At 46.8% G+C, this 143,639-nt stretch overlaps 5 protein-coding genes across 9 annotated transcripts in view; 3 read left to right on the top strand and 2 right to left on the bottom strand.

The window, feature by feature from the left end:
• Positions 1-6,380: 6,380 nt before the first annotated feature.
• Positions 6,381-7,766, bottom strand: LOC144160092 (presenilin-1-like). Its single transcript, XM_077691699.1, has one exon. The coding sequence runs from the start codon at positions 7,764-7,766 to the stop codon at positions 6,381-6,383; it is 1,386 nt and encodes a 461-aa protein (XP_077547825.1).
• Positions 7,767-14,568: 6,802 nt separating this feature from the next.
• LOC144157959 (monoglyceride lipase-like) lies at positions 14,569-29,223 on the top strand. The gene is made up of 7 exons (XM_077688667.1): positions 14,569-14,756; positions 17,932-18,044; positions 18,871-19,007; positions 19,807-19,917; positions 23,870-24,043; positions 25,602-25,733; positions 28,927-29,223. The coding sequence occupies exons 1-7, from the start codon at positions 14,632-14,634 to the stop codon at positions 29,044-29,046; spliced, it is 912 nt and encodes a 303-aa protein (XP_077544793.1). The 5' UTR covers positions 14,569-14,631; the 3' UTR covers positions 29,047-29,223.
• Positions 29,224-33,326: 4,103 nt separating this feature from the next.
• On the top strand, positions 33,327-44,090 carry LOC144160093 (monoglyceride lipase-like). Its single transcript, XM_077691700.1, has 7 exons — positions 33,327-33,448; positions 35,544-35,656; positions 36,496-36,632; positions 39,338-39,448; positions 41,136-41,309; positions 43,157-43,288; positions 43,884-44,090. Exons 1-7 carry the CDS (start codon positions 33,327-33,329, stop codon positions 44,088-44,090), a joined length of 996 nt encoding a protein of 331 aa, XP_077547826.1.
• Positions 44,091-52,562: 8,472 nt separating this feature from the next.
• Positions 52,563-61,249, top strand: LOC144160094 (monoacylglycerol lipase-like). Its single transcript, XM_077691701.1, has 5 exons — positions 52,563-52,694; positions 55,119-55,229; positions 56,055-56,231; positions 57,401-57,532; positions 60,898-61,249. Exons 1-5 carry the CDS (start codon positions 52,623-52,625, stop codon positions 61,078-61,080), a joined length of 675 nt encoding a protein of 224 aa, XP_077547827.1. The 5' UTR covers positions 52,563-52,622; the 3' UTR covers positions 61,081-61,249.
• A 22,684-nt stretch (positions 61,250-83,933) lies between these two features.
• Positions 83,934-143,639, bottom strand: part of LOC144159277 (uncharacterized) — a 352,228-nt gene continuing 292,522 nt past the window's right edge. For 4 of the 5 annotated variants that reach the window (XM_077690667.1, XM_077690666.1, XM_077690669.1 and 1 more), the window contains 19 exons: positions 143,542-143,605; positions 138,609-138,689; positions 127,664-127,803; positions 127,076-127,235; positions 125,032-125,132; positions 110,624-110,755; positions 108,175-108,266; positions 107,507-107,588; positions 105,776-105,838; positions 103,724-103,820; positions 102,046-102,126; positions 99,411-99,892; positions 97,615-98,326; positions 95,953-96,202; positions 93,505-93,680; positions 91,563-91,902; positions 89,800-90,007; positions 87,962-88,232; positions 83,934-84,086 (listed from right to left, as the gene is read on the bottom strand). In XM_077690667.1, the coding sequence (XP_077546793.1) occupies positions 84,046-84,086; positions 87,962-88,232; positions 89,800-90,007; positions 91,563-91,902; positions 93,505-93,680; positions 95,953-96,202; positions 97,615-98,326; positions 99,411-99,892; positions 102,046-102,126; positions 103,724-103,820; positions 105,776-105,838; positions 107,507-107,588; positions 108,175-108,266; positions 110,624-110,755; positions 125,032-125,132; positions 127,076-127,235; positions 127,664-127,803; positions 138,609-138,689; positions 143,542-143,605 (3,573 nt within the window). In that variant the 3' untranslated portion in view covers positions 83,934-84,045. The remainder of the gene's footprint in view (positions 84,087-87,961; positions 88,233-89,799; positions 90,008-91,562; positions 91,903-93,504; positions 93,681-95,952; positions 96,203-97,614; positions 98,327-99,410; positions 99,893-102,045; positions 102,127-103,723; positions 103,821-105,775; positions 105,839-107,506; positions 107,589-108,174; positions 108,267-110,623; positions 110,756-125,031; positions 125,133-127,075; positions 127,236-127,663; positions 127,804-138,608; positions 138,690-143,541; positions 143,606-143,639) is intronic. The other variant, XM_077690670.1, reaches the window with a different exon arrangement.

The following is a 143,639-nucleotide window of genomic DNA, read 5'->3' on the forward strand; positions in this document are numbered from 1 at the left end:
GCACATGACAGGTAGAACGATAGCATGCCATGACAACGGCAAAGCCTAAAGGCACCTTTTCGTCCCAGCGCCGTTTGTGTTACAGCCAGTGAGAGAAGATGAGGTCACGCTCCTGCCCCTTGTTCACCATCCACGTAAAATTCCATTACTGCGCATCGCCATTTCACCTGGCTTTCAATCGGTTGTCTGTAAGAGCCATCAAAATGGCTCTCTCAGACAACTCAGGGCCACCTTTCAACGTGAAAAGCCAAGGCGTCCTTCATTTCGCTCCTACAGAAACGAGATGCAATGTATTCTGGGGTCACCATTCTCGGTAGTTACAGAAGCAAACTCCTTAGCGTCATGCGTGGAGCCCATTTGGTTTCCCACCACTATTCTTTTTTGTGTTGACAGGCTTATTGGTAATGGCCGTGCACGTACAGTGGCGAAACAACAAAAAAAATTCATGCATCTCCATGAAGTGATTCATGACGAGTGGGCGAAGCACTGGGGGATCGTTCTTACCGTAAATCACCCGTGGCATTGCCCACTGGCGCATGTAAATGGGTGACAACGCGTGTGTACAGTAGATACAATTCCAATCCAATGCAATCCGATACAATTCAACTTCATTCAATCCAAATATAATCCAATCCAATCCAATGCTCCTCGTGCATGCGCAACACTGTGTACACGGACGCCAAGGGACAAGCCACGGACAAAGCGAGTTCCTAAGGTGCTTCGCCCGTAATATTCAGTGCCCTTCCCCTTTGTGAAGGTGGATGACCAGCGAAGCTGTTTGTGGGGTACCGCGGTAACGGGACTGAGGTGTCCGGGAAACCAAAACCGACCTCAAACCGCATGAGCGATGGCGGTTTGGATGGCCGTAAACTCCCGCTCATACCGCGCCGTCGCGCCGGTGAAGTGTTCCGCGGCGATGCCGCGCCGATGTCTTGCGTTTTCTGCCGTATTCGGGGTGCCGACGAGCATTGCGCTCACGATGGGGCGCTGCGGCCCGATAGTCGCCAGTTGTCTCCTTTCGCCACGTCTGCCGCCTCTTGTTTTCTTTTCTATGAGTAGGCTTCAGTGGGCAACCCACAATGTGGGGAAGCCAGCTTTCAAAAACCAAGTTTACACCATTCCCCATAAAGTCGGCTTTCCTTCTAAACACAGATGCTTTGGAGGGAAGGCATCTTTAATACACGAAATTAGCGCCTTATATCAAAATACGAGACGCCGGGAGTGAACGGGCGGCTGAGACGGTGGGCCTACAGCCATAGCCTCTTTTATAACAGACTGCAGCTGCAGATGCAGCCCGATCGGAGACCATGTGCAGCCAGCCAAAACACGTGTAGACAACACCGGACTAGAAGCTGCGAAAACAAGTGACTTTTCTCGCCCTACGGACGCAAAATAAACGGGGGAGTTACGCATACTTGATCTGCTGTACAAAAAGAGTAGTGCAAAGGACCATTGACCGGAGCGGCGAAGTTTGCACCCGTGGCACTGGTCAGCAGCAAATGGCCGATAGTGAGGCAGTAGCGTCTGGAACCAAAGTTCTGGTATTAGCTTCTCTTTGCGAACCTCTCCCCTTTCAGTAAGGTCATTCGCCTCCTGCTCTCGTAAGAAAAACCTTTGTGAATATGCAAAAAGGTTAGTAGGAAGCATTACGGTCTAGTAAAGCGCCATCGACATGAGATGAAGGAAACATGCCGGCACTCTCGCTGTCAGCACATGCTCAAAGTATACGGCATCCCTGAACACCAGTCGTCGGCCGCTTGTGCCCATCTGCGTGAGCTTTTTTTAAACAGAAAGCTTTCCTATTGCGACCGGTAGCGTCCTGTAAAAAAATTCACGCATCTCCACGATGTGAATCATGACGAGTGGGCGAAGCACTGGCGATCGTTCTTACCGTAAATCACCCGTGAGAGTGCTTACTGCTGCTAAAACGATTTCCAATCCAATCCAACCAACACAATTCAATTTAATCCAATCCAACCCAATCAAATGCTTCTCGCGCATGCGCAGTCCGGCTCTCCAGAAGCACTCTCTGTTAAATCTCACGCTGGCTATGCGCCAGTCATAATCATCATCGTGGATTTACCGTGCGAGTAAAGTGATCATCCCCATTAAGGGCAGCCTTGGCTCATGTCTGCCTTGCGTCGTTCTTCCGTTAACATTTTGGTGCCGAAGCCCGGGAGAATGGACACGTGCGGCGACGGAGACCAGCGACGTCCCCTTCAGCTTGAGTTTCGTAGAACCCGGTGATTTGACTGCCGTTGACCGCCGTTGCACCGTCCTCTGCCGGAGGTCGCCATGGCTGGCCCTGACCGCCCACCTACGACCGACCGAAACCTTCAACGGGACACAGATAAGCACAGTCACGTCCAGGGTACCACGCTTGGGATCAACTGTACGTCCCCCGAGTACCAAGTTGGTGATGACCTGGATGCCCTGCGTTCGTTGAGGAAGGTTCTGCGCGCTGCTGCTCCGAGGCTGCTAAAGGCAGCGACTGAGCTCCGGAAAGTTCCCTCGCTGTCTGCGTTGGACTTGGAGTTGGCTATCAACAAGCTCGAACGGAAGGACGCCGAACTCAACAAGCTGAACGATATGATAGGCGAGCTGCTAGAAGGAGACGAGTTCGAACACGATTGCTATATATACGGCATTTTGAACTACCAGGAAAGGATATGCGGGGCCTTCAGTCAGCTGCGATCGACTTTGAACGATCTGCGGGCTGCCGGAATTACGTTTACCGGAAAGGGAACTTCACCCCGTTCACACGATCCCTCCCGCGTAAGCGCTCGCACACGTCGACTTCGCCAGTTTGTCCTGCCGATGCTTCAGGTTTCAACTTTGAACGGTGAGCCACGAGGATGCAAGGGGTTCCGGTGCCGTGTCAGGACGACGGACAACAACCACGTTCCAGATATTGACGACGTGGGAGCCAGCACCGAGGTAGCCTCGAACGTTCCAGCGGAAAACAACTGTGAAAAACGTGAAGCTACGCCAGCCACGCACAAGGACAACTCAGCTGCTCCCACCAAAGTACACGACGGAACGCGTGAAGTGAAGGACGGGAACGAAAGAATCGCTCCGCCACTGTGTGAATTTGAGTTCGAGTACATCTCTGTTCCCGACTTCATGGAGGATGGAGCGTCACCGGACATTCGTGAAAGCCGGATAGCACAAATTGCAGACGTAGACCGGGTGCACCGAAACGCAAGTTTGTGTCCTTCCGCGTACCTGTAGCCAGAAAGGCTGAGCCGTCTTTGCAGACTATTTCTCGTCATTCCACGGAGACAGGCAGGCCTGGTGGAGAAGCAGAAGAACCATATTCTGAGCTGACACCTACGAAGAAAATGCGTTCGTCAGAAACGGGACTTACAGAAAAAAAACCTAAGGGAGGAACAAACCTGATCTAAGAACACCGCTTACACCAAGACATTCCAGGTTGCCTGTCGTTACATTCAAGGCAATCGCAGCAAGGACATGGAGTCTTTCGGGAAGCAGGGCGCAGAGTTTGGTTGTCGCCCGCGTCACTGTGTGTATCCGCTTGGCTGTCCTCAAAACGGCAAGACGGGGCAAGCACCGCTGAAGACAAAAAGGGTCAGCGTTTGCCGGCAGCTGTACAAGGAAGGAGCTTCTGAACCGAAAATTAGGATTGTGGACCTGTTGTTTAATCACCATGAACTATCTCGCAGGCCTGGGAGGATGGTAAAATCCAAGCCGGGTGTTCGCCGTCCCGTAGTGCAAAGTTTCAGATTTGTGAAGCTCCAAAGAGCCAGATTCGCTTGTTCAAACTGCGTCGGGGTACGGAGATGTTCAAGAAGTGTCAAAGCGAGGCATCAGCGCGTAGTGACCAGAGCCCACATGACGCTCAGGCTTTCCGATTAGCTGTTATACTCTCTGCGCGTATATCATCCGAAATAAGACGTACTAGAGGGCCATGTTGTAATTTGGCCGATACGCGGTCATGGTTCCAGCTGGAGAAGCTGTCGACTGGCCAGCAAGTACGGCGTGCTGCAGCGCGCTTCTACAGCGGCAGAAACGAACGTTGCGCGCGCGGGAGGTTGTTAAATATCATGCTGGCTATGCGCTAGTCATGAGCATCATCGTGTATTTACCGTGCGCCGAAAGCGATCATCCCCGCTAAGGGCAGCCATGGCCCAGGTCTGTCTTGCGTCGTTCTTCTGTTAACTCTCTCTCTCTCTCTCTCTCTCTCTCTCTCTCTCTCTCTCTCTCTCTCTCTCTCTCTCTCTCTCTCTCTCTCTCTCTCTCTCTCTCTCTAACCTTTTCTGAACGTTTTATTTTGTTCTTGTTAGCCTTTTGTGAACCGTTTGTTCAGAAATGTTTCGATTTACACACCTACCGGTGCTGTGCGTCTCTCTCTCCCTCTCTCTATCTCCCTCTCTCTCTCTCTCTAACCTTTTGTGAACCTTTTATTTTGTTCTTTTTAGCCTTTTGTGAACCTTTTGTTCACTGATGTTTCGATTTACACGGTGCTAAGCGGTGACAACGGACGCCGGACGCCGGAGAAGCCTCTGCCTTAAGGTGCTTCACCCCTAAACTAATGCATTATCCCATAGACCTGTGGGTCAACCGAAAAGCTCGGATAAGATCTCCGGACACATGGTGCGTGCGTGAAACCGGGTTCCCATTGTGTCAAAACGGTTACTAGAAAATCGCGAGAAAGAAATGGTTCTAGATAAGCATCGATCGTGACAAAGGAGTACAATAGTTTACCTTTATCTCATAATCTACGTATCGGTGTACATTAGATCGCTCATAGACGCGTTTACTTAGCGCGCGAAAAATCGTCGCATGGGTTCATTCTTCGTTTACGATTTGGGTCTTTGAAGGTTTGGCGATGGATTTGACGCACTTTCAGCGAAGGCGGGACGCACTTTCAACGCAAGTTTTGACGCACTTTTGACGCAACTTTGATGTCAGAAAGCTTTCGCGCGTCTCTCAACCTTTTTTAAGGAAGGGATGATAAATTTGTGAGCGACGGGGTTTAGGGAAGTGTAGTTTCCGCCGGTTTGATGTCGGCGGCGACGATGGCAGCTTGTTCCCCCAAGGCGACCTGAAGGCCCGAGTCCGAGCTACCCAGCACACCCTCCCATTGCTCGTCACGACTGATTCAATGGAAGGGATTTGAAGGGCATTTCCACATTGAGTGGGGAACTGTTGCGCGACCGCCACATGCGGGACAATAAGGTGAGGGGTAGAGGGATTGGTGGATAGAGGGTGGCGGTCTCTCCACACAGCCTGTATCATTCTGTACGGTCGGGGTGGGGTTTGCCGAACATCTTCGCCTAGTGAGGCTTATAAATTAAAGTGTTTGTATTTTCCGTAAAACTGGCTTCAGTTGCCGTAAGTTAGTGATGTGGGTTAGAAATGTAGCGCGCTGAATTCTACTGGTTTGGAGGTATTCATCGTACGTAGTAGCGCTAGGGTATCGTAGGGCGTTGCTCGCAGAGGGGTGGTGAGTAAAGTGGCACTGTCGCCGGTTTTCTGCCTCGTTACCCGCGGGCGTCTCTTATGCCGTCCCTGTGATGTTGCACGTCTTCTGAAAGATCTCAGGGATAGCCCGCCTGAGAGCTTAGGGTAATCTTCCTGCCATTAGTATTTTTATGACCACCTGTGACTGCGGGATGACATTTAATCCGCGTCCGCTTTCCGCCTCTCAACAAACGGCTAGGAGGAGAGTGTCAGCCTCCCCGTGCTTTGTTGTGCCGCGTTGCATTATGATGGAGTTTGAGGAGTATGTCGTCTTTCTCTCGGGGAAATTCTAAGTGAAGGAAGCCTCACCATCTGGCTATACCTATGAACGTATTTTGTAACATTCGGCACGTGGAATGCTTATTAGACACTGTGTGGAGTTGAGCGTGTTGAACAAAACGTGTCGGTGTGATCGTGAGGCTGGCGGTGCACTGGACGTTACCAGGACGACACGTACACGTTGAGCAGGTGTGTCCGGGGGCCTTTCCTTCTTTGCGTTGTGGTATTGCCTTCTACTCCTTCGCCTTTTTAGCCCTAACGATTAGCATGAACGTGCTTGGCCACTTGTATTGACCTCAATAAACGTCTCACTACCATCCAAAGTCGAAGGCCCCAACGCATTCATTACGTCTACCTTTAGTTAGCTGAAACCAATGAACATAAATGCAGTCACAACCTGTTGCGACTCATTTGTCCAATCTTCCGAAACGTCAAGCAAGTGCCAGTCTTGAACGTTACCCACACAACCCCCCTTCAACAAAGCAGTAGGTCGGGACGCTTGTTCTTCTTTAATGGTGAGCACCGCAAAACAATTTCGCCCGTTGAAAACGAATTTAAAGACCACGACTACGGCCACATGCCCCCCAGTGGCGGCACGTACCCCACAACTGGTGTCCTCATATGAACACCTGATTGAGGAAGAGCACTTTTGAGAAGCTTTGCACGGCCTGTTGGGACGCGACGAAGAAGAGCCCGAACGCCAGCGACACGGGCAACGCGGGCAGCGCCGACTGCGTCACGGCGAGCAGGGCCAACGTCACGCAGATTCCAACCAGGATGCCGACGAAGCAAGCGGCCACGATCGCCCAGTCTCCGAACGTGGCCACCTTTCCCACGAGGACGCAGTAAAACACGAAGTCTCCGAGCCCCATCTTGATGCCCTGCCGCTCCTGGTCTTCGCTCGTCGGTACAGAGCGTGGGGCATCGTCCTTCGGACTTGGACCATGAGGAATTCCAACTTGGGTTCGCCTAGCCGTTGGGTCAACTCTTTTCGGGGCCTGTTTTGCTGGCGAGAACACTACAACTTCTGAAGGCGGTCCACGCACGACCTGTTCTTCAGTGTACGATTCACGAACGCTGCTTGCGACCGACGACGGCATGCGGGCCGATCTCGAGCGATCCGAATGTTCCACGTCCGACTTCCCCTGGCTTGACGTACCAAGCTCCCCGCGGGCGTCGAACGCCCGGTGTTCAGATGATGGCCCACGGTGATGGCCAGATGGACCCGCTGCGGAAGAAGGCGCCTGTTGCTGGCGGCTAGCCATGCCGGGAAAGGTGCCTACGATCATGGTCGAAAACACGAGCCCCGGCTGCAGGCCCTCTTTCCTCTCGTGTGCCGTCTCCACGAGTATTCGGAGCGGCCCGTGCGCCGCCAGAACGGCGACCAGGTCCCAGATCGGGATCAGACACAGCACGACCCAGACGGTCCAGGCGGGAAGGTACTTGATGAGCATGAGGGCCATGAAAGACGATTCCATGATCAGGTAGAACTGCTGAAGCACGAGCGGCCCCGTGGACAGAACAACGACAAGGCCCAGGGCCGCGAAGTTGTACACGAACATGCCCACTGAGAAGTGATCAGCAGGCAGGTTGAACGTGCTGAAGATGACGTCGATGTACGTCAGTGGTGACAATATCAGTAGCGTGGCGCAGGCCAGGCCGACCCATGCGTTTATTACCTTGTAGAAGCGGTAGTAGTAGAGGGATACCATAAATACCGTCATCACGACTACCGTGCCGAGCAGAATGAGCGCGTTGGCCGTGGCGTTAGTGGCCCTGGTGAAGGGCATTTGCTCGTCGGTGTCCGGCAGAGGCGTATATGGCAGTGTGGTACCCTGGTTGTCTAGGAAGCGCGGGTTGACGCTGACCATGAAGATGACGACGAGCATACAGCAGCTTACGGCCGCCAAGATCTTAACCACGTGGACCAGCGCGTCGTCCATTCCGACTTCCAGAACGTTCCGGAGAGGGTGCGACGGTGTCTGCGGCCGTTCCGGCGCCATGTCTGAAGCTCTTGCAGCCAGCCACCCGCACTCTCCAGGGATCTTCGGTTTTCTTCGTTTCGGTTAACAGCACGTTCTTCAATGCTGAGCCGATGGCAATTACAATGGTAATGATGATAATGTCTACAAATATGTAGTAATAATTGTAGGTAACCTTACCTCCCAGAGAAATTGGCGTGGTCCAGGAGCCCAAGGGACGATTTTGCGATCACTGCTCCGAAGACCAGTAGTTATTAGGCGGTTTGTTACAACTTCTGGTCTCTAGGATTCCATTTATGGAATGTGTTGGCTGCTTTTCCGCGACAATCGCATAGTTTGTGCGGTCGTCGAAATAGATGCCTTCGACTCTACACATCCGTGAAAAATTTTAATAGTTAAGAATGTTAAAGGTTAAAAACATTAACGCGTAAAGGATTCTAACGCGTTTCATTCGATCCAACCAAAGATGTCCCCATTTGCTTGAGGGATGAATGCAAAATGAAGTTTTCTTTCAATGTCTTTCTATAACAGGCAGGAGTTTGCTCCGCTATGCTATGCAGGAGTTTGCTATGCAAGAGCTTGCTCCGCGTGTGATAGTTTTTTTTTTCATTTTTCCCTCTCCCCGTAGTATCATGTCTTCTAAGCTCTTATGTCGCAACTGCGCGCATAACAGCTGCGCGTTCGCGTCTCGGGACGCATTCTTAGAACGCAATGTCATCTGAATCGGCATCATCAGGAGCTGATTGTCCGATCACCAAAGTTTACTGCAGTATAAAATGTAATTATCTGTTATGATGTGGTCCCGAGCGTAGCCATTCAAACATCAAGAGTTCCCTGTAAATAGATCTCCTCCACTGACGTTTTATTTACCTCAAACGACCAAGTTTCAAAAGATGTTGAACGCTCGAATAGCGAAAAACCTCTCAATCACGAGCAGAATTCCTTTCAACCCGGTCATGTTCTCACTTTCCCCGTGGGCAAAAAAGCCTGCCATTTCGTCAGACTTTTCACTATCTTACTTTAAATGAAAATCATAGGAGGAGGCGGACGAGTAATGCCTTTAAAAGGGTTATGAAAACAAAATACGAGTCTGTTTTATACGAAAGATTTTATGTTTCGTAGTGCCCGTAGAGCTTGTCCGGCAGAAAACGGTGCTTTATTCACTGAAAAACTGAGCATTTTGTTGGTGAGAAACTCGTTGCCCTCCATGGAGGGATGAGCAGGCGTCCACACCAATCTGAATTTCCTATTTGCTATTTTGTTCCGCAGCAATCTAAGGGTCGCTGGAGACATCCATCCTGATTGGTAGTTCCAATATGCTTGCTTCGAGTCGGTGAAAATCGTTTGTGCCAGCGTCTGCGTGAAGGCCAGAGCAATTGCCATCTCCTCCGCTTCAGTGATGTTCGTGGCCTTGACTGTTGCGCTTACAAGGAGACTGTTCTTGGTCGATACTACTATCGTTGCGTATGGCTCGCCTCTGCAGCGGGAGGCGTCCGTCTATACGACTTCGGGGTCTTTTCCAAAGTTCGTGTTGAATGTTCGGGCTCTCGCTGCTCTCCTGGCCTCGTGATGGGTAGGGTGCATGTTACTGGGCAGTGGGTGAATAATTAAAAACTGGCGCCAGGGGGTTGGTATCTGCACCTGGGGGATCAGGTCGAGGGCTGCCCACCCTATCTTGGGGAGAATTATTGGTCCATCTTTAGTTTTGCTGAGTCTGGCCTTTTGACAAGCTCAAAGATCCGGACGCCTGTGCAGCTTTGGCCTTCAAAGTACGCGCAGTACGACTGGTGCTTCTACGTTCATGTGTTCGTTCGTAACTTTCGGTGTTTTCCCACCATTCTTATTGCTATAAAAGAATGTGCTTTAAGATTAAGCGCGAGTACCTTGTTCTGCAAGCTTACAAGCCCTGCATAGCTTGTGTTTGCTTCTGCGGTCCACAGCTAATCGCACAGCTGTCCATAATACACGTGATAGGTTCCAGTGCGGAAAATGAGCTAGTGGGCCGCATGGCCATTCTCTTTCTTCATAATTATATAACTTATTTGAGTGAAGTTTCATTAAAAGCGGTGTCACTGTTGGCAATCTTTCAAATGAACAAAATTTGAATTTTCCCTTTAATTATAAAGAGAAGTCATCCTGGCAGCGAGCTTGGCTTGGTACTCCACATGAACATGAGAGGGGTAAAATGCACATGAGAAGCGAAGACAGGAAAACGCAAACGAACTCTACCAAACGCAGATAATGCCACAGAGAGAGACATACGCAGGAACGTACACACAGCAGGCCCATAGTAGCAAAGTTAAAGGAAATGTTCACATAGTTCTGTTCATGCCGGAGTCACGGAGAAATGACACCAGACCCTTGTAGTCCATGTCACCACGGTAGTCGAATGCCATGGACACATGCGCACTACTGGACGCGTGCCACTGCAGGAACCACGTCATTTGAATGAACGCGGGGCCTTCCACGCGACCTTACTGCACAAATTTCATTGGCGAGCTGTATGCGGCGATTGAGTCCGAACCTCCGACATCAACAGCAGCTGTGCAACATGGCGGCGCACACAATGCCGGCAAATCCGTTGTTCAGTTCAATGCAATGGCTTTCTGCGCCAGAAGCTGACGTTGAACACCTGTTGTCGACTTGCCCAGGTCTTAGAAACACCCGGATTACACACCTCCGAGGCACAGGGCTCCATCCTGGGAGAACCCCAGATCCTAAGCGTTGAACATCGGAACCCCGGCACCATTCCCTTCTTAGATTTTTTTCTGCGAAACTGGTGCAACGTTGTACCTTTAAAACTTTCTGTTATGCCGTAGGGCAATCTCTCGCAATTAAAAATAATTGCTTTCGCATTCACTTCTTCATGTGTAGCGGCGTCCTACGATTTTACAACAAAGCTGTGGATGGGAACGTAATTCCCGAAAAATATCGCGGCGGTGGACAGAGTCACGTCGACAAAGAATTTTCTTTCTTGCGGCAAAGCGAAGTTTCTGATGAATGCTCCCTCAACCAAATGTAGGTATCTTGAAAGAAGTTGTACTAAAATTGGCCGCTACGAGGACTATGTCATACTCCGAGTTTCATTTACTTGTTAATTTCCTCATAATAAAATTGTAAACGTTGCAGAACTACCATCCGCTGTAATTGCATGATCACTCGGATAGTTCACAAAAAACTGGCTACAGGGCTACAGAAAACAGGTGAAACTGCTGTTTAGTCGAAGCTATTCCAAAGTACATTAAATGGCAATTAGCCGGTTAAACGTCTCTAATACTACTCTGAGTTTCATCCACGTTTCATAATTACTAATTTCACAGGCAAGTAACTATTGCGGAAGGCCTGCTCTCAATATAGGAGCTTGCATGGTATAAAATGGGCAGCCACATGTTCATTCACGCAGAATAGAACTCTAGCGGAAGTATGCTATCGCAGATTAAAAACAGACGTGTATTGTTTTATGCACTCGTTGGATTGTGACCAGCTTCGCTGGGCATGCTTCTACACTGAGTGGAAGGACACTGATTTTGCTTTTCGTTCTTATTCCTTGTGGCTTTCAAACGGCCATGACCTGAACGTTGATGTAGACTCATCAACGGCGTTTCCATCATCACCATCATATATGCTGGACGAACTCCCCCAAAGCCACATGTGTTTCATCGCATTCCTACAGCTGTTTTAATGTGAAACGTCATCGTAGCTGCTATACGAGTCTGCGTGACGTTTCCTTCTCCCCGTGTTTCAAAGCGTGAGCCGACGTTTGTGGAGGCCTATAGAACTGACAGCTCGCATACCTTAAGCAAGAGAGAAGCTCGCTGCACTATTTTTCGGCCAACACAAGGTAATATTTTTTTTTGTCATGCAGTTGGCCGGTTAAATTGAAGCCACTGTTTACGAACAAGTTCCCCATGTTAAGCCTTCTTGCTATCTGTAGGTGGTTACGGTTGATTCTTTACGCGATGTTTCCTAAGTTGATCTAGGGAACACCCTCCTGATTTATAGGCAGGAAAGCCTGCACCTAACCGCTTTGCATATGTGTTTCTCTGTTTTCTTTCGAGATAGCTCGCAGTTTTCACACTGCTGTGGTAGCATTTATTTCACAGTCTCGGAAATAACAAGAGCCATACCCGATAACGATAACGATGTGTTTCTGAGCCTTTCTATCTGACTTGGAGTTATATCGGCTGCCACCGGAGTAGCGTACACAGTGCAGGCAAGTAGAATGACGCGCTTATGTGTACGCACATGCAGGCGAAAGTAACTTTGGATCTCTTTGGGGCATCGAGACGACCCCGGGCAGGTAATTCGCCGTACCTTTTCTCCCCTCCCGGCCTTACCGAGTTCTCGTCGACACTATCGTACGAAACTTAAATCTGTAGACAGCTTACAACTCACCTGTTTTGTTGTGTCTACCACTGAGCTTTGTGTTCAGTGTGCCAAGGCTCTTACACCTGCCCGGCCGCGTATTTCCAAACGCTTCGCTGCACAGAGCACCTACGTGACATGCCTGTTAGCGCGATATAGAATGGTTATTAAATGTCGTCATTGGCTGAGCCTCAAACCTAAAGCGAACTAAAATATATCAACTCACTATTATTAAAAAAACAACGCAGAGATGTGTGTTTTGAAAAAAATTAAATTTATAAAAAAAACAGCTAAGCAATACCAAAAATTTACACCATCTTCCCGCGAGGGGAACCATCGGTAGTTGCGACGCATCGTGGGATTTCCGTTGCGTTTCCGTTATGTTGTTTCCATTTAGCGTATCAATTTGTTGCTGTTTTTCCATTATATTACGTACGGTTGCGCCGACCATCGCGATTGCAGGCCTGTTAGTCTCCATTTAAATCATTGGTGGTCATCGGATGTCATCGGAGCGGCGGAACGACTGAGCGGAACGACTGAGCGGAACGGCGCAGTTACCGCGTTTATATGTACCACGCGTTCACGGTGAGGGGAATGAGAGAGAGCAGCGCATGCGCATGTGTTAGATGTTTAACCGAGCGCTAACGCGCGCTGACGCACAGCTGGAACGGCGACGGGAGCGAGCGCTAACACGCAGATGGCGCTGCGGTGAGAGCGGCGTTAGCGCGCAGCTGCGAAGAGAATGTGGGAGGGATGCGGACTACGGACGACGGAAGACGCCGGAGGGACAAGGCGAGTTAAAGAGATGCGTCGCATCTAAAAAAAAACTTAAGACATAGACATAACCGAAGCCGCCAGCTCCAGTACTCAGCACTTTACATCGAGGCACACAGCCCAAACGGTGGGCTTCCTTTAGCAGGCGCTCAAAAGAATCGCGCCCGCAGTGAGATCACACATGTTACGTGGGTACTCTGTGCAGCGAAGAGTTTGGAAACACGCTGCCCGGCCACTATTTTTTTTTCTCTTGATCAAAACATATACCCCACACTGTGTTCAAGCGCTGGAATGAGTCGTCAGTAACAAAAATTAACGCTTCATTAAGCCCGCTAAGCACTGTAAGAGCGATTAGCACGGTTAGCGCACTGTACGATGGGCGTGCGAGAAACGTCGCGTTGCGGACTTCTCCGCCTGTAGCAGGGCGTATGCGAACCTCAGGCTAAGGATTTCTAAAGGGACCCCGCAACACCTTTTCTAACTTTTTTTTCTAAATCTTAAATGCTTTTAGAACGTAGTCAACACACACATCCAGTACTTAGACTAGGGGGTCACAAAGTACCCCCAGCCAAAATTACTGCTCTATGCACATCACAGAAATTGGAAACCTGCTCAAAAGATTTTTCTCTCTTTCCCGATTCTTGGCCTGCTTTGAGCTCTCGAATTACGTCATTACAGCAATTTAGCGTGTATTGGGCACCCCCTTCTGTTGCGGCAATAAACGAATTCCATCGCCAATTTAGAAAAAAATCCACACAGCAAGGAATAAACGGAAGGAGGGTAGCTCTGTTGCACTGAGCAAATCATGCAGCGCCGCTCCGTGCTGTTGATAACTATAGCTTTGAATCAAGGAGGTTAAAAAGCAATTTTTTTTAACCTCCTTGCTTTGAATATGCTTCCAGACGCGAAGGAACGTAAGGCGTTGCGCTGCTCAGCCCGATGACGGGGGTTCGATTCCCGGCCGCGGCGGCCGCTTTTCTGATGGAGGCGAAAAGCAGAAACGCCCGTGTGTAAGAGATTTCGGCACACGTTAATGATCCCCAGGTGGTCAAAATGAATCCGGAGCCCTCCACTACGGCGCGCCTCATCGCCTGCGTTGTGTCGGCGCCTTAAACCCTACAGTCAATCAATCACGCGCAGGAACATGTAAAAGTGTTTATCGGAAGTGTTTTAGTCTTTTCAAAAATCCACAAATAGCTCTTGAAAATATTTTTATTGTTTTTAGGTCGCCTGTGTTTATGTTTATAAAAAAAAAAAACAGCGCAAAAGGCACGACAAAGTAAAGAACCACAAACCGCAGCGCCTGTGGTTTATGGTTCTTTACTTTGTCCTGTCTTTCGCGCTGTTCTTCTTCGCAGTACAATATACAGTCTTTCCCAAAATTTTGTGGGCCGATCCGGAAACGCGCAGCCTGCAAAAAATGCAGTGTACAAGCTTATGTTTCGATCCAGGCTTAAACCTTTTATGCAGGAAAGCTAGAATAAACACCTTTCTTTCTTACTGCCTTAAAATATTTTTGTCACATTTAAAGGTAAAACCGATTCTTTGAAGTCTTTGTGGTCGGGAAGGCTTAGAATTGGCCCACAAAATTTCGACAAAGGGTGTACCAACTGGGCCTTCAGGAAACCCTTCTGCAATTTATATTTATGGTGTCCGCCAGTGTTATCCTCCACTCCGCAGGTTTTTCTGCCTGTCAGCCGCATTTTCGCAAAGGCGCTACCATTAGCGTCTTCAAGAACAGCCAAGGATGGAAGCTGTTCCGGAAACAACTGGTTCCGCAGATCCTATTCACATTGAAGAAAGCGTGTCGTTCCTCAACGGTGACGGCCACAAGATCGTCTGCAAGTCCTGGAGAGCCGACACTGAGCCAAGGTTGGTCAGCGAATGTACGCGAGCCGTTACTTCTGTTCTGTCACTTCAAAACGCGTTGCGCATTCAGCTTAGCAAGATAACCGCAGCCTATTGATGCCAATGTTAAATTCTAAATGAAAATTTAAAGTCCGATACATCATCTAAAAATATTTCCGGGAAAAAAGGGATTCTTAAGACCTTGAAAGCGGAAAACACGGTCATTTTAAAGCAGTATTTTTATGTCTCGCTTAAGTTGTGCAATTTCGTTTTGCTTGAGGCTAATCCGTCCCTAGCTGAGAGACAGACAGACAGACAGACAGAGAGAGAGAGAGAGAGAGAGAGAGAGAGAGAGAGAGAGAGGGAGAGGGGGGGAGAGGGGGGGGGGGAGAATAAACATTTAATGACCGTACGTTCGCATGGCAGGGCACTCGCCCGGTGGAGGGCATCCTTATTCCGGGATACCCAGGCTGCGACTTGCCGTGCAGTCCCTCTTTATCAGTTCTTGCTTGTGTCCAAGGTTCGGATCGACCAGACCAGCCATCCACTGCTCAGAAGTTAGGAAGGGGATTGGGGGTAGGTAAGGAGTTTTTTGCCACTCCCATACCTGGTGGTACAGGGTGCCGGGTGTTGGACAGAAATCGCAAAGGGAGGGGTACCGAGTGGGGTTGATGGAACGGAGGAGGGTGCAGTGGGGATAGGAATTTGTCTGCAATCGCCCAAGAGTGGATAACTGAGGATTAGGTGGTGGGAATTTTCTTCTGCCAAGCCTATAATGTTCCAGGATGTCTGAATACCGGAGTGGGTCCGTTTTTATGTTCAGCCGAGAATATTCCGTCTCGAGTTATGGCCCGGTGTATGTGCGCGCGGGCAGTGGTGTGAGCCGTCTCATTACCATCGATGGATTCATGCCCAGAAACCCAGACGACTTCTATTTCAGGTAGCTCGCAATGGATTTCAGAATGTCCAGTGCTGGTGTAGAAATGCGCCGCCACTGATAACTTCGACATGCCGCTTGCGAGCCAGTTAGTATTGTGATTAAGTCCGTGCTGGTCGTAGCAGCCAGGGCAATCGCAACTTCCTCTGCAGCTTCTGTTGAGTTTGTAAGTACAGTCATAGCTGTTATTTCCTGACCGGCCGCGTTAACAACGCCCACGGCATGTGCTGGTTGATTTGGATATACGGCTGCGTCGCTGAATCTTGTTGTTGGGTTGCTTCCATATTTGGCATTCACGGCTTTAGCTCTAGCGATGCGGCGTACCTTGTCATGAACGGGGTGCATGTTTCTTGGTATCGGTAAAACTCTAATGCGCTGTCGGATCTGTAATGGAACACGTGTCTTGTGGTCTTGCATGGGTAGCATCGCATATCCTAGCTGTCTTAAAATAGCCCTTTACGCAGGAGTTAACTTCAGTCGTTCAAGCTGAAAGGTGCAGTGTGCTTCCTCTACCTCTTCACTACCTGATATACTTTTTAAGGGTGCAAACTTTCATACTGAGATCCTTAAAGGGTGTGTCCAGCATTGATACATTTTTTGTAGATATTGTAGAAGTTCGCACTCTGGGCTGTACACATTGGCGAAGAGGCGCACCCTATTGAAAGCCTACAGAATATTTTGAACTCTCTGGGAAATTTACCGCATTGCCGAAATCTGGTATGAACGTCTTTTCGCCAGCTGGGGGTGTATTCGCCCGGGCGATTGATACGTTGAACTTTTTAAAGCAAAGCTTTCTAGCTCTACCAGCCAACGGTTCTTTCGTGGCCTGGGGGACAAGAAACTCCAAACGTGGCGGAGGCGGTGGCGGGGGGAGGGAGGAAATTTTCACTCACGCAGCACACTGTAGATGGCGTGGCGAATTTACCCAGCGTTCCCCGCGCGGAAGTGCCTGGTCACCGGTGGCGGCGTCGGCGGTACGGCTTTGTCATCTGCTGTAGCGACGATTGTTTTCGGCCTGTTTTGGCGCAGCTTCACGTTCGTTGCGCTCTTTCTTCGCACACCTTGATTAACTTGTTCGACAGAACCTGCAAGGTAACCTGCACCCGACGGAATTAAGGGGTCGTACGGCAAACATAGGTTAATGATTGGTTTGCGGGGCGGGGATGTACTAACCACATAGAGACATCTGGCCGCTAGAGAAACTCTATCTTTTGTGCACTGCTTGCCACGAATGGGACTCCGTTTTCTAAATTGGTGAATACCAATTCGGTTGTGTTTCAAGAGGTATTACAAAATGCGAAAGTAGCTACTGGTTGTGATAAATAGCGATTATAAAAGTTCCCTCAGCTGTCTCTTAATTTTCAAACTTACTAAACTAACTAGTTCAAATCGGTATAAACGGGAATCACTAAGCTCATATGCCAGATTGTTTCAGTGTCTCGCGTTTGTTTGTTTCGCGGTGGTGTAGCCCCGAGCTAGCACATCAATATGGCTGGGTTCCGCTGTCTCACCCTTCGAAAGACGCTCCTCTCCGCTTTCTTTCTCCCGACTCACGGCCGGGCTACAGCAGCGGCGTCCGCCGCTCTACCCCGGCCGTGACCGACGCTGCTGCTGCGTTCGGGACGCCGCCCCCGTGAATTCCAGGTAACGGCTGACAGAATCTCCCGTTTCACTCGTCGTAGAACCACGTGTGTGCATTCAAGTGCCGTCGCATGGGCAATTGTTGTGGGTGTCGTATAAAGCTTTGCTTTCCAACCACCTTCACAGCGTGGATTGGCGCCAATTTTTTGCGTTACGTCTTGTCTTTCTTCACGCACTCGCCCCTACTCCCCGCCGGAAAGTTGGGGAAAATCAGCGACTACGCCAAGCAAAATAACACCCAATTATGCCACACGAAAGTTAACTTTAACCCACATATACCACGATAAAAGCTTCGTTTTACGTCGATTCCCTGCCATGAACGGAATCCGCCATTGTTTATCGCTTTCCGGAGAGCGCAAAGAGTGACTGTTATATAAACAAGCAAAAAAACTTTCCAGCATTGTATTGGCAAATTCGTCATTCACGTATCAGCAATTTTCAGTCTCCCTTTGAAACCTGAGCGTTTAGGCGGGATTTCCGTAGCTTCCGTCACCGAATGCAGGTGAGGCGAGACCTTGTTCGAACTATATCATGCTCCTAATCCAGAATACGATTTCTTGGTTTTCAGGTTACCTTGAGAGTTTGTAACTCAACCCCAACTCTCCTAACGTTTCGCTGCAGGGCGCTGGTGTTCCTAGCGCACGGATTCACCGAGCATTGCCGCAGCCCCATTTACGACACCCTGGCTCGTGCCTTGGTCGGACTCGGCTGCTACGTCTTCGCTCACGACCATGGCAAGTCGTGCGCACTGATCTTTCTGCGCAGCGTACTTGACATACGCAAGTGACGTTTGCAGTACCCCGGGACGGCTGCAGACGCACACATTCGGCTATGGGAGCTACAGGGCCGCCAGAGTGCGCCTAACTGGGGGTCAAAGCCATGCTGCCGTGAGACCCAAAAGAAAATCGCCGAGAAACGAACACTATTTTTTAAGAGCGAAGGTGTACACTGCTGCCTGAAATTACTTGCTTATGACCTCCGCCCTCTTATTGGAGAGCTGTGAAGCAAAGCACGTGTTTCAAATAAAGAAAATAAAGGAAGACATACTCCCTGTGTGAGGACCAGAACCGCACAACATAAGGACCGTAATTAGAAAGCTGTGGAGTTCCACAGCCCTCAAATTATGGTTCTGTTGCTTTAACAGTGTTGTTCCCGGGGCGGTGTATTACACAACAGTTTGTCTTCTATATTTACCTTAATTTGCATCCAGCACTTCGGGGTGGTAGCCAGCAGCACTAGATCCGTCAACTCGGGGTTAAGAATCAGTGGACTTTTAGCTTTTTGTGCTGGTGGCGGCGTTCAGTCCAATCATGAGGCTGTGTACATTGAAGCCGACCGTACGATCGAGGAGCTAATGCCGTCAACCTTGATGAACCTGCTTGAGGCCTGTTGTTGGCTGAGCGGAATTTCATTACTGCAAGTTCGCTAAATTGACGCGAGATTTTTAAAATTAATTGACGTCTTTAAAATTGCATCACAGCGTAGGAAAAATGTCGCTAGACATTGGAAAACTACATTTTGGTAGAATTTTCCCAACGCCGCAGGACTGCGTCTTTTCAGTCGGCCATGGCAGGAGTGAGGGACCTCGGGCCACAATCATATCGGTCGACACCTACGTGGACGACGTACTTACGCACGTTGACATGCGGAGGGCTGAGTTCCCAGACAAGCCTGTCTACCTTATTGGTGTTTCCTTGGTAAGTGAGTGACTTCATGAAATGAGAAAGATGGAAAGGTGACATTCGTATATAGGTCCTAGCTTATCATCTTGGGGTGTTTAGGTTCATACGGATGTGGATTTGTAGAACTATAGTAGGGCTTAAACGATTCTGGAAGAATCGGTGGTGATTTGATTTTTTAAAGCGGAGCTTTATTGTCCTCACTGATTCCGTTGCAGGCCAATACGCCCTGCAAGAAATCCAACCACTAGTGCAACTTGCGCCATTTTTTATAGCAGTCTACTGCATATCTCGCTAGAGGTTCCCTATAAAATATAATGCAACCACCGCTCATGTCGATTATTTGTCCGTTGCTTAGCACTGAGTTGTAATAAGATGAGTTTTCACCCCTAGATCCTAAAAAGCGTGAACTCGATTTTAATCCCGTAAGATGTGCCCTGCAAGGTCCGTCGATGTAATTGCAGACACTACAACTCCAGACATAATAAACATACAAGTTAAGTCGATGTTCTTGGCTCTTTTTTGTTGTTGTTGTTTCTTCTTTGAAGGGAGGAGTCCCTCTTCCCTTTCTCTGTTATTTTTTTTTCTTCTCCTTTTTTTCTCGAGCGGGTTTCTTTGTTTTTCTTTTTTTCTCACTCCACCCCTGCTGCTGCCTGCCTCTGTCAATGGAATTTCGGTCTTGTAAAGCTGCCTAGAGTGGCTTTTTTCCCAACAAATTCACCATAAAATTATGTAGATATTTTTTTTGAAATAGAGCAATCAAATTCAATTCAAAGAGTTGAGCCTTCCTCATCGTCGCATGGCGCTTGCCTTGCAGGGTGGGATGATCTGCGTTTTGGCGGTTCTACGGAGGGCCAAGGACTTCGCTGGCATGGTTCTTCTGGGGCCTTTCATGGGTTTTGACAAAGAAGATGCGACTTGGTTTAAGGTTCGTTGTGGTGTGCCCCCGCGCAAAGCCTTCGAGAGCTCACATGCCACTGTATGACGCTGCAGTTGTAAGTATAGGTTGCATTCACTGGCGAGGCACGCATGCAGGCAACCATGTGAGTGTGCCGTCGCTGGTTACGTCGGGCTCCGCGAGATGGCGCGACTTGTCCGTACTAAGCACCAGATGTGTGTTGGACGTTCGAAACTCTATCTCATCGAACACAAAGTAATGCCTGGGCTCCAATGCGAGTGTGATTAATAACATCTCTGTTGACACCACCGTTGAGAATCGACTTGAAACGAAGCAGATGACGCACGCCGGTGTTATTTTTTTTAGTCCGTGGCGCATGGGCCATGTTCGTGGCCGTTTTCAGTGTTGCCGCGCAAATAAATTGACCGCTAAACTTTGCAGTGAATACTATCTACATTCAAGTGGTTTACTACACAACAAGGTATCGTTATACCACGCGTCGCCGAAAGCGAGTATTGGCTGCTATGCACCCGTGCCATGCTTGTGCAAACGGCATATTCTTTTCTCGCGATCCAGCTGGAGGGCTTCACTCAATGAGAAAGAACAGAAATAAAAGAATACAATTCATCAAAGAGAAGTTTCAGCACAACTTTTTTTTAGTATGTGAATAATTATCCACTGATTATTCACTGGTTTAAAGAGGAAAGACTGCGGGTCGCAACAAACGATCTTCGTGGGCCTCGAAACTGGCTTTGATAAGCAACCGCAATGAGCCCTAAACAAACACCCCGAATATTAGGCGATCGGTCCCGTCAAGTATTCGAAAAACCAACTAAATTGCCAAGAAAGAGATGGGAAAGCTGTCGCTGTCATGGTGTTACCCCCGCAGTTTGCCGTACTTATTTTGAGTTTTTTTCACCAAATGATTATGTTGCCAGGAGCACCGGTGTACGGAGGTAAGGGAGGGGTATTTTTTAATCTTGGGGGGGGGGGGGGGGGGGTAGGGGAGGAAGGTGGAGGGAGGGAACGAAGTGCGAAAATAACTGCGCATGCACAGGAATGACTGCATACCCATAATTGTTTTTACGCGGATAAGCTACACACCAACCACACGCACATTTTGTAATTTCAGTTTGAAAGAAAGGAAAAGGCAATGGGCAAGCAATGTGGAGTACCACGTAATCTCGAAGTCTTCGTATTTTCGTTTATATTTGTTTAAATTAAATATATTTGTTTATATTTGTTTAGAATTATTACTTTGGCTTTCTTATTTTTTGTTTGGGTTTTTTTGTAGTTTTTTCTCTTTAATGCTCCCTTTTTTTCTCTTTGTTGCCCCTTCCCCACCCACCCCAAATGAAATTCTGCGTACACTGTAAATTGATTTACACCCTTTTTGTCTAACACTCTTACACCTTACCAAAAAGCAAAAACGACACCCGTTCACAGGGTGTAATAATGATAAAACACACCTTAAGAAGGTGTATTCTTGTGCTATTGGTAGGGTTTAAGGGTGTTATAAATGAATAAACACCCATAAGGGTGTCTTCCCTTTTTTGCTAGGGTTTAAGGGTGTTCTGCTAGGGTGTAAGGGTGTTTACACCTTCAAGGGTGTAAATTACTTTAGCGTGTACGCCAGTGTCTTGGAACAACACTTGTATGCTGTGAACAGTTGACAGAAAGCAAAATCGTTGTTTTGCCTGAACCTTGCTATCTTTCCGCCCACGACACGTCCATATGCAAAAACATCCGCCGTTCGATTTGGGCGAGTCGACTTGGAATCTTCACTCGTGTGGTAGTCCCGCCCGTCCAGGCGGTTTGGTCCTGCCGTGACGTGTCAGCAATGTCTAGCCACTTCAGTGTTCACCATTCCTTTTTCAGTTCCACAGTGAGAAAGATTAAAGATTAAAATTTCGTGTATTGTTTGGCACATTCACCACACTACCCACAGCGTAAGCGGACCCTCTCAAATTGATAGGTGCCGCTTCCTGCGATTACGGTTTTTGTTTTCTCACGCCGCCCCTTTTCCTTTGTTTCCGCGAGCTAGATTTGTCGCCAGTCAATATTACGTGTCTTTACGACTTCTTTGGAAATGTGGATAGAGGTCAGCTCGTTCTTAAAGGGGCCACAAAGACAAAATGAATTTTGGTTCATTAAAAATAGTTCGTTATCTTGATAACAATGATACTATATTTTATGACATACTATGAAAAAATATTGTACATGTTAAAGAAAACAGATGAAGAAATGGCCCAGCCACTTTCTGACGCCGTCTCGATGACGTCACAGGATCTTGTTTGTGCGGATGGCGGGTGCCGACAAAAGCCACCACATGTAACATGACAAGGCGATCGTAGTGGAGCTCCTAGTTTCGTTTGATCGTATCATTTGAATGCTAGCATGCAGTTAACACATCTAAAACAAACGGGCCTACTCGATTATCAGTCCCGGATCGACCGCGGACTACCCGAGGCGCGCTCCGGCGCTCGATTTTCCCATGTATTCCTATGGGCTTCCGGTCCAAGAGCAGTCCTCGGACTGCCCGCGGACCGTCCAGGTCTGGTAAATCGAAGAGGCCCAACATTTTTAATGCTGACCTCTATTGCACCAGTGCTGTCCATACTGCGTCACTGTCGCGCGACATTTAAATGTTTTACTATTGCTTGGGTGTTTGTTCTTGTTGTTTTTTCATTCGAAAGTTTTCCCTGCGGCATAACGGTGCACGATTCACAGGTACACGAAAATTGGTCGTGCTAGCGCTAGTGGTGCAAGGCTGGACAAACAGCACAGCTGGTGGCCCTCCCCCTTCGTCGGAGGCTCGGCTGTTGTACTTCGCATGGATTTGATAGATAGATTGTGGGGTTTAACGCGCCGACGCTTCACAGGCGATGAGGCGCGCGCTTTAGTTGAGGGCACCGGATTAATTTTGACCACCTGAGGATCTTTAACATGCGCCAAAAGTTTGAACACACAGGCGTTTTTGCTTTTCGCCTGCACCAAAAAAGCGGCCGCCGCGGCCGGGAATCGAATCACATGGATTTCCGAACTTGCCGCTTAAAGTTCTCCGTGACTGGCAGGCCCGGATCATTTTGCCCGCGGCCTTTCATATTTCTCCCAAAGCGGACAACCTTAGCACGCGCTAGGTACCGCTAGGCGTCTGAAGGAAGCGCGAACTCGGCATTTGTGTGCTCCACACTTTAGCCGCGAATGCACGTGAACTGGCGAGGGGAACAGGACGCGGGAGATCACGCCACGAACACGGGAAAGTGTTCTCGGAGGTCGAGCTGTCCGACGCCAGGTGCCCTTCACGAGGCGCACGCTCACATGCGCTCGGTCTTTTTCCGGGTATTTTTTTTCTGGCATACCCCTCCACAGCAGAACTAAAAGCTTACGCAGTTGTCCTGTTAATATTGCCTGACGATTACAATACTCCGATAGTGCGAAAGTTGAGCGCACGCCAAACTGCAAGGTCTGCTCGGCGACGGGACATAGCTGCTGCTTTGGCGGCGCATACCTCTGGATTCTGTCGTCGGCGGTAGTGTTCTTCCACTCAGGCAGCGCTTCCTTCGTCTGAGGAAGTGATCGTGTCATCGGCGAACGCATGCGCCCATTACTCTGGCGTTATCTTGTAGGGCGTCGCCGCTACCGAAAGCGTCTCGCGCGGCACCCTCAGCACACCGCGTCCACCTTCAAACTTCCGCCATATTCTCCTCCTCCGTTTTCCTCCTCGCTCTAATTTTGTGTTGTCCTAGTCATAGTATAAAGCAGGCTATGTCCTAGTTCTTACGAAATCACAGGTGCGGGCGTTTAAGAGCTGCCCTCTGAAAACATCTTTCGCGGCTGGAATGGAGTGGAGTGAGTAACCCAATGTGAGTTCTTTTGTACATTATCTTCATGGCCGCTTTAAATACCACCTTCCCAAATATCGGCGCCCGTGTGTTCTCATTAAGGCGTACTTGCTTTTTTCCTTCCGTCCTGTCTTCAGCGAACCATGGCTCATCTTCTCAGCTGGGTGATCCCGAGCTTTCCCTTGGGAAAGGTGGATTTCGAGAAGGCCTCCAGGAACCCTGCTCTATTGAGCTACATCGATGAAGATCCGCTGATTTACCGAGGGAGCGTGACTGCTGCCTGGGCGGCTGCGGCGCTTACTGCACTAGAGGTGAGGCGGCAAGCGGGGCTGATCTGGCTGCTTTCCTGTGGAACGGCATCTGGAGCGTAGACTTGTGCGTGCCTGTGTTTCAGCAACTGAAGTAAGGATAGAGCGCTATGCAATCACCGCTTGATTGATTATGCGGTTTAACGCACCGAAGCTACACTTGTGCCGAGCGGTGCATTGCCATGGGGCGCTCCGGATTAATCTTGACCACCTGGGTACAATTGAGGTGCCCCGAAATATCGACACACGGGCGTTTTCGCTTTTCTCCTCTATCATAAATGAGGTCGCCGCCACCGGATATAGAACCTGCAGCCTTTGGCTCAGTAGCACGGCGCCTCAGCCACTGAGGCACTACGGTGGGTTGCAACTAGAGCCACTGAATAAACTAAGAAACCTTATCTAGTGGCTCTAGTTGCACCAAAAGCTCATCAGTGACACCACCGAAAGGGCAAAGTGCTACGTCGTTGCGGCCACACCATCCGTCCGTAAAAGTGGTGGAGGGGGTTTCACTCGTATCAATAATGCGTCGCCTCGAAATATTTCAAGGAAGGTCAGGGAACCATTTTATAGAAAAGTGATAAAGAAACAAGTGTCCTTCCACTTTGTGAAGAAGGATGACAATGTGAAGGGGTTCACCGACCAAGGAGAGCGCGAAACAAATTTGTTTATAATTTGCGATTGAGCATAATTAATAGCTAATTAGCTGGATGAAACCTGGAAGGACTAGAGTTTAATTCTAGCGTACAAAAATGGAACAGCCCGTTTCCATCCTGCGTCGTTGGCATCTTATTCTCGCGTCGGGCAGTGAGGCTTCCATGTTTAAATCTCCCGCCAGCACAATGGGCATGTCATCGGGGTTGTTGTTTTATACTGACTGATTTTAATTGAAATAGAAGGGAAGGTTTCTGCATACAACGCAGTGCGGTGAGGGAAACGTACATGGGGAGAGGATACCTGTACTTGAGGTAGAAAGTCTGTGGGGCCGCCTTAGCTCAAGTAATCCCTCGCACGCGGGACAGCGTAGCTCAGACGACGAAGCACAGAACACCTGAGCCGCACGACGCATGCAGCCTGTCTGCGCGTGCACGCCCCCCTTGTGTACATAAATGGGCAACCGGTGATGTGCGCATGCAGTGATGTGGGATAACGGCGAAAATGTCGTGCTGGAAGCCCTCCAGGCTGGGGCTGGACTAAAATAACACTGGCCAAAACATCACACCTGGAGCCCGTCAAGAAAGAAAAACAAAATACTAGGTCTGGGGTGCACTAATACTAGTTAGCTTTGTTCACATTAATCCTGCTATATATTGTTAACATCCACGGACACACTTTTTCGAAAAGAAAAAAAACCCTGCGAAGTACGATTGTGTGTCAAGATTTCAGCGCACGTTAAAGATCCCCAGATGGTCAAATTATTTCGTAGTTTCCACTTCGGCACGCCTCATAGTGTGGGTGTAGCTTCGGGGCATCAAAACCACAAAATTTGAAATTCTCGACGTCGTGGAGCACCTATGAGGCATTCTACAGCGTTCTGCTTCGTTTCGATCTCTTTTTCATGCAGGAGATTCGCAGCAACCTGGGAGCAGTGGAACTGCCGTTCATGATTCAGCACGGCTCGCAGGATAAGATTTGTAACCCTGCGGATTCACAGGAATTCTTCCAGAAGGCGCCTAGCAAAGACAAGACTATTAAGGTGAACCGCAGGAGTTCGCACTCTGGATTATGCACTCTGATATGTCGGCTTCCTTGAGGGTTGCTGTCTCGGAAAAGCACGACACGCACAAGTTGAGTCACTCGCTCCCGCCATCGAACGACAATATTCATAACGCTAAAGCGAAGCCGGTATTTGATGATTTCACCAGGCAACAAAAAACGGTCGAAAACTGCAGAATGGGATGTCCTCCGGACTCCAGCGGGAAAAAATTAGTCCGTACGTACAACGTCCGCCCCCGATCTGTTCGACCCCATCTCTGTGTTTCTCAAAGAATGTAGGCTCCGGAAATGTTGGGGCCTCACCCTTCTCTCCCCCTAAAAAAACAAGTCCCGGCCATAATTTCTAAATTTAAATCATTAACGTCACGAAGAGCCCTCCTTCGCACTCGTTCCATGTGGCAAAGAATACGTTATCCCTTGCATATGGCAACGTATGATATTAGAAGCGAAACGTGCAATCGCTAGGTTGGTGAGGGAGGATTTGGGGGGAAATTCAAGAGCGTCGGGGGAAGGATGTCTGTTGAGTACCTTAAGAGGGTGAATAGAGTTTGAGCTGCAAGATACAGATGTAAGTGTTCCAACTGGGCCTGAAGGTGATGTGCGGTTCGTTCTTCAAGAACTCCGACGATACCTGGGTGTTTCTTTAGAGTTGTACATGCAAGAGCATTAATGTCAGACTGAGCGCCACCTAGCGCTCCTTGAAGGTTTGCGCTGCGAGCAACGCTTTCGAGTTTTTGCGCCTGGTATTTGCGATGTACTGGCGTGGGCTGCCCTCACTGCCGGGGTGTGTTAGCCGACGATGTGGATGCTTCCATAGCGGTACGGTACGCGTTGCCACGCAAAGAGGCCTGGGTCGCTGGTGACTGCTGCACTGCCGGGTGAGTCGCGTTTCTTCTGCTCTGTAGGTATGTAACCGCGCGCGAGTATTGGGACTCGCACAAATGAGAAGATTCCAAGGTTAATCATTGGCCAATCCAGATCTACGGGTAGCTGTTGCGGACCTTGTTTGCTATGACGTTAGGTCACCGTAACGTTGAGCCGAACGATTTACCACGCAACGTCGCTCATTCCACTTCAAGTTATGGATGCTTCTTAACACTCTTTGAAGCAAAAGCTTAACGCGAGGCTTAATGTAAAAAATTACGGCTATCTTCCCGCGGAGGAACCCTGATGTGATGCGACGCATCAGGGGGGAGCGTTTGTACTGACGCTGGTATTGGGTTGCGTCAGTCCACTCGCTGAAGGGACTGTCGCTTCCATCACGTCTTCATCGGAAGATCTTGCACGGAGGTATCGTCAAACAAAGTCAAGTCAAGTGCGAGAGCGAGCGCTGGACTGATCCGGCGCCGTGCGCTCCCCCGCTTATATTCCCGCTTTTGAAAGGAGAGGAGCCGGGGGGGAGAGTCGCGCGCATGCGCACACATGCGCGCACCCAGAGCAGCGAAGTGCACACGCGCAGCTGTTGTTATGATAATGAGACGGAGTGAGAGTGTTGCGCACAGCTGTCGGAGAGAAGAAGGGAGGGTAGTTGCGCATGTGCAGTGAGCGTGCGGACAACGCCGCGACAACGACAACAATGGAGGGACATACCCGAGAGCAAGAGATGCGTCGCATCTAATAAAAATTGTGTGAAAGCGTCTGCCCATGCAGTTCAGCGGGTATGTCCACCGCGTCGAAGCCGTAGAACTGAACAAAGGGCAAGAAATGACTCTGGGAAGATTACAGACAAACACGTTCTCCAGTCCCAAAATACTGCATGCAATATTCCCGGACATCTATAAGCCTCGATGTGAGAACTGCGGCTTAGAAGCGCACATATACCGTACAGTACGGGCTTTCCAAGAAGATACACACAAAATAAAGGCCCCCTTCTGCAAAGAAAGACAGCTAAAATTCGGATGTTCCTTCCATGCAACCTGGGTGCAAGATTAAAATCCAAACTGCTGCTTCGACCACGTCGGAATGGCGCAATCGGATATACGTCGGCTTCCCGGCGCGAGGGGCCGAGATTCGATACCAATTACGGAAAGCGTTTTTTTTTTCTTTTGGCGCGCTTGATGGGCCTTTGTTGAAACCCACTGTGCAAGTTGGCTTTCGTCAGTGCGTTTCTGGCGTAGGGATTTAGATTTTGAACTTTGACTTACGACTTTGAAGACATTGGCCCTCGACCAGGGAAAGCTTCAAGTTTAGACCATCTTTTACTTCACCTACGATCATCACCATCGTCAGATAAAGTTGGCTTTTCTGCAGCGCGTTTTAGGGAAGGGTCGACATTAGTGAAGCGTAGAAAGCTTCGCTTTAAAATGCCTAGGATGAAAGACCCAATGACTGAGCGGTGGCAGGAAATGCGGTCTCAGCGGAGACACGAAATTTCATCCGGAGCTCATCAAAAGGGGCAAGCGCGGCACCAAGATCCAACTGACTCCCAGATTTGAGGTCCAAAGAAAGGATGTTTTCACCCCCACGGGATATCGAGGGGTATACTGCAACAGACGCCGACGCTGGATTTTTCACTCAAAGGGACTTTATTGGTTTAGTATTAAAATCGTGGATCCTGTTGTATCTGTCCTGGTAGACTAAAGCTGGCCCCCGTTTGATTAAAAAATAGGCAGCCAAATTTTGCTGCAAACACTGTTATTCTTCACATAATGGACCACAAAGCGAGAACACCACACAAAATTTTAGTGCAGGCAAGTGGGGGCCATTTCGAGAGAAAACAAAAACAATCTTAAGAAGTGCATTACAGCGTTGAAACGTTCCGTCTAAACCTCTCCCTTATTATAGCATCGAAGCCCATTGCAAGAAGGCGTGAAAGAAATGCCAGCTTTTATTTCGTATTGTACAGTTGTTACACAAAAGCAATAAATGAATCATATAAGCTGAAACCAAGCCCAGTACACCAATGACGTGCGCAGAAATCGACGCCCTGCCTTGCTTGTGCTTCGTCACGCCTGATCGTCTGCTTTCAGCCAATCAGAGCTCGCTTTAAAAGCACGCTTTTGAAATGGACATGAAATGGACGCAACTGAGAATTCCACCCCAGAGTAAGCCTCTTTGTCGGTACGTGCCACACACATCATCGTCTTTATTATGATAATCATCATGACCATCATCATCATCATTACTGTCGTCGTCGTCGTCATAGACCGGCCCACCTTGTGTTTGCGTTGCAGATGGTCACCGGCGCGTACCACGCCCTCCTCGTCGAACCGGACGGTGTGGCCGAGCAGGTGTTTAACGATGTCGTCGCATGGATCTTGGCCCGGTTGCCGCAACAGACGTTGCCGTCATGATGCAGCGTGCTATGCGTGCAGAAGACCCAGGGCCACGTCGGGGCTATTTTCCCGAAGATGCACTTGATTAGTAAATGTGTCGGCCTCTTTGTTTGTGTCAATCGCATTTTTGCAACGGTCATGCAGTACGGTACCAATGAACGCTTGTATATTGAAAATCGGGAATAAACTGTTGCCTTTCTACACAAATCCGTATTGAAAGAAGCATCTTTGTCACCGTCGCGAAGGATACGGGAGAAATGTTGAATACCTTTGCTGGTAAACGTAATGCTGAGTGCTATGAACTCCACATCAAGCCGGAGACATTCGTTTAGGCTTGAGGGATGAATACAAAAAAAAAACGCTTTTTCTTTCCATCTGTGGTCTTTTAAACAGCATATTTCACGTGTTTATCAACTTTGTGAGATTTGTATTGCTTTGCTTCCCTTTTGTGTGACAACTGAGCCAACGCCGCCTGTATTAACATTGCCTGACAGATTGCCTGACGCGTCACGCGCTTTTCAATGGGAAGGGTAGGGACGCTTAGTTCAGGCACTGATCCGCTATGTGGCGCTAGCCGGCGGACATCTCGCCGTACGTCACTGCTCGCGAGTCGCGAACGCTGCACCCACTTCTACGACGTGTGTCTGTCAGCTTGCCTGTTGGCGGGCTTGGCGGACTATTTTTCAGATTGTGTTACAGAATTTACAATTTTGAAATGTGGCCAATGCCAGTGTTTTTTTTTTTGCTTCTTCGTTTTTTCTTTCGCTCTCTTTCTTTTTTTTTTTTTTCTTTTCTGCCCACCTCTCTCTAGGGCTTGTTCTCCCTACATCCCCGACCCCTAGCAGAGAAGCATGTAGGTGATGACAAACGCCGACAAAACTCTCTGCTTTTTCAATAAAGAGCCTTCTCTCTCTCTCTCTCTCTTGCCTGTTGGGCTTCAAGGGCCGTTTCGCTTACATCTTAGCCGCGACGGGGCGCTAGTTCTGTGGCGTACTGGGGATCTCGTTCAACGTGTCGCCCGCTTCATACTTGCTGCATTTTTCCAAAGATAAAGACACAGGCGGACTGAAATAGTGTAAGAACATACTGTTGTCGGGTAGACATATAGCTAACAGAAAAACGATATTTTGGGAAGGGGTAGCCATTATTTTACTGATATTTTTCTTTCTGGAGTATTTAGAGAAGAAAAAATTGCATGCACGTTTTTTGTTCATGCGCTCACTTCTACGATTACTTTCCAATAATATCACGTGCTTGTAAACTTCAGAAAATTACAGGAAACAAAAGGATAAGCAGCTGGGATCCCGCCACGCTGTCCGGGCGCATCTACAGTACAGTCCTCAATTTTAGAAGTGCTTACCGATGCGGAGTGCGAACAGCGGGGTCAAAACAATACCTAAATGCGGAGGGGATAGAGGTGAAATGCCCCACTCCGAAAATTTCAGGGCCTGTGATCCGAGTAGATAAGCGCGCAAAGCCGGCATCAGCCTGCGGTAGCGCAAGGGATTTTGCTTCGTGACAAAGGAAGTTTTGTCACGGACAGACCAAGACAGACAGGCATGGCGAAAAACAAGAAGGCGTAGGAGCGCCGCCTCGGGAACGCTAAACGAACTTTCCACTATATTGCATAGTTTCCGAGAAGCGGCGCTGGCTGGCGGACACGAAAGCACGCTCGAATGCTACGGAGCGGGGAAGGGTAGGAGAGAGCAACAGGAGAGTGGCTGTATGGCCATTTTTCGCTCACGCGTTAGGCAATGTTTATACAGGCGGCGTTGACTGAGCGCATTGCTGCGGCATTATAGCGTCGCTGGGCGCGTTTTTTAACGCAATTTTACAGCAGAATAGCATGCACTTCCATGTTGTGATGTGTCTTCGAGCGCAGCCTTTCAAATACCAAGATAGCGGTGTAAATTCATCTGCTACAGGGACGTTTTATTCTACTCACGCAACACAGATTTGAAGGAACGCTCAGAGCTCGAAAAACGAAAACAAAAACATAAAGATAACACTTCCCTCACCCCCATCTTGCTCCTCCTTTCCCCAAAACCACTGGAGCCGGCCCTGTCATATGTCAAGAATTTTCTCTACCCTATTTGAAATAAACAAACAATCACAGGGCCCATGAATACCCCAAAACACGTGATATTTTAGTGAACACATGGAACGGTAATGACGCACCACGTAATTAATCGGTCAGATTTAGGCGTCCTCCCCACGGCGGAGTACGTTCCTTGAAACGGAAAACATGGCATCGACTTCAAATGCAGCCGTACGGCTGCAAAGAAAACCTATACAGATTTCTTGGACACTTTGCAGTTGATGATACATTCGCCCTTGTCCAGGATTCGAACCTCGCACAACTACCTATCTAGGGATGCCGCTCTACCACCTGAGCTAACCAGGAAGCTAGTCCTTTGTAGTGCGAGAACGAATTGATCAAAAATTTGAAGTGAGGGCAGGTGTTAATCGACCACGTTTCAGGGAAATCCCCAGCGAGGAGTAAGTTTCTGCGACTGAAAATTTGATATCCCCCTGAAAAGCTGTCGTACGGCTGCAAGAAAAAACCTATACAGCTATAGCTACACAGAATGCAGTAGAGCTTTCTTTTCTAGTCGTACGGCTGCATTTCAAGTGGGCGTCAAATTTCCCTTCGTACCCCTTCATTAACATGCATGGAATGAACTTGCTGCATTGCACGAGACAGGTGCTCTGCAAATTTCATCGGTGCTCGGCACCGTTTGACACCGAACCGATGACATCAACAGCAGCTGTGACGAAAAGAGGGCGGCGCACACAATACCGGCGTTTCTGTTGCTCAGTTCAATGTAAATGTTTTTCCATCCACTACATCTCGTGAAGTGGTGCCTGAGAACTTCTGAAACGTTCTCCTTTCAACTTCCAGACGACCATGACCTGAACGGTGACTCAACAGCTTTTCGATTATTACTACCATCATATATGCTGTTCCAATGGTAGCCTTTGAACTCTCCCAAATGCCGAATGTGTTTCCCCGCATGCCACAGCTGTTTTAATGCGAGCCGTGAGCGTAGCTGCTATGCGAGCTTGAGAGTCGTTTCCCTTTGCTTGTATTTGAAAGCCTGATCCCACGTGTATGGAGGCCGTATAGACCGGACTTGTCACAAACCCTACACAAGTGACTGGCTCGCAATGTTTATTTTCCCGCCCCAAACACATTTTTTTTTGCAAGTTGGCCATTCAAGCTATAACCACTGTTTACCAACAACTTCAAGCCCTTGGTCGAACGCCAAACGAGCATCTCGGTCGACAAAAGCTCTGTTGTCTTTCCTGCGAAGCACAAGACTTGATCAGACTCTTTAAACAGGACTCTCTTAATGAGCGCGCCATCTTCATCACAGTCATTATCATCATCTGTTCATTGATTTCATTTTTTCATACATCTGGTGTAGCAAGCTAGGCGCCTTGGCCAGGCTAACCTCACCAGTATCATTGAAGACTATTCTCTCTCTCTCCTGTGTTAAGCCTTCTTGTTGCCTGTAAAGGAGTTGAAGGCGATTCTTCACGCGGTATTTTATCAATTAAGGGGGTGAACACTTTCGTGATAGTTAGCAAAGCCTGCGCTTATACTCGCGTCTGTTGTTTTACTCCTCGTGTCTGTCGCGTCTGTTGTCGCACTCCGAAGGTACCACCTTACTGCAGTCACAATTTTTTTTTCATTCCCGGCAATTAAAACAGCCAGAAGCGCTCAATTAGTCCCACGATAATGGCGTATTACTGAGTCTTGCCCTCTCAGCAGAATGTGTGCAACGAGCTTGTGCTCCGAGCAGCGGCTACAGTGCAGGCAAGTGGACTGACGCGCTTATAGTGGTGGACACACCTGACCTCGAATAACTCGGATCCCTTTGCGGCCATTTCAATAAGCAGATCGAGAAAGACACCGGGAAGGTAATCCTTACCTTTTGTCCGTTGTCTGCCTTACAAAACCATTGTCACCATCATCGGACGCAACCTAAATCTGCATACAGCACACCGCTCCCTTGTTTCGTTGAGCCTACCGTGAAGCTTTGTCTTCCCCTGCAACTGTCCAACCGGCGTTTATTTTTGTCTCGATAAAACGTAACTGTGTCCAATGGGCGAAGTGAGGGACATCACTAACGATTGCCGTTTTATGTCCATTTTATTCACTCCGTTGGACAATGTTTGAGTATTTCGTATAGGATGTTCCTGACTGAGGACATCGTGGCATGTTCTGGTGCCTCGATTGAGAAGAAGAAAAAGAGGCCATCCGCTCGCACCTACGACCTCGAAGGCTTCACACTATGTGCGCTTTGGCGGAGACGCCAAAAGGAGGTACTGCACCCGTCATCGGCCACGCTTATTTCTGCAACCGGGATGGGCACAAGATATTCTGCAAGTCCTGGTCGCCCCCATTTGAGCCCAGGTATCGCATTCTCTACTTGCCACGCACCCATATATCCAAACGTCCGTTAAGGCTTGAGAAGCGTTTCTGTTTATTCAAGCCTGCCCGATGGCGAATGATATATCACGCATTTTGAGACCAGGAGAGCCGCGTAGGTTTGCACTTAGGGGGAGTAATGTCACGGTGGAGTGACTAACGTTGAAGAGACTTCTGGAGAACGTAACAGGCGTGCAGATCTTCTTCCCATAGAGCGTTTCACAGATCTCGTTTTACATATGGCGTATCTTTTTTCGTACGAAATGGAAATATTTGAATTGTCAAGGCCGTCCTCGCTAACAAAACGCTGAGGGACGTTCTCATATTTATATTGAATAACGCCCGTCGGTGCCTCAAGGTTCAATTTACGACAGTTTCTGCCTTTTTTTTCGCTGGATAGTTTTAATAATAAGCTAATTCATCACCACCATCATCATCACCAGCCTATCTACGCCCACTGCAGGGCAAAGGCCTCTGCCATTATTCTCAAATTACCCCGGTCCTGTGCTAACTGCGAACAATTTATCCCCGCAAACTTTTTGATCTCATCTGCCCATCTAACTTTCTGCCGCCCCCTGCAACGCTTGCCTTCTCTAGGGATCCACTCTGTTACCCTCAATGACTAACGGTTATCATGCCTTCGCATTACATGCCCTGCCCACGTCCATTTCTTCTTCTTAATTTCTACTAGTATCTCCTTTACACGCGTTTCTTCCCTCACTCACTCCGCTCTCTTCTTGTCCCTTAATGTTACACCTATCATCTTCCGTTCCATTGCGCGCTGAGTCGTCCTCAATTTAAGTTGAACCCTCTTAGTGAGCCTCAAAGTTTCTGCCCCGTAGGTGAGTACCGGTAAGATGCAGCTGTCATACACTTTCTTCACTTTCTTCACTTCCAGTGCCTAAGGCGATTAGGCACTGGGTAAAAAATTGGGCACCATCAACGGTGTTATTCTGGTGGAAAGAAAACGGCACGCAAATTCTCGTTGGCTGTGAATGCAGTTGTGCGGCAGCCTTACGTCACCATTCGTTGCGACGAGTCCTGTGGGCCCGCAGCAAGGGCGAGATCGCCTCAAGGGGACATCCGAGCGCAGGCGGCACCGCGAGAAATGTGTAGGCGGGAAGACACCGACCTCATCTAGGGGCGCAGCATTCACCAAGAAGCAGCAGGGTGGTCTGGCCGATGCATGACCGCTCTCACTGCCAGCGCTGCTGCTTCGTCTACTCTATGGCGGCGACGCAATACGGCTGATCCAGCACCATGATATACCCAGAGCTTTCAATTGGTCATCCTGCTTTCGCATTCACAATCCATAAAAAGTTTGTATTTTTATGAGACCCCGGAGATTTTTAAGGTATTATTATACTGATTGTACTTCCGGAAATATTTTTACAGGCTGAAGTGGTACACTATGGGTTGGTTTCCGCTTGGAGAACGTAAAACACTGCCCTATAGCTCCGTGACACGGTCACTCATTTAATTGTACTTTTCCCTATTTTTCTGGACGTTGGTGTAGAGTGGTACTTTTTAAACCGTTGTAGACCCAGGGTGCCGAAAAATGTTATCTATGTTTCTTAATTCCTCCAGGTGGGCCGTGCAGCATCCAGCTAAAATTAGGACACGATCTCACCCGTCTGTGTGGAGCAGCGCTAATGCGCTCGGTGCGAAAGCCCTACCCCTCCGCTCCTGCATTGAAGAATTATAAATTGGCCTGTTGCCTTACAAAAACTGGCAAGTAAAACAGTTTGAAAGAGCTTTAATTTGAACCCACGACCTCTGGGAACTGGATGGAGGTGCTGCCTCGACACCATGACGCAAACTTTTTTCTCGTAACCACCCCTCAAGAAGATTCGCCCTTGTGCAAATATCCAATTCCCGCAAACCTGCAGAATGTCGTGGGGGTATTATTATTTGTACGGAGTGCAAGCACGTTTACAAACTGCACCCCCTGACTTTTGTCAGAGAGGTACGTAAACTTGCTGGTGTATTTTTTTCTCTATTTTGGCGCCATTCACTCACAGTACGAATGCCAGGGTAGGGAGATTATCGTATGAGAATGCCTTCTACTTTTCTGTTGTAGAGCGTTGGTGTTCGTCGCCCATGGGTACGGCGATCACTGCAGCCAGCCCGGATACGAGACACTCGCCGAAACTTTAGTCGGACTGGGCTGCTTCGTCTTCGCCCACGACCACGGCAAGTTATGCGTATTGCAGTATCGTAAGCTTTGATATACGCAAACAACTTACTCAAACATGGGGAATGTGTTCGTCCATAGCGTCTTCGTACGCCACATATTATCAGGATCTAAAAAACTTTTCAGGAATTTCTGTGCACCGTTTGATAGAAAACGGAGGTCAAGAATGAGCAAGGTCGCGAATTTTCATTTAAACTAAGGAGTTTCTGCGAGCCACTGTAAGAAATCAGCATACTCAAGGGGCAAACTGGATATGCCCACCTCAACCTATTAACCTTGAAGGTATTTTTCCCCGGTTTTCGCTTTTATTTTCTACCAATGTCCTTAACTACAAAACAATGTAATCGAAACTGGGAAGATGTCTTTGGCCCTTCTGGCGACTTCGAAACATGGAATTAGAGCCCTATTATGACTGGTCCGGTTTCGTCGCGGTAAGTGTATTTGTCACACTGGACTTTGTCTCTGCAATGAGCTCAGGTAAGCCAGGGGTGTGAAGTGGTCGCCGCAAGTCGTGGTTGCTGTGTTCGGAAAGCATACGAGACGCTGAAGACGGTAAAGAAGATGAAGTGGCATGGCCGCTCCATAGAAGCGCTGTTGCTGTAGAGGTCATGAAGCTACTACACTACACCGAACCGGACAGCTAACTTTTGGGATGTTAGCGAGAAGTAGTTTTATTTGATTGTGAAGGACTTCGCGATGCACGCCAACACAGGCAACCCCCTCAAGCATGGAAATAATCGCCCTTTAAAGCGTTCGTGCATGTAGTTCGGACTTCTGGTTCAACTTTGTATTTTGTTTTTTGCGTCTTGAAGTGGTTTGGGTGCCGCCCTTTCTGCAGTCGGTCAAGGCAAAAGCGGAGGTCCTCGTGGAACAATCAAGAGTGCCGACACTTATGTGAACGACATCCTGAAGCACGTAGACATGGCCCGGGAAAAGTTTCCGAACAAGCCCGTTTACCTGTTTGGTCACTCAATGGTCAGTACATGTTTTGACGTAAAAAAGAGTAGAGAGTGCGGAGCTGCCCATTGCTTTCTTCAGTTACTTATCAGTTACTGTAGACATACTCTCCTGGTTATTCAACCGAAATAGCCAAAACCTTGTTGAACATGGTTGCCAAACAGTGGCGCAGCCTGGCACCTGGATATAAGGACGCTCGGATGCCGACGAAATGGCACAAAACATCAGGAATGAGTAGAGGTGCAAGACATGCACTCAAAATTTTATAAACAACCGAAATAAGGAACCACTGGTAAATAAGCTAGGGTGTCTGACTCTTACTCATTATCGTGTTCAAAGCGCGGTCTCCATGATTTGAGATGCTAGAGACCAACGGCTTGGACACTCAGGAAGTTCCGGAGTAGATGCTCGGTCATAGCGGAAATATCATGATATCATGAATTGTTCCAGAAAGAAACGGGCAGCAATACGAGTGTATTGATTCACATTACGCAGTGCGAACGCAGTACTGCTGTAGCACGTAAAATCCTGACTATCGAGAGCTTAGTAATGCATACTTTCGAGCGAGTTGGCAGCTCGTTTTATTAACTACAGCGCGATACGGAAGAGAGGCAGCAGAGGCCAAGGAACACAACCTCACTGCGCTTTTCGTATTTGTATTCCTCCTCACGGTAGTGCTATCGATTTACCAGAACTGCTTGGCAGGAGTTTTTATAGACAAGGTTAATTGGAGGCATTTGAAGAAAAGCAAAACAGTAAAAATTTACGTTCGATACTGCGTTCATAATTAAGGTTTTGATATAGAAAGCTGAAAAAACAAGAAGAAAAGTGGCGATTCGTAGGACAAGGGAAACAGGTAGATGGGGTTTAGTTTAGGACTGTCTCTCTGCTAATTTCAAAAATTTTTACTTCTCCTCCACCTCCTGCTTTCTTACTACCGGCTAATTAAGGCTTAACACTAAGATTCCACAATGTGTAGACTGCCAAAAAAAGGTTGGTTCTTTAAAGCCTAGATGAATAATTCCTCGGGACGCTCAATTTTCCATAAATGCTTTGGAGGCAAAAGCATTGTTGCTTGCCCTGGCACATTTATCAGACTTCTTTACTGCTGCACTCTGTTTGCATCAATTTCTCCCCTTCCTTCTCCTCATCCTTTCGCACCTTTTCTACTCACGAGCCCTCACGTTCACCTAATATTTGGTAGTACTGAAGTGGGCAGGGTGGACACTATCAAAGTGCCGAATGGGTGACCAAACGTTCACGAATATTCTAAATAAAATCAAAATCTTAAATATTCACTTATAGTTAATGCAGATCCTCAATACAGGGCTTCTTGCTGCTCTCTCGATATTCAACACTTTGTTTGCTTTTTACGCAAAAATGTGTTTCTTTTAGAGTTTAGCCGAGTGTTTTCGGCGGCTGGAGGTACCAATTGCGAAAAGCGTAGTCACTGTAAAGCGTGCTTTACCACGAGGCGGAAGTTATTGAGACAGAACCACCTTGCGGGATTCAAACTCACTTAAATGCGGGGTGTTTGGTATCCAAACATACAACTACGCATCCAAATATCGAAGCGCATTTGTTTTAAGTGCAGGGCACTTTAGGGGCTTGCCTTGTCGTCGTAGCTCGCTCGATGGACACAAGTAGAGCCACACGGCGTTCTGTTGTAGCGGCTGCCGTCGCGGCGTAACCCACAGGCTTCTAAAGCCAAGCGGTTTATATAGTCATAAGCGTTCGAAACGCGTGAACCGCTGCCGCTTGTCATACATCTCCCCGTTGTTTAGCGCAAAGAAAGCTGTTGGTACATTTGAGGCAAAATATCGTAATTAACCGGCACCGCCCGCGTTCATTTAGTTAGCAACGCTCGATGGGTTGGTTTTTGCGATAGTAAGCGAAAAAAAAAAAGTGGCAGTGCAACGCCGACACGTGCAGGAGGAAAAGCAAGCACAAAGAGAATATAACTGCCGCTGGCGCAGTTTCAGGCCTGGGGTGCGCGAGCACTGCGGAGGCGGGAAATTTAAGTTGCATTTAGTGGCAGCAGTGAGTGAATAACGGCGCTACAGCTCATTAGGGCGAATCACTGCTCCGCACTTCCGACAGCTTTCAGGTTGAGTGGAACGGCTTTAATTTTTTATTTAGCGTCAAACTTTTCTGCGCCCCATTGTGCGAAATACCAGCGTTCGTTGTTGTTGTTATTCGAAGCAAAAAATGGCTGCCGCTGTAAAGGGTAAAGGGAAATCACTCGCTTGTCTGTGTGCTTCACTGGAAATGCCTCCGAAAAGTTATTTTCTGCTGCCTCTGCAGCGTAATTCCCTCTCCCTAATTCTTCTAACACCCTTTCTGATGGCGGCGAAAAGCAAGAACACCCGTGTGTACGCGATTTCGGCGGCTGTTAAAGGTCCCCCAGTGGTCAAAATTAATCCGGAGCCCTCCACTATACGGCGCGCCTCATCGCCTGCCTTGCGTCGGCGCAATAAACCTTACAATCAGAATAAGAAGCTACGCACATCTACCAAAGTCGCAAAAAACGGCGGGATCTTTTGAAACTTCGCCAGTTAGTGCACATTCTTCTTTTCTGTTAAAACGCTTACATTGGGGCTTCACGCACCGAAGCTACATCTGGGGTCAAAGGCACATTGCAGGGCAGGGCTGCGGAATAATTTGTGCCGCCTTATGTTCTCTAATGTGACCCTAAATATCGACGCCCGGCCTCTTCTCTTCAGGGTGGTTTGCTGGTAATCATGGCGGTTCAGCGAAGGCCAAAGGATTTCGCTGGTATGGTTTTGCTTGCTCCACTGTTGGGAGTCGACAAGGAGGAAGCGACGTGGTGTAGGGTAAGTTCTCTGCGAACTGAAGTATACTGTCTGTCGTGATTTGCGCGTCGTTATTGCTTCCCGGTGTTGAAATGCACAATTTACAAGCATTCCGGCGATCGCTGCATGCTGATAAGAGTATAATATTTTGCGCTCTAAGTACGTTCGGATGCTTCTAGCACCAGTAGTTAGCTACGGTAGATTCTTCGCCAAAGATTTCCGAAACACATCCATACGATCGTTGCACAACAGATGAGTTTGATGATCTGGGAACTATACTCACGCCTCGCGGAAATGAAAACGACCGTAATATTTTGGGAATTAGAGAGGATGAACAGAAGTTGGGGTCGGTGCTGAAGTTATTCGGGGCTCTGAAATGTTACAGGCCAAAAATTAGTTTTCGGTAACCCAGATTTTTTCTACGTAAATTTCCAAATTTTAACCGTGCGATTGTTGCACGTTGCGCATGTGACTGATTATCTGGGCGCGATCCCTGTCTTCGCCGGTATGGTAACGTCCAGCAAGAAGATGTCACGAAGTGGAAAGGGAAGAGATAAATTGGGGCCGTGAATGAACTTTGTCTGGCGTGGAAACGTGTGGGCGCCGGCCGGGAAGCAGAAATGTGGCATCCCATATTTATCCTAGGTGTAAGCCCGGCCGAAGCAACAAGGATTGGCAACAACCGGCATCCGCCCACGATTACGGCCATGACTGTTACATAGCGCCTCCCAATCTTATAATCGCAGCAGGGATACCGCAAAAACGTAACAAGAATTCGTGTCGTACAACAAAAACTTTTTTTGACAACAGAAGTCCTATTGTTACGACAAAGCCATCTGTTTTAACGACACACATTTGTGTCGTAACGACAAAGTCAATTTTCGCAACGACAAACGTTCCTGTAGTCACAACAGAACTGCCATTTACGCTACTCTTCACAATGGGCAATAACATTCAAACAATGTGGAACTACTGGTGGAACATCAGGATCACGACAAGACAGATATTCGGCACGACGGAAAATCCAAACAAGGACAGGAATACGACATTCGACAGAACATCAGAATCCCGACACGAGAAGAATACAAGACGACACTACGACACGCGAAAATACTACAAAACTACAAAAAACAATTCTTGTCGTCTTTTTAGACTGGGCTGGCACACATCTTTACTACTATACTCGGTTACAACTCAAGAACGGCGCCACCTCATGTAGTGTATCACTCCACCAAAGCGCCGGACCCGTGACGTCAGTGCGCGCGCGTTTTGAAAGGGGTTTGCTACGAATGCGTGATATCGTCTGCCTTGTCTCACGCAGTTTGTTTGTCGTCACTGGGGTCGTTTATAAGCATATTAAGTCCAACAAAAAATCACGGAAACGGCTCACGCCATGTTCAAAATATACCCAGTAACGCCCTACTTTCGCCGCGCGGAATACATCCGGCTACGGTGATGAGGCACAGCGGCAACTCCCGGTGCCGTTCTCAAGTTATCACCGAGTGTAAGGATGAGTGCAGCTGAAGATGAGGGTAGCGTGCTCGGGACTATGGTGTTGACCACTCTTAAAGAGGCTGACACTGCCGAAAAAAAAAACGTATTTTAGACAAAAAGCTCTTATGTGCCTATCCCACCGCCCACGGCCCAACACACCTTCCATGCCTCATTAATAAAAATCAAATTTATTTCCTCTTTTTTTTCCCTTCAGGTGACCATGGTCCGTGTCTTGGGCTGCCTCTGCCCCAAGTTCTCGTTGGGCATCGTGAGTGCCCAGACGGCTTGCAGAGATCCCGCCGTGGCTCAGCAAATGGACAACGACCCTCTTGGATACCACGGCAACGTGTACGCCGGCTTTGTGGCGGCCTTGATCAGAGCCGTCGAGGTGAGGATCCTCTTCGGGCCTCCCATTTTCCCATTTTTCGCATCACGGTTGCTTCCGCCGGCCTTCTAGGAAAGATAGGATGCAGTTAGAGGGTACAGTCACCCAAATCTTTAACTAGCGTGCGCGAGCAACGACTTTTCTGTGGTTGAGCGCCATATGATGGGGCCAAGTTGCAAAGAAGTTGAGAGTAAGCACATACTCAGAAAGCGCGCTCAGCTGGGCCTATTGTCTGCTAGGCTGTTCCTTACGACTCCCCATACAAACGCGCTGCAAACGAATGCGCAGTGTGAGTAAGGGAAAGATCTTGCTATTATTTTGCTTCGAAGATCAACGTGGCAGCACAGATTATTGATAACTGACCTTTCTACAGATTAAAAAAAAGAACGTTTACGCAAGAAGTAGTAAAATAATTATTTATGTTCTTCGGCTTACTTCATGACTGGGCCTGTATGGCGTATCTTTAGATCTCCTTTGCTCTATTTATTGCTGCAACGTTGATCTTCGGAACAGAAAATGTGAGCAAAATATACGCTGCCTGTTCGTTTAGCAGCGGGCTTGTATGAGGTGAACTTCCAAAGAAGGAGCAGCCTAGCAGACGATGGGCCCAGCTGAGCGCGCTTTCTGAGCATGCGCTTAGACTCATCTTTTTTCGTAACTTGGCCCCGTCATATGGCGCGCATGAACAGAAAGGTCGTCACTCGCGCACGCTATTTAAAGATTTGGGCGACTGTACGAGCATGACTACGAGATATGCCTACCCGGCCGGTGGTTATAACAAGGAGCAGATCATTTTTAACATACTTTTTTTTTGCAGCATGATAGGCAGTTAGGAAAGCGCAGGACAGAGCCAATATTACAGCGAAGCTGTTAGTCTCTCGTTGGTCGAAAAATGTCGTGTCGTAAAGAAAAAACTCAAGCAGGACCCATCAGTTCTCGCCCAAGACGTCGAGCGCATGCGTCAGGACAATCAGGCGTGCTGCATAGCGCTGAGTATTTGCGTAAAGAAAAAACTACAAAACAAGCATTTAAACCGCATGATGGAGTATAAGGCACCGGTGAACAATGGCCTCCCCTCCCCTATGTGTATTGGTAAACAAGTTAGGCTTGCAGCTGCTCTCGAAAGGGGAGGGGGTTGACGTCATTTGAGGGCTAGCGCGTGCGTCAGGCTAGGCGAGACCCAGTAGTTCTCGCCAAAGAAGCCGAGTGCATGCGGCAATCCCGCCGAGACAGCAAGGAACATTTCATAGCCTCCCCATCAGCATGTGTAATGGTTTGCAACAGCTTCGCTGGACATCTACTCTCGCAGGGCGGAATGACGTCCATTTTCTTTAAAAGTGCTGCATTAGTCAGAGGCTTGCATTCAATTCGCACCATTTGTGGAAGCCTCGTAAAATCGTTGTCGCGCAAGCTTTCGCTGGATATAAGAGAAGGTAACATGGTAGCGGAGAAGTGATAGGGCGCTTGGCGTGATGTGTGTGAGTTTTTTGTTCATATCGTGTGTTGAGCTTGCTCAGTGGCTGCGCTATGCGCGTATCAGTTTCTGGAAATTGCGTCCGGCCCCAGAAACGCGACAGGTATAGAGGATTCGGCTCGGGATGCTGATAACGCCACTGAGGAAAGGGATCTCCTCTGCTCCCTACCTACAAGATCTCCTCGTCAACCTGTGATTTCTGAAATCATCATTGATTCGGGAACGATACGAAATCAGAGACGGTCGCCTACGTGTTAGGTGTTTTCGATAGCAGTATGTGTGTGACTGACTAATAACGTACATGTGTGTGAGTACTAGAAATCCCATTACGGATAGTTAAAGTTGATGAAGGTGTAATTTTTTTTGTCTCCCGCAGAGCGCACGCGCCAAGATACAAGCTGTGAAGGTGCCGTTCTTGCTTCAGCACGGTTCGGCCGACAGCCAATGCGATCCCGCAGCTTCTGAAGAGTTCTTCGAGAAGGCCCCAAGCAAGGACAAGAGCCTTAAGGTGAGATATAAGTGCTTCTCTTGTGCGCGAATCAGCGACTCTGCTCTTACCACTTATCCGTTAGCTATCTAAAGGCGTAATTGAAAAACATCCCTGCCCGTTCAAGCTGGGAGAAACGATGACCAGCGAAGCTGGGCACAGTCGAAAGAGTGCACGAAACAAAAGACATTTGTTTGCAATTTGGGATTGACCACATCTTTTGGCTAACTAACTAAATGATAATTTGAGAGACTAGAATTTCGCTCTATCGGACAAACGTGGGGCCGTCCGTTTTCCTCCCGCGTCGTACCCATGTTACTGTCCGTGTTATCCACCAATCCAAACCGTTCGACCACCGAGTAGAGCAGAAAGATTGCACAGGGCTGTCAAGCGTCCGCGTTCAAATCTCCCGCCAGCACAGCGGCCATGCCATCAGTGAGCACATTAAGTGCGCGTCGTTGATTCGTTAATTCGGGGCAGGAAAAATTCTAGAACAACATTTGAGCAAGGAAGTAGTTCATATCAAGCACACCGGACAATTTTGCCTTATGATTTATTACACGCTTCTTTTTTCATCAAGTTAAGAGTCGTACCTTTGCTGTGCGCCCCTTGTCAGATCTACCCGGGCGCGTACCACAGCCTTCTGCACGAACCCGGAGGTGTCGCAGAACTCGTGCTCAGCGATATCGTGGAGTGGTTCGCCGCCAGGGTGCCCCACCATCCCATTCCTCCTCCCGTCTACCCGGAGGTCGCTCAGCACGTGGCGTGCGGCAGCGGGGAAAGTATTGCGCGGCTCATCGAAGCGGGGGCGCTCAAGTCTTGACTGCTGCCATATCTCGCGGCGGCGATTGTGTTCTCGATCTCGTCGTTTTCTTCTCTTTTTATTCCGAATATATGACCCTTGTAACTAATGCTGACATACTGGGACAAATAAAACTCAGCCCTTGATCATTTCTCTTGTTCATTGATTAATTCGTCGCATGTTTTTTTTTTTTTTTACTTCGCGTATAACAACTCTGGTTTGCCGTCAGCTTTCAAGCAAGGCTGTGTATAGAGTGCCGTCCCACGGCACTGTAAGCGCTCCACTAAATTGACGTCCACCGGCGTCTCGTAAAAAAAAATTGTGTCTGGCATTACATTGCTCTGCCTAACGTAAACAAGGTAACATAACCTAAACAAACATAAAATGACCTACGAACAGAAAGTAATCATGCAAAGCTCCAAAAACTAACCGCTAACCTAAGCGATGAAAAAAATATGTCTCGAACCACCGACCTTGGCACCAAGAAGCTAAGACGAAACCCCAACACCACACTGGCAGACGGTTTGGGTAGTGCTAGCCTGGTCCTAGATACTCGAATGTCGTCGTACGACACTCTAGACACTGCGTTTAAGTAACTAAGCATACCGTCATGTGGAGAAGTGGATCCTGGGCACAGCAGTACGCGTACCTACTTACGAGGAAGATAAAATGGGGTGGAGCAAATTTCTGTGCTCGAGCTGTTACGAGCGAGTAGTAAAATGAGTCTCGGGACGCTTAAATCTGCTTACATGCTTTGAATTACTTGGCCGGCGGTACTTCACAGGCGCTCGCATACTTGTCATGCTGGCACAATGAAGCTACTATAATACAGATTTATAGCTCATCAGTACGAAGTGTAATGGTCTGCGCTGTGGTATTTGAATAAAAAAGCAGAGCGAAGAAGGAGACGGACACACGATGCGGCAGAAGAAAAAAGTCTTTAATGAGTATCGCCACAGGAAAAGCTATACTACACGCGTGGCCCATATATGTGCATACGTACCGGTGTAAGAAGCACGAGAAGAATCCTGCGCATCAGTTATAAGCAACACAAATGGTTATATGAAGGAAAACGTTTGTACATTTATTCATACCTTTTCTCTGCGACTTACCGCTTGAATTGGTACCGAAGGTGTAATTATCATGCTTTCACGTGGCGGTGGTGGTGCCAGAAGATATTCGTCGTACCCACTGTTGCGATGCTGTTACGCAACGCAACCCGTCTTCTGCGCTCGGGTGAACCACCAAAAACCTGCTGTCGGTCTTCCCTAATCAATTTTCTACGACCCTGCGTGTTCACAGTGGCGAACTATGCTGCTACTTGACAAGAGCCCTTTCAGCGACCTCGTAATTCCTCAAGCGCCAACCGGCCAGCGGTGGGGCTGACAACAGCATCGCTTGGCGCCCCGCACTGCAAGCTTCGGCGGCGTGCCTGCGCATCGTTGTCATGCCTTTTTTTGTGGCGTGTCTGACGACGATCGAGGTGTTTTCAACGCACCACCGGACGAATATTACGACAGAGGAATGCCCGACGTATTCCCGGTGGTGAAACATAACCAGGACAACGGGGGCTCCGACCCCAAGCGGATTGCCACGGCGGAAGCAACTTAACGACCACCTGAGCAAGAGAGGAGCGTGTCTCTCGTGTTTGTGTGTATGTGTGTGTGTGTGTTTGTTCGTGGGGGCGCTACTATCAGCGCCATGAATTTTGTGATTGGTGCGTCCCGACGTCAGTCGAGAAAAAGTGTGAAAGGGAACGGAACCAACGCGCCTATTTAATCTCTCGCCCACAGGAGCGCACTGCCTGTTCTCTGAGACCGAAAGGTAAATACTTGTACAAAAAATTTTCTTCTCCTTCAACTTCGTCATCATGACTGCCCCAGCACGACACCAACCAGGGTCCACTTCGACCACGCTGCCCCGATTCGCAATACGACTCAGGGAGATTGGCCAGGGAAAGGTCACTCACCGAGACAAAATATATAGTCGGTAATTAAAAATCTAACGAATGCATTTAAAGTAATCGGTTACGGGGGAAATACATATAAACTGAAAAAAATGAAGTGCCCTAACATGAAATGTAGCACCAGAAAGTGTTGAAACCAATATAATACCAAGAAAAGAAAGAAAACCATGAAAAGTATGTAAAAATATAAAACAAAAAGAGAAGTTGGTGAAGGAGAGGCAGTGGACGGGAAGGAACTGATATAAATGATCATAGGCGCTGGTATCTTTTTAGGGACGCCCGGCAGGGCGATCTGGTGCCTTAACTACATCTCAGATTCTTTCTCTTCTTCCGCCGTTTTTTTGTGTTTAAAAGTTAGATTTCACATATCCCTTCTAACGAAATCCCAGTAGATGCTTCGACCTGGCCAATCTCCTCAAAGGGGTACGCGCTGAACTCGCTAACCTTTATGTCATCGTCGTCGTCGGCTTCCTCGTCATCATCATTTTTGCTTTTGCAGTGAACTAACGACTACCTCTTGGATGGCGGCGAACGAGTCCAGTGGCCCTCGGTTCCAGAATGGTGACGGCCACAATATCTTCTGCAGGTCATGGACGCCTCGAGACGAGCCAAGGTTTGTCCTTCGCTCCTTGCGTTGCTAAGATGATCACCCCGAACATCAGCACCTGGGAGGGCATTCTGGCATCGTCAGTGGGAATTCTTCCCGTTTAACTGTCAGCGTAGGTGACCGAAAAGAACCAAATACACTACTCCTGAAAAAAAAAAAAAACAGGGGACTGCAAGAAGCTGGAACACATTCCTAATCTTTTTACATGCGGATTAAGTCCGGAACTCTGCATTTTCAACGCTTCTTCTTTCTTCTTTTTGGACAGCTGGGGAAAAATTTCAAACGTAGAAAAACGAAAGCGAACTTTTTTGTGCACCTTTGCTTCCTAACTTTTTCGAGCCATCGCAACGAGTATGAACTGCCCTACCAGGAGGGAGGTATCATTCATGTATCATAATGCGGTATAGTGTAGCGCAGAATGTACAAGACAAAAAATCACCTACATATTCACGAAGAACATCGCCTTCGTGATATTGCATATTCGTGGTCACGCTGCTTAGCACAAGGTTACCGCTAACTCTGCCGACTTTCTATCCACCGTTTTTTTTTTTTTTTTTTCATTTCTATTTCATGCCAAAACTCGGAACTTGGTGGGATATCCACCCCGAATCTTAGGTCGTACAGCCCGAGTTTGTTCTCAATCTGTATCGATGCTACTAAGGTCCTTTTATCGACCGGCTTGGCTGCTACCTTCTTGTCTGACTTATTTCAGTCGTTTTGCAAGCTATCGTATTTGAGAGAGTAGTTTAATATTGCCAGAGTAGGGACAAATACTTCAAGGCTTTTTTTTAATACCCCCACACAAACAGTGACTGTGGGACCAGTTTCCTATTGAGATACCAGGAATGCCTCTCAAAACGTTTGCGTGCTTATTCTCCTTTAGTGCGGCCGCGCTTCCTACAACTAAATTTAAAATGTGGGTGTTTCACGCGCAAGAGCTTCACTTGGGCTTTGAGGTACGTCGTAGTGGAGGACATTAGATTAATTTAGACCACGCGCTGATCTTTAGCATGCGTCGAAATCTTGCAACATGCGCGTTTTCGTTTTTCACCTTCACCGGAAGCATGGCCGCCGCGGCCCTTGGGCTCAGCAGCAGAACGCCTTAGCCATTGATCCACCGCGGCGCATGTGCTTCCTACAACTGCTACCTGTTTTCTTTATGTGCGTGTTTATTTCAGGCACGGGGTCGAATGTGAATATGTGGATTAGTGCAGCACTCAGGAATTCTTGTGAAAATTTGCGGGTGGAGTCAGGGCCGGATTAACAGTGCGAAGTGCCCGGTTCAAAAAAATAAGGAAGGGCTGGCCGCACCCCCGGCCCCCTCCCGCCGTACTATCTCGTCATTCTTGAGACAACGTTTCTTTTAATTCGCTACGAAGACCACATGCCGTATTTATTCGAAGAATCTCCGGAGTGCTTCTGAGTATCGCCTGGGCGTCTAATTCCTCGCAGGGCACGTAAAAAGGTTGCCATCGGAATTGAGTTCAACTATACCAGGAAACAAAGCAAAGATGAAAGGTAGAAATGCATGCGAACCTTAGAAGTGCAGTCCACGACCGGCGTCATAGATAGTTGTGGTGAAGTCTAATAGCGCTTTCCATTGGGTGAACAGGAGCACTTCTAACTGCACCTAAAGTGCTCTCGCGAGTTCTGGCGTCTTCCAGTGGTCGGGAAAGAGCAGGGGTTTTGTGTTTCATTGGTCGAGGAGGAGCACTTTTTTGGCGCCGAGAGCCGCCGAGAGCAGTTCTCGGTGCTCCGTCGCCAGCTACGGAGTAACAGGGAACGCCGAGGAAGTCACATGACCTCTTTTACGTCATTTCTGGTTTTATCCCCGGGTGGCGGAGGAAAAATGGCGGAATAGCCGCGATAGTCGCTCAGTGCGTACGGCAGCAGCTAAGCGCGACCGTCTGGACGATGCTGCTACTTTTAGATGATGAAAGCACCATAGATTCAAGCGCAAACTCATCATCGGACAGCAGCAGCAGCAGCGGCGACGACGACGACGATTTGACATTGCATGAGTTTATGTTCGAGCATCTGTTCACCCCGCCGGAGCAGCGACCGAAGGTAGAGTCGTATCTGGAAAAGACAACGGATGTTGTTATCGTTCGCAGCTAATTTTAGGGAGATACGATGGTGACCCTATCATGGACATGAACATCCGCTCGACTTCTTCAGTCGTCGCCATGCGGAAGGCAGACACAAAACCACCGGCACGTATCTGGCAAAACTGGCGAGGAACAGCGTGCGGACAACACGAGCGCGCGAAATGCTCCGGGAAGCGAGAGCGGGGAAAGTTTCGGTCACATGACTCTTGACATCACACCCTCCCCCTCTTTTCACTGCTCCCGGAGCAGCGCCAATGTTTCATTCGCGGAACGGAAGCACACGTCCCCGTTACTCCCGTGTGCTGCTCTGGCTGTACGCTCCACTTGCTCCTGTTCTCCCAATAGAATTCGCCATAAGTGTCGCATGTATTTCTTCAATTGGTTTTAAAGGGACCCTGCAACACTTTCGATAAGCGCTTTCACTCTCTCCTTCGTGTCTGGAAGCACTGCGAAAGCTATCGTTATCAACAGCACGGAGCGTCACTGCGTGAATTCCTCGTCGCACCAGATACGCCTTCGATTTCTGCTTTGTTTTTGTGGCTTTTTTAAGTTGCTATCGAAAAGCGTTCATTGCTGCAACTGAAGGAAAACCGGCCTACAGCCGCTACCAGGCCTCAGTGACGTAATTCAAGCCGTCAAAGAACGTCAAGACCGGGAAAGAGAGAAAACTTTTTTGAGCGAGTTTAGAAGTTATCTGATGGGCATAGAGCAGTAATTTTTGGCTGAGGTACTTTGCGACTCCCTAATCTAAGTACTGAGTGTGTTGGGGGATTACGTTCTTCAAGCATTTAAATTTCAAAAAAAAAAAAAAGTTGAGAAAGGTGTTGCAGGGCCCCTTTAAACTTTATCGCAGCTTACCCTCATTTCAAAAGATATCTTCCCTCAAAAATCAGGGACCTTATTAATAAAAAATGGCTTCCTTACTGCTTCGTTAATTCGGCAGCGCACGCTTTGGTTGCCTGCCTGTGGGCGCTGCCGAAGTAGATAAGTAGGCCTTCTTCAGAAACTGTTCGCACATCCTAGAGTAAATACGCTACTAGTCATCGTCTGGCTATTTTTGTGATTTCATCCAGGAACCAAAATTTAAGCTCATCTAAGGCTGTGTTTCCAAACAAAAAGGGATATTATGTATATTCTATATGCCGACTGAGGTTAACAAATGATATAAATGGCTTATTAATCAAATGTTTCCACCTTGCGGGAGGCTAAATTTTCTAGAAAATGTGGCGTCTATAGAAAACGAGATGGGTATAGAGAACTTTCACAGAAATGTTTTTTAACATAAACACTCTCAAATAAACAATCACACATAATTTCAATTATGCACAGATCGGTCACTTTTAAACCAGTAACACATGTACATTTTTGCAGGCAATACCCACTCTTATAAGAGCAGGAAACTCATCCATATTGCACACACCTTTTCTGCAAATAAAATGCTGAATAAATGAACATTTTTGCAAACGTTTTGTACTTCAACAGTGTAGAAAACAGGCTGTGTGTTTAGCTTAAATTCGAACTTTAAATGGGGCGTGTATACGTAGTACCATATTTTCTATTTCCATCCATCTTTTAAGAAAAGAAAGACAGGTATGCACGTATCTACAAGCATTTTTCTGCATTTTGCTGCGACTGTTTCTTAATGAAATCTTAAACATTGATCTTTCAACAAATCCCAGTTCGGCTGCTCTATGTGTCCATCAGCTTCATCAGCTCCGTCGCTCTACGAGATGCATGGTTTTAGGCGAGTGCAACGTTGTTAGCTCAGGCTGAAGAACTGTGAGCTGACTTCAAGGTTATGCTCAAATATGCAACGAACAGCCTTTTCGCAGCATTCATTATTAAAATAGATAATCTCTCAATCACAGGAAATAGGCAGCACGATTAAACCCTTTTGAGGCAAACCAGAAAGTCTGCCATTTTTTTAGCCGTCGGGTGGCGCGCCAAGCCCAGGGGGCCCGGTTCATTTGAACGCTTTGTGCCATGCTCCTGGGTGGAGTACGTATTCAGCCTTTAACTTCTGGGGCTTTAACTTCTCGACAACTGGATTAATGTTTATTAGCTACCCGCCGCGGTCATTCAGTGGCTAAGGCGTTGCGCTGTTGAGCACGAGGTCGCGGGTTCGATTTCCGGCCACGGCGGCCGCTTTTCTGATGGAGGCGAAAAGCAAAAACGCCTGTGTGTACGAGATTTCGGCGCACATTGAAAATTCCCAGGTGGTCAAAATTATTTCGGAGACCTCCACAACGGCGCGCCTCATCGCCTGCTTTGCGTAGGCGCGTTAAACCCTACAATCAATCAATCAGTCAATCAATTTTTCTTAGCAGGTAAGCGTAATAGCCCAGAGCGGCCTCGAACGCTGGAGACTTTTGACCCCCCCGCCCTCCCATTCCTCTACTACCACGCAGAGCTCTTGTGTTCCTGACTCACGGCTTCTGCGATCACTGCAGCGAGCCAGGATACCTCCTTTTGGCAGAGTCCTTGGTCCCACTCGGCTGCTACGTCTTCACCCACGACCACGGCAAGTACTACGCCTGGCTGTGCTTTATAATCGTGAAACGTTCTACCATCCTTCTAGTTACGCATCGATGACGCGCTAGTTCTCCACTGGACGGGTTCGCAAAGCGGCGGATACTTACGGAGAGATGAAGTCTTTTAGCTGTGGATGCACAAACAATATCTCAGGACACCTGCTTTGAAGGCTAAATCTTGGCAAACTATTGTGACGGGTACCTTTTATATACAAGTGCTCACGTTTACACTGCATACACGCTATTTTACCGTCCTTGTTTCACCTTAATCCAGTTTAATCTACCCTATCCCAACTGAAGCCGCTAATAGGTAGTTGGGATGCAGCCTTAGCACAATCGTATCTCCCTGGAAACGCAAAATGTAGTGCTGTAAAAAAAATTCAATTGCCCTAGCGCAATATACAAATTATGAACTGTAAAACGACTACTGTAATTAGCGTACAATGTAATTATTCAATACGTAATTAGCATACTACGTAATTAGCATACAACGTAATCATACAACATTATTATCAAATCAGCAAACTTGGACCGGCTCAACTAACCCACAAATTTAATTTTGGAATTCCCCCTCACTCAAGCTCAAGCAGGTACATTGCAGAGCAACGGATCTACGCTCCCCCAAACTCAAACTCACAGCGAGCGCAAAACTCAGAACTCACTCAGGCTCAGAACATACTCGGGCTCAGAACTCAAATGGACTCAGTACTCACTTGGGCTCACAACTCAAAATGAACTCAGTACTCACTAGGGCTCAGAACTCAAAATGGACTCAGAACTCAAACGGACTAAGTACTCACCCGGGCTCAGAATTCAAAATGGACTCAGAACTCACTCGGGCTCAGAATTCAAAGGGAACTCAGTACTCACTAGGGCTCAAAACTCAAAATGGACTCAGAACTCACTTGGGCTTAGAACTCGAACGGACTAAGTACACATCCGGGCTCAGAGCTCAAAATGGACTCTGAATTTACTGGGGTTCAGAACTGAAAATGGGCTCAGACCTAACCGGGCCTCAGAACTTAAAGATGGACCCAGAACTCACTCGGGCTCAGGCGTTCTCAAACTCAGTCGGGTTCAAACTCACTCTGGATCACTTGTGCTCAATCTCACTCGGGCTCACTCGGGCTCAAACTCACGATGACACATTAGCCTCAAGCTCACTCAAACTCAAACTCACGCGTGAGCTTCAGCCCAAATGAGTCTGAGTGAGGGGTCTCATGTGTTAGTCCACCGACCACTGACCGTCAGTGCCGTGGATGTTCCTTCTACGCAGTCGGTCACGGCAAAAGCGAAGGACCTCGTGGAAATATCAGGTCAGCGGACACTTACGTGGACGACATGCTGACGCACATTGACATGGCACGGGCCATGTTTACCGGCAAACCCGTTTTCTTGTTTGGCCACTCAATGGTGAGTAGGAGCAGGATTCATTTTACATGCATTAAGAGGCCGTGCCTCCAATAACCAGCGGTCAAACAAGCAACACAGCTGTCAGGTGTCTCCTCAGAGATGTAATACCCCACGCGCCACAATGAATAGTACAGTCGGTAAAACGTTTGTCTATAACAGCGATTTCAACTTCAACCGGCTACATCCGAAAACTGCCGAAACATACTCGTTCCAAACATGTGGGAGTCAAAAGCGAAGGGCTAAGACTTCAGAATTCCGCAGTAGTTTTATTCAAATCCCGCACCGGCGGGGCAGGATAGGGCTGAGAGTACGAAAGCTGTGTTATAGACAAGCCTTTTACCGGCTGTACATAGTATTACACAGTGGTCTAAATATCTCAAGTATTCCAACCATAAGCACGCACTATGAGAGTTGAAATCAAAGCAGGGCACTTTAAAATATTCCGACTACATATCTTTTATTTGGATCCTCCCCAAATGAGGGAGAAAGAAACCAAGTCGTAATATTGGCCACGAGACAGCGAAATAGCAACTTGCTTATGAAGTGGATAATGCGTGATCACCAAACAGGAATCAACAACCAGCACTTAGAAACAAGTTGTGATTATTTGTTTCTTCGGTCTCTTTCTTTATCTTTTTTCAATCTCCCACAGACACAAGAGCACGGCTATTTTACCCACAATAACCCAGTCCTCACTTGAAACTTTTATTTACTTATTTATTTATTTATTTATTTATTTATTTATTTATTTATTTATTTATTTTTTATTTATTTATTTATTTATTTATTTATTTTTTTATTTATTTATTTATTTTTACTTATTTTTTATTTATTTATTTATTTATTTATTTATTTATTTATTTATTTATTTATTTATTCTGAGTACCTACATCGCTCATTGGGCATTGTTGTCGGGGGGTTACAGTAGAAAAAATAGAAAAACGGCAAATTATAACCAAACACCAATTACACATAGCAGCATACAACCTATTTAAACACTTACAGCACAACACTGTAACCATAAAACACATAATTACAACAAAAGGAGAAATACATGCCGTAAAATAAACACCAGCAACCAAAGAAAGTAAGCACACGTTGAATATAACATGACATAGCTTATAAACAATGAATTGAAGGCGATATAATTGTGGTCGAACCAGCTCTTGTCGATGGTTTTACGCTCAGGTGCAAGTGCGCCTCCGGGAAATCGGCGAGACTAAGTCGGAAGCCGCCCAGATGGGAGAGGGAAGAGAATGCCGAATGAGGAGAGCCCCTGTAGGTGGAGAGGAGGTGCTCGCGGTGAAGGGAGGAGGAGGCGCTACTCGCGCCGCTCACGGTCAAAGCGGAAGCACGTAAGAATAAGGACAAAAAGCCTTCCAACGCGCTTTCCTGCGCGCCTCCCCAGACAAGTCCACGTGAATGATGAAATACTGAAGATTCAAGGCCACGCCGTGGACACGAGCAGGCAGTGAACAGGCAGAAAGCCTGGGGCACGAGCTGAAAAAGGCTGGTAAAAGGCACGGTTAGGCTTATCCGGGAGAATAGCGCGTAGCCCACGTTCATTAAGTCAGACGTCAAAATATTTAAATTTCATCCGCGTGCGCGGATATGTCGCCGTCCTCACAGATGTGACCGGCTTTCATATAATAAAACATCCACAGAATACGCCCAATGGTTCAGAATAACTAGTACACTCCCTAACTAAAATTACGAAGCCATTAGTGTGCCAGTAATGAAACCTAGTCGTTATCGATTTCATATTAACGTATCAATCGAAGAACTCCGGTGCAGCGCTTAAGTACAGGTTTATTCCTTCGTACTTGCGTGTCGTGGTGCCCGACGTGTCTCAGCTTGCTCCAATAGTGCTCAGAGAGAACTTGCGTTAAAAATAACGTGCTCTGGTGTGGTAAATCTGCGAAACCGCGTCGTCTTTTCCCCAACGGCAGCAGCAGTTCAAGACGACCATGTAAAAATGACATAGCTAGCTAGCGTCCCACTATAACTATTTAATTTTAAAATAGATGGTGTTTGTGTCCACGTTTTCTTATAAAACCCGACATACCAAACTGTCACGTTTGAGCGATATGCACGCCCGCACGAATGGACGCGAAGACGTAGAGGCGCCGTCAAAAGTACACGGTAGTTTTAGAACACGGTATCGTAATAAATTTACAGAAATTTCTTCTTCTGGAATCTGCCTGGCTGCATTGGTGTGCGTTTAAACGAGTCCTCCCTAATAGAAAAGGCTTCCTATTGACCGGTAATTGGTGTCATAAAGCAGATAAGACAAATATCTTATGATATTCACAAATCCTTGTTCTAAATTCCAATTACTTATGACGGCGCCTGCACAGGCAGAAAGACGAATTCGGTGACGCTTATTATTCTCTGCCGCATGCGGTCTGTTCGCGTGAACTGCAGGGCGGCTTACTGGTGGTCATGGCGGCTCAGCGAAGGCCGAACGATTTCTCTGGCATGGCTCTGCTCGCTCCGCTTTTGGGCGTCTCCAAGCACCATGCCGGCTGGCTCACGGCATGTTCATTTTTCTCTGTAACGTCATAAGTTATCGTACATCCTTCATAATTTACATTCGTTATCTTCGCAAACACGGAACGGCTTAGCATGCTTCGCATGGCAACCAGGTCCGGTATTCTACTATTTTGTTCGTTTTGTGCCCGTTTCAAGAGTGTCCGTTTTGAGAAAGCCCTCATTGGCTAAACGTGAACGCCCGGATGTGACGCCATGCAAGCATGGCGGAGCTTAGAGCCGTGGCCTGTCAGAGCCACTAGTTCGGAGCAGACGATTTGGGCAGACGATTTTTCGTCGTATTGTTGTTGGTTCGCTGGCGGAACAATAAACACATAAGATAGTTTAAAATAGGTTTAGTCATTTGAAATGTGTTTACAAGAACAGTTGCGCAAAAGTCTACCCAAAGCCCGCCTAGAACTAGAAATACGCCACAATAAAACGCACGCAAAACGGACGTTTCAAAAATGGACAATAACGAGAATACCGCCCCAGAACAAGTCGATAAATTGCGAGTTGTCCAAGCTCACGAAAGTAACTTGGTGCTATACACGACGAACGCTTATTAAGACTGGTTGTGCCAACAGATGGCGCTGTAGGAGTTTGAACGCGGGAAAATTGAACTGAATTGAGCAACGCTCCATTGCATTCATCAGTAGGGGAGCGAGATGGGAGGAAAAGAGCGTGACGGTTGTGGAAGAGAGGCTAGGATGTTACGTTGCACGAGCGTCAGAAAGCCATCATTTGTCGACGACTTGCGCAGCGAAGCAAGCGAATACACGGCAATTTTTTCCAACGGTATCTTTCCTCCACATGTCCCGGTTCTGCCAGAAAACCGCCGTTAGACTGCTGGGCTGCCTCTGTCCCGGCCTCCCCGTGGGCTCGACGCCTCCCTACGACCTGTGCTGCAGAGATCCCGCCGTGGTCCAACGCATGGCCAACGACCCGCTTCAATACCGCGGCAGTGTGTATGCCGGATGGGGGGCGGCCATGATGAGTGCCCTCAACGTGAGTCAAGAATCGACTACTTATGATCCTCTGAAATCGATTGTAAGCTCCCTTCTATTTACAGCAATGACATTTATAAATGGAGTACTGTCCTGACAGGGCCATGGGCCCCGTTAGGAATATAACCTCGCAGTTACAGTCAGAGGCTAAGGGGTTGAATGACTGCAACGAGCCGACAAAACGTCCAATCAAATTCAGTCCAACCAATGCTAACCCTTACAGTTGAATGATACCAACACGGGGTCATGCGACAGACGTCATACGCAGCCCTTCTTCAAAAGACGCAGTTGGAGCAAGTGGCTCTTACAGTAACGCCGTTGTTCAACTAGGATGATAACGAAGCGTAAGAAAAGGTGGTTAAAAGGGATTAGGACAGGAACGGAGTCGCAGCGTTAGGTCTAATGAAAAACACGAGAGCAGTTGTTACAGTTTCCGCACGACGAGGCAGAAGGAAGAGCTAAAACTCGCCATCATCAAAGCACGCGCGGCGGACTATAAAAATGAATATAGTGCTGGGTCGTCCACCCATGATCTTATTGTTAGCGAATAGTACATCCACGATGGCGTTGTCACCAAACGGCTACATTACAGTTGGACAGATCTTCTGTATAACGATTTTTCCGGTGAAAGGACTTGAAGCAGGCTCTAGCGGGCATGCTTATAACATGACGTGCATAAAAGCAGTCAACACGGGCTCTTCTAAAAATAAGAGGTGTTTGGTGATTCGTCGAGCGCAAAGATATGAACTATAGTGCGGCGGTGACCCCTCCGTCCTGTTTATCCATTCTGGTTATTGAGTGGCTCTGATACAACGCGCTGCAAAAGTTCGATTGCTAAAATTTGATCTCATGGTCAGTGCTTGAAACGCACTACTGTGAAAAAGTGACTGGACTGATCTGATCAAATCAAGGCTTCTTGCCATCGGGTACACCTGCCGTACACAAACACGAGTCGTTGTAAAACGCGAATATGGTTGAGGTTACAAACTACAGTAGATTTGAGTTGTGTGTTGGATGAATAAACTAGGATGTCGCAGCCTTCATCGCTCTGACACTTTACACCTAGCCTCCGCCGTATTATGCGTTCTGCATCTAGCATTCCGCATTCATATCAAACATTTCTAGATAAGTAATAAATAAACTGACTCCCTATGTTTTTTGTTTCCACAGACCACTCTTGCCAACACTAGCGCTGTGCAGCTGCCGTTTTTTATTCAACATGGCACGGACGACAAGATGTGTGACCTTGAATACTCGAAAGAGTTCTTTAAGAAGGCCCCTAGCAAGGACAAGAGTATCAAGGTAAGACGCTAAAATCTAGGCGAACGTGAAGGACGCCAGGACCTTTTTACATCGTCTCTGGCGCTCTTCTACAAACAGCGCAGTAAAAAAAAAGGAAACCTGATAACGATAAAACAACACAGACAAAGACTGGGCAAAGGTAAATGAGTATCTCAGTAGAGATATATGGGGAAGTGAACAGAATAAAAAAAAGGAGGAGTAGGCAACTCATACATTAAAGTTCCCCTTAAAGTTAAGTGGGTATACTAACTCCCGTTAACCCTGGGTTCAGATACGTTCCTATCCACGGCTTCTGTACCTTAAAAGCAGACTTCTTTTTCTGTTTCAATTACAAAATAAATGATCTCATCGTCATCATCCTTATCATCATTATCAATAGACTCCCGTTAGGAAGAACCCGGTTAAGGAGAACTTTATGGTTAAGACAAACAACAGAACAACACTTTTGCTCTCTTGTAACGTTCATGACACAAAAACGTATGGTTTGGCTTTCAGCTCCACATCCAGAGTTATCCAGACAAAAAGCCACCAGCCTACTAAGACTACAAACAAACTCCAATCCCCGTCTCGCCCATCTTCCTGCCATCTACCCCACCCTACACTCGGCCACCTGTAATTTCTGTACCTTACCCGGCACCCTATAGCACCAAGGAGCTTCCAGGAGCTGCTTGGAGAATTTCAATAAGCTAAATGCGGTTGCTAAGGCATTGCTTTCTGTTAGGAGGCAATCCGCCTCACGCCACAGAGCCTCATTTTACGGTGATATCTGTCAGTAATGCCATCAGGGTGAGGGGTATTTTTAGTTTTGCTTGCATTTGCACCCGCTCGCCGGTTGCGGCGTTGGTATCTAATTACAGGTTTCTGTCACCAGTGTGTTCGTAGGGTGTGTGTGGGGGGGTAGATAAGGAGGTAACCAAGAATCGAAGATACCTGCGTGTCGAGGTATACCGTCGGGATGTGGCGGTATTGTGATTGATGTACCAGAAAGTGATATGTTCTTTCAAATATTTATATTAAATGCGTGAGTATTTATGAACGGTTTCTTCAATGAAACACGCCTGTTTTTCTATAATGCTCGCCGTGTCTAACGTTCGCTGCTTAGGAAAATGGAATCAACGAATAGCCTTCGTGCTTTCCTAAACACGTGTTTCTTCCAGACATTGCATTTGTGGGCTGCAGCAAAGGCGGCTTTAGACGGGCTCTGTGTACAACTATCCACAGAAGATGCATGGGGTCTTGTGGAGTTACATATTAAAGGGCACAACGCCCGTGAATAAAACGTCTTCACAGCAATACGTTTGTTCAAAGTAGTGAAGCCAACCTAGAAACACTTTCTCTGTAGTGTTTGTTAGGGATACACAAGGCTGATTTTTCAAGATATTAGAGATTTTTAGCTGACAATTTTTGGCGGTCTGCTTTGCTCCCAGCGGCCTGACCGGCGCGTCAGCAGGAGAAAGGCTTTTAGCTAAGCGATAACCGTGTCTTCCTCGGCGGGGAATCATCGCGTCACAGCTCATCCTCTGCGCGTGGGTAAACCGAAACTTCATCCAAAGGAAATATAAGAATTGATATTTTAGACACTCGAATAAAGCGAAATGCCACGCTTATTGCCCTATTTTATATAATTTAGTCACTGACATGATATAACGATCCTAAATATATATAAAAGAAGTCGTTCAACTTTCCCGTAGCTACGACAAGGCTGTCTTTCTGGGAGCTGCATAAAAGTAGGCCCGCACTTCAGTCGACGTTTTTCGCATGCTTTCTAAACATCGTTGAGGTGTGTGACATCTTTGCCTATTCGGAAGTGCTTTCGCGGTTCAGTTGCTCATGTTTCAACTGAAAAAAAAAAAAAAATTGGCTGTGGCTTAACTCAGTTATGCCTGGGCGTGCTTAGCGAGAGGAACGGTTAATTTTATTGTTTAGCTTGGTTTTCTGTACCGTTACGACGCTTCTCGAGGCGTGCAGCTCGTTCTTCCTCCGTTTCCTCGGCTCGGTCCCTCCTTTTGGTTTCGTTCCGGCGACGAAGCCTGACGACGAATCCCACCGAGCCGCCCTTTCTATATATACGATTTTTAGATGCGACTGCATCTCATTCACTCGCCTTGTCCCTCCATAAGACGTTGTTGTTGTCCGTCCACACCCCTCCCCCATTCTCCTCGCCGCGCGAGCTGCGCTCTCCGCCGCTCACCCCCTCTCCTCTCCGATAGCGAACACTCTCTCGCGAGGGGCATTGGATTGGATTCGATTGGATTGGCTTGGCTTAACTTGGCTTGGATTAGGTTGGATTTGATTTGATTTGATTTGATTGGATTAAAGTAGATTGTGTTGGATTGTGTTGCGTCATAGCCGCGCCACGTTGCGTCATAGCCGTGGCAGGGGGTTCACGGCACGTTTCACGCGATGGGAGAATCAACCTAACGAAAACAACAGCGGAACCCCCTATGCGTCGCATCTACACAGGGGTTCCCGCGAGGAGAGGTGGGAGAATTTGTATTTTTATTTTGTATTTGTATTTCTTATTTTTGTATTTTTATGTTTATTTTCATTTTCATTTTACTTGTTCATTTTTTTTTTTCGGTGAGCGGCGCTGCCAGCTGCGGTGGCTAGGGAGTCGCTAGGCTCCCTAGCCACCTCAGGTTCTCCAGGAACCGCTGCCAGCTAGGGAACCGAGGTGCGTCCACCGGTCACCGCGAAACGGCGAGAATACGGCCGTTGTAGTTCTCGCTACAGAACTGACGGCGCTGTTGCACGCTCACCTCGCTGGGAGCAGCCATCTTGCTATTCGGCGCCAGAGCATATGCTGCCGCAACGGTCCATTCAGCGAGCCGGCGAACAAGGCTGGGCCCCGCTCCGGTAACGCCGCTGGCGCCGGAGCGCGCCACGCATGCGCAATGGCGCTCCCGCTTGCTATCGGAGCGGAGCGGAACGTTGAAAACGATCAGCTAAAACTCTCTGGCCTTCATACTTTGATCTCAGATTAAGTTTTTCCAGCGATTAGCTTCTGTGCAACGCTGGAGCGGCGCTTAGGGGGCTTCACTGTAGAGCGTCTCATATTGATACATGGCCTGGGTCTTATGAAATATGTAACGAAAAGCTTTTAGCTCCCTTCCTACTTTGACATCAGACTCCCTACTTTAACGCTGTAAAAGTGTCCTCTCTGGAATGGATGTGTGCGGCCTTAAAAGCGGATTGAGATAAAAAACTTTCTGCATAAACATTCCTTGATTGACCACGTCGTAACAGTCAGGAACAATTCAGTCGTAACAATGGGACTGAATTTAGAGCTGGTTTGAGGAATTGCAAGAGAGTGCGACTGTTCTGTCTTGTCTCATAGTCACATCTTTTCGGATCTCCGCCCGCAGGTCTACATGGGCGCGTATCACAGTCCCCTGAATGAGCCAGAAGGCGTCGGGGAGGAGGTGCTTAAAGACCTCGTAGCTTGGTTCGACGCCAGACTGCCTCCTTCAAAAAGTCTTATCCTTTCGCCGCACGACAACGACGAAGGAACGGATACAACGGCGAAAATCTTCGACAGTACTGTTTAGAATTTGACTTCCACCCACCGCAGCCTGTTCGGGAGTGTAAGGAGTTTCTTTTTCTAGAAATTTGACCGAGATTGCTTACCCTAGCTCCTTGTACTGCGACCGACCTGAAAAAGTAGCACGAGAATAAACCTTTAGAACAACGTCTTGATTCTAAAGTATCAGGCTTTAAGAAAACGTTACTATCTCAATTTTCTGTCCTCTTTGGCGCAATAAAATATTTTATTGATTTATTGATTGGTTAATTGATTGATTGATTGATTGATTGATTGATTGATTGATTGATTGATTGATTGATTGATTGATTGATTGATTGATTGATTGATTGATTGATTGATTGATTGATTGATTGATTGATTCCGAAATACCCTGCAGCCGGTCCTTCGCTGATCGAAAAACGAGTATCCTGGATACGTCTCCAGACTAATACATGCCCAAAAGCAGGCCTCTACGGGCACTTTCACCCAGGAATGTGCGACGGTAAATGCAAGCAGTGCTCCTAGCTTGCAAGTTTTGCAGCATGCTTTGCGAATGCCCTAAAGTACAAAAGCCGACCTCAGCAATCTACAAGGTGCATTTCTTATTACCAGTCGTTACATTGGCGAAGACATCTCCGTACCAAGCTTCGTCACATCCGTCATGTAGTGGTAGCGGGGGTGACGAGCGGCGAGAAGGACAGCTGCTTAGGGGTTGACGACAAAAAGCCGAGAGCGAAACTTAATGTGTTTACTGAATGGCGAGGTGCACAGCAACGATTAAAGGAGCAGCATCCTAGTACATGCACACAAGAACACCCTTTCCCGGTCTCGTGATTGCCGCCGCAGGTGTAGTCAGAGAGAAAAGGGAAAGGAGATTTCAGCGGGTGGAACCTGTTCGCAGAGAAAAGTCTCAACACGACCGTCCTAGAAGCAGTTCCGGATTTTGAAACTGCCGCGAGGGTGAATCGTCGCCAACAAAGGCCTGCGCGTCAGACACGCTCATGCTTGTCGTAACTTGTTTGAGGAGGGCGGGCTTTGCCGCAACACAGAAAAACTTCTCCGAACTACACCAAAACATAACACGCGCGCACACGGTAACGGCTTGGTGAATCGTGATTACAGCAAACAGCAGTGGGAGACCGTGCAACCTAGCGAGGACCGTGACATCCATACGTGGGCCGTACGTCCAAAGGGCCAGGATGCCGCTAGGAGCCAAGATATCCTAGCCGTCGTCTATTGCACCTGTCACACGGGCACTTTCAATCCGGATTGAAGCGAAGCGCGATTGGCTTTTCGAGCGTGCTCGACGCACCGCCGCTGCTACACAGCACGTTTCAATCCCGATCGAGAAGTTGCGCCGGTTGCACTCACGTACGTACGCCAGACGGCGCCAAAAATGTACTTCGCGGTCGGCGTGAGGTCTCTTTGCTCGGTCGTAGGTATATGTATGAATGTTACCGCACGTTTATTTGAGTCAAGTTATTTCATACAATTTCTGGCGTTAGCTGAAGTTGTCAACTTCTGTGCCATTAGTCAGCGGGGACGAGAGTATCACCGCTTTCGTCCGATCCCGCTTGGAAACCTCAATCGCGCTTGGGAAACCAGGATTGAGTTCGAGCGGGATCGGCCTCAATCGCGATTGAAACTGCTGTGCGGCAGCGCCCTATCCGGAACAACTCAATCGCGATTGAAAGTAACCGTGGGACAAGGGTATTAAGCACATCATCCCCCACTAAGCCTTTCCTCGGGACAGAATGAAGTTGCGTACTGGTAAGACTGCTAACAAGGCTCGTTATATATATATATATATATATATATATATATATATATATATATATATATATATATATATATATATATAGATTCAGATTGGCAAATGAGGGGTTCGTTGAATGAAAGCAGAAATAAGGGTAGGCAGTCAAGAAAGCCAGCCAAGGAAAGCAAAAAACAATCTGGTACTTCATTTTATTCTAGAAACAGATATATTTTATTGAAATAAAGTGGGGCAGAACATGCCAGCTTGGTGGGATCCGAATTCACTCACGACCTCCAGAATACGCATCTGGTGCTATGACCACTACGCTACCGGCGGGGCTGTGCTCCCCTCCACTTTCATGGGTATTTAAGTCAAGGTAATTATTTCCTGTGCTTGGGGGTGGTAGCCAGTACCACTAGGACTATTCGAAGCAGAGGTCGGCGGACTTACTCATGAGTCCACTCACTCAGACTCCTTTGAAGTCAAACTCACACCTGAGTTTGAGTTTGAGTGAGCGCGAGGCTAGTATGGCATGGTGAGTTTGAGCTTGAGTGAGTTTGAGCCCGACTGAGTTTGACTACTCCTGAGACCGAGTGAGTTCTGATGAGTCCATTTTGAGTTTGAGTACATTTTGAGTACTGAGTAAGTTTTGAGTTTTAGTACATTTTGAGATCTGAGTACATTTTTAGTTTTAGTACATTTTGAGTTTTGAGTACATTTTGAGTTTTGAGTACATTTTGAGTTCTGAGTACATTTTGAGTTCTGGGTACATTTTGAGATCTGAGTACATTTTGAGTTTGAGTACATTTTGAGTTTTGAGTACATTTCGAGTTCTGAGTACATTTTGAGTTTTGAGTCCAAGTGAGTACTGAGTTTTGCGCTCACCGTGAGTTTGAGTGAGCACAGATGTGCTGCTCAGCAAAGAGTGTGAGTTTGAGTAAGTGGTGATTCGAAAATAAATTTGTGAGTGAGTTTGAGTGAGCCGTGCCAAATTTGCCGAGGTATGATTCGGAGTGAAGGATACCTTCTTATTAACCCCCGAGCCGTGACTCAAGAGTTTACGACATGTCGACAGTGCTCGGCCAGCGTTGAACCCACTTAAGCTACCTCTGGCACCAAGACTACCAGAACAGAGGCCCTCGCTATGCATATAGTGAATCAGAATTGGAACTGAGGGGCTCGTTGAATGAAGACAGAAATAAGGGTAGGCAGTCAAGAAATCCAAGGAAAGCATAGGGGGAAATGCGGTAGGTCATTTTCCTCTCCTTGAAAGATATTTTTTTGAAAGAAGGCAAGAAAGTACAGAAAAACATGCCCTCCAGGCGCGATCCGAACCCACGACCTCCATAATACTCGTCTGGTGCGATGACCACTACGCTATTGGCTGTGCTGTACTCCCCTCCACTTTCTTGGGTATTTATGCCAAGGTAATTATTTCCTGTTGATTCCGTAGATGATGATAGTGCCTACAAGAGCAGGGCGGTTGTCGCAGCGCAGTAGAGTGTCCCAGGACTGGTAGATTTTGCTGGCGCTCACAATAATATACATATTCCCTATCTATCATTTGCCAGCCTGGACTGATCTTACAAACCCCGAAAACCTGTACGGTCCACCTATTGTCTGTCTTGCGAAATATCGATAGGCTTATTCGCTACCCAAGGAAATTTACTCTCCGATAGGTCTCTATGAACGCATCGATGCTGTTCAGTTCTTCAGAAACGGTGCCCCGTGATTGCGTCAATTTTAACAGAGGAACTGTTGTATTTCGGGCCTTTTCCTTCGTCTGCTGAAGGTTGCGCATCACGCAGGGGTAGGACCAGGTTCTCAGGCCCGCCGGCGGCCTCTATAAGTGAATCTAGGAACTTCTTCGCTTATGGTTCCCAGACCCACTGGTAGAGGGCACAGTGGTCACGCACAGGGGGGTTCTTCTCCCTCCCGCTAGGGGAGCTGCGGATTCCTTTGCGCGAGGTGAGGACGGCAGCGTAGCAGCGTAGAACGCTGCCGTCCTCGGCCAAGAGCCCGTTGAGATTCAAACCGACACCAGAGAACCGCAGTACTCAACGGGTTTCACTCTGTGTGGAACTGGGTTTAATGTATTTCAACTTTCCAGGAGGCGCAGGCTAAAGCGGGAACACTCGAACTACCCCTGCTCATCCTGGTGGGATCCGACGACTATATCAGAAACCCAGAAGTCATTAAAGCATTCGTGCCAGAAAACGCCAAGCAAGGACAAGACTATCATTAAATCGAGATGCTAAATCAAGGAACTATATCACAAAATTAAGGTGCACTTCCAGTGGACTGGTAAAAGGTGAAGGTGGTCCCTATTCAGAAATCCGGCATGAAGCATTGACCTTTCAATTACCGACCCATTTCCCTTGCTAGCGTCCCATGCAAAATGTTTGAACATGCAACATTCTCTGAGCTAGCAAACTTCCCTTACTGGAATAACTTTTTTACACCGTCCCAGAACGGAATAAAAAAATTATTCCTGCAAAACGCAACTAGTGTCTTTAGTACAATCCTTGCACACTATCACCGATCGTCAACCACGAGCTGACTGCATTTTTTAGACTTCGCCGAGGCCTTTAATTATATTAATAATCTTTTGCTATTCAAACTTCGAAGTATAAACATTGACCACGGTCTGTTAACGTGGTTTGAACAATTCCGAAACAATCGCTCTCAATTCGTGTCTGAAAATGGTGTCGATTCCCCCATTCCACCGGTAATGTCAGGCGTGCCCCAAGTCTCAGTCCTCGGACCTTTGCTTTTCTTTGTATATATAATGACTGGCCGAGCTGTGTATCCTCTTCTGTCCACGTATTCGCAGATGATTGCGTAGTCTACCGTGAAATTTCTGACAGTGTTGACGTCTCCCAGCTACAGGCTGATCTTAACAATATCGCTGAATGGTGTACCACGTGGAAGATGGACCTCAGTGTAAATAAATGTAAAGTAATGCACGTGCCTCGTACCAGCTGTATACCCCAGCTGATTACCTACTTAATAATACCAGTTTGACGTCAGTAACCTGCTATAAATATCTTGGTGTATATATCGCTTTCAATCTTAATTGTCAATGCCACATTAATTACATAATTAACAACGCCAATCGCTCAGTGGGCTACTTACAGCAGAACTTTTTTAAAGCCCCTCTTGCTGCGAAATAATTCTGTACAAGTCCTTGGTTCGCTCAAAGCTAGAGTATGCATCATATGTCTGAGACCCTAGAATTTCAAAACTCATACATTCTCTTGAATTAGAACAAAATAATTCTGCACGCTTCATATTGTCGAACTGTCATCGCACTTGTAGTATTACGTCAATGAAAAAAAACGTCCCTCCCTCGCTTGGTTGGCGCAAGCTGATAGCTCGGCTTTGCACATTTCATAAAATTTACCATCATCAAACCTAGAGCCGCCCTGAGTTTACCAGCCGCCCCTTCCTACGTTTCGTTTCGCCGCGATCGTTGCTACAAACTCTATATCACGACGTGTAATCACGATTCATTTTTTTTTTCATTCATTCATACCACGCGCTGCTTCTGAGTGGAATTGCCTCCCATCAGATTTGGTGTCCATAGTGGACAGCGAATTGTTTCATTCTGAAATCCCTAATTTTGTTCTTCACCAGGATCTGTGAATTGTACTAATGCTGTTTGTTGGAGGCTTTACTTGTTTTTCTCTAGGACTTGTAATAGAACCCTTATGCCGTCAGATTTCTGTTTTTTGTCTTTATCCATTCACTGTATTTCTGGCACTGTCTACTCTTGTTTGGCGTCAACACGTCACAGCAGTGTTAACGTATCTGTTCATGTGATTGTATCGTGCCTTCTATTTGTATTTCTCTTTCCCACTCCCCTCTGTAATGCGACAGCGCTTGAGGGCGAAATAAATGAAATTAAATGAATGTGTCATCCTTATAGGAATGTCTATTCGTGTTAAACATACAAAACTTTGTCGTCACGTGTGGTAGGAAAACTGAGGTGTGTCTACAGCAGCATAGAAGCTCATCAAAAACATTGGCGGATATCACGCAGTGGTTGTAATCGAGGTAATGCAAAGCTATCAGCGTGGCATGCCATCACTGAAACGTACTGGCGTCCGCATTTTTCCGAGTGTTATTGAGCTTGGCATAGTTTCTGATTTTTTCAGAACGGTGAGCCATGGCGAGTATGTCGAACTAATCGTGAAGACATACTACAGGGACACTAGTCAGTTGCATTCAAAAGTGCGAGCAGGTGGAAAGCAGCAAGTGTTGATGCATAAACCATGGATGTATTCCGCCATGGGAGGAACCCTTTGGTGAGACTTAACCGCAGGCCCGGCAGAACAGCTGAATTTACCGCGTAAACCTTCGTTTGGTGCGTCCAAATGCAATCGCGATTTAAAACACAGCCAAAAACCAAGTGCCTCGTTTAAGAAGACATCGCTTCCATTTACGCTGTCATAAACTACACGCGCAATGGCCAGCCAGGTAGCAGGCGTTTTTTTTTTTTCCGGAGATGAGCAGATGAACGCACGTATTTCCCCCTTGCCTGTTTCTGAATTTTATTGTGCTTAACTATAAATGAGATTTTTCAATGATTATAATGTTCAGCCTGTATCTGCATGGGTACTGGATGCCTCGGCTCTGTCGAGGTTGATTCAACATGCCGAAACAACGTCACCAGCTGACACTTCTTGTGACTGGATCCTTGGCGATGGCCCCTCCAGTATGACGTCACTCCCTCCTGATCTAAGGTACATTGGGCGCCGGGTAACATACTAGGGGCCGTATTCTGAGTCCGTCCTCCACTCTGCTGAGGGGAGGATTCCGCAACGCTTATGCATGGGGAACTCGATTTGTAGGATCTCCTCTACCGGAGGCTCCAATGGAGGAGGGATTCAGAATACCTTGGTAAGAGTGCTTGACCGCCTGTTGTCTCTTTTCACTAGCAAAAATGAGGCTTGGCTCCATTCGTACCCTCGGCCTTATGGGGATGTGAGTTACACCCTCAAGGGTGTAAATAACTGCACCCGATCCATAACAAAAGCACAAGAATACACCGTTTTAAAAGTTGTTTCACACTTTTTGCATAGGGTGTTTTTTTTATGTAGTGTCAGGGTGTTAGTTGAGACATAAAGGGGCGTAAATCATTTCACAGTGTGCACCTTGCCCCGGCATTAGAATCCCGTAATACGTACATTTCTCGCGTGACCCTCCTACACTTCTCCCACCGCGCTTTGCGTCGTTGCCGTCGCAGTGGTCCCGTTTGCTCGCTTTAGCAGCGACATTGACAGGCTGCCGCTTCTTTTTCTGTGTACCAGTGGCGGCATTTTGCCACCATCATTCATACACAATCCTCTCTTGTCACCTGTACTTGGCCCCACATTACCTGCATTCTCAATTTTACAACGCATACGCGCTGTCTCGGGGCGCGTCGACACGCGAGTCAGCCTCTGCTTCGACGTGCAATAAGGTCAGCTGGGGTCGAAACAGATAGGCAGCGATGCAAACCCAGCGCTGGCTGCACTGACGCCACAGTCTTCGCACGTGCCCTACCATGCACTGCATGTTCTGTCACTAATTGCTCGTGAATCTACAGAGCAAGTCCTTGCCGCTGTTTCACAGCGTTAGCTCACACAATAAAAACCCGTGGAAACCGAGAACTCGAAATTGCAAATTTCTTTAAACGCCGCCATTAGCCAAACCATGCTGAATATGCCGGTTATTGCCCAATCGTAGCACTTTTTTATACTGCCCTCCCAATCTACAATTTTACGAGGGTGCCTACCACAACCTGCTGACAGAACCCGGAGGGATAAAGGAACAGGCCCAGGAGGACATGGCCAATTGGTTCGTGCCGAGGCTGCAATCGGGGCGATGCACCATGTCCAGCTTGTATGTGCACCCACGAAATCATCAGAAGATCATACGGTGCCAGCGGATATCACTGGATCGTGAAGTGACGCTTAAATATATTTTGAAACATGCTGAGAGGAAAACATGACACAGAGAAAATTAAATGTATCGGAACTTGAACCGCTAAGTTGATTTGATTTCTATCACCAATGTTTTATGACATTGCACCTCTAAAGGAATGTTCGGCAGTACCATTACTCTGTACACGGTATACGGTAAATGGCTGATCTCAATAGACCGTGTACAAGGGGCCTGGCGATATTTCACCAAACGTGTACGGTAGGTTGGTGTCGACGGCACACGGTTGCCATATCAATCCCGAATATGTGAGGAGGCGGAGGAGAAAATAAAGGAATACGTTGGGACCAGGTCATGCCCTGTCGCTCCTCTCTTCTACGCTCGAGATGAAAAGCTGTAAGTCTGCTTACGTGCTTTGGAGGCAAAAACCTGGCAACACTTTTCACGTCCGCCACCGACACGGCGATTCCGGCTCCGGTTGTACTATATTGTGACGGGTACCCTTTTTATACACATTCACCAGTCCACACAGCAGCCACACTATTTTAACAGATCACTGTTTTACCGTCTTAGCAAGCAGTTTAATCCGCCATAAGTGGGGACACTGCTCTTAAAACAACTTCCTTTAATTTTTAAGGAAAAACTTGCCCGTCTTGCGGCTTTTCTGTCACTGATTTCAAATATGCCATTATTTTTCACTCAGTCAATAAGTTTCCTAGATAATTAGAGATGATTAGTCGTTTTCGGAGGAACAATACACAAAACAGTGTTGGTCATAAAACTACAATCTTTATATTTTCCAATACTATGAACCATGGTGAGTGCAGAGCATAGGATTTTTGATGCGCCGCTTAAAACTAATTTTACCACTCATTAAACTTCGGTGGCACCAGTGGTAAGGAACCATTTTGAATGCCCATTTCAAACACCAAGATTTAAAGAGCCGTAAAATTAGTTCCAAGCGATGCATGAAAAAACGGATTCTCTTATTGCACTGAGCGAGATTCATAGTATTGCGAAATATAGACGTTAGTTTTATCACTAGCACTGTTTTGTCCATTGCTCCGCCAAAAATGGTTAATTATCTCTAATTATCTTGGGAGCTAATTGACCAGCTGAAAAAATAATGGAATATTCGAAATCAGTGGACAAAAATCAGCAAATCCGACAAGTTTCAGAGTTTACTTGAAAATTAAACGAAGTTTTTTTAACAGATCGTCCCTGCTTATTGCACCTCGCTAATAATTGCATTTAATCACTAATCAATCATTAACTATGTTGGTAACCATTAGTCATGTACAGCCACGAGCAAAAGTTTACCGACCAGAAAAATGGCAATTTTAGGTTATTTCTCTTCGGGTAGCAGCCCGACAAACTACCATGCACATTCGAGATGTCGTATAGTTACTGAAGTAATGAAAAATACCACACATAGTACCCCGGGCTGCCATGCGGCCGAGAAATCACCCAAAATTGCTCCTTTCATGGTCCGAAAACTTTTGCTGTTGAGTGTACATGGCTGGAATGCTTTGGTTCGCATCTGCCCTTCCTTAGGTCATGCGGGTTTATGCGCCATTCATGTTGACGCCAGTGTCATTCAAGATCACCTCCAAATAAGACATACTATAAGGCCTTAATAAACCGATCAGACAAGCACCACCATGTCTTCTACACGCCACTTGTTTATTGACATTTCATTTTATTTTTATTCATTTTTTTTTTCGTATTGTCCGGTAACAAAACTCACTCCACCACAGCTTATTTCCAAGTTTGGTACAAGTGTCGACCGCAAACGGCCGGCATGAGAATGAAGCGTGGTGTAGACAGGCTTAAGACATGCCTGTGGGAAACGCAGCATCGCACAAGCATTGAAGATACATGTGTAATAATATGCTTGCAATATCCACTTCACCCACCAGGCCCGAAACTAAGCAAAATACGATATGCCGACGCACGCTTCCCAAGGTGGCCTCATTTTTATGCCCCACCATGCCCAGTGATATTACCGCCATACCCAGCATGCATTTGGCCCTAGTGGTGTAAGCGCGGCTTCCTTTGGCATTCTTAATGACAAGTTTGGCTTCCTCAAAAGCGCAGTAGATGACTAAAAGCAGTTAACCAGATTCATGTACTCCTGAAATTTTGACGTAAACAAGTTAGTGTACACTGTTAGCTGCGTGAAACTCACCCTCACTCAGAGCCTCCTCAATTCGACGCTACATCTTCGACTTTTACGCTCCACTTCTAAACAGTGCACAGACCACCACTAGCGCATGCTACATTAGCTGCTATGGGGCTTCATCGTGGCTAAATAGTTCCAGAAGCAGGCCACCCTCTCAAGCTATTCATTTCCAAGCAATTCTATACAGGGTAAGTGGTTTCATCATTGCTAGTAAAGCAAAAAAAAAAAAAACAGGTTAGCGGGCCGGTAATGTTGCCTCGTTCATTGGGTTGAACATTTCGCCATTAATAAAGTACCGCATTGCACAAAGTTTTTGGAGCTTGATAGCAAAAAGTTCGAAATTTGCAGCACACGAGCTGTTAGGGACCATTGCCACCTGTACAAGAATCGGTAGTGATGGCATCGCGTAAGGGTGCCAGTCATCTTTTGATCGCGATGTTTAACAAAGCATATTGTCATTCAGGTTACTGGCTTAAAAATATCACCGATACTGGTCGCGCAAAGCATGTACAGGCCTCAACTTCTTCAAGCTATTCCGCACACAGTATTGCTTTTTCTGTTTTTACAACGCCTGAGAGCAAAGTACATGAAAGAGCGAGCCCTGTAAAACAATTGGATGAAAAAAAGATGATTTCTTTATAAAATCATATATAAAGTAAATGCCAGTTAGTGTCATAGAATCAGATTTAATTACAGCTAAGGCTAAACATTTTTTCCCCGTGTATTTTGGCATCAGGTTTTTTTTCCTCTCATGAGACTGCGTATTTCGATTCCTGATTTGTTTCATGTCAAAATCAATCACTTTTGAATGACAATGCACTGACTCCGTTTGGCAAAAGAGAAAAGAGGAACACCTTGTAACAAGGCAAACGTGGCAACACAAAAAGAAGAAAGAAGGCAAAAAAAGCAAAGAATACACACAGCAAATGATGATGCTGCTCTAAGGATCAATGATAAATAGCAACAAGTAAAATATGGACCAAAACATGGGCCTTTATGTCAGTAGACGCGCATTGCATGTCTGTTGCTGTTGACTTCCGGTTCACAGAACATTTTTTTCTACACTGAAGCACGAAATTTGACATTGTTTGTTTAATAATTATGAAGCTCAAAAGCTAGCTAGCAACACCAACTGTTACAAGAGCTAAAGGAGGAACAAATATCTCTGGCGCTCTTTGCCCTCGTCGGCCTTGGGCCATTAAAAACCAACTATCATCATCAGGAACAAATAACATTTAAATATGGTCCCAGTTGAACAGAAGGGTAATGGCTACTTTAGTGCGTGTCCATGTGAAATATATAGCGTTATTTGTGTCCATGAGGTGCAAAATAAATCAGAAGTGTGTGAGTGAGCCAATACATGCGAAACCGCCTCAGCAAAAGGTAGTGAACACGTATGGAGAATGTGCTTAAAGCTTAAAGTATTTGTGTCTGCCCTTATCAGCAACACGTCAATGCTGGTTCTGCAAAAGGTAGAAACATACATGCAAAGTTATGCCGTTACATGCTACACTGGAGCTATGAGCCGTGCCGTCGTAGAGTTGTTCCCATGAACGTGGGTAGAAGTTTTGTGCACACAGACGTATTTGTTTTTTGCCTTCAAAGGAAAGACGCTTGCAGTAGCCTGAATCACAGAAACATCTGCTTTCTCAGAGAATATTCACAAGTCATTAAGAATTAATGAATAAAGCCACACTTCTCTCTGCAAACAAATTAAAATTCCTGCCTGTGGGGAAGTATAATCCAGGGCGCATTATCCAATACAATGAAAGCATATTCCAATAATTCAGGTTCGCCATTTGGACATGCCAGTTGATAAGTGTGCTTGCTCCAATGTTACTATATTGCTTGGCCAGAAGAGCGATCAAGTCAGTAAATTATTTTGCAGATATAAGAGAAATAGACACTTATTTTGCTGTACGAAGGTTTCACTAAAGCGAGCCCAAACAGGGCCAATCTTCAAGCTTAATTCTGGCAATGTATGGATTAAACAGAAAATCTGGTCTGATATATTATGCTCGTAAGCATAACAAAGAATGACCACTGTTCTTGCTGGTAAAACCGATCAATATAGATAAAAATATTCAAGCACAATGTCAATTACACTGCCGTAGTATTAAACTCTAATAGTGTTAGAAAGTAAATAAACAGGTTCACACCAGTTGGGCTGGGTTTTTTTTCTTTCTTTTTTTGGAGAATGCTTACTGTTGTTTGGGTAAACATGGTAAACAGTTATCTCATCTCATCGTTCTACACATCAAAAAAGAATTTCTCCTTAATTTGCATGGCTGGACATTAACCTTCATCTTCCGCTCCTGTTGAAAGAAAAATCTACTCATCTTAGTTAACAAGTACAAAGTCGCTGTTGCAACAGAAGGTGCGCTGCGACTTTGAGTGGTGTAACGTACTACGGGTCTTGTTTATGCCTTGGCTCCAACATGTAGCCAGAAAACCAGCCTGGAACGAACTGTAAAATTCTCAAGTAAATGGCATCCAGCAGCATCAGGTAAAGACTGCTCCTTATTTTTTTCCTGCCATGCCGTTTCAGTGAGCGATGAGAGAAGTGCTGACGTTGCGTCGTTAATTTAGGGCAGTGGTTCTCGACCATGTTTGTGTTGACGACCCCTTTCAATGTACTGTGTTGATTCGACTCATAATGTCAAACAATCTGCGACATACTTCTTCGATGCTCTCCCTCTCTCTGACTGTTACGCTCATGCGTGTCGTAATGTCGAACAATTTTCTCTTGGATCATTTTGTGTCTGGCTTTCCCCCATAGCTGTTGTGCTGTGCAAAAAGCCGACTTTAAAACTAGTGCTGCACGGGGAAGTTAAACGTGCAAGTCATGCAGCGAAATCACATTTTTGCACTGTCAGCAAGGTTTGGTAACAGAACAAAAAAATTTGGAGGGGTGGGAAATGTTAAGGAGGGCTTTGTCGACCCCCATTTCAGTACCACTAACCTAGGGCATCTTAAAGAACATTTCCTGCCCAGCTCGCAATTATTGGCACATTCGCACAAATCATGCGAGCACCGAGTGCTTGGGTGGTAAGCTGAAACAAGCGCTGGAAACCTTTTGTTATTAACCAATACCTATCAAAAAAAAGAAAGTTAGGTGCAAAGGTAACTATCTAATATCTACGTTTCTTGAACCGGAAGTGAACAGCATATTATCCTTCGTTTTTTCTGCTTCGAGAGAAGAGATTAACCGATATTTGGGCCATGCACATTCGCAACAAGCATTAGCTGCCCACTTCCCGCCCCTGCAACGCACGTCTCGTCAAAATTGAGCAATATGACACGTTCCTACAATTGTACACCAGAACAACTACACACCGACCACGCCACAAAAAGAAAACATATTAAGAGCAGGCAGAAACAACGCCACAGCGAGCTTGTCCATCCTCCCCTTTACCCACTTCACACACGCACGTGCACACACCAGCGTTTTCAGGCACACGCAGATTAAAAAAGAACCTTTAAATACCACCAAGAATCGCCAACATCAGCACGCGGACACTTACAACGACCACCACACAATAAGCATACTGAGAGAAAGGGGGAAGCGAGAGTCGTTTTAAGAGGTTACGGAGATGTCGAGGGTGATCGCTGGTGTGCCCAGCATCAATGGTTTACAAAATGCCGGTCCAACTCCGCCGCAATGCCGAAAACTATACAGTTGCGCGAAAAAGCGCACACACAAGATAACACAAGCACGTGTCTCGTGAACCACAGCGCCGCCCATCTGCAGTTGCGGAAAGTTCAACTGCACGTCAACGAACCTGCCAGTGAAACGCATCGCGCGCTGAGCCGTATCCAATGGAGTACTCGGAACGCTTCGCACGACCGTGTTTCCACGCTGCCAGCCCACAACATTGGTGGACTAGTCGCACTGGGATCGCTCTGTTACTGTCCCAGTGCAGCGTTTACGCGCTACTTTCTACACCCTCGCATGCTACACCAGTGCTTGTGCGAATGTGATTCCATACGTGCCCTGTCTGCCTTTCTATCGCGTGCATCTGTCTCGCACTCGTTGCCAACTGGCGTGCACAACGGCCTGTAAAACATCACTCAAATAATTTAATCCTCAAGGCTCAAATGGGTCGTCTCCACAGCCAAAAATACGGAAGCAATGTTACTTGGGTCCTTCATCTTTCTGACTGAAAAGAACTAAACAAATTAATTAATTAATAAAGCACATTTCATCAGTGTAATAAACCTCCTCCGGACTTGTTATTTCAAATACATTTGGAGTATTTTCATGTCCTGTAAATGAGGGGAAAATACAATCATTGCTTTGTAAATGAACTTCAGTTCGCATTTTTGTTTTCCCATGCGCGTCTTGAGCCGACATGAACTCCTGCGTTGTAGAGTTACTCCCTCCATTTACCTGTGCTCTTTTTAATTTCTTCAAGTAGCGCTGCTAAAATATCGATATAGCAGAGACGCCTTGCAGAAGTTGTCAACTTTCAAAATGTGCATATTTTACGCGTCACATAAGCTTTCCTTCTTATACTAATGGCTGTGCAGCCTTAAACTTGTAAACATATCGCAAATTTATGTTAGCATTTCATGGGAAGTAAACATAAAAAAAGACCTGGCCGTGCTCTCATTCTGACTTCGCTCAATATTGCCATTCTAAATAATTTTCTTCAAACTCGCTTCAACACGCAACGTTTTGCCTTAAACGCCCACTTGCAATTTAACAAGATGCGGCGCAGCGTTTCAGTCTACCAAAATTTAAAGACAAAACATTTTATAAATTTATCAGTGCTATGCACCAGTCGCCTTTCAAAGGGCTGCCCTAAACACAGAGGGGAGAAATCAACATTGAGCATGAAGGCAGCATCGGATAGATGGCAGCAACAATTGACTTGAACCAATTACGCATATACGATAGAGATCCGGCGACCAAGTGGGCAGAGCACATAACTGCGTGAGAGCGATGTGAACAAGTGGGTGATTGATGTTTCTGTCTGCCCTGTTCCCACTACGATGTTTGATTATCAGATGAGACGATGACATATTCGTTGTGTGTGTTAAGTCAGACGTTGTTTATCCCATAGCCGTGGACGAAAAAATGGGGTTTCGTAGTATACACGTTGGTACCGAATGTGGCGAAAAAAAATTGCGCCAGCACTATGCCGCACTGTACAAGCCTGCGTTGTCCCACGAGCAAACATTTATGTTTTCAGCAATTGTTAAGATTGATTTGACGTAGTTATCACTGTCTGGTTTCAACGCAGGCTTAAATAAACCAGGTAAATGTAATCCCTGACACATAGTCGCTAGAGCAAAAATGTTTGTACCTGGACAATTCGAAACTATCTGCAGCACTCAATTTTGAGAATCATGAAACCTCCTCCAACGGGTTGTTTAGTACCAACGGAATATTTCTCAGGAGTGCCAACCCCAAAGGTTCACGGGGTATCATGTGAAAGCAGGAGAGGGATTACACATGAACAAGTGTCAATGAATACGCCTCAACTTCCCTTCGACTCTGATGAATACAAAAACCCTTTCTGTATTAAGAGACCACTGAAAAATTGTGAGCTGTTCGAAGTCCTATCACAGCGCGATGAAAGTTAGTCGGCTAAGATGGCTGAATCGATTCTGGTCTCCGCAGGCGACGCCGAGGCCGTCTCAAGTGTGCAAGCACTCGGAATTAATGAGAGTCGCGCCCAGTAGGATATGGTCGAGGTTTTAAAAGCATGGAGGAAGAAAAAGTTGTTTAACAGCTTCACTATTGGCTATACACCAGGTAGGAAGACACAAATTTTACAGCCTAACCCACGAAACAAGAAAGCAGCAAGGGTGTACAACCGACTCCTCTTTTCACAGTCTGTAGGAGATCACGAAGGTGAACAGACGAGCTTTTTTAAAGGTCTGATACGGGCACTTTGCAATCACTCATATAAACGAACTGTTCAGATCAGCTTCGGGAAAATTTACAAAAATGCCCGCACTGCATGAAAAATGACGTCCCGACTGTATACAGTGTCGTTTTTGCCTGCTGTCCTAAAATGAGGTATGCCCATAATAAAAAAACACACAAAATAAGCTAAACGTATAGCCTTCATGTTGTCCATTCAATTGTTGACAATTCCCCAATAAATGGCGCCAAATTTTTTGTGATGTTCGCAAAACAAACCCACTGTGGCTGAAATTTTCAATTATAGATCACCGCAATTAGTGCGATTGAAACTTTAGGAAGAAAATGTCGATGAGACCACACAGATTTTCACCTTTTAGCTTACAGATGTCGAATAGAGGCGCGACTTGAAATATTATGCAACATATTTTGTTTAATGGTATATTTAGGCCGAGCTATTATTTCCCCTCAACAAAATACATTCTTGGCATTTGTGTTCAACACCTTGGTGTTTTTGTGCCCTTGTTTAATCTGTTACTGACTAAACAACTGGTCCTGGGGGTACATGCAGTACAAATAAAGGCTCTAAAGCGAAACAAAAGATCTACGATGGGCACGAGGCCTGAACAAATGAGTTACACGCTGGCATTACCCATATTTTCTTTTGTTTAGGCGCTAGAAAAGCAGATTTGGGTATGTTCATCAATGTGTACAACTTCTCAAGGAGTAGCAGAGCTTCTGCGCCTGTTGGCCAAACAAGAAATTCCTAAAAAAATTATGGAATTCCATTGAAACGTTTAAAAAACCACACTTTGTTAAGAAATAACAGGCATCTTGTGACCTGGAAGTGTAAAAAAACTAAAAATTAAAAATTTGCAAACCTATACTTCGGTGGAAATTTTTTTAAAGCCCACCAGCAAGCGCAATTATTTTTTAATCTCTTGGTAAAGACCCTGTACAACATGCAAAAATGACGTCACAGTTTAGAAGACCATTCGCTAACTCGTAAAGTAGTCGCTTTGGGCATCGCAAGGCATGACTCGGTCTTAAAGAAGGAAAAACACTTCCTGTTTGATTCAGACCTGTCGCAATTGCTTCACCAAAACAACAAATAAATCGGTCATTTTTTAAGAGACACGAATTTTGAGTCCAGCAACCATGCAACAAGAACCATACGATACAAGCTCACCAAAACTTTTATGCAGAGGTTGGATAACCACTTCGGTATTAAGTACACATTCCCATATTGATGCAATTTTTTGAGAAATGCGACAGGATAGCTGATCGCCAGCGGCTATGAATTTTGAAATGCTTTTCATAGAAGTGCGACCAATACAGCTAATGAAATTGGGAGTTCGACTTTGCCCGTAGAACACCAACCGGCGGAAAACTAACTTGCGACGGAGACATTGTATTTTCATTCCAGGTTGCGCAGCACTTGGTTGGCACTAAGGTATTATGCATTTTGGGAAAAGAGATCCACTAAAACGCACAAGGGATGTGGTCTGGATAAAGAAGCAGAGACGGAGCGAGAGAGAGAGAGGGAGCATTTATCTTTGACTGTAGTCTAAGTTTGACGTGCGGCCACGCGAGCTCAGACGTGAGACGCTGCTGTCGGCACGCTGAGTGATTTGCGTGGAAATAAAAAAACACAAACCAGTCTACACTGTTTTACCAGTTCACCGTCGACCTGGCAACTACAGGTAAATAACTGCCGCCGAAGTATTCAGACACACGGGGAGTAAATGGCACATGCACACATACACATGCTCGAGGTCTACAGCGATGGCTAGCGGGCCCATCACACGAGACAGACTAAATTTCCTTTTTGTGAAACTAGTCTTTGGAGAATGCTACTTATTCAAAATTCATTATGCAGCAAATAAAAAAATTAAAACCGTTCCACTCAACGTGAAAGCTGTCGGAAGTGCAGAGCAGTGATCCGGAATAATAATCTGTACCGCCGTTACTCGCTCACTGCTACCACCCAACGCAATTCAAATTTCCCGCCTTCGCAGTGCTCGCGCACCCCCTGCCTGAAACTCCGCCAGCGGTAGTTCTGTTCTTTTTGTGCTCGCTTTTGCTCCCGCATGTGCCGGCGTTGCACTGACACTTTTTTCGCTTACTATCGTTAAGATCAACCCAACGAGTGTTCCTAACCAAATGAACGCGGGCAGTGGCAGTTAATTACGTATATTTTGCTTCAAATGCACCTGCAGTCTTTTTTTCGCTAAACAATGTGGAGATGTATGACAAGCGCCAGTGGTTCACGAGTTTCGAATGCTTATGACCATATAAACCGTTTGGCTTTCGAAGCCTCTGTGAGACACCACGACGACAGACCACCGTGTGGCTCTGCTTGGGTCCAGCGAGCGAGCTACAACGACAAGGCGAACCTCTAAAGTGCTCTGCACTTAAAAAAAAGAGCTCGCAAGTGGTGCACAACATGACCACCTTTTACCTAAGGGCCATCACCAAAAGTCAATAAATAAATAAATAAAACACTATGACGCCAACATGTCAGCTTTCAATGGCCACAGTTGAACAAGCATGGTGAAGACAACACCCAGTCCGACAGTCGTTATGACAAGATAAATTTAGAGCCCCTTTGCCACACTTCCCTTCCAACTTCGACATGAGTGTGAGACGTGAAACTCCTTCACCTACAGGTGGACCAGTGCTTTTTTTCAGCGTAATGTAACTGCTTAATTTTTTAGCTTATACTGTTAAAATTACAGACATTATGTGCACCGCTAAACTTTTTACAGACAGCACAAACCCACGTTCGAATCACTACCGTTTGTGTGCGGAGTGTATCTAAACAATCAAGTGTCAGGTCATGACAATGAATCGCGTAATTCCATTTCACAAATAAACGAGGTCATCCTTCTTTCCGCTAGGTCTCCGCAACTCTCGCCAATAAAAGTTGTCTGTTTGGAGGAAGTTGAAAACATAGCAAAACACGCCGACATTTTTATTTTGCCTGCATTTCCACTTCGGCATTGCATTCTGCTGGCACTTCTAAAGTGTTGAGGTAATTTATCACGTGCTGTCATGAAAAGAAATTTGAAATTAGTAAAGGCAGATCGAGTGTCGACTAAGTGTTGCCCCCTTCTGCTTATAGTTAACGCACAAAAATATTTAACCCACAAGTACAAAAGTTCGTATTGGCCAAATATCCCATATTATGCCTTTGGCCTGACTGCTCTTTTCTTTAATCTAGAAAATTTTTCGAAAGTTGGTGGTCAATTTGTCAACACAATTTGCCAAAGGGTGTTCCAATGCCCAGTGCTGAAACAAAAGAAAATAATTTAATTAACATAAAAAGCAAGAAGTTGAAAAATAAACTACAAAATATGATAAGATAAAATACCATGCAGCTACTGAAGTCATTTGTGAAACAATAATGCTGTGGTTCTGTGTAGCGCCTTGCTTTTGATGGCCTTGTCTGCATTCCAATCAATTGCTGATCGACACACACACACAAAAAAATGAACTGAATAGGCAAGTATTTACGTGACACTTTTGCTCCTGGCATGAAACGGTTTGTCTCCTCCACAATGGTCAACATCAGTGAAAAAAATCAATCTACGAATGTTCAAGATTTTTCTCAGCATTTTAGCACTAAGAAATAGCTAGCAAATAAAAAAGTGAAAGGTGATTTACTATATGCTGCGTATAAAAACGAAAGGTGGAAAATTAGGATCACCTTACAAATAATTCAGAACAAGGCCACATTCTACATGCTGCTATTTATGTTAAAATGCTTGCAATTACTGAAAGCTCCACGCAACCAGAATACACACACATAAAATTTATTTTGGTATAACAGACGGCTAGTGTGAGCTTTGACTCCAGGAGATTGTACAGCCCTATTCGATTTTTTGCTCAACATTAGGAACCATCACCAGCATTGTTCCTGCATATAAATAGCATCATTTCTTTGTTTTAGGCTTGTAGCTGCTCAATATAAGAACTAATGCTCAGGTACCAGCAGGTGGTGCCTCGGATGCTCCCGGTATATTTTCCTGCATGGGCATAAATAATTGCGTAAAACTAACTGTGCATGCGACGAGTCGTATCTCCTTTAACCACACAACACACCTACCAGCATTTAGAACACCAGGTTGGTGAAAAATAAATTAAGAAATTTTGCCTACTGAGCATTTCGAGATGGTGCCTTAAAATTGTTTTCTACCTGGCATTGACCATGTCGAATGCGCCAAGTTATTGTGAAGTCCTGCAATCGACAGATTGTCACGCAACAAAACAGTGCTTATATGTGCAAATTTATTCGTTTACTTCCGAAATGCAACCACAGAATAAACTGGTGGCATCATCCAAATTCCAGTTTCGGGTGTGCTTCACAATGGGAGCCAGGTTACTATTTGCGCTGTAGCGAAGCACCGTAGATTTCTTAAACCAGCTGCGGTAGTTCAATGCACACTGAAATCCCCTACACGACGTCTTTTTGAACACTACCCCATCTCAGAGATGACCACTATGGCATAGCATCCAGCCAATCACCAATGCAAAGAAACAGCATCCCCACGAATAATTTGGTGGCTTCTGGCCATGCGCTGGCATTTATTTATACTGACAATTAAAGCAAACTTCAAGATGTTCTCAAGATGTCCCCAAGATATCCTCAAAGCAAACCTCGAGATGTTACTTGCCTTGTACACAACCTAAACAGTTATGCAAACAATCCTGTGGTAGAGAAAAACAGCGCTGTGTTACTTATACAATCCAGGCAGATGATAAATAACATCTGCTGCCTTTTCCCAGCAGCCAAGTGCGAGGATATTGACATTACTTTAGTTAAAATGCTATTTCAAGTTTCGACGACTTCGATGCACTGCTTAGCAGAAACATGGATTGAGTAAATGACAAACACCGTGCTGTTTTGTGGAGAGGTAGGTTTGTATTTAATGAAATCAGAAACTGGAAGGGTTTTTCAAGCACATATGCTCCACTAGGCCTAGAAGTTCTTCTTTGCTCTGTTATAAAGATGCCGCCACATAATTGTAGTACGATAGGTGCACCGCAAAAGAATGGTGGTCATTCAAGAGCTCCTGGCACAACGTTTTGTGAATTATGTGGCTTTTTTAGGTCTCTGGTAATTGAAGTTATAATTGCAGCATTGCAAGCAGCAGCAATGAGCTGGAGAACATCAATCCCACTCAGGCGATCACAGTTTCGCAGAACGGAACCAATCGTTGAGAACTACATGAGGCTTAACAAGGCATTGGCCACTGGTATGAATGTTTTCGCTTGCATTAAAATTGTGTAGCCTGTGTTCTTGTGCACAACATTAAGACTACCCTGTGGCATGGAGCCATAGTGATGTGATTGCACTTCTCAGTAACACAAAATGAAATACATACTCCGTGAGATAAATGTTTGTGTGTTATGTAAAGAGGTGCAAAGTTTTCAGGTCCTGGCTTTCATAGCCGTTCCTTCACCAGCAAGATGCTTGAGGTGACAAAGTGGCAACACAAAACAAGAGAAAGGAAAGACATCCAAAACAAGGATTGAAAAAGCAAGTGAATAAAATTAAGAGAAAAAATGATGAGAGAACAACCCAAGAAGATGGCTTAAACAGAAAAGTCTCGGAACACACTAGGCAAGGGTTCACTTACCGGGCCACTAGAGGCCAATGACATTTCCACCATAATAGGCATATCAGAATCTGTTGCATATAGAGTATGTCCCTCTGATTCCTTGAATTACTTGATACAAGGTTTTCATAATTTTGACTTCAGACGACAGCTTCTTGCAATCTTAAACTTTGACATGGTGTCAAGTAAAGCCACGGGGGGCTTTTGTATCTTTCTATTTTTTTGTTTGGTATTCCCAGTCACGAAAAGGTATCTTAAGCCAAGAAGCTTTACCATGCACTAATGCATCAACCAAATTGCTCAGAATTATAAACAAATAGCAAATTATCTGCTCTGTATGCTACTGATACACTGGTATCGCCTTTGTTATTGAGATGATGATGAGCTGTGAATTTGACTTCTAGGTTAAAAAGTGCAATACAAATACTTTCTCGATTCAGTATTTACGGCTCGGCTAATGTGAACACGCATACGTAACATTAATGTACGCCGCTCAGGTACTTATCTCTGCCCTGTCTGTCATAAAAAAAACTAAAGTTCATCGCGAAGTGAGGTGTAGGGTCGTTACCGCACTTCCAGCTTTTTCACTTACAGAAGCCACGCAGAATCGGTTGTCAAAGTTAAACGATCAAACACACGACTACAACACACTTCGCTGTGCTGCCGCCCACAATGCGAATGCGTGCAGTTCATCTTTTGTTTCTTAACAACACCATTTCCGTAATCCAGGGAATATTGTAACTGCCGAAAAACAAAATGACCGCCTCGATGTAACACGCAGACACCCTGTTGATCTCAATTAAAGTCACACCACACGATGTACACGCACAATATCACCGCAATACACGCATTGAAATCACACATACACCTACACATTAGGTGTCAATGGGTCTCGAGGGAAGACGTGCAAAATACGCACATGAAAAGAAAAAGACATGCGGAAGCTTGCAACAAGGTGTGGTCCACCTTCTAGGTTAAGAGAGGAAGATCTGAAGTACTAGCTCTCCAGTCTCTTGTCTGATATGGGATTGCAAAAAAAGGGGGGGGGGAGAGGAAACACAAGACAACACTACTCGGAGGTTTAAAAGTCGACGCCGAGGGTAACATGTAGAAACACAGCGCGACATCTGGTTCAGACGTTGCCGGATCACCGCACAAATCACCCACCACACAGGTTTCCTTTTTTCTGCACACACTGTTTTCGGCTTTTCCTTGTCAGTGCTCTGGCAACCCTGGGCGTCACGCTACTACAGTATCTGGGCTTGGTTGATTGGTATTTGAAATTCCTCTTCCGTGCCAAGACGCCTCTTGGGGGGGTGGCGCGGAGAGAAGCGTCGGCTTGCCAGTTGGCTTGCGTTGGCTTGCTTCGGCTGGCCTGGCGGCAGTGGCGGCGGCGATGCGCGTGCTCTCTCACGCTTGCATAGTTTCTGTACTGCTACCCGACGGCTTTCCGGTTGGTGGGGCGCCGCATGGATGTGTTTCACTCTGGGGCAGTGTGTGGCTGCTCATGTTTTTTTGTGTGTTGTTTTTGTTTCGTTTTATGTTCCTACGTGATGTGGATGACGTGTCTCTATATATGGGTGCGGACATGAGATGCTTGGCTGGTTCACTGCAGAGTCCGGAGCGACACAGTCTTAGTCGCCGCCTCCGCCATCGTCGCAGCAGTACAGCTCCCCTGTATCAGCCATAGATGAGCAGGAAAAGTGTACAAGAAAAGGCATTACTAATAGGCAAAACAGTCACGCTACATTGCTACCCTAGTAAAAACACTAATATAAACTTGTATTAGTCTTATACATTTTTGTATACGATGTGTAAGTATTATGCGAATTTGTATCAGTGTTATACAAACTTGTGTCAGTTTTATTCGCCTTTCTTATTAGATGTATTATAAATCATACAAATTTGTATTAGTTCTATACAAACTTGTCTCAGTGTTAATCGCATTTTGTATTAGATGTATTAATCTAATAAAAACTCTAATAGAAACTTGTGTTAGTCTTATACATTTCTGTATTGAATGTACAAGTCTTACACAAATTTGTATTATTCTTATACAAACTCATATCTGTTTTATTTGCCTTTTGTATTAGATGTATTAACCTAATACAAATGGAGGTATTAGTATCTATTAGTTCACAAGCACTAATGCAGCTGGTAGAGCACTAATAGACTTCTGAGCTATTAGTTTGTTTAAGTCTAATAAGAACTATTATGGATGTATCGGTTTTATCAAGAATTTATACAAATGGACCCCTAAGAGCTGATTCCAATATTTTTTTTATATTTTCCTGAGAAGCAGAAGACAAAGTTAAAATTGAGGCGCTTAAACAAGAATTTTGATATGGTACAATATTATGAATGTTTTGTTCACTAGTAAATCTCTGTAAATCACAGGCCAAAATTAGGGGCAAATCTGGTCAGCATCTTTTTTTAATTTCTTGATTAAAAACCCTAAAAACCATGCTGCCTTCAGAAATGAAGAGAACTGACTAGGCAACAGATCTAGCACAGCTGCGGCAATTTTTTTTTCATGATGTCAACAGTGAAGTCAAGCCGGGTCTAGCCAACCCATGGCGAGCTTTTCGCGGGATAGTCAATATGGTGGCTATGACAAAGTGCGCTTGTCACGTGTGTACGATTGGGAAAAAGACCGCTAGCAGTGAGCACAATGTAGTTTTATTCCACATCAAATGTGTACGCATCACGTCATTAAGAAGTGTTATAGACATTCCTAGCGCCCGCATACCTTTGGCAAGTATGAACCGGGTTACCGCCCGACCCATTTTGGATTCGTTGCCGCTAAGGACTTCTTTGTTTCATATCCTACGGTTTGCAATGAACGCATGACAATGAAGAGAATCCACTCAAATCGCGTGTTGCAGAATCGTGAAGGCAGTTTTGAAGTAACATCACAGTGGGAAATGCGTCCAATCGGCCATTCATGCGCACGATGAGTACCTGCAGCTGGATCATAAAGGTTTGACTTGTGCTGCTTTAATTGTAGCTATTTTCTGTATTCTCATTCAACTTTAATAATTCATTGTTCTTCATCAGGTTGCAATCTTATACATTCCTAAATTGTTCAGCCAGGTCTTTGCCCGACACCGAAAGTTTAGTGTGAAACTTGCTGTATGTAATAAAATGTGCTGCCACGTTTCATTGCTTTCTTTGGACTGGCTACTGGCTCTAACAGAATACACACTAACATACCTATCAGAGTACAGTAAAACCTTGTTACAAAAGACACTGTTACAAGAGACACTTGGTTACAAGAGACATTCGAATGAAAGCGGTTTGGTTAGTTTCCTATGTTCGCCATGTTAGCAACATTGCATATAAGAGATCTTGGTTACAACAGACACATTTTTTGGTTCCCTTGAGTGTCTCTTGTAACGAGGTTTTACTGTAATACACCCTAATAGACTAATACACACCGTAATACACACCCTAATGTAATACACCCTAATAGACGAGTACACACGCTGTAATACACACCCTAATCAGACTAATACACCCCAATAGAACTATCAGACTAACACACACTAAGAGTTCTATTAGTGGCAATACGCTTATACGACTATCAGTTTTTGCATAAGAATTTTTGCTAGGGTATGCTCCTGAACAACTCAGACTGCACAAATGCTCGCAAGTTTAAATATCGGAACCAGTAATACTGTAACTGCTTCTGTTTCATATGGTATATGACTGTTCCGTAAGAGGCAATGCTTTCGAAGGAAACATTTTAAAATGTTAACCTTCAGCAATACCGTGTTTCATTAAAGCCATACGTACCTACGCCGTATATAAAGCACCTGAAATTCCCTCTAAAACTAGCCCACAAAATTCATTTCGTACAATAAGCCAAACCTCATCCATACCGAACTCTAGGTTGCTCTGATCACTGCCATAGCAAGCTGATTGCTCATAACCAAGCTGATTGTCTATTATAACCACCTTTAACAGTGCAAATTTGGCGATATCTGATTCAGCAACATGTTCCAGCTCAAGGCTGCCTTTCTTGCGGCTCTCGAAGTGAATCCGCCATCAAAGTACATTTATTACGTGGCTGCGCTAAAATGAACCCTATAAACACCCTACAAGACAAAAACGCACCTAAATTAACCTCGCTTGGCACATTAAACAGTGGGCGACGCCGATTGCACATCAGCAACATTTTCTTTTTCTTCTCTAGCCACAAAGTTAAAACACAAGCAAAACTCTGTTCACACTTCACTCACTAGGTGTGGTTTTCTCAATAAATAAGGTGTTCACACCATGGCAGCTGCAAAGTTGCACACTGCCTAGCCATGTTTGCTACCTTGCACACCTTGGTAAAAAATGGCAGGACACTTGTTGTCAGCAAACAGAGCTTAACATTTCTCGGCTCCCTATCTTTGAACTGCAGCAGACACCTTGAGGTTCGTTGAGATTTGTACCACTCAGTAGCTGAAGTCTGCATTTGCCCATTTCAAAAGTGTCCACTTCGCGTTTCTTCCAGTCGTGACGTAGGTGCACTTGCAACGCCCCCACCAACGACGTTCACAGAAACAGACGCCTCACCTTGCTTGCATACAACACACCAGATTGTCTGCTTTCAGCCAATCAGGGCTTGTTCAAAGCAGACACTTTGTAATGGACACAAAATGGACAAAACTGATAATTACGCCCAGGAATCGATTTGACCTCCAAACAGCAAAATCACATAATGGTGCAGCTGCAAATACAGCCTGGCTATGATAAATTATATCTCCTGCACAGCTCTAATAGGAGGTAGTGGGAAGATCTCGTCCTGAAATTTCACAACACCGATGGTACTTGTGTATACAGGCAGCACACTGTAACACAATTGACATCCTTTTAAGTGCGAATGCACTTTATAAGCGACCCCAAACCATCCACCGCCGGCGGCGGCGGCGTCCGCAGTGCTCCTCTATATTTAAAAAGGAAACAGCATCCGGCGCCAGGTTTCGATCCGAGGACTTCGCGGCCGCAGCGCGACGCTCAACCGACCAAGCCACGGACACGACGGTGATATCAGTGTTAGTGACGCGCCTTATATCTTTAACGCATTCAAACTACGTCGTCAGCGGCGTGCGTTGGCGACTCAGCGGCGTTATAGCGGCTTGATAACTGCGTGGTGTACACGTGATACTACAAACCCGATGGAAGAGATGGAAGAGAAGGCGGCGAGGCGGTGGGCGGCGGGGGCCGAGCGCAAGCGCCGCAAGCGGGCCGACAACCGTGCATTCGCACTTTCACATTCTCCCCCTCGGGGAAATGCGGGGGAATTTTTTGTCTATAAAAACAAGAAGAAACACCCTTCTTAAGGGTGTAATTACGATACAACCCTCTTTAAAAGGGTGTATTCTCGCATTTTTGCTAGGGTTAAAGGGGTTATAATAGATAATACACCCTTAAGGGTGTTTTCCATTGTTTTTTTTTCTGCTAGGGTGTAAGGGTGGTAGTTTTAAAGTGTGATTTACACCCTTGTGGGTGTAAATTATTGTACAGAGAGCACTGGCTGTAGCGAGGCTCCGCTGCACCCACCCGAAGAGTAGAGGGACATCTCGAGGGGGAAGGAGCCCCTGCGCTGGCTGCTGCTGAAGAGCGAGCCAGCGGCCGAAGAGCAGGTGGACTGCATGCTGGTGGACTCGAGCGAGCACGCCTGCCGCTGCAGCTTGAAGCGGCCCGCTACGGACGACACGGGCTGCGGCGGGGCACCCCCGCCCGGCGACCAGTCCGAGCCGAGCAGTGGCCGCGACCGCCACAGGCCACTCAGCAGCTCCAGGCCCCCTCCTGAGCCCCGCCGGGGAAGGCTCTGCACCGATAAAGGACACATTACCAGACTTGAAATAACTGCAAAATCTGTGTAAACTGGAAGCGTGATTGCGGTGCTTGTTCTGGGCATGCATGTTGAGAGGATTACCCTTGCATAATCTGTGATGCGGTTATAATTGCTATTTTTCCTTTCCTGCCTGTTGTGCACCTCAAAGATTGTTATTCTCGTTCCATACGTACAGCCGAGTGCAGTGAAAACTGTGACGCATGCAGGGCTGGCTGGCCAGAGATACTTCAAGATGTATTCTGGAAAACAAGTATCGCGATACATGCATTGGGTGCCTAAAAACAGATAGTAAGATACATTTAAGCTTGACATAGCAGGACATTTCAGAGATGCTTCTCCATGCACAGAAAAAAATGTATTCCGAAATACAGATTTCATTACCCAGTGTACCCAGAAACAAAGTTCCCCTTAGCCAGCAAGCACCTGTTTGAGTCGCGTCCAGTCACATTCACCTGCCACGCGATATGAAATCAGCACTGCAAGTACTAGGCCAAATCCTGTTCCAGCCCTGGCAAGGTGCCAAGACGGCACAGTGGTAACACACTTGGCTAAGGTTTATATGTTCATACTTGTTAACTTTGCTGAACAAGAACAAGACATTACGCAAATATAAGACAGGAAATTAGTACATAAGGGATATTTACAGTGTTCCTTTATTAAAAAATTCATGGATGCTTGGTTTTTAAATAGCAAATGATATTCTACATCTACTGCAGAAAACCGCCGCCTGCTGTTGCCCGCGCCACCTCCTGGCGGCATATGAAAAATCACGCGACAACAACAACGAAAGGTTCCACTAGCTAGGTTCCACGTTCTGCTTGGAACGCACGTGGAGCACGGCCACGCGGTTCTATAAACCTTGTAGTCGGCCGCCTCGATTCACGCGCGTCTCCGCCGTACTGCAGCGCTGGCATCGAGGAACCCAGCCTATAGCAGTGAAACGCGGTAAATTCAAATCACCTTGAGCAAACCTTTAGTGTGTTTACCTCGGGATGAGCGTGACGGAACAGGAACAGCATGAGAGGTGAGCGGGAAAGCAAAGGGGGGCATTTCCTTGGCAAATGTATACAAAGACTATCATCTTTTGACGACATTTGCAACGAAAGGAGCAGATACACGGCCAATTTTTTTCTTAAACAATGGTGCAAAAACTTGATGCTCAACGGTGTAAAACGTTTTTCCACTTCATAATGGTGCAAAAAACTTGACACCCAGTGGTGCAAAAATATTATTTTCCTTCACAATGGTGCAAAAAAACTTGACGCACAACGGTGCAAAGCTCTTTTCTTGTGCAGTGGTGCAAAAAATTGACTCCCAATGGTTCAAAGCTAATTTTTCTTCACAATGGCACAACAGACTTGATGCACGATGGTGCAAAACTATCGTTTTTTACACAAGGGTAAAGAAAATTACACAATGGTGCGAAACCCTAAAGAGAACTTAACAGTTTTTTTTGGATGAAACATTGTTTTTATGGGAATGCCAGGGCATCTGTTTCCTCTCATAAGTGTTCCTACGGTAGCATCCAATGCTTGCCCACCTGTAGTGCTTGCAGCGCCCCGTATGGGCCGATGAGAGCGCTCAGTATCTCGCCCGTAGAGCCACGCCTTCGCGACGGGTCGAGAGGGTCGGCAGCGCCTCCCGTCCGCGAGACAAGTCCCCGGCTGCCTGGCTGCTGCTGCGGCTTTTCTTCCACACAAACCATGAGCGGGAGAGGAACATCCGTAGGAAGGGATCCGCGACGGCGTCTGTACGACATGAGGTACAGGGGTGATGGGGCAATGTGATGGGTTGATGGAAATGTTAGCTGAGGTGAGGATAGAACAGATATTGAAGCATCAGTAAATGCACAGGCTAGACCATACGAGAGCCTAATGATCCCCCTTTTTATTTCAACACGTAGTTTTCTTGACCCTGCCTGCTCTATCAGCTCAATCCAGTTTTATCTGTACCGTTCTTGCACTCTTAAAACATGCCGCATGGCTGATACTGTGGTAGATCAAGAAAGTTGGTCTCAAAAAGAAATGGTATTTATATTGTGTACAGGCATACAAAGTACACATAAATGGTAATAAAATCTCTCATTTATGACTACAGCTCGAATGCCGATTGATGAACAATGCTGGGGAAAAGAGCTAAGGCAGGCTCCAAACTTTGTTCTTAGCTTCTGTCATTCCGTTTGATTAAAACCCCTAGCCTGGCTGTTTCCCATCTGGGGCTCCATGCAAGCAGATTATGCGACTCCAGTTTCAGAAGTATAATCGAAGTATGTATTTTTTACAAAGATGATGCTCAATCTTTTCCCACTCCCATGCGGCGTCCCACTCATCTGCTGAGCCGTACTCTCACAACAGCTTACCAAAACTCATTTATCTTCACAAGTAAGACTTCGAAACAAGATTTTGCCACAGGAAGAACCCCTCCTTTATGAACCCTTCATCCTCAACATAAGCAAGGCGTTTCACGTAATACGACACTTCTACATGCAACAAAAGTGGCCCAACAATTTTTTGCGTCAAATTCCTGCGAAGCGAATAGAAAGAAGGAGACAGGGAGGGTGTACAGTCATGTAACAAATAAACGCGATCACAGAAATATGAATAAAAAAAGTAAGTAGCGCAGTTTCTTTCCATGCAGGACAAACTGCAGCGTGGATTATAACAGTAAAAAATGTCCAAATGCGGCTTTCCAAACAGATCAATAGCGAACCATTATTCCACTTTCATGAACCGTATTTTTCAGTCTTGTGTAGTCCTGGTTCATATTTTCAGGTTTGCATTTCTTTTGTCCATGACTGTACATGACTGATTAATGGATTATGGGGTTTAACCACGGAGCAAGAATATAAAGGAGGAAAAACGGCCCATTGCGGCAAACGCGGGTGGGCAACCAGATAATGTCACAATGAAAACCAAGGCGGACTGCAAAGCTTCATTGCTGCAACGGCAAAGGAGAGGGTAGCGGCACTTGATGGATGAAATGATGGTGACCACAATTCATCGTGTGGCTGCGCAGTGCAATGCCGTTCGCGGTGGCCGCGCAGATTCTTCACCCGCGGCAGATGCCGCTAGCTTAACCTATGAGGAGTGCTTGTGAAATTTTCTGGCCATGCTAGGAAGCCTCGTTTCCCCTCCTATATTGTTCTTGCTTCGTGGGTTTGACAGGCCAAAGCTACCCGTGGGTTATGAGGCTTGTTGAAGAGAGATCCGAATTAATTTCGACCACCCTGGGATCGTTAACGCGTGCTGAAATGCTGGCACAATGGCGTTTCCGCTTCTCGCCTCGGCCTGGCAGAGTGCGTACCTGAGAGATCCGGGAGACGCCCCCGTGGGCGAGGCGGCCGAGACGAAGGGCAGGAAGAGGTCGCGCGTCTCGTCCTCGTCCCCTCGGGAGCTGACGCTCGAGCGCCTCCTGGAGTGGGGCTGCTGGGGTGCACAGCTTCCCCGGCGCGTGCTGCACGCCGTGGAGGTGGCGCACGAGCCGCCGTCCTCAGACTCCGACGACGGAGCCACGGGCTCCAGGAAGCCGATGCTGTGGCGCCGGATCAGCTCCCGCTGCACGGGCCGCCGAGCCAGCACGGCCGCCGCCGCTGCGGGCGTCGCGGCCGCGGCCGCCGCACGCAACAGTTCCGAGCGGTTTAGCTCTGTTGAGAAATGGCAGCGAATGTGGCATGGTTGTTGCAGAAGAAACCTTGCTTGGGAAACATGGTTAATTTAATAGCTGTATGAACTTGGTAGAGAGGTGGCTATACTCTGGAACAAGTTAGAGCCACTAGATAAGCTAAACCTGATCTAGTGGCTCTAGAACAAGTTAAAGACGGCAATAGCTCATCTACGGTATTACTCCGCCTAAGCGACGGACCCAGATTCACGTGAACGAGCGCGCACGTTTTGAAAGAAGATTGCTATGAATGCGTGATGTCGCCTGCCTCTCCTCATGTAGTTTGTTTGTCGTCACTGCAGTAGTTTATAAGCATATTAAGTTCGAAAAATCACGGAAACGGCTGGTGCCATGTTCAAAATATTCCCAGTAACCCACTACTTACGCCGCGTGGAGTAACATCCGGCTGCAGTGGTGAGGCACACTATCAATTTCTGTTGCCGTTCTTAAGTTGTACCTGAGTATATAGTAGGGGTTTGCAAATACACAAAACTTTCGAATATATTGAGGTCAAAGCCAGATCGAATAGCACAATTCAGAAATTTAGAATATTTTCGAAGTGCCTCAAAGTTCGAAAATGCACAGGTTGTGCCCATGAACTCATGATACAAAAAATTGTGCCTAGTTGAAAACGAGGAATGCATAAACTAAGACTACGCAAAAATTATTTTTTACAAAAAGTTCGAACTAGTTAGCCACTTAGTGAATCGCTCTTTGAATGCTTGCGACCGACCACCGCAGACATGCCTCGGTTCCTCCCAGCACGAGCGGCAACAGGCTTTCCCGCAAAGCACTGGTCACATGCGGCTGAAGCAATAGAGGAAGGTGTCAACGCATAAATGTGGGCTACTTGGTTCGAACTGTGAAGCATGAAAGACCACACAGGACTAGCACTGGTCCTATGTGGTCTGAGGCATGCCACGCAGTTTGTTGGTTGCAAACAAGGTGTTGTATACAAAGTGCCTCTATCTTGTGAAAAATAATATATAGGGCAGACTGGTACGTGCACTAATGACAGGCTCTGAGCGCACCGTACAGCAGTTCAAGGGCTCGCTGCGGGGGGCCATTTAGCTGACCATTGCCGCCGCTGCCTGTGTGTTCCACACTATGTTCCACTTTTCGAGAAGACACTGATAGTGCGCTGTTTTAAGGACCAAGCCAGCCGGGATTGTTTGAAGTGTGGTTCATCATGAGAGCCGGTGATAACTGTGTAAGCACGGCATCTATTAGTTTCTCGGAAAAGAACTAAACTATCTGAATGCGCACTTGCCACGGGCGTAATAAAATGCACCACTTGGCTTTGTCGCAAATTTTTCTGGTTGCTTTGGCCATTCCTGTACATCTTCCTATGTGTGTTGACTAGTTCAGTTGACCAGCGCTAGTCCTGTGTGGTATTCCCTTATTGTCCCATCTTACCGCACTAATCAACCATGTTTCACAGAGGAAGGTGCTTGCGGAGCATCTCTTATCTTTCTAGAATCAGGTCGACTCCACCCTCGACCGTCTATTTTCGAATCCGGATAACAGAATCGCACTCAAGCTTCCTGGGTTAAAAATAGCCGGCTTCCAGGCTTCATCCACTCACCGCGTGCCAGCTGCTGCTCGGATGGCATGGAAGAGCGTCGTCGCAGGGCGCCCATCCTGGCACAAGGCGGAGGCGCAGTTCCGCTTCCGGGCGTCCTTGTCGAACTCGGGTCGTCCATAAACGACACCTGTCGCTCAATGCTGAGAGCCGTGGGAGCTGAGCTTCTCCGGTTGTTCCTGGAGCCACATGGCAGGTTGTTAGAGGAACAAAAAAAACTCTTTATCACTGCGGTCTGTTGCATAGCATTTTCTGAACAGTAAAAACGTCATTCTATAGGTTGTGCTGCTTGTCGCAGGCATGCTGAAATTATCCCCAAACATGATAAAAACAAACAAAAATATGCAGAAAGCTCAGAGTAACACGTAAGACTTGAAGGTAGCAAGCTGTATGCAACCTTCACGACCATCACGACCATTTAAGTCCACGATTGCAGCCGATTTGCTTCTTCTTTGCTGACGTAACGACGTTTACTTCATCTTTGTTGCTATAACGGCAAAGAAGAAGCAAATCGAAGAAGCAGAGCGAATGAACGGAACGCGCACACTTAAACTAGGCGCCCGCCGGTGAACGTGCACCCTGTCACGTGTTCTGTGTCGAGCAGGTGGCGTGATTCCTCTCCCCACCGTCACAGCCGAGTGAGTGAGCCATTTGACTCTTGGGTACTAATTCACGGTCGCAGCCAAGTGGGTACAAGAACTGACTCTAACTCCGTTGATCTGCTAGACACAGTATTGAATACTGCTGGTGATTTCTTTCCTTTGTACTGTTACACTCAGTTTTGTGATACACCGGAATCAACCAATTGCTAGACAGCTTCACTGCAACACCAAGACAACACTTACAGCATATTGAGTTCCTGTGTTCTCATTTTAAAACAGGTTTCTGGTCAGATATATAAGCTTCTAGCGGCCAAGTTTTTTCATTTGTATTATTTTTAGTTGTTTTGTTTGTTTTGTCTTTTTTTTTGCGCGGCGAGCGGCGCTGCCAGCTGCGGCGGCTAGGGAATCGCTAGGTTCCCTAGCTGCCGCAGGTTCTCTAGGAAACGCTGCCAGCTAGGTAACCGAGGTGCGACCACCAGTCACAGTGAAACGGCGAGAATGCGACAATTTTAGCTCTCTCTACAAAAAGCATTATTCACTTCTTATTCGCATCAAAGGCAGAAACCGCAAATCACACGCGAGCACGAATTTTCTTTGCTTCATCAAGACGTCTCTTCCGCAGTAACACCATGTTACAGGTGAAGTACCCTTTACAGGCTGCTACTCCCCTGTGTCAATAGCAAGCTCCGCATGTCGCGTTGGCCAGCATTGTTAAATGAAGACAAATACATACACCACACGATACTTGAATTACTAAGGAAGAATATAAACGGTACTGCTTTAACAGTAAACAAGAAAGTGAACCGTGGTGAGTACAGCCGAAGCCCTAAACGGTGCAATCTGTATTTCTCTGTTTGGTTTTTATTTGTAAGGATATGGTGCGCATACACAAAAAACATACGAGGCACGACAAACATGTATTGCAACGGTGTTATCGATATTCCACCATTAGTCATCAGTAACAAGAAACTGACTAGTATAGTTAATTTTTAGTATAAACCACTGTAGCGGCATTATGGCTATAAGCTGTGTCATAACTAAGAGATCTAGATGTATAAACACCAGCAGTCCATTTGCTTCAATTTACGATAACTAAAGAGGCATTGGTGCATGCTGCCTGTATTAAAAGTAGTCAATAAGGCCAAAATATAATCTCGTGGCCTGGAAGAAGTGTCGCCTATACTACTACAGAATAAAGTGAAAAATAAGGACATCCAGGCTACGTTAGAATATGGGTGAAATTAAGGGGGGTAGTGAATAAATGTAGCTAAATGAAGAAATGTATGAAACTGGGTCGCTCGACTGAGTGACTAGCCCACTGAAGTTGACAGCTCAAAGCTAACTGCTTACCCTCCGACCTTCATCCCCATTCTTTCACCGTAAAATCCGGCTCGCGTACAGTAAACAGGGAGGAAAAAAATCCCGGGCTATCTCCACTGACGTGAAACCTAGGGAGGAGCGAAGCATGCATTGTATAAGTGTATTCTTGGGCACCTTGGTGTTTTTGCCAATGGAGATGAAACCGGTAGGGTTTGAGGTATACAGCTTTGCTGTAAAAGTCTCTTGTCTTTGAAGCACGAAGCTCTCTGGCGCGAGGCAAAAAAGAGTGCCCCGGTGGTTTTTAGTACGCGTTACAAAGCGCTCCAACGTGAGGCGTACTAGCGTCCGGGTGTTTTTTTAGAACGGGTAACGTTCTAGCACGAGGTGTAAGCGAGCTTCCCGGTGTTTTAGTACCGTGACTACATGAGACGAACGACGATTACGACTACGACGACAGGAGACGCCAACAGCCCCAGCCCCTATGGGGCTTTGCCCCTAAAGTATCATCCAGCGACATCGTCTCTCTCACCTGGTACAGTTTCTCCAAGAGGCTTCGGGAGGGTGGTCGAACTCAATCTGCTGTGCCTCGCGCTCATTGCTAAGGCTGAACCGGTGCGACCACGAAGGCATGGGAGCTCCATCTGTCGTTGTTGCTTCAGCTGCGTCCACACCACCTTTGGACCGCTGGCCCGGGAAAGCACTCCGGTGTTCGGAAGGCGGCTCGATTGTGAACATGGCCTTCGGCGTAGAGACGGTGGGGACCCCGCTGGCATCGGAGGCTGCCAGAGGAGAATGCGTGCACAGGCAGACAATGAACGCCAAGTTGTGCTTTCTCAATTTAGAATTCAAATTTTGGGGGTTTAACGTTCTGAAGCTACATCTGGGCTTTGAAGCACGTCTTAGTGGGGGGGCTCCGGAATAATCTGACCACCTGGGGATCTTTTACGTGCGCCGAAATCTCCACACATGGGCGTTTTCGCTTTCTGCCTTCATCAGAAAAGCGGCTACTGCGGCCGGGATCAAACCCACGTTCTCGGGGCTCAGTAGCACAACGCCTTAGCCACCACGCCGCTGGTGGCTAAGAAAAGATTTTAAGATACGAGAAACAAGCTGTCGTTTGAAGTTGAAGGTAATGCTTGAAATGAGAAACTGCCAAGAATGTTGGATCCATAATACGCTGAACGTTTTGTATCAGTGAGATTTTGAGCCGAAGGTTGCCGCTAACTGCCAAGTGGTACTATTTGCAAACTCTTGTTCATGATGATTTCAGGCATGAACCTAATCTGCTAAACAACTGCACTTTTAATTAAATATTGCACTGCATTGCGTTTCTCAAAGGGTGTTCATTCCATCCCACAAGCTTTGTGCTCACAGGTTGTTGTAACCAGATATAAAGACTACAGGAACATACTCTGTTGGGAGTCTCTCTATCGTCTAGTAGGTGCTGCAAGAATTTATGCGTAAAACACCTTCACGAGTAGGTGCAAAAATAATTGAGCTCGCTCATTACTCGATTTCATTTGCCTAACCATCTCTCTATGAACCAAACAACAGTAACAAAAGATGAGGGGTGTATAGTACATAAATCCCGGAGCTCGGTCTAAATGTTTAGCAGAAGTGCAAGCATTTAACTTAAATGGTGCCTCAGTTCTATTTAAGGGGGGACACTGCTCTTAAAACAGCTTCCTTTAGTTGTTGACTAAACTCTGTGAAACTTGTCAGTCTTGCTGCTTTTTTTCCCACTCCTTTCAAATATGGCATTATTTTTTGAGTAAGTCAACTAGTTACCAAGATACTTGCAGATAATTATACATTTTTGGAGGAACAACAGACAAAACAGTGTTAGCCATAAAATGTAACCAGTGGCAAGGAACCCTTTCGAACGCCCATTTCAAACACCAAAGTTTAATGAGCTGCGAAATTTGTTCCAAGCGGTGCATAAAAAACCAATTCTCGTATTGCACTCATCATGGTCCATAGTATTGGAAAATATAAATATTACAGTTTTATGGCTGACACTGTTTTGTCTGTTGTTCCTCCAAGAATGACTAATTATCTCTAAGTATGTTGGTAACTAGTTGACTTACTCAAAAAATAATGGCATATTTGAAATGAGTAGAAAAAAGCCAGCAAGAATGACAACTTTATTTTACATAAAAATTAACGTAGGCACACTTTAGGAGCCACTCACATTTCGTTCGGTTGACAAGCTGCGCCGGGGCATGTTGCACGCGGGTTCGCTTTGTTTGAGCAGGCGGCCTTGTTCCGCACACGGGAGCCCCCTGCAAGTCACCAGGCACCTGCCGCCGGACTACGGAGGTGCAACCACCACTAGCGTTCGCTCGCGTCACGTCACTTCCGGCAGGCGGCGATATCACAGCAGACGGTGGTGGGGGTGAGGGCGTCCCGCAGCCATTCTTGCAGGTTGAGCCCGAGGAGCCTTCAACGTCTGGCACGTCCATCTCTTGAGCATGCTCCTCCGCGTCACCACCACCACCAGCCGCTTCCCGCACACTCTGCTCGGCTTCTGTCGTATGCTCGCTCCGTTGCTTCTTTCCTTCATCTGCTTTCGTCGTCTCTTTCTCCTCTTCCTCGTCGCTAGAGGGGCCCTCCTTCTCCTGGGCATCGCCGAGTTGGGCCTCCATGGAAGACGAGAAGGCGAACACCGACTCGGAGCGGCGCGGAAAAGCCCGCTTGGAGGGTGTTGCCACGAAGGGTTCCGAGGTCCTCCGGTAGGGTGGGTACGAGATGGGCTGGTGCACGAGCGAGCGGCGCTCGCTCTCGCGCGACACCCTCTGGAGCACAGTGGTGATAGGTGCGCCCTCGTGGGTGCTCGACAGGGACAGTAGGCTCGTTGTGGGCTGCAGGTTCTCGGCCGACAAGGCCGGCGACGAAGGCCTCTCCTTCGAAGGGGACGAAAACAACAAAGAAAAGGTTTACGCTGCAGATTGAAACACACAAACTCTCTTTCAATTGATTGACTGATTGATTGTAGAATTTAACTCAGTGACGCAACAGAGGCGATGAGGCGCACCGTAGTGGAGGGTTCCAAATTAATTTTGACCACCTGGGCATCTTTAATGTACGCTGAAATCTCGAACACACGAGTGTTCTTGCTTTTCGCTTCCATCAGAAAAGCTGCCGCCGTGGCCGGGAATCGAAGCCGCGTCCCTGTGCTCAGTAAAGCTCTTTTAAAGATTGTGCTTTGTGTGGCACTTATGTAATGAATGGTGGCACTATCAGGTACTTCAATATCTTTGGTCAGGAGGGAAAACTACATGAAAGACTCTATGCCAAAATTGCATCCCTTACCACACGCAATGTGTAACTCCTGGTGACAGATCCCTGAAGCAGCCGGAAGGGCACTGGTTAACAGCCATTAACAGAGGAGACACTCACATACACCAAGTACACAAGAAAACAGAGGGGAATTCAGTCGCTTCTTTAGCTCAATTGGTAGAGCACTGCACGTGTAATCAGGATGATGTGCGTTGGAATCCAACCTGGCGTTCAACTTTTTATCCAGTTTCTTTCTTTCTAAGATTCCCAAGTTCTTATTTTCTCGCAAGAAACGTGGTTGGCAGAACCATTTGTATAGCGGCAGATTACCCAGCGAAGCAGTTGCAGTTTCACTGGGTTACACACAATCGCCAAATAAAACAAGATTGCCCAGTGTTTAGTCCAGACCAATGCACAAAACTGCTGCATCTTGCTAGCCGGCGGTGTTTACGTGAATGGTTAAAGGAGCGCTGTGTCACGTTCAGATTTCCCTGTACCCTTTCCTCCTTTCCACAGCTCTAATTGAGCACCGAGCATCGACACTACATACCCTCCAACCTCTCTCGCACCTCTGCCCCTGGCAGCACCCTCTCTCCCTACCAGATTTTCTCTTGGCGGGCATTTCCCCACTCGGGTATCTCCCACATTGGTAACGCATGCAGGAGATGCATACAGAGGCAACGGATTTGGTTGAGAAAAGGAGCCCACCTGCGGCGGCTGCAGCTCCGCCGCTGCCGCGGCCGAGGCGGCGGCCTTGGCCTCGGCGGCGCCGACCGCGAGGGGCAGCGACTGCCTTCGGCGCCGGATGACGGTTCGCGGCGGCAGCTTGGGCAGGCTGAGCGGCATGCTGTGCCGGCGGCGGCCCCAAGCGCTCGACCCCAACGTCTCTTCCATCCAGGAGTAGCGGGCCAGCGTGGCGCTGCGCCGCCGGAACAGCGGCGCCAGCTCCTCCTGATCGTCCTCGTCGTCGAAGTCGAGCAGGTCGCCCTCGTCCTCCTCCGACGCAAGCGGAGCGTTGAGGTCCGTCTCGAAGGACGCCGACCGGGCCGTCGAGTCGTCGGCCGCCGCCACCTTCTTCTCCCACTGCACGTGGTTGAGCCACAGATTGCGCAGGAGCTCGCGCGACAGCGGCGTGTCCAGGAACTGGTCCCAGATCTCGAACAGCGGGCTCACCACGAACTTGAAGAAGTCTGCAGAGAGCGGAAGCGGGAAAAGGTACGGAAGGGATCAAGACACGAGGCATGTACCGTACGAGACTTTAGCGCAGGCAAAAAGAGAACCAGAGAATGGGCTCACAGGGAGTGCGAAAGCCGTGCTGCACGTTCGGTGTGTAAAACTGAGAAATTTGTTTCTTTACTGTCACTTCGTAAAATTCTACAGTGCCCCACCACATGGACAAAGTGAAACCCCAACTGCACAGACCTCTGCTGTGGGTATGCTCTCGACGTCGTGCTTTAGCGATAACCCCTTTTGAGTGATATAAACACCTTTACGTCACCAAGTTCAAAAGGTGGCCCTTTTAAAGGCTGCAGGTTGTTAGGTTCAGGCAGTCGAGCATGCAAACAAATCCACTGCCTAAATATGGCCTGTTATTTATTAACCCTTTGTGGTCTGCTGTCGGGCCCTGCCTGAAAATGCAACACAGTTGAGGCGGTCCACTGTCGGGTTCCGCCCAACTTGGGTGTTCTAGGTTAACTTTGGCGGTTTTTCTCACTGTGATGCGTTCGCATTCTTTGTATACATGATGCACCATCTCATGAGTGATAAGTGAACTTTGTTTGTTGAAGTTGACTTCCTTTTGCACAAAGGGTGCAGCACAACGTTCAGCATGAGCCCGCTGGATCCCAGAGCATTTTCATGTGCGTGCTGTTCGCTGAGAAGCACAACCGCTTTCTCATCGGGTGCGTTTTACAGTGGTGCACATAGTGAAAGTGATGATGAATTCAGTGAGGAAGGGAGCTTTAACCTCTATCAGATATGTGCTGTTTGTAGCGATAGAAAAACAAAAGGAGGCAGGAGGGAAACTGTTTTTCTGCGAAACCTGCACAAACAACCCTGACCTGCACCCAGGAGAATGCGTCGAGCGGCTTCCCACGCTGCTCAAATATCAGTACAGGAGTTGCAAGCAGAAAGCAAGAGAAAAAATACATGTTCTGCACGTCTCTTGCACAGCTTGTGTTTTTCTTTGCAATGCCAGAAACCGGTCATATAGTTTTGGACCAGGACAGCCGAAATGGGTAAAAATTTCGAACTGCAACGGGTTAAACATCAAGATGGAATTGACATACAGTCGAGTCCACTTATGACGATACCGTGTAGTAGCGATATTATTGGATATAACAATGCATAACTGTAGCACCATCCACTTTTGTATGCATTCTATGGTAAAATAAACCGCTCATAACGATGCTCCAATGCCGCGATATCAGATATAACGATTGCATCCGGTTACAGCGTGCACCGAAAATTCGAGCTGCTACCGGCTTTCCACGTCGCCAGCATGCGCCGCGAGGCACCTCGCATTCCTTCCACCCTTCGGAAAACGAGTTGACTGCACCGCTTACGAGGAAGCAAGGGGAGGAGAGCAGTTTTCTTTCTGAACACCCCTCACGGCGCCACTACTTTGGTATTGTCCCCTAGTCCGCTCGCGCATTCAAGCTTGTTGTGTCACGTGCGCGCTGCTTTGAATTTGACTGTACTGCCTCCGTTTTTACGTGGGAGAGACATCGGGCCGATGTTTTAGAAACGTCCAAGTGCCTCACTGAAGAGGCGATCATTGCACGGCTACGTGCTGTGGAAAGTGCTGACAATGACCACTTTGACGACGGGTTGAGCAGCCTATTCAGGCACGCTCTTCGGAGGAGGCCCAACGCAATGTACAGTCCTTTAGGGACTTCGTTTCCGCTAAGGAACCTTCACTCATCAGCTAGGTGAAACCCCCATAGATGCTCTTGAAAAAGATTTGCCCCACCTTCACGTGAATCAAAGAAAGCCCACCAACTATGGCATCTTTTCTGCAAATAAGTAGTAGTACGACCTTGCTTGCATGCTAATAAAATGCTTTGATCTCTCTTCTGTCTTTTTTTGCGTAACCTGCCAATAATAATTATGTTATAACGATATTTCCTTGGCACTTGAATATTGCAGACTGTACTAGCAAACACATGATCACTCCGTAGTTGGCAGCACTTACTAGGTGCAAGGTTTCAATTGACTTTCAATTGCATGGTGCCAAATTACGAAAAAAATATGGGCACCATCGAGCACACCCTAATACACTTCACTGTGGTTATGTAGAGGCAAAAGAACAAATTAAAATATGTATAAATACTAAAAATCTTACCGGCTTGTATCTTGGCTACCGTAGTCCTTTCTCTATCACAGATTGGCGTGACTGGGATGTTCAGCCGTTTCTCAAAGTCACCTGTCAGAAACAAGGCGGAAGCTCAGTCAAACATCTCAAGATATTCATGTCAAGCCTCTCAACACTCACATAGTTACACATTAATTTTTGACTCTAAAATAAATGGTATATGCATAGGGAACTGAAACACACATATGTGCTATCTATTATACGCAGGATTAGTATCATTATTAGACCAAGGTTCTCCTCCTTAAGTTTCCACAACGTACATTCAATAGCAGAGTGCTGAGACTGATGTGGTACAGTGCAAATACATTTGCCATAAAATTAAATTAAAAAAAGATGCAATGGCAGGACAATTCATTTTGCACCTTCATAGACGTATAACGGACAACACAGTGGCATGTTGTCCATCTTCACAATAGCACCATGATGCCCACGCCTTTCTTTGTTAGTATCTTTAAGTGTAACCCGGCGTTATGTGGTGCTCTTGGGCGTTTTATTTTACCGCTGCTGTTCCCTAAAACACATTTTATTTTGAAAACCTGAACATGATAATATTATTCTATGACGAAGTTGAACGTTTTCAGCTGTAGCCAGCTTTTTCTTGCAGCAACAAAGTATAAACAATGCTACAATGCCATTATATTCTAGGCACTATAACAACACTATGGCTGCTGAGTTTTTTTTGCGCTTGGACCCGATTTTTATGTCCGTGGCAATGACCCTCTATCAAGATAACCCTTCTGTTACGTATTTCAACATGTATGCACTTGCGGCATACTGACGCGAGCTTTTTGGCATTGACATTTCTACAGTACTCTCCGAGTGAATAAATGTGTCATTGGTCGTCATTTTCATTTTTTAACTACGTGCCTGCTTTGCATCAAGTACCAATAAAACTTAGTAAAATTGATGCTTAGTACTTATGTAATTTTGGTTTTCTACTCGACAGTTATCAAACTCGCAGATGATTGTTTATTTCATTGCGTGATGGCATCGGCAATGGCGTGAATGCCCCGATTCATGGAGGGCTGTGACATCGATACCATTTCTTTTGCTGACTAAACCATCAGTAGGAAAAAAACAAAAACAAACGAAGGGCGCATTTAACACGATCTTCAACACTGAGCCTGCACTGCTGCCGGCGATGTTTCTCTCGCATCTTGCTGCACAGCCACCGCATCGTTCTCTTTGGGAGACGGAAACGCTGGCGGAAGGGTTCTGTAGGCACTTCAAATGTGTCAACATTTTTTTTCTTGGCCGCCTGTTGTGCCAATGAGCCAACAACCAGGCGATGACCGGTACATTCATGCTTAAACTGCCAAAATCGTCTTCTCCAAATCGTCTGCTCCGACAAAACCACGGTCCAACGCAGTAGCTCCGCCATGCTTGCGTTACGTCACATCCTATTGTTTGCCTTTAGCCAATCTGAGCTTGTTTGCGTCTAGCCAAAACGAACACTGTGAAACGGACACGAAACAAACGAAACTTGAGAATAGCGTGCCTGGTGCATACCTTACCTCTGGAACTGCCAACATATGTCCAAGCTTCACCGGTTCTCCACACTCTTTCTCTGTCTTTGTCTCTTGGCGCTACCCTACGCCACCACGAAGTGCGACTACCAACTGACTCAGACTCTCGTTTGGGTGCGTACCTTGCCTGTAGAACTCCTTGCAGACTTGGAGGCTCCACCGGTGGCTGATATCCCAGGGACGGCAGGGGTTTCCCAAGTCGGCGCACTTCAGAGCAATCTGAGCACAGCGACGACATGCGTAATGTGTAGTAGTTATTCTTATGAGCTCCTCCATGAGCTCCTCCATTTTTTTATGTTTGACTGTGCTGATTGGCTACGTACGACGAACGCAGGAAACATACAGAAAATGATCGCACGTTTTGTGTATGTCCTCTGTGTTCATCGTGTGTAACCAATCAGCACAGTCAAACAGCAGCAAATGCCAACTGGGCCACACGTCAGCCTTGCTCTCGTGGACAGATTGCATAAAATAATTAGATTGCAGCAAGAACACTGCAGTACCGGCCAGAAAAGCAAAATAAAAAGTGTGCATTAGCGGTCTATTTTATAACGTCTCCTCTCCAGGGCAAAAATAAAAATGAACAGAATTAGTAGTATGTTCTGTAGTGATTCTCAGTCGGAATGACCGTTACACGGCAAGTTGCCCAACTAGAAAGAACAGAATAACAGTTTTTACCCGTCAGTGATTTAGCGAAACTGTAAGAACTGTGCAGTAAGATTGTAATACTGAATCAGCTTGATTTAGAAGTCCCATAAATGTAAAAAGTGGCAGTAATTATCATTTTAATAACGGGTAATTCTACGATATATTACTGTGTTTTAAGTCATTTCATTATTTTTCCAGTTGGCCCAAGTTCCCGAAACATGACAAACTTGCATTTTTTTGCACGCAGCGACATATACTTATGAAGCAACCTAGGGGAGCGGCGTTCACTATTGGTGACATTTCCAAAATCATCTTCTTGAGGTTGTCATAGCGATTTTCGTCTAACTGCTGGTTTTCAGAATTTTCACAATGTGTTTCCGATTTCCGATTTTTTTCTACTTCAAGTTTGATTTTTTTACAGAGCGAACTCGTCACCTACACTAGAATCAAAGGTGTAGAAACCGACCCGAAGATATCTTTGAGATATTCTGATTGATTGATTGATTGATTGTAGGGTTTAACGCGCCGACGCAACGCAGGCGATGAGGTGCGCCGTAGTGGAGGGCTCCGGATTAATTTTGACCACCTGGGGATCTTTAACGTGCGCCGAAATATCGTACAAACGGGCGTTTTTGCTTTTCGCCTCCATCAGAAAAGCGGCCGCCGCGGCCGAGAATCGAACCCGCGACCTCGTGCTCAGCAGCGCGACGCCTTAGCCACTGAGCCACCACGGCGGGTTTTGAGATATTCTGTTTTATCCACCCATACTTGTCCAAAAAAATGCAGCCACTTTCGCAATTGAGATGCCAAGACTGAGGAAACAGCAGAGCTGGTGGTCTTCACTAGCTTTAACTTGGCTTTTCTTAGGTCTGCCCATCTTACCAACAGATTGGGTACTGATGCCGCCGAACGAACGCCATCTCTCTCAACTAAGAGAACAACTGCACGCCAGAGCTTACGTGATTCAAAATCCGAACTTCCAAAGTTCGAAGCCAAAGTCTCCATCAATTCAGCCAAAGTCCCAAAGGATACGCTGAGTGCCCTTATGCACTGATACCACAATCGGATAGATGCCGGTTTCATTGCGCGAAGGAATCAAATTCGATTCTGGCCCTGGGATGCGTGTTCTTCTTACGGCGCGTACTTCCCACACCAGCTTGTCAGCTCTTTGGAACCCTAGCCACTTTCCCTTACACTTCTTGGCCTAGCCTTTTCCTCCTCTCCATTTTTCCGGACTGCGTTTTGAGTGGCGCCAGGCATGGATGGAATTCAAGCTTGAACTGCTCCGCTGTTAATAAACTTTAGATGCTCCAAAACGATGCCAAACATTCCAGCGCTTTCTAAATTTACGGGTTTACTCCTGAACCCTGAGACATGCCGAACTTGACTGCGTGTGTGGCACCAAGTGAAGCCATAGCGGCTCAGTTGCACAGACCATTGCGACTTAGGATGTTTTATTTTACTTACACTGGATATCCTAGCACCGCCCAGTATAAACTTTAAAGACACTTTGGAACTAAACATACCTGGAGAATGAAGTGACGGTATTCCTTGTCTGCCATGTCGAGCACGTTGTTCTCCAAGTATCGCTGCAAGAAAGAGACAAGCCGCCGAAATAACTCACCTTATCGTAGAAATTTCACCAGCAAGTAAAAAAAAAACTTTGAAGTTTGATTTTAAATTTGGCGCTTGTGATTCAGCAAATGAACACTAAGGCCCCATCCCACTTTTAGACTAAGGTCGGAAGCGTCATGATCATGTGCAAAGTGAATGTACACATTCCTTTAAAGACAATTCGTGTTCACCAAGAAAACATAAATAGCTCCCCAATAAAACATAAATACATGAAAAATCTTCTTTATGCTTGTTTTAGGCCACAACTTTAAACAGCGCAGTTGAAGTAAGACCAGCTTTTATAAGCACCGACATATGCACGTTACCCAAGGTACCGTATTTGCGGGATTCTAACGTGCACCTTTTTTTGCTAAAAGTAGCCTTCAAGTTTGTGTGCGTTTTTGAATCAAGCACAAAACTGAAATCACCTTCAAAGTGGCCAGCAGCACAGCCATGAACACAAATTTCTTCAAAAATTTAACTCAATCCAATCCAAAGCAATCCACCAACATCACAAAGTAAACTTTGGAGCACGCATTCATCAATGCGCATATGTTAGAAAGCGGTTGCACATATTAAAACCTCGTTTCATTAGTCATGGCTCCAAAGATGTGCCTCTTTGAAGCATTCATCAAGCGCAAAGTAATTTTACTCGCCAACAGTGAAGGGAACCGAACAGCATATGCCCACTTAGCATTCCGGAGATAAAAGTGAGCCATTGACGTAAGCAAAGCAGTGCCATGTATTCATGCAAGGCTTCATTGTCCCTGAACAAAAGACATTTTTGAGAACTTGCTCCAGGTGGAGTTCACGCCAAATTATTTTTTCGAATTTTCCTGCGTTAAGTAATTGCACATTACAATCAGGGGCACATTAGAATTGCGTAAATACCATATTTATCGCTAAGATCAACGTCACATGGATTGACATTGCAGCTGCTATATCCTCCAAATGTGCAAGGCATGCTGTATGAGATATAACGCAGCTGTTGTATCTAATGGTAACCTTCTTGCAAGCGATATTGCCAATGAGATATATGCCTCACAACTTTAAAGCTTTTAGCTCGACTTTCGTGATGACTTCAACTGCACCAGCTCAACTCGTGGCATCAAACGTGCCGCAAAAATACCAGTAACTTTGGCTGATCACAAAATATTTCGCCGCCTTCAACTCTTTTTGAATGTCTGCCATTATAAACACGCATATCCTAGGCTTATTTTCGTTTCAACTACACAGGTTCATCGCAAGGATTTGTTGACCTGCCCGCTGGCACAACTGGCATTATTCAAAGTTCGCAGGCTTTATATACCACCTCAACTCACAAACAAGGACTAGACTGAACTTCAATGTGAGATGTTATTGTTTTTGCCCAGCGAATTCTCTGATTCAGAATTTTATGTAACTCGAAACAATGATGACGATGGTGGTTGTATGCTAATGGCACAAGGCTGACTGGGGCAAAGAGTGCCACAACAGTGATCACGTAACTCGAAACAAACTCCTCCAAGATGCCTTATCCACATAAATCTGCTTTCACCATAAGAAGCACTTTCGAAAATCTATCTGCTGAACTCCAGTAAAGCCACTTGGCCCTAACCTGGCAAGTAAAAAATTAAAGCACAAAAAACATCGACAGGGCCTACCTTGAACCTGGACAGGAACTCCTGCTGCCGAGTGATGTCTGTTGCCAGGATGAGGCTTCGGATTTGATCTTCAATTTCATCCCTGCACACAGCGCAAAAGTAAAAAAAAGCGCATGCTTGCCCACATTCCCAACAAAATGCAACACTATGTAAAAAAACACCGATCGCAACCCTCATGTTTTGCAACTTTGCTAAAGTGCTGCTGGAGCATTGAACGTTGCAGCAACAAGTTGTGGATTCACACGCGTCTTATTAATGCAATAGCAGTAAGGCAGCAGTACTCATTGAATAGTTTTCTGTGTGCACTAGGCATGCACAGCCAATGTATGTGCTCCTCAGCCAAGTTTTCCACGCATCCGTGTAAACGTCGAATGATGGTAGTGGCAGAAAAAAGCGAGCATTCGCCTGCAGCTGGAATGGGGTGCAGTGACAACTGTACTGTGGAAGAGAGGAGATGAGATGGTAAGCTCGCAAATCAGATTTATGTTAACTAACTAAATTCCTTTCAACCTTCTCTCCTCCCCTCCTCTTCTTCTCTTCATCTCGAGCACCACCCCTCCACTTCACTAACACTCTTTCTCCTGCCAACTTTCGACAAGGCTTCACACAAGACAACACTACCACTGCAAGTGAAGTGAGCATGGAGCCAGAGCGACAAAGGCACTCACCATGCAGAACTGGCCAGGTGATCGAAAATCCCAGACTGACGCAGGCAGGACACGGCAGAACGCCAGTGGTGGTTCTCTAACACCGAGAAATTCTGGAAAAACGTTTAAAAAGGCAGGTCAGAAAGAACGGCTGTTACGAATGGTAGCTGCTTTCATAAACGTGCAGCGGTACCTTGGTACAACAGCTATTAAAGAACGGCCGGTTGAAGGACCTGATTTCTTTCTTTTGTAGTTTCCTTTGGCTCATCTTCCAAGGAAGGCAGACTGAAGCGGAAGCAACGAAACCTCACTGGTCTAGACCAGGGCTTCTTGACTTTCTTCCCCACGACGCTTCCACTAATGTGCTGGTTTTTCTAACTGCTTGTGAAGGTGAAATAATTCAGGTGGTAATGTGAGACACGAACAAAAGATTTTGTTTGCTACATTTCCCTTTTATTAACGACCCATGCCTTTTCTGTGTTACATTTTAACTAAGCAAGCACTGACTGAACGCACGCCGAGCTTCAAAAGTGCACCATGCATGAGAACGAATAAACAGAACAAACAAATGTGCAGGGCTTGCAAAAAGTCAGCTTATTTGGCGGTGTCATGTTTAATTCCTCTACAGTTCCCTCCTTCCACTTGTGCCATTTGATCTCGCTTAGAACATGCATCTAAGATTGATTTTTTACTATGCACTGCCTTACACATAGCAACCAAATGTTTTGATGCATGGGAATTTATTCATTTCCACACACACAGGCACACGCGCACGCACGCACACACACACACACACACATTTTATTGCATGAACACAAATCTATATTATTGTCGTTTGAAGGAACCTGCATTGAGAATTTGCCTGTACGAAATTGCGCACCTAATTTCCATGAAAGAGAGCAGTCACTCATTCGATACATATACTAATGAAGGCTCCTGTGGGTACTATATACAGGGAATAAGAAAAATTTATACTAGCACAAAAAAAACACGAAATAGAATAAGAATGGGAAAACAACAAGTGTAAATTACCTCAACCATTAATGCCTCTATTACAGCAAAAAATGAAAGGGTTAAAAGGGCACCGACAGAAAATTTAGTTGGGAAATCATAACCCGTACTTCTGCAGTAGGTTGAAAATAAAGAGAAAAAGAATAGGGTGCTCCCCACTTTTTATTTCTGCGATATCTGAAGATGCAGCAACAGTTGAATATTACACCAACACCGTAGCAGCTAAGACAATCTCTTGCTATGTGCGCGGCTGGGGGTTCCATTACTGCCCGGAGTTGCTGTACCTCTGATAAAGTGCGAAGCGTAAAATACAAAATCTCTCGCGTCTATGGGGTCTTAGCGCGCATTGTAGAACTGCCTACTGTTTAAAATAGCCGCCACCCTCTGGGCAGCCTAGGTGGATAACTCTGCCGCATAGAAACGATGAACTCGAAAACTGGAGTAACCCCCGGGCAGACTGGAGTAACCCAGGGGCAAACTATTGGGGAAACTAGAAAAGAGTGGTCTTACAGCTTTTTTTTATTTACTAACCAATTTGAATTAAACTTCACAGCATTATGGAGTTTCTTGTGCTAATTCTAAATTTGCAATCAGATTTTTTACAAGTTGATTATTGTTGATACAATTATTGATTAATTGCTATTATCTTGGGCCACAATAACAAAATAAACAGCTCATGCACAATGGCGATTACCATGCGGCTAGACAGGCAAATGTCTAAAGAATAAAACATTGGAAGAATTTAAATTTTTTGATGTAGCTGTTTTCGGTTGTTTTACTAGACATTGAACTTCACTCCTCCCGCGCTCTGCCAGAAATGGCTCACATGTGGTGTCACTTGAACACCATAATTCTCCAAAGCCTCCACTTGAAAATTTGTTTCCAGCAATGTATTCTCCGCACATTTAGGTATCAGAAGCAAACAAAATGGCAGTCGTACCTGCAAATATCCGTCCAGAAAACACTAGCTTTGCGTTGCAAGGAAAGTGCCGTTTTACCGCCGAATTTTGCGCTAACTGAGTTCTAGAGTGCATTTTAAAATGCTATTTCCAATAAAGCAAGGTACATTTTGGTGAGAAAATTTGCAGACCAACAGAAAAATGACCCTGGATGCCGAAAATTCCATTTTTCAAAAAACGATTCCTTACCGTTTTTCGGCCCCAAAGACAACGCGTCTTCTTTTCTTTTCTTTTTTCCTCTCTCCCCCCCCCCCCCTCTTCCCTCAGTTATGCGCAGATCACGGCCGGACTCGACTCGCGGAAAGGGAGCAGAGTCCGGCCGTGGCGCACATGAGCGCCGCCGCAGCCGTCGGCGCATGCGAAGCGCCGATCGACTCCGCCCTTCCGCTGCATTGTTCGCTTTCCCACACAAATTCTGAACTCGAGATGGCGGACAAACGCTCACCCCCGGGTGTTTGACCCTGTCATGGCAGGAAGCGCGGTAGAGAGACGGGCAATACCTTGTAGAGTGCAGCCAGGTGGTTGGAGGTAGCGATAAGGAACGGTTGGTTGACCCCGGGGTGGTCCAGGTCGTGGGTGACGGCGGCGATCAGCGACGCCATCGCCTCCAGCGGGGTCATGTGCTCGCGGATCTGCGCCAGTCATCACGGCCCAAGAGAGAGATAGGCATATGTGTAAGGTTCGATCCCTTACATTCAATTGCAGCGGCACGGGCACATGCGAATGTAACCCGTTCCGTTTTCGATGCTCTTAACACTTCGTATTCACTTGCTTAAATAAGTTAGTCACTAGAGTGCACTAGAATTTAGTACACTGAAGCACCTTCGGCTCCGCCATTACGTGCGTGATATGAGATGACAGCTTCTCTGCGCCCATTTTCATGAAGTTACCCGCGCTCGAACCGATGTTGACACGAACTAATAATATTAGAGAACAGACTGGAGAGAAAATAGGCAATTATCCCCAGCTGAGTGTATAGCAAAGACGGGACAAACGTCGGGGCAACGGCAGTTCGGGTGAGGCGAGGCTATATGAACCCTGGTGCAGCAATAACCCCTTCGCCCGCTGAAATCCAAGAAAACCTCCTCTCCTACAGAGTAATTTCTACCGCCCGCATATAACAGAGCGGAAAGACAGCCCTTGTCGCTCCCGTACTGGGCGTTACACCTGTTGACAATGATCATATCCCCGAGCCCTTAAAGGGGCATGAAGACACAACGCAAATACGTTCAGCTTGAAAGAGCCGGCCTTTAGAAACTCACCCAGCTCTATTCCAGCGACGGAAGATGCTTTTTAAACCGAAAAATGCGGGAAATACTGAAAAGCTTTCAAATTCCGCGCCACACTGACGTGCTATGGACAGGAGTGACGTAGTAGAGGACAGCACATACTTATCAGTGTGCCAACTGGAGCTTAACATTCGAGTGGTACAATCAAACGCAACTAGGGGCCCCACTTCAATCGCCTAGTCGTGTTCCCTGGCGGAACGTTTAGTTGCGTCTGCAAGGTTCTGTGATGTCATAGACTAATCGCCGGAATGTGGTTGGGGAGTCGCCTACGGCTTCATCTACTTTCCTTAATATCTCCACTATGTCCTTAAAGTTAGCGATAAAATTGGTATCGTTGTTATCTGAATAAAGCAGTATTTTAATGAACCAAACTTGCGTTTTTAACACGAAAGTGTTTTATTCCCGCATACACAAGATTTTACTGACGTCATATCCGCCACGGAAATGACATCAGTACTCGGAGCAAGCTGCCTGTAAAGGGTGCACCCTTGCACACAGGGTGTTCTTGCAGGGAAGCAACCTTTAGTACCAAAGAGTACGTTTTAATTTGGTTGCTCCTTTTCGGGTTTTATATTTTAACACAAAAGTGTTTTATGTCGGGATACACCAAGCTTTCACTGACATCATATCCGTCACGGAAATGACGCCAGTACACCTTTGCTGAAGCGAGCCGCCCGCAGGACGTCACTCGCCAAGCACACCCACACGATAGCCGCCGACCTGCAAATCATGCTCCGCTGCAGATTTCGCTGCACATTTTACTTTCGTGTTTTACCGATTCGTGTGACAGAGAAATCAACCTGAGTTTCTTTTTTTTTCGTGATCCCTTTAACTTGCTTCCAAAGAATCATTCCCAAATACTCGCGCCGTCTCTGTCGCGAAGCGGTTTTTCGCAACGCGATCTTCAGTCCACCCGAGCTCAACACCACACATACGCTCAGCAAATATTGTACAATACCTTCGCGCATTCGTATCAACGCACGTTGTGCGTCGTCGATGCGGGATTCATTACATCTGCCGTACGGAGACGGAAGCAGTGGATCGATACGCAATTTATCGTCTATCACCACCTACTTCTAGAAATTTCTCCCGCGAACTCGAAATCTAGTTAAGCCGGAAAAAACACGTAACCTGCATTCTCAGACTTAATTAACGGGGCACACCCACCCACACGCACCCCCACAGAATTTTTCAATCAACCGCGCAGAATTGTCAAGAGGCGACGGAGAACGCCTACCACGCACGCCTCGTATAAGACGAGACGACGCGCGCCCAGTATTCTATACTTCTTCTCCTCAAACAAAATAAAATAAAAAAGTGTCACGTCTTGTTCTCGCGGCGCCGCCGCGCATTTCGAACGAAAATGAAGAATAAAACAATCACTCAAAAACTGAAGTGTGTGTTCTCCGCACTTGATTGGATTTCGATTTCCATTAAGTAAAAAAAAAAAAACGTTCTCGTTCCCTTAGAGAGCTCTGACGCCGTCGCGCTCCCTCGAGAGTACAGGAACAGAGGGCGATAAGGGAAGGCGTTCCGAGGTCGACCCGCACCTCGCTATTGTGCGGTTCGGAGAGAATTTATTTGAATGAGACAACCATCTGTCAGAGCGAAACGACGACGTCGGTGCCGGCGCTGAGTTATTGCGCCTGCATGCTGTGCCCACGCGAGCGTGTGTTTTGCTGATTTAATCTCTTTCCATGTCTATCCCTATCTCGATCTCTATTTCGCCAAAGAATGTTTTTTTTATTTTATTTTAAGTGCAGAGCACTTTAGAGGCTCGCCTTGTCGTCGTAGCTCGCTCGCTGGACCCAAGTAGAGCCACACGGCGTTCCGTCGTCGCGGCATAACCCAGAGGCTTCGAAAGCCAAGCGGTTTATGTAGTCATAATCGTTTGATACTCGTTAACCCCTGGCGCTTGTCATACTTCTCCACGTTCTTTAGCGCAAAGAAAACTGTAGGTACATTTGAGGCGAAATATCCGTGACTAACCGCCAACGCCCGCGTTCGTTTAGGTAGAAATGCTCATTGGGTTGGTTTTTGCGCTAGTAAGCGAAAAAAAGCTGCAGTGCAACTCCAGCATGTGCGGGAGGAAAAGCAAGCACAAAAGAACGGAACTCCCGCTGGCGGAGTTTCAGACAGGGGGCGCGCGAGTACTGTGAACGCGGGAAATTTAAATTCCATTGGTTGGTAGCAGTGAGCGGATAATGGCGCTGCAGCCCATTATGGCGAATCACTGCTATGCACTGCTGACAACTTTCACATTGAGTGGATCGGCTATAATTTTGTTAAGCGAACCTTATATGGCTAAGGTTCCATGTATTTTCGTGTCCGCTAACAACACCCCCTAAGCTCCACGTGATTTTGAAGCGCGAGGCGTTGGAAAATGAACGTACCGGTGTATGTGTGTGTGTTACACCAAGGTCGCACGCCGTTACGAACATTATTTTTCACCACGAAGGTTTACGTCTCACCACTCGGATGTGCGTATCCAGTAGGTTAGTCAATAATCAGCCCCACTTGTCGGATCAAAACATGACTTGAAATTCAAGAGTGAGCACTTCGACGTTCATTTAGAGTAGATAAGTTATCAATACGTACGTTTCTAAAGGTCAGATAATGACTATGAACTCAAGCTTGTACAGGTGCCGTCATGAGTAATTGGAGCAAGAATTTCTAATAATCACAAAATAGTTGTGTTACTGGCTTTGTGACAGCCATTACCAGTTTTCAGGAAGCTTTTTTCTATTATCGAGGACTTTTTGAAAAGCACACCAATGCAGCCAGGCAGTTTCCGGAAGAATAAATTTCCGTAAATCCAGGGGACCGTGTTCCAATTACTTTTGAAAGCACCTGGACGTCTCATCACTCGGGTATATTGGGCATTTTGCCCATCATAGTCATCAATAGGCACAATTTCCAAGATCACTACAGTACAAAAAAATGGCCGCGTATCTGCCCCTTTCGTTGCAAATGCCGTCAAAAGACGATAGTCTTTATCCGCTTTTGCGAAGTAAATGCCTCCCTTCGTTTTCCCGCTCACCTCTCATGTTGTTCTTCTTGCGTCGCGCTCCTCCCAATGTAAAGACACCAAAGGTTTGCGTAAATCATTTTAAATTTCCCGGGTTCCACTGCTGCAAACCGGGTGTCTCGATGCGAACGCTGCCGTACGGCGAAGACGCGCGTTAATCGAGGCGCCCTACTTCAACGTTTATAGAACCGCGTTTCCCTACTCCACGTGCGTTGCAAGCAGAACGTGGAACCTATCTAGTGGAACCTTGCGTAACTGTTGCCTGTTGATTTCTTAAAATGGCGCCAGAAGCTATAGTGGCGCGGGGGACACCAGGCGACGGCGGAGTGAATTCTTTTTCTGCAGTTGATGAAGTATTTAATTCCACAAAAGTCAAGCATGTTTGATTTTTTAATAAAGGAACACTGCAAATATCACTTCTGTATTGATTTGTTGTCTCATATTTGCGTAATGTCTTGTTCTCCTTCAACAATGTTGACAAGTATGAACATTACACCGGACATAGACGGGTAGATTTAGCTGTGACTATATAAGACTATTGCGCAGGCATTGTTTTGCTTTGGCCGGGTGGCTGAATCGAGTCACAGACAGACAGACAGACGGACAGACAGACAGACATACAGACATACAGACAGACAGACAGACCAAAATTTCTGAGTTTAAGTAGCCCAAGAAAGACTATCGTCTTTAATAAAAGTGTGTGCGTTTCCATTTTTAGGTGTGACAGCCGTCGACGCTGTAGTAAAGCAATATTTGCTCATACCTTTCCCTTAATTATGTGTCACCTCTGCGTAGTTTGCTAAAAGCGTCGCTCGTCATCCTCCTTCCAAGAATGGAATGGCTATTTATTATTTTTTATGGTAAGCCACGGAAGTAGTAGCGAAATTCTCCTCCCGTTTTACAGCAAAGCTGTATACCTCCGGCCCCCAACGGTTTTATCGCCAATGCGCAAAGGCCTAAGACACCGAGCACATGCGTCAAGCTAATCAGGCATACAGCATAGAGCTCAGGATTCGCCTAAGGAAAGCACAAAACAAGCAGAGAAAACGCATTATGGATGATAAGGCGCCTATGAACAATGGGACCTCCCCATATGTTCCTGGTAAATATTATGTTCGCAGATTATCTTTGAAGGCTACGCAGGAATAGTGTCCCTAAGTAGAGCAGTTCTTGCCCAAGACGCCGAGCGCATGCGCCAAACTAGGCAGGACCCAGCATTTGCCGCATCCTTGGACACACCTCTGCTTCTAAAATGCTGTTGCACGCGTTATCACTGATTCGTATTCGGAACGACGTCAGTCGCGCGCAGCCGCAGAGGCAGCAGAGCAGGGAGGACAAGCTAAGCCTGCCAGAGTTGACCGACTAAAACGCATAAACAGCAAACAGGCGGCGCCGACAAACCGTCGCAGCGTAAACAAATGTCACGTAATGCGAACTGAATGACCAATCATGGCGGCGGCACAGTATAATAGGAGAAAAAAGTGTCGATATACTTTGCCCTTATCTAGTGGCACTAGCCGAGACGGCGAGAGACATTTCATACCCCCCTCCATCACCATTTGTAGCGGGTTACAACAGCTTTGCTGGACATCCACTTTCGCAGGGCGGGATGGCGACCAATTTTTTTAAAAGTATCTGAGCCATTCCAAACAAATTTACAACTGAGGCGTTGTGAACCTGCAGGCGGAACCAAGACCGTACAGAGTCACATCAGTGTTAACCGACAGCCTGTCGTCGTAGTTCCCATCGCGCCCCTCCTCTCTCAGAACGTAACAGCAAAGGAAAAGGGCACTGCAGTGTCTTTTGTAAGAACTATGTTGAACAGAGAACAGTTGTAAGGTGGTTAACGCCTCGATGGCGCGAACACCTTCTTCCTTACTTACAAGTATTCATCTGAATTTGATATTAGCGTGGTAATTTAAAGGGACCCTGAAACGCTTTCGATAAACGCTATCACGCTGTCCTTCGCGTACAGGAGCACTGCGAAAGCTATAGTTATCGCCAGCACAGAGCGGCACTGCGTGATTTGCTCGTCGCAGCAGACACGCCTTCCGCTTCTGCTTTGCTTTTGTGGTTTTCCTTTCAAAGTGGCTATCGAATGCGTTCATAGCTGCAACCGAAGGAAAGCCGGCCAATAGCCGCTACACCGCTCATACCCAGCTTTCTTGCTCAAAATTCCAACCTCTCAGGAACCTAGGAAAACCACTTTAGGAAAGTGATATTTTGGATAAATCCAGAAGTCAACGTGAAGATTAAAACACTGAAAGAAGGTTCCAGGTTTCTGAATATTTTTTGTGTAATTCGTTGTCAAATCTTACTCCCCATGCATTTTTATGGGATAGTTTCCATGGCTTAGGAACCTAGTCGCGCAACGGGCGCGACTTGAAACTGTGCACAAAGCAAGCATTCACCCAAAATATTAGCTGTGCCAGAGAACTTTTCATTTTGCTAAAAAATTGCAGAGTAATCACTGTTGAAAGGACTGCCATGAGGGGGAAAGCTGCACATGGGTAATGACGCAGTTCCAGCGGTCGAAGAACGCCAAGACCGGGAAGGAGAGAAAACTTCTTTGAGAAAGTTTATATTATCTTAAAGAATAGTCATTTTTATCCTAAGAAATAATTATAAAAAATAAAACTCGCCCTACACTACACTTTATAAGTTATATGATGCGCATAGAGCAGTGATGTTTGGCTCGGGTACTTTGCGACCCCTAATCTAAGTACTGAATGAATTGGTTAACTGCGTTCTGCAAGCATTTAAGATATAAAGAAAAGTTGAGGAAAGTTTTGCAGGGCCCCTTTAACCCATCGGGATCAAACCCATGTGCAGGAAAGCGGGAACGAACTTGTGAGCAAGGTCGTGTGTGTGTTTAACTTATAAGGCTCAATTATTCGCTGCTCTCTTTTGTCTCTTCTTTATCTCACCCTTTTCCAGCGCAAAGTAGCCAACCTTTCCCTCTCTCTCTTTCTCTGACTAATTGTTGTTTGATTGATTGTAGTGTTTAACGCGCACACGCAACGCAGGCGATGAGGCGCGCCGTAGTGGAGGGCTCCGGATTAATTTTCGCCACCTGGGGATCTCTAACGTGCGCCGAAATCTCGTACACACGGGCGTTTTTGCTTTTCACCTCTATCAGAAAAGCGGCCACCGCCGCGGCCGGGAATCGAACCCGCGTCCTCATGCTCAGCAGCACAACGCCTTAGCCACTGAGTCACCGCGGCGGGTCCTTTCTCTGACTGTCATCTTTCTGCAAGGCACGCACAGCCACAAATTTAGAGTCAGTAGTCTTCAAAGTTTCACAACACCCTCCCGGATGCACGTTGAATTTCGTAAGCAGCCGCCACGAACACCTACTGATATTGCCTCCGTCACAAGCTCCGTGTGCCCCCCTCTCTTCCCGGAGCCGGCCCTTCTGCGCATGCGCGTGCACACTAACAGTTGGGCGTGAAGGCGAACCAATCAAAACAAGCTGTATGACGCGTTTTAACTTTAATAAAGCGTCACCATTTCTTCATAAAGAAAATTGAGAGAAGCGCGAAAGCTTTCTAAGATGAAAACTGCGTCAAAACCTTCGTTAAAAGTGCGTCCAACCTTTGCTAAAAATGTGTCCAATCGATCATTAAACCTTCGAAGACCCAAATCGAAAACAAAAAAAAACGAACCCATGCAACGATTTTTCGCGCACCAAGTAAACACGGCTAACCACGACCTAAATGCAAGCTGATACGTTGTTTATGAGAAAATAAGATTGTACTTCCTATTCGTGATGGATGAGTGTGTTGTCTTATCTAGAACCGTTCCTTTGTGGCGATTTTCAAGTAACCGATTGACACAACGTAAGTCCGGTTTCACGTACGCGCCATGTGTCCACAGATAATTCACAGCTTTTCGGTCGACCAACCGATTATGGGGAAATGCATTAGTTTTTTGACAGGACATCATCGGTCCCGCTAACAAAGCTTTCGCTTTAAAAAAAGGCGAATTAAATTGCCGCCCATTACAACTCACGGCGATGAGTCTATACGACTCATATAGAAACTACCGAAAAAATTATGTGAAAGAAAGATAACGATGCCGCTTCAAATACCTGCCCTGCACCCAATTCACATATTTATGCGTGCGGCAATGACCGAATACTTCTCTAAGGCTGCCCCAATGTAAAGACTCAATATAATATCAGGTTAATATGCTGCGTTCTAAATTCCAATACCTGAGAAAAAATAAACTGAAACTACCGCGAAAATAATTCATATTTTATACCTTAAACGCTAACAAAACAGGGCCACGCGTTTAGTCCTGCAGCTTTAAAATTACATGAAATTCATTCAAGAATTTCGAATTGGTAGAACTAATGAGACGCTTGCCAAAAAAGGTATCGAAAAGAAAAAGTTGGCTTCAAACTCTGATGAGAATTCAAAGCGGGCGGCGCCGAATTCCGGCATAAGCTTACAGAAGCATCCAAATAAACATCACGACTGTTACGAAAGCCGCGGAAGTTCCGCTCGTTAGAACGAACCTTGAAACACAGAGTTACAGAATTCTTAAAGCGGGAAGTGGGAGCCAGATACAGTAGCGGTTTTTTAACAGTAAAAACAGAAAACAAAAGCAACGCTCCACAAACAACCAACCACAACGCATGTTAATGCCAACGCGAGAATCCTCGTTCAAAGACGACCACTGTTGCTCGATACCCACTCGAGCTTAGCGCGAACGAGTTTGAGAGAAACGGAGCACGTGTAAAAAAGTACCGGGAGACAATCGGAAACTTTGAATTGCGACCGGCCGACGTTTCGCCCTGGGTGGAATGAGGCGAGGCTAAGCGAGAACTTTGTAAGGCGAGATTGGATTCGGGATCTCGCGGGAGCTTTAGAATGGGCTCGCGTATCTAATGAGAAGGCGAGCGTGATCAAGTGCCGCCATTGGGAAACAAACCAGCACGTATGCGGCGGGAGGGAACGGAGAGCGTCGCAATGCGATGAGCGCGAATGTGAACTCACATTGTGAACAGACGGTGAGGGAAAGAGGGATATAGAGAGAGAGACTTAGGGAGGAGCTAGGCGACAAAGAAGGAGAAAGACAATAAAGGCGGCTTAACCGCCGTGAAGAGGTCGTGCTTCGGAGAATCCGCCTGGGCGTCGCACTGACGCCTGCTGTGCAAGCAACGTGGAGTTGTAGTCTTGCGTATCCCTCCCCGACCTGCCCCTACTGCCCTGCCCCTGTTGCTGAGGCGACATTGGAACACTTCCTAGGGATGTGTCCAGGGCTCCAACCAGCCCGAGCTCCACACATGGGGGCGACAGGACATCGCCCAGGCCGCCCTCCCGTTATTCATCAGTGGACGCACGGCCCCCTATACAAGAAACTCTTGGAATTTATTTAGGAAACTGGACTGTATAGTTTCCTGTAGTGCCCCGCATCATTGTGTTTTCTTTCTTATTTCCTTCTGTGTCGTACTTCTGTCCTGTTTTGTCCATTGTTTCCTTGTTACTTATGCCCTGTGGCAAAATGACGCAATTAAAAAAAAAGTTGCAAGGGAGCAGGAACGAGCATACGTTCTAGGAATGTCAAAGGACGGGAGACGGCGAAACTCAACTGCAAGTTACGACAGAATTGCCCGTTAAAAAACGTCGTCGAGAGTTATATTACCGGCTGTACGAGCCGTTGCTTTGTTTTTTACAGAAGAGAATGATTTTTTAAGAGGGCGGGGTGGAGGTGGCACTCTGAAGTTACGCTTAGGCTGTGAAGCGCGTTGTAGTAAGGGAAGGGGTACGAAACAATTTACGCCACACGGAAATCTTTAACGTACGCCAAAACCCAGACACAGAGGTGTTTTCGTACTTCGCCAATGCCACAAACCGGCCACCGTGGCCGGGATCGAACCCACGTCCTTGAGTTCAGCAGCACAAACAAATAGGCCAGCGTGTACTCGGATTTGGGCGGACGTTAATGATCCCCAGGCGGTCTAGATGAACCCGCACGACCTTACTACGGTGCGCTTTAACGGCGCGGTGTAGGCTGGGCGCTCGAAACTTTAATTTGATTCAGGTATATGCGAAAGAAATTCTAAAGTGATGCAACATACAAGCGTGTACGCACGCCTACGTACCCGATACGTCGAACGAGCGGAGAAAATGAGGTTACGACAGGGACGAGGTATGTAAAGATAAGGTAACCTAACACGCTGAAACGCTATTGACAAAGCGACTAAACAAGTTCGGCGTTATCAAAGATCCCGAGTAAGAGGTAACGAGCGCCTTGAGCGATCTTCAAGTACGACATAAAGCGAGACAGCAAGTGAAGGAAGTTGCGAGGGGGCTCGGAAGCTCGCCGGTGAAGATATATGGAACTAAAGGGTTATACGATGAAGGTGCCTGCTTGGCAGCGGCCGTGTCTCGGTCGTCGTCGCTAATTAAAAATCGCCGGGGCGTGCAGCGGGGTCCGACGCGGTTGATTAAGACGCCGTCACTCGTTCTAGCCTCCTCCTCGATCCGCCCTGCTCACGGCGGTATTTCCCTCCCTGGTGCCGACCGAATGATAGGGAGGCAGCAGCGCCTCTTCTTCGCTCGCGCATGGGTAAGAGAGAAGAAGATGCGGCTGAAACTTCAAGCTAATAAGTTCTTCAGCTTCTTTTACCCCCAGGGAAAGGCGAAGATACACGCGGTGTAAGTGGCAGCATGCTAACACTAAAAGGGCTGGCGGTACGCAAACCCGAGGCGTGACTGAATGAGCAGTAAAAGGGGCCTGTTTGCGGTGTTAAAGGTTACACTATACACTGACAGAACGCGCGCGATTGCGTCGTTCGTGCGAAAGAACATAAACATTGTCCTGAGGCGTTCAGTTGTGGTCGGACAATGTATCAAAAGGGATAGATGTTAAACAAAACATGCACCACTCCGTCAAACGACGAAAGACGATGGTAGAACGCGAAGATTTATCGTGACGGATTGTTTGGTTGCCGCCTGAGTTTTCCAAACCGCTTCGACCATGTCGAAATGGAGCAATCGGATAGACACCGGCTTCATGACGCGAGGGACCAACTGCAGGTTCCATTCCGACCACCGGAAGCATTTTTTTTTCACTTCGGCGTTTTCGCGTTACAGACGCCACCAGTGAGAACACTAAACCTTTGCTTTAAAAAAAAGGAAGAACTTGCGCGCTGACACTTCAAGCTAATAATTCCGACAATATCTTTTTTTTCTTCTTTCTCTCTCTCAGGGGAATTAGAAGATACACAAGGTCTAAATAAAACAAGTGGCAATAGGCTAACACGCGGTTCAAACCTGCCCAGTGTCTAAACGAGCACAAGAAGGGGCTTGTTTGCGGCGTGAACGGCTACCCTGCACACTGATGGATGTGTGCGACTGCCTTTTTCCTGTGAACGGACATAAACGCAGCCCTGAGGAGTTCAGTTCTATTCGGACAGTGTATCGAGAGGGATGGCCGGAAAAAAAAATCAAAATCAGAGAAGTACCTACGTTTCCGCAATATCGGGTAAACAAAAAGCGACTGTAATAACGAACGCAAAAATTTCGCACCTTCCTTCATAGATGTCGAAAACAGCGAATCTCATAACGACGAAATCGCATCGGGAGTTAAAATTAATTCCTCATATTTGATATTCCTTATAAGTGCATTTGTTGTACTTGGCTAAATTGCTGTACACGGAGCAGGAGCTGAGCCTGGCTCGCGACAGACCTACCGTACACAATGCAACGGCATTCGGAGGGTTATTTCAGGATATGCATTGCCCTGTAGATGAATAGCGTATTTCGCGTGTATAATCCAGCTCCGCAGCCCCCATGTGCGCCAACAGAAAAGCAAGGAATGTACCGTAAATCCCCCAACGCCCCCCCCCCCCCCCCCCTTTAAAAAAAAATGTAACCTCTGAGTCAAACGGCGCGGCTACCCAGAAAACGAACCGTCTTTTTTTTACCCACGGCCTCACTGGGAATCAGCACCGCCTTTGAGGCGCACTAAATTCCACCCGAAAAGCATATCGCTCCACGGCAACGACGCACTTCCCCCAAGCTGGCTGCTCGTCTATAGTTGCTAGGTTGCGCCAGGGAGCGGTTCACTTTACCCGATCCTTTTCTACGTGACACCCTCAGTTCGCTCAGTGGCATATCCCCTTCAACGGCAAGCGCGTTCGCGATGCATACCGGATAACGGCGTGCCCAAAATCATGTACAGTCGCGGCCACTGATAGCGTGAACACGGAAGTACGTGGCGGCGCTCTTCGCAGCGCCGCCGCCGGCGCTGCAGAAATCTTACGGCACATGCCCCAGCATTGACACCTACCTCCACATCTAGCCCTCCTTTTAGTAATTTAACATGTGCCGCAAGATTCCCGCAGCGCCGGCGGTGGCGCTGCGAAGAGCGCGGCCACGTACTTCCGTGTTCCCGCTATCAGTGGCCGCGACTGTACATGGCTGCGACAGAAACACAATGCAGCGAGATAGAGCAGCGGCCACAGCAGTGAGGCACCATTTACAAAGCAGCGCATCGAAATCTCCTAGACGGTGGCGTCCCATGCGCCGCCGCGGGACGTTATTCTGCTGCATCACCAGGCTGCCTCAAAACTCGCGGGCGGGCATCTCGTGCGCTTTCGTCTCGAGCGCCGGTATCGAAACGGCACGCGGAAAAAAACAATGGGAGGCTATTTCGACCGCCGTTGCCGGCCACGGGGTGTTTCCTTGGCATGCGCATTGGGCTTCGCTTTTTACCTTAAAGGGGCTCTGCAACACTTACTATAAACGCTTTCGCTCTTTTCTTCGCGTCTGAAAGCACTGCGAAAGCTACAGTTATCGCCATCACGGAGCGGCACTGCGCGATTAATTCGCTCGTCGCAGCAGATGCGCCTTCCGTTTCTTCTTTGCTTCCCTGGCTTTCATTTAAAAGTCGCTATAGAATGCGTTCGTAGCTGCAGATGAAGGAAAGCCGGCCAATAGCCGGAACACGGCTGTAATGACGTGATTCCAGCGGTCAAAGAACACCAAGACCGGGAAAGAGAGAAAAATTCCTTCAACAAGTTTTCGAAGTTATGTGATGGGAATAGAGCAGTAATTTTTGGCCGAGGTATTTTGCGACCCGCTTGTCTATGTACTGGATGTGTTAGTTAACTACGTTCTGCAAGCATTTAAGACTACAAGAAAAAGCCTTCTCTCCCATCTCCTCGCTCAGAGCGGGCTCTTTTCCATCTGACCCCACCTGAGCAACAGGTCACCCTGCTGGAACCCGGCAGAAGCTGGCGATGGCTGGAACACACCCTCCCAGCCAACCAAAAAGATTTGCAGGGTCCCTTTAATGCGCTTCACAGTGGCAGTGATAGGCCCCCTGATATTGAGCGCTTCGGCAGCGGCCACTGAATAGCAGCCAATGTGAGTTCGGGCCGGGCGTGCCTAGCGCACCCGTCCCACAGGAGCAACTGATAAGGGAGCGAGCCACCCTGGAAATGCTCCACCGACCCTTCCCATCGCGAGCCGTAGCCCAAAGATACATGTATCCCAGAATCCCTTGCTCCCACTCGCAGCTCTACGAGATGGAGCGAGGCCTTGCACGTGCCTTACACGAAGGCACAGTTACACCTCGATCCACCCGATAAGTACACGAGACACTTTAAGCCTTACGGTGACGTACGGCCGCTGCGTCTGATACGTAAAACAGTCCCTACGTAGCCGCCGACGCGGTTTGCGCCAAACTAGCAAACAAGAATATGCAGCTGGAAATAAAGTACGGAAACAGTAGGATAAAAATGACAGAAGAGAAAGGACCGAGCTAAAATTACAGAAGAAAATTCAACTAGAAGGCCAAGCAATAACTGTCTGAAAGGGTCGAACTGAGTGTCTTCACAAAAGCACAGAGAGAGAGAGAGAGAGAGAGGGCCAGGAAATCAATAGAAATAAAGACGGCGACGTAATAAAGAAACTTGAGCACGCGAAATAAAATTAGGCGTGTGCTTTTACTCGATTCTTCGCGCGATAAAAGGGAAGTTATTGCATGTACTCGCCCCGCCCCCTTTCGCTCCTGTCTCCCTCACTTTCCCCGCGTACACGAAAACAATAAGTAAGGCCACAAGGTTTACAAAAAGTGTACGTCAAAGTACTTTCCGCGGAGGCGAAGTGTCCGCAGCACTGGTCTAATACCAAAACAAAGTTTGGCAGCCCGTAATGGATGAAACAATGTTGGCGCGCTGAATCTTGGGTCCCAACAGAGCAACTCTACCGGCGCGCGTCGCTGCCCAACGCATCAGCGCACGAGCAAGGTGAGCCAACAACTTAAGTTGCGGCCACAACACAAACAGCAAGAAAACAAAATGTCGGCCAGCGAAAACAGCTTTCAGGGATGCGTGCTGGGAAAAGGAGAACAGATGGGAAAGAAGTAAAATCTTGACGGTTTCGGTTTTTTTGTTGTTGTTTCGACGTGGTTGCTCTGGTTCAGTTTGTATTCTTACTTCAACGCGCTGCAAATGCGTCGCTGCGGCCTCGCGCAAAAAGGGGCCACAGCTGGCGGCGCTGAGGCACTAAGTCCCTCTTGCGAGCGTCATTCAATTAAGGAAAGAAGGGAAGTAGATGCAAAAGAGAAGACTTGCCTTGTCTTCTAGGAGAAAACAGTGCATGGCTTGGGTGACGTCTGCGGCGTGCACGGAGTTGTGGTACGGGTTGTTGCTATGGTAACCGGCGTCAATCAGGCCTGCGTTTTGTTTCGTACACAACAACACAACAAAAATTCTAAAGCCTTGTAGCGTCCTCCGAACTTGGGCACAAGCACCACAGTGACAAACATGTCGCGGGAGAGCACTTGAACAGTTTTCTCTGCAAATGTCGCGAAGTTTGCGCGCGTCAGAGAGAGTACGTAAATTGTCACCGAAGTGAAGTAGCAGTAATAAAGTGCCGGAACTGTAACACGTAGTTTATCATTTTGAATACCAGCATCGGCCACACGAACGCGCGCGCGTAACTCAACAAAAGGAAAAAAGAGGAACGAAAAGCGAGCCAAGATATGCCCTGCTTGAAAAACTCGCGCCCTTCCAAACTGAAAGCAGATGCAAGCTGTTTCGGGGAAACTTTGGGGTTAGTTTGCTATGACAAATCTCAGTAAGAGGAAACAAACGGTTTGGTGTCGTCTGCACTTCGGGAGCTCTTCACAGTGAACAAAACAAAGGAGAACGCGGACGTCTCAAGAAAGATGACAACTGCAGCATACGCTCTGCGGATTTTTAATTTTAACGCGACAAAACTCTGAAAAACCCCACCGCGTTTCTTGTTAGGGTCGTTGTCTGGCGTATGAATATAAAAATCGCAATAAAATTTTATCAGACACTTTAAAGGGCGAAGGGTGGAACATAGCGCGTTTTCACGCGCGTCCTTCTGGAGTTTCAGTTTTTTTTTCTTTTTTTACAAAACCTAACCGGTTTCCGGATAGGAAACGCGTGTGTGAGGACACGTCATATTCCACGCACGTGCTTCGCAGTTTATTCTCCGCTACAGTAAATTAACTGTCACCTATCTCCGCAAAGCTGCTTTACATTTCACTCAGATTAACTAATACACCGCTCCGAATTACTTAAGTATAGGCTGTATTCACTGGCGAAGGAGGCATGCCGGCAACCATGTCAGTGCGCCGTCACTGGTTACGTCGGGCTCCGCGGGATGGCGGTACTTGTCAGTGATAAGCACATGATATGTGATGGACGTTACAAACTCTACCCCACCGAACGCAAAATAATGCCTCGACTCCATTGTGAGTGCGATCAATAACATTTCTGTTGGCAACACAGCTGAGAACAGGGTTGAAAGAGAGCAGAGGACGCACGCCGGTATTTTTTTTTCTGCGGCGTTCGGGCGCAGTGGCTCAAGCCACACCATGTCCGTAGCGCTTCGGCCATGTCGGTGGCCATCTCCAGTGTTGCCAAGCGAAGAAATTGACAACTAAGCTTTTCAGTGAATACCACCTATACATAAATCCAATCCGCACGTAGTTTGCTAACTTCATTCGTAATTATACAAGCTAAGTTTTGTTGTGTGTTTCTCGTCTCTGCGTTTCCACATTTTCTGTCTACCGCGTTTTAACCCGTTTTGCTGTCCAATCACCACTCCGACTGGCGTAGCAAAATCAGAACTACGCTTCTTTTTTCACCGCTTGGAACGAGGCTAACGTGGCCCAGTATCTTTGGACTCTTCAACTTCCTTACGACTCAACGTCATCGAAAATGTAAACAACTCAGTAAAATATAGCCTTATCCATGTCTTCATCCATTTTATCGAACCCTTGTTTAGAACTTTGACTTTTACAACTTCTTTGGCTTCGTGAAACATTTTCAATCCTGTTCAAAGCGCAGAACTAATTGCTACACTCCACCAAAAACACCAACGCCAAAAAAATGCGCGAACACAACTCACTCAAAAGAATGGCAACCCCAAAACAAACACGCAATCAGCGGAGCAGTGCCCAAAGTAACTTTAACACCGGCTTGAAATGCGAGACAGTGGGAGGCTTACTGAAGCAGTGCTGAATAGTAACTGAATAGTAACCCCTGAATAGTAACTGAATAGTAACTCCAAAACACAATCAGCGGAGCAGTGCCCAAAGTAACTTTAACACTGGCTTGAAATGTGAGACAGTGGTAGGCTTACTGAAGCAGTGCCACACTCGGACGGGGTCCAGGTTAAAAGTTCTGACGAAACCGTAGTCGTGGAAGAGGTGTACACATAGGAGCGGCATGGAGCGGCCACCCGAACACGCGTCCAGGGCAAAGGTGTTGAACGCCCACTTGTCCACGCGAGCCAAGAGACGCTGTGCGAACAGGAAACGGAAAAGACATAAGTTACCCCCTTACGGGTCGCTAACACGAGACAAAATAAAGCAGCAGGGTTTGCTGGCGGGTCAGTTTGTAAATTTTTGAACTTCAAGGAAAACAGCGTTGAAACCGGCGAATGTGTTGAGCATTTCCCGTTACTCCTCCCCCATCTGTTTTTCTTCAAATAAAGGAGCACTTTGGAAAGTAGCAGCAGGCCGCCGACAATTGCGGCGCCATTCCGAAGTAAGCGGTTATCTGAAATTACACTTCTGCTGTCTCCCAAACACGCCAAAGTGTAAATAAGAAAAGATGCGAATTTTGGGCGTTTTAGAAATCAAAGCTATGAGGTGCGTCTTAGTGATCCTGCGAACATGCAACTATGTAACTTGAAATCACGATAAAGCAAGTGTTCCGGTACACCAACCTCAGAGACGCCGTGGTAAGAGTCATCGAGCACGTTCATCAGATGACTCCACGGCTGCAGCACAGGCTGCCGTTCTCGCCTCCGGTAGAGCGTCAGGAATGGCGTCGTGGTAAGGGGTCGGTCAATGCCAATGTCCAGCGCTGCGTATAGAAGACAAGAAAGTAAGATTGCGTGTACACAATAAACTACACCCACAACGAGCGACAAAATATTTTCGCGGCACTTAGGTCTGCTTACGTGTCTTGAAGGCGAAAGCCTTGCGTACTATTGCGACGGGTACATTTTATATACACGTCCATACGTATAAACACCAGCCACGCTGTTTTACCGTCCTTAATTCATCTTATTACGCATTAAACCACCACAATCCAGCCTAATCACCTTAATTACAGTTTACTAATCATTGCTGCACATCCAAAATCAATAAGAGATTAGCTTTGAAATCATCTCATAAGCAGCTGGCATGCTTTGCTAATTAATAATTAATTAACTTAGGTCCTAATTATGCATCTAATAAAAGGCTGGCATCCTTTGGTTCACGTCAAGTATTAATAAGTCATTAATTAATTAGATAATAATTAACCCTCTCTTATACACACCTGGCATGCTTTAATTCGGTCCTGGCATTCGCTGAATCTTTCTAGCGTTTTTATAGACATTTGGGGTCATTTAAGGTCACCTTCCAATGAGACACATTAAGCTTTCGGCTTAATAAATAAATTTTGTTATTCGGCCTCGCAGTGGCAGCCTGGCAGGCGTCGAGAGAGAACACTCGGCATTTGAGTCCCGTAGGGTGGCTCTGCCTCAACGACGCCTACCTTGTGGCAGAGCACGCTTCGCAGTGAGAACGCTTCCTGCAATCCGTTGCTCAAAGTGACTTTTCCAGCGCCCTTTTAAAAGCACTCTCTAATATAAAAATTATGATCTAATAACATGCGTACGCAAAAAAAATAGAACAATAAAATGTTTGAAAATAAATGTACTCGGACTTCAAGCGTCTCAGCTGAACGTTTAGAGGCAAAACACTCCGCAAATTTAGAAATTGCATCCCGCAAGGTGGCTTTGCCTCACTACAATAAATCTCGTGGCAGAGCACGCTTCACAGTGACTGCGTTTCCAGTAACAGGGTGCTCCGAGAACTTTCCCAGCGACCGCATCCGCTCACAACCAGTAAAGCTAATAATGGTGTTGTTGCATAAAAGGCAGGCTAAGTAAAGCAGAAACATCTAGAGATCAGCAAGGGAACATGTATTCGGCACGTCCATTAACTATGAGCGAACATTTAAGATTTTAAACTCAACACGAATATTTTTTGGAGTTCAGCCATCCTTCGATACGGCTATTTGATAATGCGCATCCTCTAACATTCCGTTATGTAGAGTATCCTGTACCTTTGCAATTACTTCTGTTCTTTCAAAAGTGACACACTTTGGTGGTTCAACTGCTCCAAAATTAGCACATCAGTAAATACCCCAAGCTATGTTGCCAACGAGCAGTGCACGAGTCAAAGCCGCTTCGTTTTCTCTCTTAGGCTGGACATGGTCTCAAACTGGGCACATCTACGTTTTAAATTTCAAATTTCGGGATAGTAACACGAAAATCGCCAAACAAAACTTATATGGCTAAAAATGTTCAAGGATACCGATAAGTGCGCGATACACTTGAAGGTAGAGGTAATTCCCTGTGCACAATAAAAATAGTACCAACAGTCTCTGTATAATCCATCAGATCAGCTTGTAGGTCACAAGGTGTAGCCCACCTTAAGCCACTCTGTTAACCTAGCGAGTCGGGTATTTGGGTGGCGAAGGATCACAACCTGATTACCTGAAGGCATTTGACGATAGCGGAAACAGCACATAGAAGGGAAAAAATGGCTTTCTAGAACAGTGCTGCACAGAACTTTAGCAACCACGTGAAAAAAAGATCAGTTATGCTCTCAATAAACCAACAAAAATCTCGAGTCTAAAAAAGAAGTTAAGAGCTATCTCTTTTTACGTGAGTGATTGCATTAAAACTGTGTTAAATTGACATCTTGCTCTAAGCCCTTTTTAGATGCGACGCATCTCTTGCTCTGAGGCATGTCCCTCCTGCGTCGTCATCGCGCCGTCCGTCCGCATCCCTCCTCCGTTCTTCTCTCCCACAGCTGTGTGCAACACTCTCCCTCCGGCTCATTAGCATACCACAGCTGGCGCGCTTGTTTGGGCGCGCTTCGCTGCGTAACGCTGCATTAACTGCTCCGGCGCGCGCAAGTGCGCGCATGCGCGACTTTCCTCCATTGTCTCCTCTCCTTCAAGCGCTGTGAATATAAAGCGGGTATCGCGTTGCGGCGGTTCAGTCAAGCGCTCGATCTCGCACTTGACGTGACCTTGCTTGACTACTTCGTGCTTGACTTGATTCTTCCGATGAAGACGCGATGGAAGCGACGGTCCCTTCAGTGAGTGGTGTGACACAACAATTACGTCCATCGTCCCGCGTATAGGAACACCCGCATGTGATGGAAATGCATCATACGCGTTCACAACACGTTTCACGCGATTTAGAGACCCAACCCAACGGAAACACCAATTGAACCTCCCGATGCGTCGCATCACACCAGGGTTCCCTCGCGGGAAGATGGGCGTAAATTTTTTTTCTTATCTCCGTGTTCTCAAAAAAAAATATTCGTAGGATAATTACCTCACGTTTCAGTTGGATTGAACAAAGTTATTTCTTTATACAAAGTCACTTTTTCCCGGACAATATGATGCAAACATTTGTCTCGTGCGGACACTTTTCAATACACTGCACCGAAAAGCACCGCGCAGAGCCCCCAAAGTTTTGTGCGCGCTTAACTACAAAGAAGATTTCATCATCACGCGCAGTAATGGTAAAGTTAGCAGCCTGACAAACCAAACAGCGCGCCAGACCATTTAAAATTAGGTGCTGGCCAAAGGGAGCAAATTACCTTCAAAGTGACGCGAAGGGAAGGGCCGAACACGCAAATACAAATGTTCGGGAAAACTTCTTCAAAGCGTCACTTCGCCACCACCCAAGTCTCCCAAAGTTTTCGCGCCATTAGAGACTCCAGTGCAGGCGCCCGGCCCCACTCGCTACCTGCATTCCACGCGGGAGCGCTCAACTTGGCGATATGAATTTTTTTCTCTCTCGATTCACTAATTGAGCTCGCGCGGGCGGCGAAACGCGCTTGCGAAAGGACCCAGGCGTGACAGAGGAAAATACTTTGGGCGGTTGCGCTTCGTTAAGCGTTGCTAGGCACGCGAAAAATTCGCTCACCACCGGAAGGCACGCGCAGTTTATGACTGTCGAGCAACATCGCTAATGGTCGATGGCGGTGTCGCGTCGAACAACCGGGGGATGCGTCCGGGACGTCGGAAACGGGCAGCGCTACGTAGGTGGATCAAAACGTCCGCGATCTCAGCTGCCCAGGCCGCGAAATGAACTGCGCTTTTTAAGAACGAGCATCGGTTCGAGGCTCCCCTGCTTTGAATGGAGTGCGGCGAAGCGAAGTCTGCCCAATGGAGCACGTTTCGACGTGCACGAAATGGAAGGGGGCAAGAAAGATGTAGACAGAAAACTAATCTTGGATGTAAACTTAGCTTGAAAAAAATGAGCCGAACGTAAGCATTCATGAAATCACGTGAAAGGTCACTTGTCATTCCTATAAGAGGTTTCACCTCAAAGCTAAGTTTTCGCTTTCTTTGAACATTAAACTTTGTAAAAGCCTATCCGCTCAGAGCTGAAAGCGTTGCTATAGTTTGCTCTCTTCCCATTACAGTGCACACAGTCATAGCCACCACTTTAGTTACTTTCCAGGATATAACTCAATATTACCGGTTCGAACGACAGCCCTTCCCTCCTCGCCATCCTAAACTCTCGAAAGAACAAGAATCCCTACTTCACCGACTGCAGAGCAATACCTTCCCTCATCCAGTCCGCTTCCATCGTATGTTCCCTACTAAATCTCCTGCCGAATGCAAATTTTGTTTAAAACCCGGCCATCTACCTTTCCAATATTATACTAGAGTGCAAGCACAACCCCAACCTTTCTTCCCACCCCTGAGCTGTGGGAGAACCTGGTGACCACCAGCGATCTGGATGCCCAGACACTCTTGGCCTCCGCAGCGAAGGCTTCCCGACTATCACGTGACTTCCTGGAATAGGGAACCACTCCCCCTACAGAAGGGAAAGGTTTGGGCGTGTCGGCTCATAGACATACAGAAAACATAGCGCACCAACAACCCAGGACAAAGCGAAGAAGATCTTCGATTAGCGCTTGTCCCGTCCTCGCGTTGTCTTGTGTTGTTAGTGCGATATGTTTTCTGTGCCACTCCCACTACACCGGTACACAGGCCTCCGCGTTAGCTAGCAGACCACCTCACCTCCATCGGTGGATTTGGGCGCCCCCCCACCCCTCGCTTCTTGCGTTCCTCGGCGAAATGGGAGTTAACGTGTACTTGTAATGCAGGCTATATGTCATAAAGAGTACTATCGCAATAAAAAAAAACAGCGCGCGATAGTCAGTGTGCTACGGCAGTAATTCTGAGAGCACCAGCTACTGATTTTTGACACAGCGGTGTCGCCAGCCACGTTTGTTCCGTCCTACGTTCACACGAACTATGCCGTGCCAGTTTGACAGTGGTCACAGCTTCCGAATGCGCAAATTTTCTCGGTTGAGTCGATCTCTAGCAGTAAAAGAGGCCACCAGATCAGGGACCTTTCTGCTAGATAATTTCACGCTCAACCATTCTTCCCATTATTATCTGTTTTTAACCCAGTTGCCCGCAGTGACTTTCCCGCTCTTTAAAAACGCGGAGGAAAATTGACTTGAAAAATCGCGCTAATTGAAGACGGCGGCTGGAATAAAAATTCAGATAATGCCCGAAGCTAGAGACTTTTTCATTGCTTTCTTGATCACTGGGATGCTGGTTTAGAAGTTCATTGAAACTTGCACTAAAAACGCATTTTGGCACGGACCTCTTGAGTAGTAGTACTACCTCTTTCCGCGGCAAATCGCTCTAGTGGAAAGCGTTTACGAACGTTCCAGTTGCATACATCATTGGTTCCCACGTTTCAACCACTGCTTGCCAATTCCCGTTTTCTAACGTAACGTTTTTACTAATTATGTTGAAGGGCCTGGTTTTCAAGTTTGTGTTTGTTTAAATTGCGTTGTTTACCTTCTCGTTTGTTTTTTTCTGGTAAGCCTCACCTTTTTCTTACGTGCACTAAAAACAAAGACTGACAGATAACTCCCCATTTTCACACTGGCATCGCGACCATGAAGTAACGAGTTTCAAGCAAGTCTATCGCGCCTTTCTTTTGCCAGTCAAACAGTTGCTCATGAATGCGAATATGTTCGGGCGCAATGCACGCATACTATACTAGTTAAAACATGACAAATCCCGACATTTAAAATAATATACTAGAATACTCGCTCCGGTACCAACTCAAAACAATGCCCCCCCCCCACCCCCCACCCCCCACCCCAAATAAAAAAAAAACATAGAGAGAGAGAAACATCCCACCGCCCCGCCTAAATACGATTGACTTATCTGGAAGACTGAATAGAATAAGAATAAACAAGAAAATACGAAGAAAAGGAGGAAGACATAAGGAGGACACGAAATCATTGTGTATTTGTAAGGCAAATAGCACAAAAATGTCATCGCGAAACGTGTTTGGCAGTCGTTACGCGTGGTCTTGTGGCTTGAGGCGTCACCCAGCCGCCTGTAATATTCTTTCCTCGTAGGTCCAGTTTCTCTCCGCACGTTAAAACTAACCCACGGCGATTCCAGCCTCGTGCGGTAAACCAACTGTTTTCAGATATGACCGACTGACTGCTTCCGCTGTTTTATCTTGGCCACACGACTGCCTAGTCACATCTGGCTTATGGCTCTAGAATGAGATGTTCTCAAGTGTGTTTTCTCTAATCCAGTCACTGGCGTCAGCACAACAGCCCCACAGCGATGACCCTTCTAGCAGGCTTCTTTCTTACCTAGGAGGCGTTGGGTTGGGTGGGCACGCAAGGTCCATGTTCGCGCATTTTTCTTGTACTGGTATCGTCGTCACAAGAAATTGCGGTCGCAGCGCCATCTGTCAGGGTGTTGCGAAAACGCACCGCTGCCTCACGCGCTGCCCACCCGTCAGACACAAACGAACGCAAGGTCTGAAGAAACGCCGAGAAGAACGAAATGTATTCACCAACCAATAAATACTGCTATGGATGGGGGCTAAGAGCAGCGCGGTAAAGCAACTAGAGACACAAAAATTCGCAAAACAAAACGAAAGGAAAAGGAAGAGAGATGGTAAGATACCAGGATGCCAAGGCGTCAAAAAGTAAGCCTCGGCCAATCCGTCCGTGTCAGCAGGTGCGGCGTTGTAAGAAAAAGAAAAAGAAAAAAGAAAAACGCAGAAAGGAAAACAGCGCGCGAATTCAGCGGCATGCATCCTTTCTAGGCCAACCAATCTCCATTTGTGTTTTCAACCCTTCAGCCACTTTGCTCTTTAACCGCTAGTGCTGTTTTTGTTTACCCTTTTCACGGGAGTCGCGATACAAAAAAAAGCAAAACATGGCCTGAAAGAGCGGGCTGAACTTCGCATCCCTGCGTATTGGGAGGGCTCGGACAACCCGTAGAAGCGGCCAACGACGGGCCCAATTTTTCTTCTTGGCAAGAGCCATTTGTATTGGATGCCGCTTGGAAGCACGGGGCTGTTTCTCCCCCGTTCTTTTTCAAGCTTACCGCGTGCCGTCACTGGCTAAAGCCGACGTCTTTGAGCTTTTGAGAACACCGATGCGTTCGCGGGTGAACACCGATGCGTTCGTCGGTGGTGCAACACCCCAAGGCACGCTGGCACCATGCCGAGTTACGTTTCTGAGAGGATTATTTCTCGTACGATTGTTTATAACGAAGCAGATAGTTATGGCAACGCAACACGTGCGTCACCAGAGGTTTAAACAAAACCTGTAAAGTAGCCGAAGTTAAGGTATTTTATAATGTATTTTTACGTGTAGTACCCATTACGGTTTCTGCGTATTTACTGTGTTGGTAGTTAATTTCATCCATTTTCTTTTGTTCTCCTTCTTTTTTGAAGATACAAGTTGTATTTGACGTTGCCGTAACGCTGTCAACTGCTTGGGAGCTTGCAGCTCTGTCAAGCTGTCGATTTCTGACAGCTTTTACTGCTTGCTCCCAGTGTCAGTACGTTTGTTTCAAGACGCGAATAAAGACAAACAAACTAACAAACAAACAAACAATAATAATAGGTTGTGCCACGCGCCAAATCTCTTTAAAATTTTGTGAAGAAGTAAATCACGTCGTTATAAGAGGTTATACACTTTGATCGACGCCAAGTGAAGAACCGAAGAACTCAATACGTTACAAAAGTCGCTCACCTAAAAATAGGCAAGACATTCATGAAGATAAAAAGTTGTGGAAAAGGCGACAAGAGTACGTGTCACTGAGCCATCGGTTTAATTGCGGAAGAAAAAAAACATTACGAGGGCGCCAAAGCTTTCCATTGTGATGAGAGAATGCGTGAGGCGTTGAGTTCTGAGCGCGCATGTGAGGGTGGGTGTGCTGACGTCCCTGCCAATGGAGGCTGGTGAAGCGGTAATAAGCTTCTTACGGCCGCTCCCCCCCCACAATCCCCTCAATCACAGTAGCTTTCCGTCGACCCTTGCCGCTATCAATGCAAGACTTGAACGTTGCCAGCTACTGTCATCGGAGGGGCTGAATTCAATCCTCTTCCACTCTTAATTTTACCCCTGCTTGAAAATGTAAAGGTTTTACACGCCCAGGATACGCATTGGCTATGAGGCATGCCGTAGAGGAGGCTCCGGATTAATTCAGACAACCCGTGGATCTTTAACGGGCGCCAAAAGTTCGACAAAGGGGCGTTTTCGCTGCTTTTCGCTTCCATCACAAAAGCAACCGCCGCGGTCTGGATACTAAACAGCACGACGCCTTAGCCTCTGAGCCATCGTGGCGGGTCCTTTTCCCCCGTTTCACTTTATCTTATCTCGCCACCACCACTATCAGCATTACCATCATCATCGCCGTCATGCGTTGGAATTTTGCATTAACCCCAGTAACAACCACAAATTTTCGTATTTCGGCTTCGACGTACTCACTGGCGCAGCTAAAAAACGGACTCCGCATATAGTACCGAAATTTTGTTATACTTCAATAAGGCATGCCGAACTAAAACGCGCTCCCGACAACCGTTTCTATTTCGACCTGCGAACAAACTGTTCCTCCTCGCCTGACCGCCACCCCCACCACTGCGCGTTTTCCGTACTCTCAAAGCCTCCGCACAAATGTGACTCTCCGCAGAGCAACTTCAACGGCCCCTTCCCGAAGCAGAACGAACGAAGGAGGCGGTAAAACTGTTCCCCGGGGTGCGATTTATGACGCCGAGGCCAGGGAGGCCAAAAATCTTTCCCAGGACGGCGACAAATCAAGCGAAACTCTTGCATTCCGAAAAAGCTCTCCAAGCCCCGAGACTTCTGCGCTCTTATTCTTCTATTTCTCGTTCCTAGCGCTTTGTGACGCAAAAGCTGTTTCTGTATGGTAATCCAAAGTGTGCTTCTCTTGTTATATATTTATTTCCAGAACACTGTAGCTTTTTTTTTATTCATCTCTCCTACCTTAGTATTGACTCCTGCGGCCTGCCGCTCCATGCATTTTGATTAAGCCCACGTCTACCGCACTTTCTTTTTTTTCCCCATAAGCTTCGTATACTTTTGTCCACCGTTTCTAGCTTTAATTTCACTTTTTAGCACGAAAGCCTGAAATCATGAATCTTGAGAAGCCACTAATATCTACCACAGTGTTTCTTTTGTGGCTCCCTACCAGCCTTCTCTTCACCATGAGTGTGAAAAAGCGTTTCGTAAACCTAAAACCCCCCAAACCTCCCTATCTCGTACTTTTTCTTTCCGAAGTTTCACCACGCTAGGGCTTTAGAATTTTGCTCTACGGTCCAAGAAAGCGGGCAATCCACCCCATTGTCGTACAAGGGCAGCCCCCATCGGAATTCGGAGCGCGGAAACGAGCGGGAGATTTAAAACGTTCAATTTCGTCGCGAACCAAGTGTGGACAAAAAGCTGCCTGCTTCGGTATATATACGCCATACGACGTGCGGGGACTTCCGACATGTTTGCAGATGGCAGAGGCTTTAACGCTACTTTGCTCCTTGGGCAATAATAGAGCAACTTTTACCGCATTCTACCGCGCGTTTTTACGCTCTTCAGTCGGCATTTCCATCCAACGCGGATACATTCACCGTCACACCAACATTTGTTTGGACGACTGCTGCGAGAGAGAGAGAGAGAGAGAGAGAGAGAGAGAGAGAGAGAGAGAGAGAGAGAGAGAGAGAGAGAGAGAGAGAAAGAGAGAGAGAGAGTAAATTTAATGAAAAACGGCAACGTTAGCTGAGCCGTCGCGCTGGCTTGATACGCCCCATGATTGAAGACAAGGACAAAAAGAAAAGAATAACTATAAAAAATCAAAAGATGTAGGATAATGCGCACAAAATTCTCAGTTCCATGCAACTGCTGCTATTTGAAAGCCACAAGGTATGTAGATCACTGCGACAGTGGCCACAAATGATGGCCACAAATGATGCAGTGGCCACAAATGATGACAGCGGCCACAAAAGACGCTAATTCGAAGCATTCCATCCGGATCAACCCTATAGTCCGGGTAAAGTTCAGACGCGCCACGCCGAAATATGAACGAGAAACGCTCCTAAGGGATGACTTCCGAATACCGCCACAAGCAGAGACAGAAACTAAGATAAATATACGCGTTTTTTTTTTTTTAAGAAAACGCGTGCTCCGAAGAAGGTAGTGAGTGGTCCACAGCTTCCCGCCATGTGCAATGTCCACGCACGCCATTTGGTGCAGGACGTCGAACGGTTTGCTTGAATTCTCAATTCTCTACCAGGACGGGCGCTTTAACAGCAACTGTGAGAACACCGGTTCGATCACGATTAGTGTCACGAAAAAGAGGCTCTACGCAAGGGTATCGACGGAATGGAGAATCGAGAATCGGCGTAACCAACAAATTCTTTCACCGTGAACACCTTCAGCCGGCGGCGTTCCAGCGGAGGCCAGGCAAAAAAAACTGTGCATGCCTGGAGATCTCAGCAGTGTTCTGCGCATGCGCGATCGTCTTGCACCTATTTGTCCTCCAGTTGGAAAAAAAAATGGTGGAAACCGCGCATATGTGGCACTCGAAGTAACGCCAAGCTCTCGTTGTGGCCCAGCTTGATTGAAACGAGTTTGGGCGTGGCTTTTCTTTAGCTAAAAAGCGCGAATGCGGCAGCAAACGTCACTCGCTACGACCACTGATTGTTGTCTCCAGATATACCACTGATTATCGCAATAATTATACTACTTCCTGTTACCGCCTCAACAAATATTTCAAGCTTATACAATACAAAAGCTCAACAATTTTAGGGGCGATGCTCCCTAAGGGCTCGGGCTGTGGGCGTCTAATGTCGACGTCGTCGCCGTCGTATCATGTAGTCACGGTACTAAAACACCGGGACACTCGTTTACGCCTTGCGCTAGAACGCTTCGAGCTTCAAAGACACGAGACTTTTAAAGCAAATCTCTATACCTCTGCCTCCCAACGGTTTCATCTCCGTGGGCAAGGATATACTTATGCTCTTCATGCCTTGCCCCTCCCCAGGTTTTACGTTAGTGGATATTGCCCGGGATTTTTCTTAATCTGCTACCAGCTTCGCTATCCAACCTCGTCTTGTCTATGATTCTTTGGCTGGTATTACTTTCTTCTAATCACGAACAAGCAGGCCTAATTTTTAGCATTACGATTGAATTTGGCACGATTCAGTAAACTGCAACCCAATCCTATAGCTGTAGGTTCACCTGGCAGACCAGCATATCCAGAAAACGCAAGCCGCCAGTGGCTCCTCCTCCACTCACCTTGCAGCAGATTGTACTCCGACTGGCTCAGGGTGGCAGGCCGCTTCAAGGCGGCTTGCGTGACGTCCTCTTCGCTGCATTCTGCGCAGGAAAACGAGGCCAACCAGCCGGGTTATAAACGCATCGCACCAGCCCGAGAGACATCGAAGCTTTCATGCCTAAGGAAATTAGCTCCTTCAAAATGTGCGCAAAGTTTGCTCTGCTCTGCACCTGAGCTGAAATCAACACTAATTATGGCGCGCGAGAGAAAAACGTGATGACAGCACACCACCCAAGAGTGTCAATAGAAGAAAAAAAAATGAGCGAAGCTCACATTAACGCGTAAGACTTGAAGGTAGGGAAGCTGTACGCAACCTTCACAACCATCTCGACGGTTCAAGTCCACGATTGCCGCCGATTTGCTTCTTCTTCGCTACAGCAACGACCTCACTCCATCTTTGTTGCTATAAGGGCGAAGAAGAAGCAAATCGAAGAAGCAGAACGAACGAACGGAATGCGCGCACTTAAACTATGCGCAGGATGTGCAACGTGTACCCTACCACGTGTTCTGTGTCGAGCAGGTGACGTGATTCCTCTCTCCACAGCCTCAGCCGAGTGAGTACGCTGTTTGACTTCCGGGTACTAACTCGCGCGTTCTTTTAGTGTTTGTGCTGAGCACGTGTTTTACTTCTAAGCTGGCAGTAAAGCAAAAAAAAAAAAAACGGTCGTAGCCGAGTGGGTAAGACGACTGAGTCTAACACCGTCGATCTACCAGACACGGGTTCGAACCCTGCCGGTACCAGTGATTTCTTTTCTTTATGCTTAAAGTTGTGAAACGCCGAAATCCCCGAATTCCTAAGCAGCTTCGCTGTTGCGAAAGCGTAGTAGGTGATTACAGGGGTAGAATATTATTCACACGGGGTAACGATATCCGAAATTGTATTGCATCAGACATGGGTTATTTCAGTCCAGTCACAATCAACCGCAGGATCACCCATTGTGCCTTTATTCTTATTGTCACTAAGAGTGTCTTCTCTGTCTCTCTCACCCAACCTCGCGATCTTATTTTTTCTTTGAACACAGCCTTCATTTTTCAGCTTAGGCGGCTGCGTTGACGTCGGCTGTTAAAAAAAAAAGGCTTAAGACAAAATTCCACTGCACAAAAATCGAGCAAAACGGAATAGTTTCCTGATACTGAGGCGGAATCAGAAGGAAAATAAACTATTTTAAATAAGGGTTACTTGACTGAGACTACTGCGGTGAAAGGTCTAATCAATCCAAAAGTTCCTGGGCGATCGAGATAAAATATTTTGCCCCTGAAGTTCGTGCCAGCCGTTAATAGTAAAGTCGTAACTTTAAGGTTACATATTCGGTGCATGAACTCATGGATGTTAAAAATGGACAACTATATCAGATCTCAGAGCAGTTAAGTAAAAGCAAACCTCAAAAAATCGGACAAGCATTTATGGAACGCTTCTGGCAATAACTGTGAAACGGCGCAAATACATCACGCTCTAAGTCTTGAACTAGCGTGAAAAGGCCGCAGAGACCCCTTACGAAACCACTTAAAGACCTGGTTCATCCGAGCTTCCTTATATGGACTAGCCGCGCAGTTGATTCTATCCGATCCCGCACTAACCACACAGGCCAGCATTTTTTACCCAAACTTTTGCTCCCTCGTCACTGAGCACTACCTTCTCCCCCCAATCTTCCGCGATGTTCTGAATGAAAAAAAGAAATCAAACCGAAAGCTCTTCAGCATTTCCCCTGAAACGCCGGGATGCAGCGGACTGGAACCGCACCTTCCAGCAGGAAGGGACGGGGCGCTCCGCAGAGAGCAAAACCCGTTACGTGCCACCGCTCTCACGCCTCCGGAATCCTTCCCCATCCTCATCACATTCCTCCTCTTCCTGTTCCCGGCGAGACGAAGAAAAGCAACAGACGATTCGTCTTGTCTTCACCCTCCTTCTGCTCAGCGTCTACGATTTCTAGCTCCACTCGCCTGCTTGCCTGTTCGCTTTATTTCCGTCCTCATTTTTTTTTCTACACCTTACTTCCCACGTTGTTTATTCCTCCCGCCAAGAGTGGGAATCGAGGAAAGGAAAAGGTCACCCAAGAGTGGGACGATTTCCGCGGCGTCTGGCTCTGACGTCACTCTGCGCGTCATTCGGCCCCCCCTACGGTTTCGACAACGGGACAGAGACTAGGCAACAGTGAGACGTACAGAAACGTGTAGCGAATATAAACGAAGGAACGAAGGGGTGTCCGACTTAGCCACTCGCAGTGCTGCCAGGTTGGGAGTTTCCCCACACGACCTCTTGGTGCGAGCCGTTAGGCCGACTGTATACGTTCAGCATTCTAGATGAGGGCAGTATTTGAACTACCTTAATGCGGGCCGAAAATAGAACTCGCGCTCGGAACAACCGTAATCGGCGCGTTAGGCTAACCGTTAACCACGGCATACCTTCTCCGCGCATTTATACATGATACGTACGGCGAGGAAAAGGAGTCGACGATTCCTATTCTTTCGCGTGCAGAGCACTTTAGGGGCTCGCCTTGTCGTCGTAGCTAGCTCGCTGGACACAAGTAGAGCCACACGGAGTTCCGTCGTAGCGGCTGTCGTCGCGGCGTAACCCAGAGGCTTCGAAAGCCAAGCCGTTCGAAACTCGTGAACCGCTGGCGTTTGCCATACATCTCCCCGTTGTTTAGAATAAAGACATCTGTAGGTACATTTGAGGCAAAATATACGTAATTAACCGGCAGCGCCCGCATTCATTTAGTTCGGAACGCTCGTTGGGTTGGTTTTTACAATAGTAAGGGAAAAAAGTGGCAGGGCAACGCCGGCACGTGCGGGAGGAAAAGCAAGCAAAAAAAGAACAGAACTCCCGCTGGCGCAGTTTTAGGCAGGGAGCGAGCGAGCACTGCGAAGGCGGGAAATTTGAAATGCATTGGGTGGCAGTAGTGAGCGGATAACGGCGCTACAGCCCATTATGGCGAATCACTGCTCCGCACTTCCGACAGCTTTCACATTGAGTGGAACGGCTTTAATTTTTTTTTTAAGCGGTACTACGCGTCCTTTGCTTATTCATTCCCAACTCGCTGTTATTCGTCGAGGAAGAGATTACTGCAAGCGTCGCAAAAAACCTTTAATCTCATCCGTAATACGTTTACACAATCCTACGGGTGAATAATTATCTCTGCTCAGACGTTATTAAGAAGCGATTGATAGCGCCTGGCAGACAACATACTAAATATTGCAATCGTGAAAGAAAATGACCGTTTTCTTACGTTCTCGCCTGCCACGTTGTATCTAACTGGACACCAAAACCACACTGACATCCCAGGAAGAGCGGATAAAAAAAAGTCGACGTTATAATAGGCAGTACACCACAAAAAGAAAGAATGAAAAGTGAACAGAAGAAAACACAACCACTTAGGCTTAGTTTTTCTTACAAGGAGTAATAAAATGCAGTGTTATATCTTTTGTCGTTTTCCTTTTCAGCCTCGGCAGTACCGGCAGTAGGGGCTGAACGAAACCGTCTACGTCTATCTTTTGCGCAAATCGTTCCACCGTTGAAGTCCGCCAAGACAGTATGATGGGGGCACTTATCCACTCAGGAGATTTAAGAAGATTGCAGAGGACGTGATGAGTTTCCGAAAGCCTGACTTCGTTTTGGTATTGTTCTCGCTTGTACGTGACGGAATTCTCAAAGGTCTGACCAGTCCACTCAGAATCTCGAAGTTTGACCGGATTGGCTCAGGGAAGAATTCCACAGGGTGAGTTCCTACTACAGGCGCGATGGTCCCTTTTTTTGAAAAAAAAAAAACGTTGTCAGGAACGAAGCAGCCAGTCATAACGCTTCGAGAAACTTTCAAAGCGTGATGGCGAAAACATGATGCTTTTTTTTTAAAAAAGGCAGACCAATTTACAGTTAAGTGTCCAAAAAAGTAGGCACCATGTTACTAAGAATATTTCTCATTATTTCAATCTTTTCGAAGTCACGTCAAGTGACCCAGTTTTCCTAACAAAATAAAGCCAAAAGATTACTTTGGGTGCCCGTTAAAAGGCCTACTATACTGATACGTGTGTTGGAAGCGAAGTCAGTTACTCAGTACTCAATGCTCTAAAGAACGTGCGTAAACGCTTCAGCATAATTCAGCATAAAAAGAACACCTTCACCCTTTCCGTGCTACTCACAACGGCACGTTTCGCAAAGGGGCCCTGTAGGATATTTGCATCACTAAAGTCACTTAAACGACTTGAAATGGGGTTTTGAAATCGAAAAAAAACATCATTAGTTGCCTCCTCAGGCAAACGAGTAGTGCCTGTTAGTAGATCCTGAATATTAGTTAAGAGCACGTAATGACCTGGCACGGTCACGAAAAGGAGCCTTCCGGTGCTGAATACTGATTATCACCAGCGCACTAAGGACGCCTTTTAAATATACGAAACAGCTTCCTCGAGTGGGTTATTAATCAGGGTCGCGACAAATTTTATCTAAAGACATGATGTATGTAGAGAAAGCGGTGGAAATCGCAAAGTTTACGGAGGCAGCGTTCAACGTAGATAACTGAATTATTTACGATTTCACGGAGCTGTATAAAACAAGCTTTGTTTCGCTTGTTGTTGTTGCTGTTGTTGTTTGGTGACAGGCATCGGCTAGCCGTACTTTGCACTTCGTTGTAAGTTTCGATTTCGTTTTTCTACAATGCCTACAGTACGTTATTTTGACGGCTGTGGTTACCAATCCCACAGCTGCAATGTCTACAGTTTGGCAGCTGCCACTATTTTTACGACAGTGGCGCCAAGTCCCCGCCTCTCTGTAGGTCTTCAGCAGCATATCTGATGCTACCCAGTCAGCTGCAGTGCACATCTGGAAAAGCATGCCTTTCGATTCGCGAGGAGTGCGCAAGTGTGTGCGATCCTCGGGAAAAAGGGTGTAAACAGACTCACCGACAACTTTCACGTGGACCACGCCGTGTGCATCGGTCTCGACGACCACGGTGGAGCCTTGCTGCTGCAACGACACGAGAAGAGCAGAGTCGTGAGAA

Source organism: Haemaphysalis longicornis, unplaced genomic scaffold (assembly GCF_048455015.1).
Source record: "Haemaphysalis longicornis isolate Haplotype H1 unplaced genomic scaffold, Haemaphysalis longicornis Haplotype H1 scaffold_10, whole genome shotgun sequence".
In the NCBI taxonomy this organism is placed as follows: domain Eukaryota; kingdom Metazoa; phylum Arthropoda; class Arachnida; order Ixodida; family Ixodidae; genus Haemaphysalis; species Haemaphysalis longicornis.

What these genes read in the sequence shown, in the direction of transcription:
- LOC144160093 (XM_077691700.1), top strand. Translation starts at nt 33,327, where the DNA reads ATGTGCGCTTTGGCGGAGACGCCAAAAGGAGGTACTGCACCCGTCATC. An exon ending in CGTCTTCGCCCACGACCACG is followed by an intron (nt 35,657 to 36,495) that starts GCAAGTTATGCG and finishes CCCTTTCTGCAG; the next exon opens with TCGGTCAAGGCAAAAGCGGA. An exon ending in ACCTGTTTGGTCACTCAATG is followed by an intron (nt 36,633 to 39,337) that starts GTCAGTACATGT and finishes TCTTCTCTTCAG; the next exon opens with GGTGGTTTGCTGGTAATCAT.
- LOC144160094 (XM_077691701.1), top strand. Translation starts at nt 52,623, where the DNA reads ATGCTGACGCACATTGACATGGCACGGGCCATGTTTACCGGCAAACCC. An exon ending in ACCATGCCGGCTGGCTCACG is followed by an intron (nt 55,230 to 56,054) that starts GCATGTTCATTT and finishes CGGTTCTGCCAG; the next exon opens with AAAACCGCCGTTAGACTGCT. An exon ending in GCAAGGACAAGAGTATCAAG is followed by an intron (nt 57,533 to 60,897) that starts GTAAGACGCTAA and finishes CTCCGCCCGCAG; the next exon opens with GTCTACATGGGCGCGTATCA.
- LOC144157959 (XM_077688667.1), top strand. Translation starts at nt 14,632, where the DNA reads ATGGAAGCTGTTCCGGAAACAACTGGTTCCGCAGATCCTATTCACATT. An exon ending in CGTCTTCGCTCACGACCATG is followed by an intron (nt 18,045 to 18,870) that starts GCAAGTCGTGCG and finishes GCGTCTTTTCAG; the next exon opens with TCGGCCATGGCAGGAGTGAG. An exon ending in CGGCGCTTACTGCACTAGAG is followed by an intron (nt 24,044 to 25,601) that starts GTGAGGCGGCAA and finishes TTTTTCATGCAG; the next exon opens with GAGATTCGCAGCAACCTGGG.
- LOC144160092 (XM_077691699.1), bottom strand. Translation starts at nt 7,766, where the DNA reads ATGGCGCCGGAACGGCCGCAGACACCGTCGCACCCTCTCCGGAACGTT.